General features: G+C 46.6%; 8 protein-coding genes and 2 non-coding genes across 17 annotated transcripts; 6 read left to right on the top strand and 4 right to left on the bottom strand.

Moving 5' to 3' along the window:
- The first annotated feature begins 21,719 nt into the window (after window positions 1-21,719).
- LOC101784197 lies at window positions 21,720-25,145 on the top strand. The gene is made up of 2 exons (XR_002677794.1): window positions 21,720-23,021; window positions 24,066-25,145. It is a non-coding gene; the product is annotated as an uncharacterized LOC101784197 (transcript).
- Window positions 25,146-25,294: 149 nt separating this feature from the next.
- LOC101784866 (putative disease resistance RPP13-like protein 3) lies at window positions 25,295-29,504 on the bottom strand. Of its 7 annotated transcripts, none has more exons than XM_004967988.4 (4): window positions 29,327-29,495; window positions 28,193-29,164; window positions 25,621-27,694; window positions 25,295-25,516 (listed from the first exon to the last, which is right to left on the bottom strand). In XM_004967988.4, the coding sequence occupies exons 2-3, from the start codon at window positions 29,026-29,028 to the stop codon at window positions 25,669-25,671; spliced, it is 2,862 nt and encodes a 953-aa protein (XP_004968045.1). In that variant the 5' UTR covers window positions 29,029-29,164; window positions 29,327-29,495; the 3' UTR covers window positions 25,295-25,516; window positions 25,621-25,668. The 7 variants fall into 7 exon arrangements, with proteins under 7 accessions (XP_004968045.1, XP_004968047.1, XP_004968046.1 ...); XM_004967990.3 differs by having other exon boundaries at window positions 25,295-25,513; XM_004967989.4 differs by having other exon boundaries at window positions 28,193-29,158.
- Window positions 29,505-32,841: 3,337 nt separating this feature from the next.
- LOC101786063 (chloroplastic group IIB intron splicing facilitator CRS2, chloroplastic) lies at window positions 32,842-38,917 on the top strand. Of its 2 annotated transcripts, XR_215165.3 has the most exons (9): window positions 32,842-33,183; window positions 33,310-33,394; window positions 34,519-34,586; window positions 35,373-35,423; window positions 35,525-35,598; window positions 36,117-36,175; window positions 36,260-36,336; window positions 36,852-37,159; window positions 38,655-38,917. XR_215165.3 is itself a non-coding variant. In XM_004967992.2 (8 exons), exons 1-8 carry the CDS (start codon window positions 32,944-32,946, stop codon window positions 36,966-36,968), a joined length of 771 nt encoding a protein of 256 aa, XP_004968049.1. In that variant the 5' UTR covers window positions 32,842-32,943; the 3' UTR covers window positions 36,969-37,493. The 2 variants fall into 2 exon arrangements, 1 of the variants encoding a protein (XP_004968049.1); XM_004967992.2 differs by lacking the exon at window positions 38,655-38,917 and having other exon boundaries at window positions 36,852-37,493.
- Window positions 38,918-51,346: 12,429 nt separating this feature from the next.
- LOC101786604 (zinc finger protein GIS3) lies at window positions 51,347-52,678 on the top strand. The gene has a single exon (XM_004967993.2). It carries the CDS (start codon window positions 51,504-51,506, stop codon window positions 52,317-52,319), a length of 816 nt encoding a protein of 271 aa, XP_004968050.1. The 5' UTR covers window positions 51,347-51,503; the 3' UTR covers window positions 52,320-52,678.
- Window positions 52,679-60,331: 7,653 nt separating this feature from the next.
- On the top strand, window positions 60,332-64,232 carry LOC101786996 (mediator of RNA polymerase II transcription subunit 22a). Its single transcript, XM_004967994.3, has 4 exons — window positions 60,332-60,529; window positions 60,615-60,680; window positions 63,078-63,312; window positions 63,933-64,232. Exons 1-3 carry the CDS (start codon window positions 60,374-60,376, stop codon window positions 63,309-63,311), a joined length of 456 nt encoding a protein of 151 aa, XP_004968051.1. The 5' UTR covers window positions 60,332-60,373; the 3' UTR covers window position 63,312; window positions 63,933-64,232.
- A 5,406-nt stretch (window positions 64,233-69,638) lies between these two features.
- Window positions 69,639-71,296, bottom strand: LOC101773547. Its single transcript, XM_012846176.3, has 2 exons — window positions 70,268-71,296; window positions 69,639-70,168 (listed from the first exon to the last, which is right to left on the bottom strand). The coding sequence occupies exons 1-2, from the start codon at window positions 70,868-70,870 to the stop codon at window positions 70,100-70,102; spliced, it is 672 nt and encodes a 223-aa protein (XP_012701630.1). The 5' UTR covers window positions 70,871-71,296; the 3' UTR covers window positions 69,639-70,099.
- A 4,837-nt stretch (window positions 71,297-76,133) lies between these two features.
- Window positions 76,134-76,207, bottom strand: TRNAT-AGU. The gene has a single exon. It is a non-coding gene; the product is annotated as a tRNA-Thr (tRNA).
- A 671-nt stretch (window positions 76,208-76,878) lies between these two features.
- Window positions 76,879-79,534, bottom strand: LOC101752862 (protein ABCI7, chloroplastic). The gene is made up of 3 exons (XM_004967995.3): window positions 78,623-79,534; window positions 78,009-78,268; window positions 76,879-77,580 (listed from the first exon to the last, which is right to left on the bottom strand). The coding sequence occupies exons 1-3, from the start codon at window positions 79,466-79,468 to the stop codon at window positions 77,244-77,246; spliced, it is 1,443 nt and encodes a 480-aa protein (XP_004968052.1). The 5' UTR covers window positions 79,469-79,534; the 3' UTR covers window positions 76,879-77,243.
- Window positions 79,535-79,766: 232 nt separating this feature from the next.
- LOC101753270 (uncharacterized lipoprotein syc1174_c) lies at window positions 79,767-82,920 on the top strand. The gene is made up of 8 exons (XM_004967996.3): window positions 79,767-80,062; window positions 80,160-80,276; window positions 80,406-80,534; window positions 80,635-80,811; window positions 81,309-81,449; window positions 81,740-81,928; window positions 82,134-82,205; window positions 82,307-82,920. The coding sequence occupies exons 1-8, from the start codon at window positions 79,805-79,807 to the stop codon at window positions 82,511-82,513; spliced, it is 1,290 nt and encodes a 429-aa protein (XP_004968053.1). The 5' UTR covers window positions 79,767-79,804; the 3' UTR covers window positions 82,514-82,920.
- Window positions 82,921-84,916: 1,996 nt separating this feature from the next.
- Window positions 84,917-86,035, top strand: LOC101753684 (translation initiation factor IF-2-like). Its single transcript, XM_004967997.3, has one exon. The coding sequence runs from the start codon at window positions 85,024-85,026 to the stop codon at window positions 85,768-85,770; it is 747 nt and encodes a 248-aa protein (XP_004968054.1). The 5' UTR covers window positions 84,917-85,023; the 3' UTR covers window positions 85,771-86,035.
- Window positions 86,036-106,147: the final 20,112 nt, after the last annotated feature.

The raw sequence follows: 106,147 nt of genomic DNA, 5'->3' as shown, positions 1-106,147 counted from the left end.
GGTAGCTTTCTCCCTACTCATGCCGCTTTGCGAGTTGCGACACGATGCTCCAAGATCCAAGGTCTTGCATGTTTGATGAGAAAAATCTAACGGTACGGACGTAGTATACTAGGTACACAAAGAAAGACGGGAACAAGTACTCTATTAATCTTTAGAGATAAATAAATACAAGTCCCTATACGCTCCATAGCCTGCCGACGGCGATCTTGTCTTGGGCGACGTGATCTTCTTGTTCCTGAGGTCTCGGAAAGCTCCTCATTAATCACCTAGCAAGTCTCACTTGCCGGAGCACCTTCGATTTCGCTGTCGTGATCGTCGACTACGGTCTTTGCTTCACGTTCTCCATGCATGTGTGGTATTGATGTGGGTGTGGCGTCGGCATCATCTATGGGCTCGTCGGTCCATGGGCCAGTGTAGCGTATCTGGGACATCAGCTCTGCTCGCCTGCGTCGTCCGTCCTCATCGACATCGTACAGCGCATTGTAGTCGTAGAAGCGGTGGGGTCGGATATGCACGGTCGTGTCGTTGAAAACGAGCAGATATCACGGTAGGGTTGGTCGTCGAGTTCGCGATGATCTTCGGGTCACGTCCCAGCGGAGCCGCAGGAAACCACAACGATGGTTGGCTTCCTTCCTTGTCTTCTAATTGGTTCTCAGTAGTGCACGCGTGCATGGTCCCAAGAGCCACGTCTTCTTGGTTGCATCTTGAAAAGCTTCGGCTTGTGGCTGTGCATGCAAGCGCCTCCGGCCGTCAGCATAGGGAGGGCGTGCACCGACGCTGCGCCGCCTCGCCTCATCGTCATCCTCGCGGCATCTCCTTCGCTCCCAGCGACTTACGGCAACGCCGTCACCGGCTGTGGGTGTTGTGTCTTCCATCACAGGTACAAGGCTTCATGCTCCCTCTTGACATTCATCCGGCACGGCCGACTACACGGACCTCCATTGCCATCGGCGTCCTTGCGAGCTGCATCGTCTTTGTGGGCTTGCCGTTGTCATCGAGCTCTGGACGGTGTGGCTGTGCAAGGCCACTGTACAAAAATATCTTTAATAGTACGAACACATCGCCTAAACTTTGTACAAAATCTCATAAAAAATTACCCCCAACCAAGTAGAGCTCGAATGCGGAGCAAATTCGAACTCAACTTGGTGCAAAAATGATCTCAACGCTCTCCGGCGCAGTTATAAAGTGTAGTCGGGTGCGACCAAGAGTTCTCGGCCTTCACGGCGCGATGGCCCCGGCCATCCTGTGTATACATATACGACCGCACGGATCAATCCATGTCAATACCCAACACTTTTCATTGTTTAATTTGCTTTCCGCCAAGGTTGTCTTGCCGGTGGTGTCAAAGCCACAGATGACCACGTCTGTAGGCTCCAAGTCATCCACCGTGAAACCCACTCGTGTTAAGCTCTAGACAGGCACGATGTTGTCTTGTTCGTTGAAGGTTATCTCATTCACAAACAAGGGGTTTGTAAAGAGACGGTATTTCACCATAGCCACCTCGTAGCGCTCTAGCTCTAGGAGTGCTTGTACAAGCGCATCCCAAAGCTCGGGCACCAGCATGAGAGCATCATAAATGCTCAACAGTGCGGGGATCCTCTTGAGATGGGCGATGATGTTGTAGTCGACATCTTGGAACTTGTTAGCCTCCTTGTTGGAAGCGTCGGGGGTTGCTTCTTATGGGTTGACTTCCACGGCTTTGTTCGCTCTCGGGGGCTTCGGCTTTGGTAGTTCCGGCAGCACTTTCCCTCCTCGCAGGTTCATATTAACTTCCGCTCTTCGCTCGTCATCGGCGAGGAGCATCTCCTGCTCCTTGGTGGTGAACACCTCTTCAGAGTCCGAACTTGCAGTGTCATTCTCGACAATGACGGCATTACATGTCGCCATATTAGCAGAGGGGGCAGCACCTGCTTCTTCCCGCTCTTCCTCGGCCTTGACCAGTGGTGTTTGCCCCCAGTCCTTAGGCAAGAACTGCTCCAAGGTAGGTAGCACATGGCTCTGATGAGGGAATGGTGCGTCTCCCTCCGACCTGGGGACGAATCGTGGCGATGGGTGCTGTTGACTTGGGTGTGGCCGCCGTCTTGTTAGAGTTGATGATGCAGTCCCCCGGGGACGCCATAGTCAAGGGGTGGTTAGACGTGACCGACGTTGCACCATAGTCCATGCTGTGCCTTGATCAACTCGACGTGCCTCCGCACGGGTCGCGGGTGTCGCTTGGCGCACCATGGCTTCTAGCTTGTGCTCCACCTGGGCGAGTGGCACCCATGTTTCTTCATCTTCGCTTCTTGTTCTTGGCGGAGAGCGTGTCCTCACTGTCACCACATTGACCATGTGGTAGTCGAGGTTGACGGTGTCAACATCCAGGTTGATCCTCTTTTCGTTGATGGCCCATTGGAGCCACTTCTTGAAGGTGATGCAGTCCTCGATGATGTGGCCAATGTACTTGTGGTATGGGCTGTAAAGCAGGTTATCGGTCATGTTTACCTGATTCGGTCTCTGTGGGTCAGGTAGGTTAAGCGCTTTGTGCTCCATAACTGCTCGAACATTCCCTTCACTAGCTCCCGCTTGAAGATGTACTGCTTCTTGAGGAGTTCTTGTATGGACGGGCGTGTCCTGCCTCCTGCTTGCTCACTTCTGGCGCCTAAGATGGGCACCTGACCTTGAGGACAGTTGGAGAAGACTCGTGCGGTGTTCGCCTCCGCTTCCGCCTTTCCCTTGCCCCCGTTGCCGCTTGGCTTCACTGTCGAACTGAAATGCTTGGCTGGTCGATGGCGCTGGAGTTGTTGTAGAGCTCCATGATCTTGGGTGACTTCTCGAACTCGATCTTGGTTGCAGCCACCGCCGAGTTGAGGTCACTAAAAGTCTTTGGCTCTCGCCGAGACACTTCAAGCGTCCAGTGCTACAGCATTCCATTGATGCATATCCCAATTGCATCTTCAACATGCATCTCCCTAGTGAGACGCACGTAGCTGTTGCGGAAACGAATGATGTAGTCATCGATAACTTCATCACATCGTTGCTTCACCTGTGACAGCTCGATGGTGGATAAGTCCTTCTTCATGGCATCAAAGTCCTTCCTGAAGATGTCCTTCATGTCTCCCCAGCTGCTAATCGACTCGACTGGCAAGCGGCTATACCAATGGAAAGCCGCGTCGGTTAGGGATCACGAGAATTGGCGTAATAGTAGCGATGAGCTATTAGCCGTGTTGCCACATGTTGCCTCGAAGTAGGCTAAGTGCTCCCTTGCATCGCCAGTCCGATCAAATTGACGGAACTTAGGCGGATGCCACCCTGAGGGGAAGGGCACGAGGTCGTGCCACACCTCGTACGGCTTCTCAATCTCGGTCTCCGTCGATCGGGGAGCTTGGTCGTTTGTCATCCTTCTCAACTTCCTGTTCACCATGTCTTCAACTAGGTCATGGTAATCTTTCAGCGTCGCTGGTAGCGGTGGTGTGTTGGCCGACTGGGAAGCAAAGTTCGACGGGCAAGGACGAGCGCTTGCCGCACCATCGAAGTCTTCAAATTGCAGGTCGTCAGTAGCTCAGTACGCACCATCTGGCAGTGTAGTCTGGGCTGACACCATGACTATCTCGACCATGCGGTCAAACTTGGAAGATAGCTACTCCATCATCCGCCTTTGCTCTTGTACTTGCTCCTCCAGAGTTGTAGGCTGGGGTCTTCTAGGTGACTCGGCGCCACGTCCGTGGCTAACTTCAGGGTGCCCGTCGATCGTCATGTGTTCTGGTGCAGCGTTGGCAACGTCGAGATGCTCATCTCCATCAGAAGGGATAGATGCGGTGAGCTCGTCGTAGTGTGGTGAGTGGTCATGTATCTCAAATGACGACGAGGAGTTAGAGTCGCTCTCCGTCTCGCCATCCCGCGGGTCTCCAACCTTCTCATCTTCTTCAACTGCTAGCCCTTGCAGCTTCTGGGCAGCGATAGACTTGAACCGTGTGCCAGCTCCTTCGCGATTCGCCATGTGCTGGAGGTCCTAAGAATCTTGGGGAAGTCGGGACGTGATGTCGATGTAGCGCCATGGAGATGTATCCAAAGCCAACGCCTTGTCACCATCCAATAGGGACCCCTTCCCTGCAATGATCGGAAGGCAAGGCGTTGAAGTTCTTGCCTCATCTTGCGTTGGCTATGCCTGAATCTTCTATCTCCTCGACACCTTTGAACCACGAGCACATGTGGCCTAGTCGGGGCAAGAATGCTTTCTTGAAGTTTGCCTTCGGGTTTGGCATGATTTTCTCATCTGAGGGGTGAGTCACCTTAGGAGGGACCCGCTCTGTCTCGGACTCATCCCCTGAGCGTGCTACCAAGTTGGTGCACATGACTACGCTCTTCGAGTCTTCTCCCGACTTCTTCTTCTCCTCATGAAAAGAAGCTCCAACAGTTTGCTCCACTCCAAGGGGCCCAACAACAGCAGGTGCTTGCGGCGGCGCCACATCCTGTACAATGGTGGTGTCGGCTGTTGCTTGGGGAAGCGCTTCTTCTCCTGGAAGGCACGATGACTGCTCGACTCCCTCCATGGGCGTAGGCGAGGGAGACTATTCCCGTGAACTTCCTGAGGAAGTCACGCTTGATGTATCTCATCCTTCTCCTTCTCTACGCTTAAGGATGAACGATGGGCGTTCCTCAAACAGGGTCACCTTCCTTGCCTCGGCATCTCCGATCTTGGTCCGTCGCGGCTTCGGGGTGAGTCAGTTGAGGAGGTAGTTGTACCTCTCATCGGCTTCAAGGTTAGGGGACATACGGAACCGAATGTGGTTGTTCTCTTGGTGGATCTCCCTGTCAGGTTGGATACGGACTTGAGTGTGCCTAAGCACCAAGTCCTTGAGCTCACGGTATAGCGCGTAGTGGTTTCTCCGACACCTCTTGCGCTTGCGCTGGTTCTTAGTGGGCACATACCGAACCGGTGATGAAGCTTGATGTTTTGGCGCAACTTGTTGTGCTGCCAAAGTAGGCACATTATCTTCACGCCGCCTTTGGTCTTGGACTTCACGTCTTGGGGCATACGATGCTTGGGGAGGCCTCCACCCTTGCGAAGAGTTGCGAACTCGCCATTGTTGCGTCGGGCGATTATGCGCGGCGTGATCTTCACGTCTTGACCACTGGTTCCAACGTGAAGGCAAGGTGGTTTGCCTCCTCTGGGCGACATGCATCGGTGGAGATCGACGACATGGTGCCAAGGTCTTGCGCTCGTGTTGAGGATGATGACTTAGGTCGCGGTGCCAAGGTCGTTCCGTGCGACCTCTCGACCGAGCCGTCGAAGATTACGGCATCTCTTGATTCGAAGCCTCCTCTCGAGCTAGGCCACTTGGTATTGGAGTCGACGTAGCTCTTGTCGTACAGATCCATCTTGGGATACGCGCTGTCGGGCATACGCCCCAGGTCCACGAGTAGGCCTTGGACGGCCCATCAAGGGACGTACTCGGATAAGATCAGAACAAGGATGGGCGTATCCTACCCGGACTAGTCAAGTATGTTTATGGAAAACTACTCGGGCCATTATCGAGTAGAACTCTGTAATAGTACCCGACTAGGACTCAGACTTGTAACCCTGCCCTCCCGTGTATATAAGGGCGGGCAGGGACCCCCCTCGAAAGGACAGACCTCAACACACGAGAACAACTCCAGTTCATCAAATACAAACCAACACACAGGACATAGGGTATTACGCGATCTAGCGGCCCGAACCTGTCTAAATCGTGTTCCTTGCGTCACCATTGATTTCTTGATTCTCGATGACCCTTACTGCATAAAAGACCACCTAGGGTACCCCCTAGGCAGGTTGCCGGTCTAAAACACCGATAGCTGGCGCGCCAGGTAGGGGAACTCGTCGAGTTTCTCAGCGCGAACTCAATGGCAAAGGTCATCATCAGGCCCGTCTTCTTCATCGAAGCCGGCGCCACCTTCGTTTTCGGATCCTGGCTTTGCGTCGCCGAAGGCCCGGGATCGTTCCGGTGCCAGATCGTCGACGTTCAGGAAAAAAAACCAGAAAATCTGATCAGAAAAAAACCAAGATTTCAAAGTCGACGAGTTCGAGTTCGACTACGCGTCGGATTCGACTTCGCCTCGGACTACTCCAACCCTCCGCTCAGGGGTCGGGCGCACCCGACCCCAGGACTCAGGGTCGGGCGAGGCGGAGTTTCACCCCCCGAGGTCGGGCGAAGCGGAGCTACTCCCCCAAAGGGTCGGGCTCAGCCAACCCCATGACTCAGGGTCGAACTCGCCTCGGACTAGTCGGTCCCAGCCAGTGTCCAAATCGGCTTCGATTTTAAAGCCGTTCCCGCACGAACTCCGCAATGCAACCAAAATCCACCAAGGTTTTCTTACTCGAACCCGATTCGAACTCGGGCATGACGAAGACGTTGACTCTGACTCGTCCTATTCACCAAAGATACCATTATCTGGTCCAGCCCAAGGATTGGTAATAACTTCAACATCACAAGGCAGATTCGTCCATTGGCCGGGATTGCGACCGCCTCTTCTCGACCGTGACTACGACTCGCGCCTCATCGCCCATATAGACAACCTACCATATCAAGAAGGCGTTCCGCTCACTTCGGTCGCCGGCGACCAGCTGATGTCAAAGAACTCAAAGTCATGGTGCAACAGTGGGCGGATGAAGAAGACAAAGAGCGAGAACGGTTCGGCTCCCACCGTAACTGCGGACGCAACAACAACCCCAACAATGACCCAAATAGAACTCAGCGTAACGATGCTCGAAACATCTATTCGAGTAACCACAATCGCAAAAGGAAGCTCGACAACACTATTGCCGCCATGACCAACTCCGGGAAAAAGGGACACCGCAGAAACGATGAAGGACCAACCTTCACTGAGCTACTCAAAAAGTAGTGCCCATGGCATCCGACTAGCAGGCACTCGGCGATAGACTGCTACAACATGTGCCGAGTCATGCAAGACTTACCCGCACCACCACCCCCTGAAGAGTACACCAAGAATAGAGATAAGGGTAAGAATAAAGCCCACAACGACGAAGATGAAGAAGGCGACTTCCAAACAGCTTCAAAAAATGTCAACGTCATTTTCGGCGGTATCCCAGGCACTGCATCCAAGCGAGCCAACAAACTCGTACTTAGGGAGATCATGGCCATCGAACCAACGGACCCTACACCGTTAAAATGGTCAGAAGTTCCAATTTCTTTCAGCAGAAAAGATCAATGGACAAAATTTTCAGAACCAGGCCGTTTCCCACTAGTCCTGGATCCAGTTGTGGCAGGATCAAAGTTAACCAAAGTACTCATGGACGGCGGAAGCGGCCTCAACGTTATCTTCACCAAGACATTAAGGAAGATGTGCCTCGACGTTACTCAAATGCTTACCTCGACGGATTCACCTTTCTACGGCATCGTGCCTGGAAACGCGGTTATACCACTAGGACAAGTTGTCCTTCCAGTCACCTTCGGCACTAAAGAACATTACCGTACCGAGTACATCAGATTCGAAGTCGCAGACTTCGAGACATCTTACCATGCTATACTCGGACGGCCAGCACTCGCCAAGTTCATGGCCATACCACATTATGTCTACCTGGTACTCAAAATGCCACGCCCCAAGGGGGAGCTAACACTACGAGATCTACAACGATCCTACGAATGTGACACTGAAGCCGTGGAAATTGCTGCGACTACTCAAGCACCCAGTCCTATACAACAAGTCTTCACAGCTTCAAAGAAGCTCAATCCAACTGAACTAAAGATCCCGAAAAACAAGTCGCGGTCCACAAAGGTGAAACCCGCCAGTAAGCCAGACTTCAAATCAGTTGACCTCCAGACAGGTGATCCTTCCAAGACAGCCCTGATCGAAACAGGGCTAGATCCTAAATAGGAATTCGCGCTCGTCAGCTTCCTTCGGGCTAACCATGATATCTTTGCTTGGAAACCGGTTGACATGCCAGGTGTGCCCAAGGAACTGATTGAGCATTCTCTCAATGTCGATCCCAAAGCTACTCCAAAATGGCAACGACTACGCCGGTTCGCTCAGGACAGACGAGAAGCAATCAAAAAAGAGGTAGCCAAGCTACTCGCAGCAGGGTTCATCAAAGAAGTCTTTCATCCTGACTGGCTCGCCAATCCTGTGCTTGTTCGTAAGAAAAATAACGAATGGAGAATGTGTGTCGATTACACCGACCTCAACAAACACTGCCCAAAAGATCCTTTCGGGCTACCCAGGATCGATCAGGTGGTTGACTCCACCGCTGGGTGCACTTTGCTATGCTTTCTCGACTGCTACTCCGACTATCACCAGATAAGCCTCAAAGAAGAAGATAGAGCCAAAACAACGTTCATCACGCCCTTCGGAGCTTTCTGCTACAAAACAATATCCTTCGGACTAAAAAATGCAGGAGCAACTTATCAAAGGGCCATATAGATGTGCTTCAAAAGGCAACTTCACCGCAATGTCGAAGCTTATGTCGACGACGTCATCGTCAAAACAAGAAACCGGGAGGAACTCATTGCTGACTTGGAGGAAACTTTCTCTAGTCTCCGCGCTTTCCGATGGAAACTCAATCCTACTAAGTGCGTCTTTGGAGTACCTTCCGGTAAGCTACTCGGGTTCATCATTAGCCATCGCGGCATTGAGGCCAACCCGAAAAAAATATCTGCCATGACAAACATGCAGACACCAGCCAGCATTAAGGATGTCCAGAAACTCACACGCTGCATGGCCGCCCTCAACCGGTTCATCTCGAGACTTGGAGAACGGGGACTACCCTTCTTCAAGCTTCTCAAACGCCAGGACAAGTTCAAATGGACGGAAGAGGCAGATGAGGCACTAACACAACTCCAAGACTTTTTGTCAAAGCCTCCTGTACTCACCGCTCCTTCTCCGAATGAAGACTTGCTCCTATACATCTCAGCTACTAGTCATGTCGTCAGCACGGCAATAGTAGTCGAACGGTCTGAACCGGGCCACTCTTACAAGGTCCAACGACTTGTTTACTTCGTCAGTGAAGTACTCTCGGACTCCAAAACTCGGTATTCACCGATACAAAAGCTCTTATACGCTATTTTGCTCACCTCCCGGAAGCTGCGCCATTACTTCCAAGAGCATAGCATCACGGTTATCTCCGACTTCCCGCTCGACGAAATTCTCCACACCAGAGATGCCACGGGTAGAATCTCCAAATGGGCAGTTGAACTTGGAGCTCTCACGTTGAACTTCAAGCCAAGAACAGCCATCAAGTCCCAGGCTTTGATCGACTTTATAGTTGAATGGACTGAAAATCAAGTTCCAACACCAGTCGAACGACCAGAACATTGGGTAATGTACTTTGACGGATCCCTCAAACTTGAAGGAGCCGGCGCAGGCGTATTACTCATCTCCCCCAGGGGAGACCAGCTCAAGTACGTGCTGCAAATATTATGGGACGCATCTAATAACGAAGCTGAGTACGAAGCACTGCTACACGGCCTTCGCCTCGCAATCTCCCTCGGCATCAAACGACTACCGGTGTACAGCGACTCTCTAGTCGTTATAAACAGGCTCAATGACGAGTGGGACCGGAACAAGGATACTATGGACGCTTATTGCAAAGAAGTCCACAAACTGGAAACCAAGTTCTCTGGCTTGGAATTTCATCACATCGTCCGCGACAACAACGTTGCCGCCAACGTCTTATCTAAAATGGGCTCCACTCGCGCAGAGGTTCCAGCAGGAATCTTTGTACACGAACTGCGCAAGTCGTCCATATCCGACCAAGTCACACCGCTAGCAATCCCGACTGCTGACATCTCTCGTGAAATCATGATGATAGAAGTCGACTGGAGGACACTCTTCATCGACTACATCAAAGATCACCAGCTACCATCCGACAAAAATAAAGCTGAGCAAACCTCCCGGCGAGTAAAAAATTACGTTCTAGTCGGGGACAAGCTCTACAGGAAAGGCACATCGTCTGGATTACTCATGAAGTGCGTCACCAGACAAGATGGCCAAGAAATCCTAGAAGAGATTCACAGAGGAATCTGTGGCAACCACGCCTCTTCAAGGACACTAGTTGGCAAGACTTTCAAAGCAGGCTTCTACTGGCCAATGGCTCTGGCTGACGCCAAACAACTAGTTCAGAAATGCAAAGGTTGTTAATTCTTCACAAAACAGCAACATGTACCGGCCTACAAGCTAGTCACAATACCTCCAAGATGGCCGTTTGCCTGCTGGGGGCTCGACATGATAGGTCTGTTACCAACTGCGCCAGGAGGATTCAACAGAGTACTCGTGGCAATCGACAAATTCACCAAATGGATCGAGGTCAAACCGGTCACTTGCCCCAAGGCAGACCGGGTCCTCGACTTCTTGGATGAAATCGTACACCGCTACGGTCTTCCCAACAGGATTATCACAGACCTAGGGTCAAACTTCAATAATCACGACTTTTGGGAATATTGCGAGAACAGCGGCATCGACGTCCGCTATGTCTCGATCGCTCACCCGCGAGCCAACGGACAAGTCGAGCGTGCTAATGGCATGATACTCGACGCCCTGAAGAAAAGACTACATGACGTTGGCAACACCAGAGGTGGCAAATGGCTCAAAGAGTTACCAAATGCTTTGTGGGGCCTCCGTACCCAACCGTGCAAGACTACGGGGCCATCACCCTATTTCCTGGTATATGGCTCGGAAGCCATACTACCCACTGACATCATGTGGCAATCACCATCCATCGAACAATACGACGAAGAACTAGCAACAGAAACATGGTGAACAGATATAGACGGTCTAGAAAAAACAAGATGCGCAGCACTAGTGCAATCTGCCAGATACCTTGATGGTTTAAGGCGTTACCACGACCGCAACATCAAGGAAAGATCTTTCAACTCGGGCGATATGGTCCTTAAGCGTATCCAAGACACGTCAGGGTTGCATAAACTCAATTCACCATGGGAAGATCCTTACATCGTATCAAAGGTTACGGGACCTGGATCTTACACACTCCAAGAGCTCTCCGGAGAACAAGTACCAAACTCCTAGAATATAGAACATTTCTGTCGCTATTACCCATAGCAGTATCCGAGTAACTGTTTCAAGGCAATATCTCATGAGGACTACTTGGGCCAACTGCCCGACTACCGACTTCAAGATATCTCAGCTTCGACAAGAGTTTTCAGCTCAACAAGGATCACTGCCCTAATACAAAATCTTCGTATCAATATTTCTTTACTGAAACAAGGATGCATCAGGTTACATACGAGTACAAGTACTCGAAATACACAAAGACTACAAGCAACTGCCTACTGACGGGCTGCATTTAAGCCTCAGGCTTTTACTATATCACAAGGCCACTCAGTTCCGCCGACCACAAGGGGAAGGGCCCACACGCAAGGAAGCTGCGCAAAACGCAGCCATATCCAGGTCCTCTACCCAAGGCAACGCTAGGAACTCTAGCATTGTCACTGCCTTGACAGCGGCAACGATGAATCCGGCATGACGCGCCTAGAGGGAACCAAGGCTGCTCTTTTGCTAGCCTTGCGGAGCAGTTCTACTCTACAGTCGCACCTCCACCTCTCAGAGAGCGGGATAAAGACCACGGCACTCATCACCCATCACTCGCGAGTTCCAGCGCGTACTCCACTGGATCACGAGCTGCAAGATGAGGCGTGCGATGAAGCCTCCTACGAGGATTCTTCTAGCATCGCGACTATCCCTACGAGCGCAGAAGTCTGTGGAGGGAAGGTGGCCTCAATCTACGAGGAATCTTCTAGCACCAGTGCACTTTCTGACGGCTCTCTACACTCAAACAGAAGCAACCGAAGGCAGTCCATCGCTGATCAGGAACTTGAGTTGGTTCGCTCACCAGATGGCTCTATTTATAGTCGAACGCCACAACTACCACCTGCCCAAGAGTTACTATGCACCCGTGATCAATGAGTCTGGCAACTCCTGACTTCGCCCGCGTGATGGTACTTACGCCACAAAGGACAAAAGAGTATAGTACACCCGTGCATCCACAAAGGACAAAGTACAATACACCCGTGTCCCTCGAAAGACGAGTACTCGACAAGCATTAGGACTACTCAACACTCAGGACTACTACAAGCCAGGCGTGGCCTACGCTCACACCATTATCTTGGGGGCTTGGACTACTCCGATCATCTGCTCAAGGGCCAGGCGCACCCGACCCCAGGACTCAAAGTCGGGCGAGGCGGAGTTTCCCCCCTCGGGGTCGGGCGAGGCGGAGCTCCTCCTCCAAAGGGTCAGGCTCACCCGACCCCAGGACTCAGGGTCGGGCGAAGCGGAGTTTCCCCCCTCAAGGGGTCGGGCGAAGCGGAGTTTTCCCCAAAGGGTTGGGCTCAGCCGACCCTGGGACTTTGGGTCAGCCAGCACGGAGTAAAACTACTCTTCGCAAGACAATCACCCCAAGCAATGGGCAAATATTTATTTGTCCAAAAGTATTGTTCAGATTACTCGACATAGATTCAAGAGTACATACAAAACTCAAGGCTCTTCTAAAGAGACAAACTCCAACATCTTCGATGCAATCGGCTCCGCCTCCTCGAGGTACTGTGCATATGCCTCTTCTGTGCAGTTGCGGGCCACGCCATTATCACTGCCACCAAGTCTACCCTCGGGTAGTAGGACTTCACAACTGCAAGGACCTGTTTGCAAATAGTTTTGTAGAGTCCCGCCACTCTACTCGGGGCAGCCTTTAATCGCTCGACTAGTGATTGCAGCCTTGCGCCTTCTTCCACGGGGGCTATGGCGTTCACCAAGTCTTCAGCTGCTACAGTTAGCTCCTGGAGTTCGCCCTGAAGTCTTCCCATGGTCTGGGCATGATCTCTGCATGCCACCATGGCCATGGCAAGCATCACGCCATTTTGCATCTTTCGGTCCCGCTGATGTTCGCAAGCTGCCTGTGCTTCCGTCAGCGTGGCCCAAAGATGTTCGGCTTCATCCGCCACTCGGTCATGAGTGTTTCTCCAGTCGATAACTTGGCTCCGTGCAGTCGCCTCTTGCTTCTTGAGATCTACAAGACAACAAGTTCAATCACAGCCGACTACAGTTGGGCATACTCAGAGTAGGCAAAATACTTACCCTGATACTTCTTGTTCAGCGACTTGTAGCGGCTCTCCAGTTTTTGCTGCAGGACCGCATGATCCGTACGCTCCACAGCAAAAGATGTCGCTCCAACTTCATGAACCCTCAGAGCTTCTGTCAGTCGGGCACATTCCTGCTCCAGTTGATGACTTCATTCCTGAAAAGATCCGAGTATGGAATGGTGAGTTTAAAGCCTCACAACTACTCGGTTCATGCGACAACTCAACAAGGAAATCTACCTGGAAGCCCCGGAAAACATTGATGGCCCTCTGGAACTCCAAGTCAGAGGGCAGGCTAGTCTTTGGGTACTCTCCGCAAGATGACGAACCGTACCCAGAGTGGCACCTACAACATTTATCATGTCAGCTACCTGCTATGACTACAATAAAAAGACTACAGAGACATACCTGGAGCAGTCGCTTGTTTGGCTTTTTCAACACCCACTACGGCCAGCGATCCGCCAGTAGATGTTGATAAGGCAGCACTTCCTGAGCCCGATGCAGCGGCGGGAACCTCCACCGAACGAATGATGTCTTGAAGCATCGACATAGTAGCTCCAAGACGACCGGCGTCAACCTCGGGTATCTCTTCAACGGTTAAGTCCTCCAAAGGAACAGATATTGTAGTCGAGGGATCCGGCCCTACCCCTGTTTCTATAGGGATAGTTTCCTCTGCATCTCTGCACCAAAATGCGTCACTACGTGATTTCAAGCCAACTCAAAGTCATTCAAACAGACAAGAAAGCTCACTGGGTTGAACGTGGCGGCAATCGCACACGTTTCTTCTCGGCGACACGTGGCCGAGTACTGGGCGCCGCGGGAACAGCTACCGGCGCTGTCTTCTCGCCAAGGCCTATAAAGCCGAAGTCAAGACTACAGTACCACTCAAGCAAATACAATCGGAAGGGACAATGCTTACCACTGGCGATCACATTGGACAGCAAAGTACCAGTAGCAAGTACTGGCGACACCTCCTTTGCAACACCCGCTACTCCAGCAGGCAGCCCCAGGACCGCCTGGTCAGCAATGGGCAGCATGGCAGCTGATGGAGTTGGTGCGGATAGCTCAGGGGCTACTCTAGTTTCTGTTGATGGCACCTCCTCCGGCACCATGTCAACAGATACATTACCGACTTCTGGGTCGGTCACGGCCATTTCTTCAGAAACAGCCTCATCATCACCAAGCGTCGTATCTACAACCTTTACGAACAAGACAAAATTCATCGCATCAATAGCAAGTTCAAATTCATCAGCTATAGATACGTTCACGACTACATACCTTGGTAGCCCGAGACTTCTCAGGGGTTGAAGCATACTTAGCCGCAGAAATCTTGCGGACTACTCTGCGTCTCTTGACAGGAGGAGAAGGCTCGTCCTCCGATTCCTCAGCGACAGCTTCTAACTCTTCTTCCGACTGCGCCAAGTAGTCGGCAAGAACTCGAGACTACAAACAACAAGTCGGTAACAACAACAAATATCACATAAGTCAAAAGGGAACAAGTCAAGTGCCAAAGACATACCACGTCTGGCTCATACCAGGCGTCATACTGACGCAGAGCCGCAGGGATTACTGGTACTCCCTGGTAGTTCCTGAAAAACTTGGCCAGCAGCGCCTGTACATCATCATCGGATATATTATCATCGGACATACGCGATGGATCTTTAAAACCTGTGTACTCACTTCCCGAGTGGGCACGTTTTTGAAGCGGCTGAACTCTTCTCTTCAGAAAGTTGGCCTCCACGTTAATCCCAGTTAGCCCGAGTGCCTTCAACTCGGTGATTTGCTGCATCAGGTGATCCAGCTTGGGAGTATCTTCAGGTTCGCTCACCCAGTATTCTGCATGCTTGGGCGCGTGACCAGTCACCACAAGCAAGCGAGGTTCATGGTTCCCGATGTAGAAACACCTTTTTTTCCACTCCCCATGGGAGTCAGTCAGATTATACTCAATATATGCGCCCGAGTTCCTGAGTTGGAACCCGGCGCCTCCAAAGACTTCTGTCCTATGGACACTAGGCTGCGGCTTACAACGGAACAACTTCCTAAACAACTCGAGGCTTGGAGGAACTCCCAAATAAACTTCGCAGAGGTGTACGAAAATGGACATATGCAGTACACCATTGGGGTTCAAATGAACAAGTTGAAGCTTATAGTACTCGAGGATATCTCTGAAGAAGTCGGAGGTGGGCACTGCCAACCCCCTCTCCACAAAGTGTGCGAGCATCACTGTCTCGCCTGGATGTTCTTCAAATTGCCACGCATTTGGAAAAGCTGGGCGCCACTCGAGTATTTTCTTCGGCTGTAGAAGCTTGGCATCGACTAGTGCTTGCACGGCCTCCTCCTTCATCACTGAATGCTGCCACGTTACTCCAGGTGGCGGCGGCGCAGTCTGATTCGTCGGTCCCACCTTCGGCGCCGGCAGCACCAGTTCTTTCCCCTTCTTGGACTTCACCTTGCCCGCCGCCGGAGCCTTGCCCTGGACCTTCTCGGGTTTCTTGCCCATCTTCTTGGTGCGCATCCGCCGATTTCAACCTCAGCAAAAGGCACTTAGTCTCGGATCTCTCTCAAAGGGGAGCAAATGGCGGTGGTGGTACTTGGCAATTGCGACGGCGCAAGCGTGGAGCAGAGGCGCAGGGGAGGAAGAAAAACAGATCTGATTACTGCAGGGGGTAAACCTAACTGAAAGGAGGCCCTCCAGTTTTATCTCAGCCACCTCCGGTTTCCATGCGTCAGTTGCGCAACGGAAAGATTAATTGCAGATTAATCGCCTTTAACACTCAACGGCTACTCTTTTCAATGGACTGCTGACCACTTCAACGACAGAGATCGCCCAAGTGCTCGGGGGCTGCGGGTACCGTACCCGTTGGTCAGTTTTTTCTTTTTTCCCAAGATCTCCAAGGGTAAAATGGACAAAAGCTAGTTTGACCCTAAGCCTGACTCTTCGACTCAACCTAAGGCTCGGGGGCTACTCCATATGGAGTGCGATTGACATCGCACTACCATATAAAATCACTCGGGACGGAAACAACTCAAAGGAGCAAGAAGAGTACCTTCCAGCCATGCGACAGTTCTCGAGCACTTCAGTCTGCAACCTCTACGACTAGCTACTCGGATAGTGCCCGCAGTGCCCAAGACTGTGGCGCACGACTACAAAGTGCTCAGGGGCTTGTCGGGCATACGCCCCAGGTCCACGAGTAGGCCTTGGACGGCCCACCAAGGGACGTACTCGGACAAGATCAGAACAAGGATGGGCGTATCCTACTCGGACTAGTCAAGTATGTTTATGGAAAACTACTCGGGCCATTACCGAGTAGAACTCTGTAATAGTACCCGACTAGGACTCAGACTTGTAACCCTGCCCTCCCGTGTATATAAGGGCGGGCAGGGACCCCCCTCGAAAGGACAGACCTCAACACATGAGAACAACTCCAGTTCATCAAATACAAACCAACACACAGGACGTAGGGTATTACACGATCTAGCGGCCCAAACCTGTTTAAATTGTGTTCCTTGCGTCACCATTGATTCCTTGATTCTCGACGACCCTTACCGCATAAAAGACCACCTAGGGTACCCTCTAGGCGGGTTGCCGGTCTAAAACACCGACACGTGCTCTTCATTAGGTTGCAAAATAGCAAACCTGTTGGTGGTCGTTGTAGAGGGGTCTTCAGTCGCCGTCACGTGGAGGCAGGACACCCATCTGGTTGGGCGAATCAGCACATTGTTGCTGAAGGAGACAGTGGGTCCTAGAAGCCGGGGATGCTTGTTTGAGGGCCTCCTCTTCCAGTACTCGTGCATTATTGCACATCACACCAGGTCCTTGATCTTGCCTGGCTCATGTGCCCACTCGTCAAGGAAGACGTCGTATGGCGCCTCTAGTATGCTGGGGTAAGTGAACACCTTGTCGAGGAGGATGCCGGTGTCGAGTGACTAGTTCTCTTCTGGGACTGTGCTATGGGCCATATGTGAGGCGACTTGTTGGTGAAGTCATTGCACCTTGCGGTACCTCCTCCGGTAGTTGCGAAGAGGGTGAGGACTAGAGGTGTGACGAGCAAAAGACATGTGTCTTCGCAAGTTGCTAGACACGCCTCCAAAGTTTCTAGTAACTCGACCTCCGTGCATCCCACAGTTGGGGCGGCCACTTCTTCAACGTTTGATGTCGTAGGGGCACGGATGATCGCAGCTCCCGTGCGCTTGTTGGTTGCCTTGGCACGCAGTCGTTGGGCGGTCTGGACATCTCCCTTGAGATCGGCCACCACGAACTTCTTCAAGAGAGCCCGCGCTTCAAGCATCAAGCTTTGACGCTCTCGCCTGGCCTTGGCAACAGCTCACTTCTGAGCTTTCTTGGACTACAGCTTCTGGAACTTCATCGGGTCCTGCGTCGAGTGGACGTAGGCCTTGTTGTCATGCTCAAAGATGGCCACCGAGAACTGGACAAAGTTGAGCAGGAGTGGGGCTTGAGTGCTGACGGCGACGGAGGGTCCTCGAGCTTGGTTGGTTGTTGTCGTAGTGGGAAGCTGCCCGAAGTGAATTGCGGGCGGCGCTTGGGTCTTGGTGATGAGTCCTCCAGCTTGCTTGGGGATCAGCACCGGCGCGTTCGTCCTGAACTGGATCATGCACACTGCCTGGGTCTTGACGGCATCAGATGGTCTTCCTATAAGAAGAGGGCCTCTCGTCAGGGCAGCTCCACGTTGAAGAACACCATGCAGCATGTTGTGTTGATTGGAGAATGGCGAAGACGAATCTGATGACCACAGGGCAGCGGAGATGGGAGGAGAACCACGTCCCACTGGGCGTGCCAATTTGTTTGAGGAGAAAAATCACACGAAGATTTTTCTACCCTTTGGAATGGTGTGGGCGTGCCAATGTACTAGGTACATAAAGAAAGACAGGAACAAGTACTTTATTAATCTTTTCAGAAAAATAAATACAAATCCCTATGCGCTCCATAACTTGCTAACGGCGATCTTGTCTCGGGCGACGTGGTCTTCTGGTTCCTAGGGGCTCAGAAAACTCCTAGTTTATGACCTCCGCAAGTCTCGCTTGCTAGAGCACGATCGTGCCGTCGAAGTGGTGGGTCGGATATGTACGGTCGTGTCGTAGAAGCCGAGTAGATATCACGGCAAGGTCGGACATCAAGGTCGTGATGATCTCTGGGTCACGTCGAAGCAGAGCCGCGGGAAACCACAAAGATGGTTGGCTTCCTTCTTGCCTTCTGATTGGCTCTCAGCAGTGCACGTGCACATGAGCCACGTCTTCTTGGTTGCATCTTGAAAAGCCTCGGCTTGTGGCTGTGCATGCAAGCGCCTCCGGCCGTCAGCGTAGGGAGGGCGTGCACCGGCGCTGTGCCGCCTCGCCTCATCGTCATCCTCGCGGCATCACTTTCGCTCCTAGCGACTTGCGGCAGCGCCGTCACCGGCTGTGGGCGCCGTGTCTTCCGTCACAGGTACAAGGCTTCACGCTCCCTCTTGACATTCATCCGCCGCCGCCGACTACACAGACCTCCGTTGCCATCGGCATCCTTGCGAGCTGCATCGTCTTCGTGGGTTTGCCGTTGACAACGAGCTCTGGACGGCGTGGCCGTGCAAGGCCACTGCCATCACATCTTGCATCCGCGAACAGCGCAGCAACATCGTGCCGCTGCCATTGTTCCTTGTCTGGTGCCTCCCGTCTTCCTCATCATCTTTGGTAGCTCGCGGCGTCGCGATCGTCGTGGACGTCGCGCTTCCATTGTGGGTAGGTCTCACGGTCCTTCACCGCCGGCATAGAGACGCGGCCACACGGATGGCCGGCGTACGGCCCGAGCAGACATGGCATGCACATGATCTATGAAGGGTAAGAGAAAGTAGAATATCAACCTGAAGCACCGAAGATGAACAGAGGTGCCATGGCCGCTTCTTGCCGCACTTGCCGGCCTCGACTTGGCTCCGGACAGAGGTGCGGCGATAGATGAAACTTGGTGGACGTGGAAGGCGGCCGATCTGGTGGATGGAAAAGGCTCTCTTCTTTTTGTTACGCGAAGGAGCAGAGGCGGCCTGGTGGATGAAAAAATCTCTTTCGTGAAAGAGCGGGTCTGGTCGATGGATCGGAAGAGAAAGAGACCCCCTGGCGTGAGCGTGGTAGGGGCCTTAGGGCAAGTACATTGCTACACGTCAGCGGTCTCATAGGTCGTCTCATGCAGTGCCACGTAGGATTTTTGATGATGTGGAGGAGAGAGAGCGAGGAGAGAGAAAGAGGTCGTTGCTTCGCGAAACAACCACCTAATGAGCTAAATTGTAGGACTACAAGACAACTTAACAACTATTGTACGAGTTATTGTTGCCATACAACTCATAATATTTTATTTTTCTTATGCACAAATTAAGGAATTATATACCACTATCAGACAACTTATAGGACAACCCATTGTACGAGTTGCCTGTTGAATCGTCTCGAGATTACGTGTCAATGCATGAGACCGCCTATTAGACGACACCAATGTACTTGCCCTTAGGGCAAGTACATTGCTACACGTCAGCGGTCTCATAGGTCGTCTCATGCAGTGCCACGTAGGATTTTTGATGATGTGGAGGAGAGAGAGCGAGGAGAGAGAAAGAGGTTGTTGCTTCGCGAAACAACCACCTCATGAGCTAAATTGTAGGACTACGAGACAACTTAACAACCATTGTACGAGTTATTGTTACCATGCAACTTATAATATTTTATTTTTCTTATGCACAAATTAAGGAATTACATACCACTACCAGACAACTTATAGGACAACCCACTGTACAAGTTGCGTGTTAAATCGTCTCAAGATTACGTGTCAATGCATGAGACCGCCTATTAGACGACACCAATGTACTTGCCCTTATAAAGGCCGGAGTGCTTGGCGTGGGTGCCCAGCACTCCACCAGGGCGCCGCAGGAGTTTGTTTTGATCCGCACAAAATCTGCAAGTCCGTTTCTTTTTTTATCGTACGTTGGCGTGGGTGCCCAGGACTCCACTAGGTGCCGCAGAAGTTTGTTTTGACGCGGCACAAAATCTGCGAGTCCGTTTCTTTGAATGAATTGATACACGACTTAATCATAATAAGATGACGTAATATTTTTGACAGAAAACCTCTCAATTACTAGTAATTGTGGCCATTTCAGAATAGATATGGACTTAAGTCCGGATCCATATAAAAATAGACTTCATAAGAATTCCATGAAAGTAATTGAACACCCTAATTCGAGTTCGTACACGATCGGGGTGACCATCACAAGTTGATGTTGTTCTGCAGTCCAAATTCAGTCTGCGTGAATCCTTTTCCGTTTCGATCTTCTCCCTTGTTCCTAACCAAAACTATTTTGTATCTCTCACATCCGTCGAGACTCTACCAGGGCAGCTGGGAGCTTGTTTGACGCAACACAAAGTCTGCCTGTCAGTTTCGTCTTGATCGTACGTGTATACGTATTTGTATCTCTCCCGGCCGTTCGTGGTACGAACTTTGCGGACTCGCCTAGCTGGGCCGTACCGGTTGTGTCACAGGTCCGACTCGAGTCTTAATTGTGTAAGTAAACGACTAGACTTTGTACAAAAATTTCTTTAATAGTACAAACACATCGCCTAGACTTTGTACAAAATCTCATCAACATTGTCATTTCTCAATGGGAGCTGCATGCAAGATGATGTAGGTGGCGCACGTAGAATTCCCATGGTAAACACCTTGCTCTTGGACAGTGATCGATGGCAGTAGTTGGGGGGTATGAAATCATGAGTAGAAATGAGGGACCAGATCGGCATGTGGTTAAGTAGGTCTCACTGGCCGAGATGTTAATGCTCGTGAAACATGAGTACATCTTCTTGAACCTACAGAGTGATAACTGATAAATTACCTCGCGGACAGTGAACATATCACTGGCCATTTTGTTAAAGTTGTAAAAGGCATCCTATAAGTCACTTGAAATTTGACATTCGCTCCTCCCCTGATCATTTTGTTGCAAAATGACCCCTCTCTTTAATTGTTTTTTCAAAAAACCACCCAAGTATCCACAAGCATAATTGATTCAACATATTTTTTTTCATAAATTTTAATTTTTCATGCGGTCTTTATTAAAATTAGATACTTCTAATAGTATAGTCTTATTTTATTAGATTCAACAAATAGAGTTGATGATAGTAGCTTAGGCATTATTGTGTTAAATTTTGCTATTTGAAAAAAAAGATCATTTCAACACGATGAATAAGTCCAATCCAAGCAATTGGCCAAGATTGACTCCGCTAGCTTGGTTTGTGGTAATTTCTACATTAGTGAAAAAATTATTGATCCAGCTAAGAATGTGTGTGATGGAGTGATTTTCGTAACAGATTTGAGTAGGTGGGTGAATATTTGTGACAAAATGACTTATACTTGAATGTCAAACTTAAGTAACTCATGGAGTTATTTATGTAATTTTACCAGTGCTTTTAGAACCGGCGGAGGCACACGAGCTTCACAAGATTTTGTGCGGACTGCTATTTGGCATTTAGGTGTGTTTGGTAGGGTTTCAGATTCTTATAGGAACATTTCAGTAATGAATCAAAATCACATTGGGAAATTATTTGGATTTTTAAAAGGCAGGTAAAAACATTGTTTTACTAAAAATCATAAAAATAGTTATACTTTATAAAGAAAATATCGAAACGTTTCGTGGGTGAAGAACAGATGAGCTGACCTATGGTGCAGAGTTTAGTAAATGAATCCATGTACCCTAAATTAAGCTGCTCCCTCGTCACAGAGCATCGATCAGCTCCAAGGCTGCCACATCTAGTGTGGAGTAACTGGCGATGGCCTGTCGGAGACCTCCGAGCAACAGCAGCATCATAGTATCAGTGTAGGAAACTCTAAGGCCCCGTTTGGAAGCAACCAGATTTTGAGAATCCAGATTTTAAAGTCCGATCGGCTTCCAATCAGGTCAGATTCTAGTGAAGATTCGGAAGCCAGATTCTCGGATTCTCAAAATTCTGGAATCCGGAGAGGAGTAGCTTCCAGCATGTACTGGTTGGCAAAATTACAATTTTGCCCCACAATTTCTGTAGAACAGAGCCAATCTCCCGTCCTCCTCCCCGTTCCATCTTCCGCCGCCCGCCGCTCCCGTCCCCGCCAAGGCGAGCCGGCGCGTGGCCTCGTGCTCCATCAGCCGCTGCCCCAGCTCCCCCTCCCTCCCTCCCCGCCTTCTCCCGTCCAGCCCGTCGACCCCACCTGCTCCTCGCGCCCGTCCTGCCCGATCTGAGCGAGGTTTGACCACCGACGCCGGTTCCAGGCCGAAGCAGCAAGGGCGGCTGGCGGCCGCAGATGGATTCGAAAGGGGTCCTCGACAACGACGAGTTCTGCTGGGACTCCAACGCCACGGCGACGAATCTGGGGCTCGACTTCTTCAGCCAGCCCCCGAGCTTTCCCTAGTGGCGTCCTCCTCCGGCGGTCGTGGCGGCGGACGTCGTCATGTAGCCGGCGGAGTGGAGGGGCTGAACCTCAATTCGGATGCTGTGGACATCACCGACAACATGTCGTACATGGACCTTCTACGCTCGTCGCCGGCCGGATTGGTTGGGGATGATGACCGCGGCGGCGCTGGGCGTGGCGCTGGTCGTGGCGCAGGCCGTGCTGCTGGCCGCGCTGCTGGGCGCGCTGCTGGGCGTGGCGCCGGCAGTGGACGTGTCGCTGGCCGTGCCGCCGCGGTGCCAATCGGAGAAGCAGCTGACCAGGACGTCGACATCCCTTCTCGGACATCCGGAGGTGCACGAGGACATGCTCGTGCCGCATCGATTCGTCCTCCTGTCACCACTGCGTCGCGCCAATTCCGTCCACCACGTCCAGCTGGAGGACGAAACAATGGCGCAACTCCTAGCGTCCCTGATGCTGCCTTCGATGTTGGCCTCCAGGAGCCTGGCGCATCTACATGGAGCCTGAAACCCTACGATGAAGAGGCCGACGATCTTCAGGAGATCGATGCATCGGTAAGACTATTTGACTGCACGGGATTCTTCACTTTTTGCTCCTGCTCGTTCAATTTAACATGGCTATTATTGTTTAATTTGCGCAAGCTATTGCTAACCAATTGCGTACTGTATGTTTGTGTGTTGTGTGCGTGTGCAGCTACTAACATACATGTCTATGATTGTTTAATTTGAGAAAGCTATGTTAACCAAATGAGTACTCTAATGACAGTAACGATCATGTCCTGTACTTTCTCTGGTTCGAGATAAGTTGATTTCTTTGGCAGTGATAACAATTCATTTAGGCCCTTGTTTACTTCACTCCAAACTCCCGACTTTGATACTATGCAAAAAGAAGATTCCCCATCACATCAAACTTGCGATACATGCATGAGTACGAAATGTAGACGAAATCAAAAACTAATTGCACAGTTTTGTTGTACTTTACGAGACGAATCTTTTGAGCCTAATTAGTCAATATTTGAACAATAATTCACAAATACAAACGAAATGCTACAGTGTCGCATTTATGGCAAAATGCCAATTTTGCAACTCCCAACAACTTGGAAGTAAACAAGGCCTAGGCCATGTTTAGTTACCCCCAACTCCCAACTTTGACACTATGCAAAAAGAAGATTCCCCATCACATCAAACTTGCGGTACATGCATGGAGTACTAAATGTAGACGAAATTAAAAACTAATTGCACAGTTTTGTTGTACTTTGCGAGACGAATCTTTTGAGCCTAATTAGTCAATATTTGGACAATAATTCATAAATACAAACGAAACGCTACAGTGTGCTACAGTGCTAGCACAGTAATTTTGCATCTCCCAAATTGGCCAACTAAACAAGGCCTTAGAACTGCAGAGCAGTGTTTTCAGTAGGTGTCTGGGAATTTTGGGGCCAGTAGAAGTCCATGCCCAGTACAGGTCGTCCTCCCAGTACTTGTTCGTTCAGTTGTTGTTATCTTGCTCTGGTTGTGTATGTATTACTATAGATTTAGACAGCTATTTGCTTGTGTATGTTCACTTGTTCAGACAGCTATTTGCTTGTGTATGTTCAGAGAGCCATGTGCTTGTGTATGTTCAGAAATCAGCGAGAGATATAATGGCATCTCTGAATTGGAGCTGAGAAGGTCATGACCGACAAGGATGAATGGGATACCGGGCCTAGGGCCCAACCCAAAGAAAAAGGAAGAAGCCGAGCAAAGTTTATTTATTGTTAGGCACGAGAATTTTATTTTTTATTTTAGCATTTTACAAAAATATATAGTCGGATGAAAAAATTGCAAAACTAGTCTACCGTGGCCGGCGGTAAGGCGCTCTTAGATCTGAAACTTGTGTCGATTATTTGAGAACCAATATGACATCAAATGAAAAAAAATTTAACTACAAAGTTGTAGAACTCGTCGATATCTACAATTTCATATAAAGTTTATCTCCATCCGAGTTGATATGAATTAGTTATGATTTTTTGAAAGTATAATGCGGAGGGGTGTACCGTTAGCCGGCGGTAAAGGTCTTCCGCCAGCCCAGGCGGCGGTTGGGCCGGCGGAAGCGGCTTACCGCCAGCTGGGCCGGCGACAGTAGACTAGTTTTGCAATTTTTTCATCCGACTATATATTTTTGCAAAATGCTAAAATAAGAAATATAAAAGTAAAAAAAAGTTCTAGGCACGAGGACTCATGTGCATCTTGCATGGGCCGCGGCCCATCTTCTGAATCATCCATGGCCCACTCTTCAGGCCCAAGCAAAGAAAGACCATGCAGCTATGCATCTGAGGATCCTTGGCAGGGCGACGACACTTGCTAGGAAGCATGGAGGAGGAGAAAAAAGGGAGGAGGGGTCAACCGGAAGTACTGAAGATGTCTGCTTTCTTTTGTTTCAGTCGTTGGTTCATGTCTGTCGCGAACAGCAATTACATGGCTACTAGCTGTCCGTTTAAATTTACATGGTGTCCACTTTGTTGAGGTGTAGCCAAAAGCTAGTCTCCTAGCTTGATTCAGGTTAGGTGCATTAGGTAGGCTGTCATCTTTCCTTAGCTGCTTCTATGCTGAACTCTAGAATTTCCGTTGCTTTCAGTAATGGGAATGGGGAACGCCTCGATTCGGGAAAAAAAAAGTTTGATGATTTGGCAGCTAAAACGGGGCGGAAGAAAGCAGAAGTCGATCCTCCTTGATTGGCTGACGAATTCAGTAAGGTGCCCTCGAGCATAACTCGAGCGTCTGAAATTTTCGATACTGATCTATAGGCTGAAGTCGTTAAGAGATTTCTTTAATCCGCGGCAGACAAATGAGCAATATGGATTATTCCTGCATACGCTTACACACCACACATTATCCGATAATATCAATTTCATAATACAGAATCAGATGATGTTTCTTAGGCGAAAGATCATAAGAAATGGCATATAGAAATTAAAGGAGAGAAAAACAACATACTATTCGACAACGATGCTCGTCCTCTTGTCATTGGAATTAATAATGCAACAGCTAGTATATATTACCTGGATCTTCTGAAAAGAAAATCTGAAGTTATATATAGCCGGGTTGACTGGGATTGGTAATTTAGTTAGAACGATATTGTGCAACGATACAAGATTGCATAGCACCTACATACCTCTTGGCCTCGAATGTGTTGTTTGAGCTTCACAAATACTACCTCCATTCAGGGTGGGGCGGTTGGGATGGACAACGGAGGGGAGTACAACACACTGAGGGTGGGGCGGTTGGGATGGACGTCAGCTGCATGCCTCAGCGCAACCTCTGCTTCGATTTCCTTCTCATGCGCAGGCAAATTACTCTCACACCTCAAATGTACTGTGACTTTGTTGAGTGAAGTGAGTTGCTCCAAGCCAAGATTGTCACAGTTACCATTCTCATGCATCAAGGAAAGCAAAGGAACCAGAAATTCAAGCTCTTTGAGATTCGGCATGATAGCCCGTTCTACTCTGAACTCTTCCTTCATTTTAGAATCAAATGTCATGGCATCCACTCCATTCCACATTGTAAATGAAACCCTTGAGTCCTTGATGAGCACAAACTGGACCATTGATTGAACCAACGACAAGGATCTCAACTTTTGGAATAAACCATTGGAAGCAATATCAGTTAATGTTACCGTGGACCATGTTGATAGCTTGAGGTAATACAGCCGAGGCAACCTGCCAAGTGATTCCAGAGCCTGCTCTTCCATAGCCGCCACAAAAAGGTCCAAGTGAGAAAGGTTGGGAAGACGCGAGGGATTAATGCTGGATGGCAGCCATGAGAAGTGGATGTTTTCTAGAATCAAATGTCGTAGATGTCGTGGGAGCACCGCTGCTTCCCATGTTGCATTATTACCTTCATCTCTAGCACGACACCAACCAACCAGTGTTAGACACTGGATCTTGTTGAGATTGCGTAAAGACTGCATCAAATTGTATTGCACTCTTTCACCCATCCTGGAAACCAGCGTCCTGAGCACCCTGAGCTCACCGAGGTAACCAAGATCCTTGACTAACTGTCCCTTGGACTCTTCATCTTCCGCCGGATATATCTGTAGCTCCTCTAGGGACTTCAGCTTCTTGAGTATCCCATTTGGTATCCTTGTTTTCCATGCACGTAGGCAGATCAACTGTGTTAGTAGTCCCACGCTTGAGGGCAATTCGATTATTCCAGTTTCTTCCAAGTCCAGTGTCTCTAGAAACTTCAGAGATCCTATTTCTTTCGGGAGCTCACGAACATATACATGTCTTAGCCCGAGGTACCTCAACTGAACTAAATTTCCAATATGCTGAAGATCTATACGCGTGCCCTCTAAAAATAACACACGTAAGTGTTTAAAGCTTGGAATCGACTCAATCGAGACCCACTCGGATCTATATGTGATAACTGACCTTACTTGTGTCATGTCCATACGATTAATAACCTGATGAGTGTGCTTTGGACCCTGTAATGCTAACCTGCGTACTCTGCTTCCTGATACAATGCCCACATTATTATAAAGTATAGTGACAAAGTTTTCTTCATGTGACAATGAACGTAGGAGATCAAGCACCATATCATGAATACGACAACCATATACAATGCCATCCACTTCTGACTTAACCGCCTGGATCATACTTCGATTTATGAGGTCATTGAAGTATCCCTCCCCAACCTCAAATAATTCAGTCCCTTGTTTCCTATGCACAAAATTTTCAGCTACCCACTTCCATATTAAAGAAACCTTATTAATAACATATTCTTCTGGGAATGCACTTAGGTACAATAAACAAGTCCTTAGATGTGAAGGCATATCATAGTAGCTAAAGGACAATATCCTCATCGTAATCTCTACTTGCCGGTTATGATTTAGGCAAAGACCAATAGAGCTGTTCACCTCAGACCATTCCTCTCTTGGCTTACCCACCAACAAACTTGCCATTGTGATAATAGCTAATGGTACACCATCACATTTCTTTAGAATTTTTTCAGATACCTCATCAGGTTGATTATCAATACATTTATCTTCGCCACCAAATATCCTTGTATAGAATAATTTTTTGGAGTTACCATATGAAAGTGGTGGTAGCTCGTAAACCTCATTAGTGGCAACTTCTAATTTACGAGTAGTGGTTATTATTCTACTTCCATTATTATTCTCAACAAAAGCTAACTTGATTACTTCCCAAGATTGTGTCTCCCATACGTCATCGATAACAACAAAGTACCTACCCACGTGACATTGTAAGAGAAATCATTATTAATAGAATTAATAGCATCTTTAAATCAAAGAAGTATGACAATATAAAGAATAAAAATTAGTTATTATCAAACATTAAAGACACCAACAAAAATTAGCATGTAGTATTTTCTTGACCAACCGTTAATCAACTGACAGTGTCTAATAATATTGATCAATTAAGGGCTCATAATTATTTACTCCAGTGAAAATAAGCAATTACTAATGGAAGTTTACTTCAATTAAAAAGCAAACTACTACAGTAGACTTAAAGAATAGAAACTCATATATGTATGCTCAAATGATATGCATGTCAAATTAATAAGAAGTATTGGTGCTCTTCGGTCAAAAAATAAATATTGTTGGTGCAGGTGGAAAACATTGGTAAATTGCATCACATATTGCAATTCATGCAGTTAGTGTGTAATTACCCTGACTATAAAAATACAATGATTAGCCCAAAACATTAGGAGGATACTCGTCATACCTCTTTGTTCCAAGGTAATGATGGAGTTCGTTTATGAGCTGCCTCTCATCCAGTAATGTAAATTTGGAAGCCATGTACGTTTCCTTGTCAAGATCTATAAGAATGTCCCTAAAGACTTTCTTCAAATCAGGATTCCGGCCAACGGGAACAAAAGCCCAGCAATCAAATTGTGGTTTAAGCTCATCATAAACTGCTTTGGCAAGGGTAGTCTTGCCCAACCCTCCTACTCCCACAACAGAAACGACCTTCATCTTCTTGTTGAACTCGTTGTCGTTCCAAAGGGGTGACAGCATGGATATGAGCTGACCCCTTGACTTGTCGATGCCAATGAGTTTAGTCACTTCACTGTACATAGTTGCAAGGCGAGGATCAATAGTTGACGTCTTTGCCACTGGTTTGGCCATAATCTCATCGACTTTGTACCTAGCACGCCTGTCAGCCACTTCCTGGAGTTGCTTCTTGATATCTTCAATTGCACTTGCGATGTCATGGCGTGCCTTGCCCTTGCTGAACAAGCTGCGCATCTTCTTCATGGCACGTTTGAGCCTGCTAGGATCGGCGGGTGCGTCGCCCTCGACACGCACGTGGAAGGTGTCGAGGACATCCTCCATGTCATAGGATGCCTCCCTGACCTGGCGTGCCCAGACCTTGACCTGCTCATCGAGCTGGTCCCACGGCACTTCCGCTACCTTGCGGAGGGCGGCGTGGATGCTCTCCAGCTCCCGTGAGAGGAACTCCACTTTCTTCCTGACTCCCTTCTGCAGGTTGTATTCATCTTGGAGCAGCTGGAGCAGCTTGGGGGCAAGGCAGCCCATTGCCCCTGTCACCAGATCCATGGTCCCAATGCAAGCTCCCTATCAAGCTGATGTTTGTGATGTAGCTGATGTGTACATTCTATTCTTTCTTGCAGCTTAATTAGATCTCAAGCAAGCTATTAGCGAAGGATGGTCGCGTGGATGGAAGTGCCTGAAACTAAAAACAAAAACTTCAATCCAGATCCAATTCAACTCCTAAATCGAAAAAACAGCTAGCACCTAGGACCAACTAATACAAACCGAAATTCCAGTGACATGTTTTTGTTTCAACATAAAAAATTTACAGTCAGCAATTCGAAATCAAAATGCTTCAACTCACCAAGTTTGAGTGACAACCAGCTCCCTCCCTGGCGTGGGACGACGGCAGCATATCAGAGGGCGCGGAAGGTGCCAGACCCTGCGAGAGAAGGAAGGAGCGCGGAAGTGGCCGCCGAGAACCACTCCTTGACCAATCTTACCCAAACTCCTTGACCCAGAGGCTTGCCGTTTCATACTGGTTGTGGCCTGTGGGCCACACCTCGGGGGGCGGACTACTCATTATTACAGGACAAACAGCAGAAGTAGATGCGCACAGAAGAAAAGACGAGTACGTACATGCATTCTGCTTGGGCCACACCTCCGTGTACACCAGCACAAGGTGGATGCAGGCGTGGCCGTCGACGTTGAAAGGTGGATGCAGGCAGCAGGCGTGGTCTCCGTGCCAGGCAAGGATGGATTCGGATGGAAAAAAATCCGAATTATCCGATATCCGTATTCGTATTTATTTTAATATGGTTGTATCCGTATTCGATTTTTAATATTTTTCTCTATCCGATTTCGGATTCGTATTCGACAAAAATATGAAATATTCGACATTATCTGTATCCGCAAAGGATAAAGTACCTAATGAAGGTATCTAAAACTTATTTATATTACTAAATATTAGCCAAGATCAAACCCCTCCTAAAATTCTAAATCATGGCGCTGCGAGCACTGTGTTTTCCATGCGCGACGAGACCAAGGACGTAATGGCGACGGGATGCATGCGGACACCGGGAGAACAGGCGTCGGGTCGAGACGAGCTCCCTCCTCCGCGTGTGCATGGCCAACGAACCTCTTTCTCTTCTCTTCTCTTCTCTTCTCTTCTCTTCACTCGAGTCTGCGAGATCGACGAGACCGATCAGGTGATCACAGGTTCACAAAGCATAGCATAGGTGATGGGCGATGGTAGGTAGCCAGATGGGAAAAGGAGGAAAGGTGCGAGCAGACAAGTCGGGCAGGTGACAACACACGCTAGCGCGTCCTTTTCCGCGGCCTCTGACACTCGTGTCCGCGCCGCTAGCAGGCAGGGGCACTAGTCCCTGCCGCGTGGATTAGTCAAAGGGAGGGCGCTCATCTGCGGACGCCGGCTGGGACACGGGCCAACTGTGCCGGTGGGCAAGTGCCGGATCCGCACGCCGCACCGCACCGACGCCGTGTCGCCGACACCGGCGGCACTCCCAGCTCTCGCAGGTCGCCGCGATGTGTGTGTTCTTCTGATCTTCTCACAGCAGTCATCAGGCAGTCACCACCCCCAGCCCGGGCCGGCGCTCCCCAGCAAAGCAGCCTGGCATGGGAGCCTTGGCCATTGTTACGGTTTGCTGCTTCGGCAAGCAAATGGTCCATGATGCGCGCGTCATGGTCTGATTACCGGATCATCGGTCTACTCTACCTCAATTCACCATTTCGAACTTTATACAGAAGGTTTTTAGCTCCTTCTACCTATACCGCAGTTGAAGCACCTAAAGGTGAATTTGGTGTCTTTCTTGTCAGTAATGGGAAGAAGGCATGATGCCATTTCTCTTATCGATACAGGCCCCTGCAAACCATTCTTTTCCCGGAACCAAATGGACATGTTTAGTTACCTCCCAACTCCCAACTTTAACACTATGCAAAAAGAAGATTCTCCATCACATCAAACTTGCGGTACATGCATGGAGTACTAAATGTAAACGAAATTAAAAACTAATTGCACAGTTTTGTTGTACTTTGCGAGACGAATCTTTTGAGCCTAATTAGTCAATATTTGGACAATAATTCACAAATACAAACGAAACGCTACAGTGTGCTACAGTGCTAGCACAGTAATTTTGCATCTCCTAATTTGACCAACTAAACAAGACCTGTGGCACCGCCACCCACCAACCAGGAACCAGCAACCACGGCTGCTCCCGCTATCGTGAGACTTCGATGCCATCGCGACCTTTTTGATCTAGTACTATACCGGGGGGCAGTGTTACTGCATCGTTTTGTTTTTCAATGCCATCGTTCATAACGGTAACTTTCTCCTTACTCATGCCGCTTTGCGAGTTGCGACACGATGCTCCAAGATCCAAGGTCTTGCCATTTCTTAATGGGAGCTGCATGCAAGATGTAGCCTGTAGGTGGCGCACGTAGAATTCCCATGGTAAACACCTTGCTGTTGGACAGTGATCGATGGTAGTAGTTGGGGCTATGAAATTATAAGTAGAAATGAGGGACCAGATCGGAGGTCTCACTGACCGAGATGTTAATGCTCGTGAAACATGAGTACATCTTCTTGAACCTACAGAGTGATAACTGATAAATTATCCCGCGGACAGTGAACATATCACTGGCCATTTTGTTAAAGTTGTAAAAAGCATCCTATAAGTCACTTGAATTTGACATTCACTCCTCCCACAAATCATTTTGTTGCAAAATGACCCCTCTCTTTAATCTTTTTTTTTCAAAAACCACCCGAGTATCCACAAGCATAATTGATTCAACATATTTTTTTCATAAATTTTAATTTTTCATGCGGTCTTTATTAAAATTAGATACTTCTAATAGTATAGTCTTATTTTTTTAGATTCAACAAACAGAGTTGATGATAGTAGCTTAGACATTATTGTGTTAAATTTTGCTATTTGAAAAAAAAGGATCATTTCAACACGATGAATAAGTCTAATCCAAGCAATTGGCCAAGATTGACTCCGCTAGCTTGGTCTGTGGTAATCTCTACATTAGTGAAAAAATTATTGATTTAGCTAAGAATGTGTGTGATGGAGTGATTTTCATAACAGATTTGAGTAGGTGGGTGGATATTTGCGACAAAATAACTTATACTCGAATGTCAAACTTAAGTAACTCATAGAGTTATTTATGTAATTTTACCGGTGCTTTTAGAACCGGCGGAAACACACGAGCTTCGCAAGATTTTTTGCGGACTGCTTTTTGGCATTTAGGGTGTGTTTGGTAGGGTTTCAGATTTTTATAGAAATGTTTCAGATGTAGATTTTTTCCAAAAACATTTCTTTAATGAATAAAAATCACTTTGTGAAATTATTAGGATTTTTAAAAGGCAGGCAAAAACATTATTTTACTAAAAATCATAAAAATAGTTATATTTTATAAAGAAAATATCAAAACGTTTCGTGAGTGAAGAACGATGGTAGTGAAACCCATTTTAACTTGTTGCACTTAAAAAAGCATTAAAAAGATACGAGTGCTAGAGTAGAGGGGAGGCAAGAACGAAACCACCCTAGTTCCGTTTCAGGTGCCTAGGCGAAAAAAGAGAATCGATTCAGGTGAAACCTTTCACTCTCTTTTGGCCCACTCCAACTGCAGAGGCTCCTCCCCGTTCTCACCCGCCGCGGGGCTAAGGCAGAAGCGGTTTCAGCCCAAAATTGAAAAGAGAGCAACTCGGGGAACTGATCTCCTTCTGGCCCACCCAACTTGTGCTAGTCCGCCCCACACATACTTCCGGCCCATTCTTAACCCATTACCAGTGTAATCCCTATCGAGATATTTTTCCATTTTCGTCCAAAGTCCAAATTAAGCAAAATCGGAAAAAGAAAGAGAGGCTAAATCAAAAAAATCTCCCGGCCTCTGCGGCGCTCTCTGCCCCTATCGCTTCGGTTCGCCGGCGGCACCGCCTCTTTTGCCCGCTCGCCCGCCATGTCGTTGCTCGCCGCAGCCACTCCCACCACCTCCGCTCACTTCTCCGCACCCCTCCTCCCCTCCTCCCACACGCACCGCCGGGCCGTCGCCGCCCCACTCCGCCGCACCCGCCGTCCTCGCCTGGCCACCGTCGTCGCCTCCGTCCCCGACCCCGCCGCGGGGCCGGTGGAGTACACGCCCTGGCTCATCGCTGGCCTCGGAAACCCAGGCAACAAGTACTACGGCACGCGGCACAATGTTAGCACAGACGCGTTCCATTTGCTCGTTTGTTATTCCCGTTCCCCTCAGCTGTGACCTGTGAGGTGCTGGTTCTCATTTCTCACCCTCCATTCCCTTGTGTGATGGCCCGATTTCGTTGATTAGGTGGGGTTTGAGATGGTGGATCGCATCGCGCGGGAGGAGGGGATCACGATGAACACAATCCAGTCCAAGTCGCTGCTGGGAGTAGGTAAATAGAACACTTACTCCTTCCTCTGTTTGTGCCTGCTTGGGTTCTACGCTCTCCTGTATGTCGTGTTCTACCCTCACTGCATGGCTTGGATTGTAATCATTTTGCTTCTTTGCTGATGTTCATGCTAGTGGCTTAATTGTACATCGATCTAGATGGTACTATTTATGTAGTCTGTCTATCAGTGACTGCAAGTCAATAACTAGACCTAGATTCAAGCTGGAGTATGGTAGTCAAAACATTTGATATGTGGAGATTCCCCCATGTACCTCTATTCAGCTAAAAATTATGTTGAATTCTGTGGAAACTTAATGCTCAATATAAGAAGTTATGGTAGTAAATCTAAAGTTATTTTTTTTTAGATTGTACTCCCTCCGTTCCAAATTATAGGTCGTTTTGGCTTTTCTATTATTATGCATCTAGACATAGGTTATATCTAAGTGCATAACGAAGTCTATGAATCTGATAAAGCCAAAACAACCTATAATTTGGGACGGAGGGAGTATTTAATAATGAACATAATGCTTGGTGAAAAGTGAAAACTGAAAAGCATTTATGTTTTCTTCTTCTTCTCTGTGTCTTATGTGAATATAAGAAATTTTACTTACATTTGTGCCCTTTGGAGGGGAAAGTTTTTTGTAAGTAACCCCATTTTGTTGAGGTACGCACTGTACATTCATGAGGGTTGTTGCGATATCTAACTAAAAGTTTATAGAATAAAATATAGGATATGGTCCAAGAGAAAATGAGATAACATTTTCTCATGTTCATTTGGCATTTGTTTTCTGTTATTGCTCTATTTGATTCAGTGAGAGGTCATGCAGTTCACGTAGTCCTTATTGTACTGCAAAGTGCAAAGGACTGCCATAGACAATGTCCTGATTGAAATTTAAACTTGGGCTGTCGATCACCCTATCAGAAGCCTGGAGATATATGCATAATGACGTAAGTACGATGTATTCAAAATAAAATAAAGCTACCTTGATAGAAGTATGGGCAGCCCACTGACCATTTTCTTTTAGAAATGATAACTATTTTGCAGGATGTTAACAATCACTTTCATAATTGTGTATTCATGTTATTAATTTATTTTAACCCATCTTTTGGGTTGAACGTTAGTGCAGGTTCAATTGGTGAGGTGCCAGTCTTACTGGTAAAACCGCAATCATACATGAACTACAGTGGGGAGGCAGTGAGTACCTAGTCTTTCTAGATGACATTATTAGCTTGTGAAATGTAAGGGGGAAGATATATTTTAGTTACGTAAATAAATATTTCTTTGGGAACTTAATTACTTGAATATGCTTTCTATAAAAGCAGGGAAACCTTTTTTAAAACGAAAAAAAACTTAATTACTTGCGGGAAAATAGTTGCATTATTTATTGCTTGAACTTTGCAATATATTTGCATATGTCTCATATGTCTTTTTTTATTCATAACCTTTGAGAAAGTAGTGGATACAACATAATCGTAATTGTGAACATGTGGTATTTTTTTTCATTTTGGTAAAGGAGTGAACATTTGATGCCTGTTGATACAAAATACCGCCTATTAGCAGTATGCATATAATATGCGCAACAGGCAAATTGGCACTTTGATAAACCTCTGATCAAAGTTGTGTTTTAGCTTATTCCAATGTATAGATATATTCATTAATGAAAAACCATTTGTTACTGCTGATACCTTCAACCTCTTTATCTACTGTTAGAAATTCCTAGCTTTAATAATTCAGTATTCAATAAGTAAAGTTACTTTGGTTGATACATGGTACAGCATAAACATAGCAATTGTGTTGATAATCTTATGATTTCATCCTGACTTGCCTACACATAAAACTTCTTGTTTCTCCTCATTCTTTTTAAAACATTATGCATCATGTCTTATGCAATATGCTACTAAAAAAATGTCAAAGCCAGTTGAGATCTGTTATCATTTATAACTAGTTCACTATCCTAACATGACCTGTTGTCATTTGAAGATTGGACCTCTTGCAGCCTATTATCAAGTACCACTACGACACATCCTCTTGGTACTCCTCCTCATTGTTCTTTTGATGATCTACAGCCCTTAGTCATCATCGTAAACTCAGAAGTTGACTAATGTCTGTGAGTTCCTTTTTCTTCGTTGCAGGTTTATGATGACATGAGTCTGCCCAATGGTGTACTAAGGCTTCAAAGGAAAGGTGGTCATGGTCGCCACAATGGGTAAGCTTCAGATCTCCAAATCATTCGTCCAATTCATATGGGCTACCTCATTAGTCAAAGGAATTGCGCTAATGCCATTCTCATACAGAGCACATAAGACTTGGTCAGCCACTTCATTTAGTGGATTTTCTTGTTCAGTAAGCGAGCAAGAAGAACCCAATTTGCACATAGTTTAATGCAATAATAGTTGGCCTGGTTTATTGCCAAATGTAACACATAGCTTGTCGAGATGTTTGTTTAGACTTTGAAGAACCAATAAATTGAGTTTTTACAAAGTTTAGTGGTTTGAGAAGTTTTATCGTATCAAACCCTAATACTTGAATATGCGGGGTGCATTGCTGGTGTAACAATCTTGGATTCTTGACACAAGATTAATATATCGTGAAACTTCATAATATTGAGAGGGAGGCTGCTATGTTATAATTTAGTTATTGACATTATACCTTTGAGGTAGCTATCTCTATGATTATTTTAGTAAATTTCATTACCGTCACCATAACCATTTTATCTCAAAACAGGTTACAGAATGTGATTGAGCATTTGGATGGCCGCCGGGAGTTTCCTCGTTTATCTATTGGTACACTACTATATTCGTGTCCTTTACTCTTCTATACTTAATGGAAAGTTTTTATGCCATTGTTTTGTTGGCTGTTGGGTATAGGCATTGGTAGCCCACCCGGAAAAATGGACACACGAGCTTTCCTTCTGCAGAAGTTCAGTTCAGAGGAACGAGTGCAGGTATTGCCTTTGCTCCAGTTTAAGCATTCTAAAGAAGATAGGACAAACTTTCCTTTATTTTCACTTAGCTTCACTATTGACCGAGGAAAAAGATAAGACTTTCCACCATCCTGTAGGCTGTACTAATGTTACATGTTGGCAGTAAACTCATCTTGTTTCTATACAAAGAATAAGGACCTGGTTCCATGTTGTATAGACTACATAGTTTGGAATGGTGCTGCAACTATGTTTTACACTAGAGTCATTAGTGCAGAGGGACTGTCCCGATTTATATGTTGTGTCAATAGTATCAACACAAGCTGCCATTAATGGGGAATAGTTATGCAAAGTTGATTCCAGAAAACAACATTAGGTATCTTAATCTTTACCTTATCACCCTAAAGGATAACTGTTGTTATTTAAGCCTTGACTTTTTTGCCCTTAGTTTACACACTCCCACCTTTTTCTGGTAGGAACTTCATGATATAGCTGCTCTTGAACTGTTGATTTAAACCTGTTTTATGAATTTGATGAAGATTGACACTGCTCTGGAGCAAGGGGTGGACGCTGTGAGGACCCTTGTGCTTAAGGGTTTTAGCGGGAGTATTGAAAGATTCAACCTGGTGCAGAAGTATAAGTTCCACAGGGTTTGAATGCTTGAGGATCTGTTAAATGCTTGGGTTAACTTCTGCAAGAAACGAGATACGCTCCAACATCATTGGTAGTGTTGGATGTGGTAATTTGCAGTTTTGAACTACACACATAGGTGTACTGAGTTGCTGCCAGCCTGCCAAAGTGTCCTGCAGTTTTGAGGATATTAAGAACTCATCAGGGTGTACATAAGGTCAGTGGCAGAGCTTGATGACCAACCCAGGGGGGCAAAGCTGTGAAATCCATGCTAGGATTTGAATTTTTCTTAGTATAGAAATGGTGAAATTAGATGGTTCCTAACGAACTTTGCGGAAGGAGGGGCCATGCCACCCCTTTGGCCTTAATGAAACTCTGTTTCTGCATAAGTTAGTATTTTCTCCACATTTTCCTTACGAGAACATATGACTGGCTGAATTTGGAGTATAAAATAGGTTAAATTTGACAAAGGCCTTGTATTTCTTCTGTAAGCTGATGACTAAGACATTTGAATTTGATATAAAGAGAAAATATAGACCATTTTGATCCTCTTTGCTAAGTCTGATTTCGTCCATGCAAATACATAGCAGCTGTCCTTGTAGTTGTGGATAGTTTCCCTGCAAAGCGATCGCGTAGGAATATATTGTTTAATCTATGTCCGTACAACTCGTTTTCATCAACTTGATGTAGTAAAGTTGTTTAGTAGTGTGCCATGTTATGGTTAGAGATGTCTAAGCCTCTACGTTATCTTGTCCTTTAGAAAATTATTATGGGAGATCCCCAGGACTTCTTTGATTAGGACATGAAAGTGAAATGTAGTTATTATTTTCTTATTCTGGTACGCCAGTCTGAACTTGTCTGGCAAAAGATGGAAAACTTGTTTTATGTTACTTATGTAAAAGGTAGTACAACTTCTTGCATCAGTTTACCTGTGCTACCATCTAGAAGAACCTTAGTGAAGTGCTGTGGTGATTAACCTGAATAGGTTTTCTCATGGTTGAACGCCACCTATAACAATCTTGCAACCAATGTATAGATTAACTCCAAAATCAAGTATTGAGTAATCTGTTACATGATAATTTAAGGAGGCAAGGTCTGTTAGACTTTTAGGTGCTGACAGAATTGCTGGACTTCCTAGTTGCTAGAGCACATGGTGGAGATAATAATTGGATCACCTTTTCATTTCTTGCCTGGGTTACCTATACCTAAATTTGTGTATATGGCTATATGCTGATCTTCTGTTAAATGTTCGCAGAATGTACTGGAAATTAGTTGAGTAGCTCTTGACCTGGGACCATATACTTTTACTATCATGAGTCATCAATGGAACATGCTTAGTTGTCAATTAGCACATAATAAGTAGCGTGGAGCATACACAAGACCATGTTCTTTTTTGTAGGGCATCTGTTACTAGGTTTGGTTTGTATGTTAGATTATGGGTCTGATTTTGCCTAGCCATACGTTACCTATTTGAATAGCTACACACGCCTTTTCTGATTGTCACTTTATTTCATTTTATTATTGAAATTATTCTTATTGTCATGTTATATCAATTCATCTTTTCTTGAACCTTACAAATAATGAAATATATTACATGATTTGGCATTTAAGTACGTAGACTTACAAATTCTCTGTCTGTATGGTAATTATTAACTTGATGACAATTGGCAACTCCTCTTATTTGATCCTTTCCTTTTCACATACCACTCTAGGATCTTGTACGGTTGGAGAAATGGCAATCAGGCTGTTCAAATATACGCTTCCCTCTGTCTAAACATAATAAAGCTGGAACAATTATTGGAAAGGGTGTATGCAACTATGCATTTTTTTGTTATGTAACTCTAACATTTATTAGACCATCTTGTTTATTGTGTATGTTTAAGGGGTCTTTCATGTTTTCTCTAAGAGTTAGAAATTCCTTTGTTGACAAATAAAGAGGGTGAGTGCCATCCCATTTTGGTAGGCCTGAACTTCACTGATGTATTGATCATATATATAAGATAGAAATAGATGTTAGAGTTCTGTCACCTACGATACAACTATCCATAGAGAATAGTATCCATATCTAGTATCTACTCCCAAACAATTATCAATTCACTGCTTAGCAAGTCAGTTGAGGTCATACATACCATGCTCAATGTTTGAAGTATGTCAAATAAAAAGAAAAAAAATGAAAGCCCTTCAAAGTAAAGGTTTATGGCTATTAAACTGTGATACTTGATATGGAGATGCAAGATACACTTGAAATTTCTCGCATTTGAATCGCTATTAGAGTGTTCCTCTTGTGTCTCAATCCTTTCATACCAGCACTAGGGACTACTATGTATTCGTGAAAGAGCTGTCCAGAAGATAACATCACGAATAAAATAGAGAAAACTAGTTTGTGTAGGATGATCCACCATGATCTCTACCCACAGAAGAAATAACAAAATGATATGTAAAGTAACTTGCTCCGATGAAAGTAACTTTCTTACTAGAGCATCCAAATACAAATAGGGGAAAACTAGTTTGAGTGCTGCACTGACTATACTCCATAAAAGCCAGAGATAACTTGTGCTGTGGTGTTATGAATAACAATAAGGTGGCTTGTCTAACACATCACACCGGATACGATGTTTGTCAAAGGCTTAGCTTTGACTTTGGTTTCAAGACCTAAAAACATTTGTCTAATAATCTCACTTCCACTACTTTTTGCTACTAAAAAACTGTGCCTGATTCTTTTCAAATAACCATGGATTCTAAAGTTTTGAAGATTACATTTTATAAAGCTCTTCCCTCCACCACCACGTTATCTAAACTCCATGCTAATCCCTTTCTTAAAGGCATAACACAACTAGGGCATGAAGTAATCATACATCTAATCCATGTGCATCCATCTGTTGATCACTAGCTTGCAGAGCTTTATTAGATTTACCAAGTGTCGTAATCGTAGCTGTATTTGCTTATTGCATGTTCTATACTGGATCCTTGTGTTTTAAATTATTCTGTGCTATTGAGCTTTAGACATTCTAGACTATTAGATTGTGGTCTAGGTGTTTCTTTAATCCCTTGTTGCATAGTTAAGTATACTGGGGAATCACTTCACATGACTTTAAGTGAAATCCACCCGATCTCAAGTGCTTATTTTTATGGAGTAGGTAATGTCACTTGGAATAATAAAATATACTTTATAGTCCCTGCCCACATTGCTTGGGTTTGTTAACTACCTTTCAAACTTGTTCTGAAGGAAGACATTAAACTCAATTATTAAGGCAAGCTATTATTTATTCTTCGTGGTGGCCCAAAAAGCACTTAGGGAGAAAATAAAGAGATATGGTTGCTGAGTGTTGTACATATGTTTTTCTTAGGAGTGAAATTGGTGAGGTCACTCTGGGGATTAAACTATGCTCTAAACCTGTCATCATGAGCCAAAAGAAGGATTTTCCTTTCAGAGCACAATTTCCGCGGGCCCCTGCTGGGATTCGTGTGATCTTAAATGTTGCCCACTTTGTGCTTGCAATCAACTAACAAAAATGCTGTGGATGTGACCAGGAGCCTTTGCTGAGGCAACACAAACAACTCAACACAAGCTTGAGACCTAGTGACGTGCCTAGCTTTTAATCAAATTCCAAGTGGCGTACACTTCTACCTTATCGGAACCTCCATCAAGGTTACCTAGTGGTGTTTTTTTTAAATTTTTTTTACCTGTTGTGATTTAATGGCTGCATGTGTTACTGCGTTATGTACTTTACATAATAGGGTGCTGACTAAGCTCTGTTAGAGCCACACTAAACCAGTGGTATGCTATCTATCTCTTTTTTTTTTGTGCCTTGAGACATACCTAAGAGCATTTGTTATAGTAGTTTAGTTTCATTAGCAACGGTTTAGTCTTTTATATGTTTTGATTGATGATCAACATGACACATTTTGTTTTTTGAAGTACAAGATGTTAAACATTGTGTCTAAGAAAAACAAAGTATTTACCAACTTGAAGCTAAAATATCCCCGAGTCCTTCCATGAATAATTATAGCTGTTACAATTTTTCCTTTGAAAATGAGCGCAGATATAATTAAGGGTAGATAAGCTGTGTTCCTTTTGCTTTGAGGGCTAAAGAATGTCTAGATGAGGTACACTGCAGGGCTGCAGCGCAAGGTGGAGACCACTGCGGAAAAAGCTATTGACCTATGCAACACCCAAATGAAGTTGTCCCTTGTAGTATAGACCCTAATGTTTAATCAGAGGAACATTGGGATGATTCACTGACCCTATTGTTGTTTTTGGTCATAGACTAGGAAGTGGCTAGTAGAAAGATACAAAAGGGAAACAGATGCACCTAGCATTTGATTCCTAGATGTTAGATACAATAGAATCATCATCAAGCAACAGGATATTTTTATTGGCATGGGCAGAGAACTACCTAGAGACTCCTATACCGGATGCAACGTATTGGGTCCGGCAGAAGTTGCCAAATCCAAAACTAGAGCTCCATAAAAAATAATGAATAAGTCAGCATATATAACAACTATGAATAATTCTTGTGTTGGTACTGACATATTTGTTTCTGGCACCAAATTTTGATGCAATGATCACTTGCATTATACCATTATAGGATCAAATAATAGTAATTTGTTTAGGTTGAGCTTGATGTATTTTCGAAAAACTCGGTTTTGGATTAGGGTCGTGTGCCTCTACAACCTTTTTTTGAAAAAAGATTCTCTACAGCTTATATTTCCTTGATAATTTAATTGGTATTAGAATAGCCAAAATACATAGAAATAGTTTGAGATGTTACCTTACCAAGTACGTTTACTAGTTTTTGTTGCACCGACCCATTTATGCTATTAGGCTAATATCTTTTGAATTTTTTTTCTAGAATACGCAAGAGAGCTGCATATCATTGCATTAAGAAAGGAGATAAAATGCTCATATAGCCATACAACACCACACACACCAACACTACACACACCTCACATGTTCTAGGTTACATACACGCCCGTTAAAATTTAAAGGTCGACCACCCCTCACTAACGGACGCTGCTAACCCCAGATCGAGCAACAACCAGATCACTAATGCCTTTGGCGTCTGCTAACCTCCAGAGAATAGCTTCTTCCTATGCAAGGAGAAGCACCCACTCCATCCTAGGCGAGGCACCATTAAACACAATATCATTCCTTTCCTTCCATAGAATCCAAGCTCCTAGCATGACCAGTGAATTGAATTCTCTCTTGGTTTCTTTGTCAAGTGTGCTACCATCTTGTTGCCACCAGTCAAAGAACCTAATGGAAGATGGTTGAGGTGCAATATCCGGGAGTCCAAAACTGCGAAGTAGTTGAAGCCAGAATTGCCGAGAGAAGATACAAGAAAAGAGGAGGTGCTGAATGGTTTCATCCTCTAGTCGCAGAAGGGAGGATGAGGGAGACCCCTTCTAGCGAGTCTATTAGCTGTCCAACACCGATTATGTGCCACTAACCAAAGGAAGGATTTGCACTTCCTAGGATCCCAATTCCTCCAAATTAGTGTGCTCAGCTCAAACTGGACTGCTCGAAGGAAAAAAAGCCTCGTATGCTGACTTAGTAGAGAACTGTCCTGAATTCTAAAATTTTCATTTATGAACATCCTCAGCCTCTGGCAGGAGTAATGTTTCCTGAACCATGTCCCAAATATCTAGAAATTCTGACAGGATCACTATCGAGTAGTGCCCCTGGATATCCTGTACCCACTGATTGTCCAGTAATACTTCCTGAACAGTACGCTTCTTAACCCGCCTCTTAGGTACAATTGCAAACAAATTGGGAGCCAATAGTTGAATAGAGGACCCTTGTAATCACCGGTCAGTCCAGAACTTGGTGTTCGTCCATTGCCGACTTCCGTAGTTACAGCAGCAGTAAATAGGGACTATGCATTCCCATAAACTGTGACCGGGAAGGCTATCCATGGCTTATCGGGTTCAATTTTACTCAACCACAACCAACAGACTCTGAGCGCCCAACCAAATCTCTGTAGGTCTAAAATGCCCAAACCACCTAGCTCCTTTGGACTGCTCACCTTAGGCCATGCTATTAAACAACGACCTCCCTTCACCTCCTTCCGGCCTCTCCACAAGAAATTATGACAAATCTTATCCACCACCTTTAGGCACCATGGAGGAAGCTCCAAGGCAGTGGCGAAATAGATCAGAACTGAGGTGAGAACCAATTGCACATATGTAGCACGACCAACTCGATTCATCAACTCAGATTTCCATCCTAGCAAATGATCAGCAACCTTCTCAATCAGAGGTTGTAATTGTGCCTTAACTCAGGGAAAGTGAGTCTGAACCACAGCCAAGTCTTCTTCTGAACATTGAATAGGTGAGACACTGTATTTTTAAATATTTGTTTTGAGCCTGAAGATGCACCAAATAACTGTAATAGTGCTTTCACCATTTGCAGGTCTGTGGCGACTGGGCGAGGGAATAGGACCACATCATCGGCATACAAGGAGACATGATGATGGATACTTCGAGTGGAAATTGGCTGCAGCAGCCCTTCAGTGCTCGCCTTTTCAATCAAGCTATTCAGGATATCCATTACAAGGATAAAAAGCATAGGAGAGAGTGGGTCGCCTTGCCGAAGTTCACGCCTGTGATATAAAACCTCCCCGAGGACCCCATTCAGTAGCACCCTAGTTGATGACGAGCCCAGCAAGCCACTGATCATATCTCGGCACTTGGGCCCAAAGCCCCTTCTCTGAAGAACCTCCAAAAGAAACGACCAAGAAACCGAGTCGGAGGTTTTAGAAATGTCCAGCTTTAATAGAATACGTGGCTGCTTTTATTGATGTAAGAACCTTGTTGTCTACTGGATAAGAATTAAATCGTTATGTATACAACACCGTTTCACAAAAGCACTTTGATCGGCTGACACAAGCTCGCTGAGTTTCCCTGCCAAGTGGTTGGCCAACAGTTCTGTGACCAACTTAGCAAAACTATGAATGAGACTAATTGGTTGAAAATCGGATGCATCATCTTTTTTAGGCAAGAGAGTTAGCTGTGCTGAGTTAAGAAGCTGCATGTTTCTAAAATTCCCACGCTGCACCATCTTGTAGAAACGCCCTGTGTATCCATCCGGACCTAGGGCCTTATTTGGAGCTAACTGCTTGATGGTGTTCCACACCTCATCCTCAGTAAAAGGCAGTTCCAGGTTGGCAAGATCATGTTGTCCTAAATTCAGTTCATTCAGGTTGATGGTCAGATCACGCTGGCCACTTGTGCCCCACAACTGATTGTAGAAATAAAAAATTGTTGCAGCCTTGTCATCATGGCTGGTCAGCACCCGATCTTCTGGTATTGTTTGTGAAATGAAAATTTTCCGCTTCCTATGGCAAGCATAAGCAAGGAACAGTTTGTGTTAGCATCCCCATCCTTCAACCAGCTAATCCTTGATCTGACCCGGGCAATTGTTCTCTGCATAGAACTCAAAACTAGGGAATATTTTTTTTAAAGAGTGCAGCAACTAAAGCTCTCCCTCAGATAGTTGTCGGCTGTCTTGAGCAATTTCAAGTTGATGAATAATTTCTCTAGCAATACCAAGTTGAGAACCAATATTTCCAATGCATTTTTGACTCCAGCTTTGTAAAGCACGGGTGAGCGATTTAAATTTAAGTGACAATGTCTCCGGAGGACAAGGACTTGCTTCTACCGAAACCTAGGCCTGAGCGACCACCTCCTAGAATCCCTCCAGTTTAGGCCAAAATGATGCAAAGTGGAATCTGCCCTTCCCAAGCAGCATGTCATTCAACCCTAGAATGAGAGGGCAATGATCCGAATCTAAAGAGGCTGCACTTTGCAACAAGCAACTTGGAAATAATGGGGTGTTTGGATCTTTAGTCCTGACTAAAATTTATGTCACACTGAATATTCGGAGGCTAATTAGGAGGACTAAATATGAGCTAATTATAAAACTAATTACATAGATGGAGGCTAATTCACGAGACGAATCTATTAATCCTAATTAATCCATCATTAGCACATGTTTACTGTAGCATCATATTGTCAAATCATGAACTAATTAGGCTTAATAGATTCGTCTCGCAAATTAATCTCTATCTGTGCAATTGGTTTTGTAATTAGCCTATGTTTAATACTCCTAATTAGTATCTAAACATTCGATGTGACAGGAATTTTAGGAGGGGCTAAAGAAACAAACACCCCCTAAGTTCTCCCATTCCATGGTAGAGATAACCTGATCCAGCCTACTAAGAGTGGGCGAATTACCACTGCCACTTCATGTGAATTTGCAACCAATAAGGGGAAGTTCCTTGAGAGCCAAATCATCCAGAGCTCGGCGGAAATGACCCATTATAGCACGGTTGAGGTTTGCATTATTCTTATCTTCCTCTCTATAGATGAGATTGAAATCTCCGGCTACCATCCATGGGCTATGGCAGTGAGTGCGGATCAAGTTGAGTTTTTGCAAGAAATTGATTTTCTCCTCGTCCCCTACGGCCCATACACACAAGTGAGCCACCATGGTTCGCTGTCAGCGGGAAGGAATTGGACAGAAGCACAGTGAGCATCTACCCGAAAATTCCCAGGGCCAAGAGCTTGCTTCCATGCGACAAGTATGCTCGTGTATATGCTGGTTGCTGGCTGATTAGAGTGCATGTTAGATTCCTGGTGGGCATAAACTATGATAACAGTCCAGCAGAACTTGTATATATAAAAAGAAAAGACCATGTGCTTTGCTGCAAATTGCAGTCTGTGAGGAAAGCACTTGTGATCCCTTACCCACCAACCGTCCAAGCTTCTTTCATACAATTTCTCTTGGAATAAAAATGTAAAAGATTTTCCAAAAGAAGTTGGTATCTTTATGGGGACCTAGAGTTGCTCATCCTATAAGGAAGCTCAGAATTGGAAGAAAAGGACAAGTAGACGAGGACTTTTGAAGTTACAGAGGACAAAGGTTCTTTATAGAACATAGCAACTTGGCTTCTCTACATGTTTTTGGATTTTGATAGGGTCACCACTAGCATGTGAGATGGGCTGGAACTGGTTCCAACTAACCATTAGCTTCTACCTTTATTTTTACATTTTATAAATGGGAAATTGTTTGGTTAATCACATGGAAAATTGAATGCTATTTCCAAATTAAAGGTCGTGTCAAAGATTTGTAGAACCTTTTTATACAGTTTTAGGAATTGATGAAACATCTCTTTGTAATTCGATCTAAAAATTGATTGACAGTAGATGGTTGGATATGCAATTGGGATAAAATCTTGCCAAAATTCCTTATGAGTCAAGGCGATTGGCATCAATTTCATGTCATCTTGCCTTGTTGCTCTCCCCAGAGTGTGTGTGTGTGGGGGGGTCCTAAAATCACAAGAGGGCTTGAGATGACATATGATTCTATTCATGAAAGGTACACCTCAACCACTTTGTTGATGTTTCCTGATAGGAAATTAAGTGTGGTAGATAAGACGGAAACAAATTTAGTGTTCATAATAGTTCTTTGGCCTAAGAGTGATACTCCCTCTGTCCTAAATTACTATTCGTTTTGGCTTTTCTAGATACATAGCTTTTGCTACGTGTATATATAGACATAATATATATCTAGGTACATAGCAAAACCTACATATCTAGAAAAACCAAAACGAATAGTAATTTGGGACGGAGGGAGTAGTTCTTTGGCCTAAGAGTGGGATCAATCTCAAATATAGCATGCATGGTAGTCATATTTGTATACAACTTTCCTATGTCACATGATTGCTGTTCTGAAATGTGCATCATACTGTGTGATATCTTACTAGTTATTACCCTTTAAGGAGAGGGATCTGTCCTGCATTTGCCATGCACTTACTCGCAGACATGACAAATGTAGCAGCAGTTGGAATCGTCAATTCAGAAACCTTCTCTATTTTTCTGTTGCTCGTAGGGATATAGTATTTCACGTGATTGGTGCCTCAGCTTTGCAAAGTGACTGCATTGACCTTTATACTGTATCAACTAAGAACATTGTCTTGCTTTTGCAGTAACTTGAATCATTGATTCAAATATTATGTTCCCTGATTAAATTACGGGGCTATTATAAATTCTCCAACTTCTTGTCAGAAAAATGCTCCCTCTGTTTGTATAGAAACCCTAACTACACTTCAGACTCATCTCATGGACGCTTTCTTTAGTTCTTTGTTGGCAAAACAGTCTTGCATAAGGTATGCCGATAACTACGCATGATCTTTCAATGTCGGTAATAATTTGCTATAGAGGAATATACTCTTGAATCTAGATATGTAGCACTGTCTACGCGATAGATCAAACAGGGAAGCAAGAGAAGATTCCATGCATGTGAGTTCTTGTCAATGGTCTGCAAGTCTTAACTAGAATATATCTAGGTAGCTGGGTATTCCTGTAATACGGTAACACATAATCTATTCTTTATGTTCTGTATAGAACTTGATTTAGGATTATAGATGTCAAAATCAGATGAAAGGTGGTCTCGCTGCTGTGAAATGGGCAATCTGGTTAACGGATCCAAAGTACCCACGGAAGCCTATTAAATGATTCTTTGACTCTTTGATTTGTTATGGATGTAAGCATGCTTATAGTACAGAATAAAAAGTACATGTGGGTATACTTTATGGTCACCAACGCAATCAAGTATTCGATCAACTTGGCTAACCTGAAACCATTAAATTAGAATAAATGTCCATGATGTAAGCATGGTTAAAAACTACTAGAGTGAAAGAGTTAGATCAGAGTAAAGCCATCATAGATGACAGCTATATAACCACATCTGCTCTAAGTAATAACAAACGATAATATATCACTGAAGATATCCTGTGTTTTTTATAGCCTCAATTGCGACCTCCAAGTCATGTTTTGTTAATTGAAAATGATAGAAAGAGAGGAATAAATGGGAGCCAAGTTTAGGGGACAGGGTGGGCCTTGTTTGGAAGTTGGAGAAAGACTCGAGAAAGAGAGATGAGAAGGGAATTTTGGGTGAAAGGCACACGCAAAGAAGCTTTCGTGGATGGTGGAGACGAGATTGCGTTAGAAAAAGATGCAAATTTCTTGCTTTATCTGGGGTTAGTAGGATTTGGGAAGATTTCTTTCCTAATGGGTTGAAGCAAAAGTCTAACCGAAAAGCTTGCTGATCTGAACTCATATAGATGCTGGAGGCACTGGCTTGATGTGCTGTGCTGTCCCAACTAGTTTAGCCATGTGAAAACACACGGAAGGGAAGAGGATGATCTTTGCGCACTAGTTACAGTTGAGATCTGCAAAGGCCACACACCACTGATCATGCTGGACACGAGAAAAGTTGCACGAACTGAAATACTTGGTAGTTCCATTCTCTTTTAACTTCAAGTCAAACATGATATTCTTCTGAGAAGGTACAATATAATTACTATCAGTGATATGATTCACTGAAAGCAGTGTGATGGCAAGTACAACGACAAGAAAACCGTCACATTACTTAGGTTCTTAAGTACATGTTTTTCTGGGTAGACATGACTGGTCCAAAAGGAGGTAAATTAAAGTGGTAATTGCACAAGAATATCAGGTGGTTCTGTCCTTGCTTATTCTATATATAATGATCTGAGGTGTGCTGCTCGGTGCTCACTAACTAGCACTAGCTTATGTCCTACTCAAGTACAGAAAGAAAGCCACAGAACATGATTGAGAAAATTATCTCGCAAACAGTTTTTTGTTAGTCGGCACAATTTCCGCTCCTTCCGTACTATAGAATGGTTTCTTAGTCTGTGGTTTCTGAACAACTGCTTTCTTTAGATCTTCCATCGATCGCAGCTATCGCTGTTGATTAATTCCCACTTATGGTAGCAGTACAGCAAGTGGAACTCTTTTCACATGAGTAGACTAACAATAATTAAGCAAATCGTGATGTTTCATTTCTCGAATGATGCGAAATGTTGATATATAAAAGGTGGCCGAGATTAGCTAGTTTGGTAAGATATGTTTTTCATTTCTTCATGCTTTGGCCATCTCTTTTTGTGAAGTGTTCCTTTTGCCTTGTGTTCATGTCAAGCCTAAAAATATCAGACCGACGGGAAACATTCATCTTAAATATTGGGAAAGGAATTACATCAATTGTTATTGTTGCTACTTGTGGTTCTCCGACATTATGAAATTGATAGATGATATTTTCCGTGTTTGCTGCAAGAGATTTTAACAATGTGTTATTAGTGTGCATGTCCGCTGGCACAAAATGTGGAAAGAAAGGAAATGAAAGTAAAACTAGTAGAAAGTGATTAAGAGCCTAGGGTAAGTACCTGTGTGGAGTAAGGTTACAATTACAATAAAATAAACTAATATGTGTAAACACAGTTGGATCAACCGTGCTAAATCTTTAGAGTCGTAAACTATGCTGTATTTGGTGAATAGTTGTAGCCTTGTAGGTGCAGCACAACTCTTTCACTAGCCTTGTGACGTAAGGAATAGTTTTACCGTGATCATCATCGTGCTACCCCAGTAAGCACTATACTGCTGTTTGAAAACATTTCTGTTGGACCTTACATCACCGTTCCTCGTCAATGATGACACCAGTTGGTGTTCCATGGTCATGCACTACTAAGCCGGAAATGGTGGTGACCAACTGACCATTAGCATCTGAGCTTCATGTTAATTTACACTAAGTAAAGCTTTTTGTTCTTCTTTAGCAAACCTTTCTGGTGAAATAGTAGTTGTGATCAGTTAGGCGCTCGAGGAATTGCATAACATAGTATTTTGTGTACTGTTTGGATCTGTCATTAGTAATAATAGTAGTACTCCCTCTGTTCCAAATTACAAGACTTTCTTGGAGAGTTAAAGCATCTCAAGTTTGATCAAATTTATACGATAAAGTATTAATATTCATGATACCAAATAAGTATCATTACATATATTTTCATAGTGTATCTATTTGGTGCTATAAATTTTTGTGATCCTCTCTATAATTTTGATCAAAAATAAAATAGTTTGACTCTAAGAAAGTTGGAATGACTTGTACGGAGGGAGTAAAAAAAGAGGAACTGTTACTATTCCTTGTCTTATTGATCTGATGATATCTCGAAAGATATTCTGGCATGATTTGAATCATTAACTGAGCACTAAGCTGCTATTATAGATTGAACATAGAGCTCTTTCCACTGACAGTAGTATGCATATGGATTATTCCTTCAGTCTGGTTCTAGTGTTGTACACTAACTTATGCCGTACGTGGACGCGAATGTTATACATCACACATGAAAATTAGTATAAAATTAGTGCAAGAATACATATACAATAGGAGTGGGCGCGTGCTGGTCCATTCTATTTTGTCTAAAAAACAATGGTCCTGTTCTAGGGTTCTTTCCTTGCGGAAGTATAAAACAATTTCGCAAGAACATAATAATGGCTCCGGTGATGGGACTGCTCCAAAGTGATTCTTTGCCGAGGTCATCTCCATCATCATGACAGGAAAGCCCACACACAAGGGAACAAAAATGAGCGCATGTACGTACATACGTATACATCCCTACGCACACTTTTGGACCAATACACAACAGAACCAAATTTTGTGCAGATTTTTACTAAAGAGAGGATTTTATATACAGTCCCCACATGCACTGCTGCAGCTCCCCACATGAGCTTTGCAACTTTACTCTGTACTAGAAAATAACTAGAATTAGGCTACTCTAATCAAGAACAAGCTAAGTGGGTGGCACTTAGCCCCTGCAGCACATGCCTGCATGTGGTCCCCCCTCGTCTCTTAATTTCTACTACATACTACGTGACATGCCGATCGATCGATCAGGCAATAATACAATACACAGCCACTACATATATAGTTGTATATGTACATCTATGTATGTAACAACAAAGAAGCCCTGCATTATTGTAATGCCTTGCCTCATCTCTACACAACACCTTGGCGCTGTCAGGATAAAACAACTCGCGTTACGTACGAATAAACAAGGCCGTCGGGCATCATATCCTGCGGCAATCAGGCCGAGTAAACAAATCCGCCACCCCTAGTACGTAGTATTAGTTGGCCACTTAGATAATTCAGCTAGCTAGCTGATTAATTAGCTAGGAGTGCTTAGTTTCTTTAATGCAAACCCGGTGATGCGCGTGTCGATCGTCCGAAACCAACGAGGAGGCCTGGTGGTTAGAATACTGTGCAACATGGAGCCGGGACAAGCGCAATCTAGACCTCAACGCTGTCTTTTGTGACCCATGCATGAATTGCTTCTCCTGCTCTCACAGCTACTCCCTCTTTCTCTCTCATCTAGTCATCTTTGCAGTTGCAACGATCGATCGTCCTTCTCTCTCTAAAGTGCAGGGGGGAGAAAATTAAAGAAAGCGAGAGCAAGAAAGCTAGGAAACATAGCCACAACAAGGGATAGAATATTTGGAGCCCCTGTTCATGCATGTATTCAAATGGGGGCTCATTGAACTTGATATATCCACTCGGCTTCTCCGGGCTCCAGGTCTTATATATACTGCCCCTTCTCACCTGACACAGCTCCCTCCAACCCATGCACCTCCAGCTTTGACAGCCACTTCCACTTACCTCCTCTCACCATCTTTCCCTCTCCTGCAGCAGCAGGGAGTAGTAAGCAGTTATGAACATGACTAGCCCCAGGCTAAAGCTCTTCGGCTTCCACGTCTCCGAGGAGGAGCACGAGCTGGGGGCGCCGGAGACGGAGGCCGAGGCCGAGCAGGAGGAGGCGCCGGCGTGCGGCAACGGTGGCGGCGGCGGCGGAGGAGGGTCGGACTCCTCCTCGTCGTCAACCACCACCACGACCACGGCCACGGCGGCCGGCGGCGACGGGCGGAGGTACGAGTGCCAGTACTGCTGCCGCGAGTTCGCCAACTCGCAGGCGCTGGGCGGCCACCAGAACGCGCACAAGAAGGAGCGGCAGCAGCTCAAGCGCGCGCAGCTGCAGGCGGCCGCGGCCGCCGCGGGGCGCGTCGCGGGCGGGGCCGCCGCGCTCTACCCGCGCGCCAACCCGATGGTGTCCGCCTTCGCGCCGCCGCCGCACCTCCTCGGCGGGGGCGGCGGCGACGCGGCGCCCACGAGCTGGGTCTACTTCTCCCCGCGCGCCGCCGCCGTAGCCGGCGGGCCGCAGGGCCAGCAGTTCCACGTCTCCCACGGCTGCGTGTTCCCGTCCCGCGGTGCCCCGGCCGCGGCCGTGACCGCCTCGCCGGCCGTGTTCTCCTACACCCCGGCGCCCTCCGCCGCCGCCGCCGCCTCGGCACCCTACGTGGCCGACGACCACAGCGGGCGGAGGGTCCACCACGCGAGCCCGGTGGCTGCCCTGGCGAGATACCCCGGCATGGCGGGCCCCGGGATGGTGGTGGCGGAGCCCGTCGTCGCCGGGCCGGAGGACGCCCTGGGGCTGGACCTCCAGCTCAGCCTCGCGCCCGCCGGCTTGTGACTTGGCTGCCTCCTCTCGCCTACATCGTCGTCGAGATCACCGCACGCGCGCGAGCTGCCTTGGTAAAAAAGAATTAATCACCTACTAGTACTACTACTACTACTACTAAAATTTGTACTGAGATGATCGTCCCTGGCTAGGTAATTAGCACTAGTAATTATGTTTAGTTGCTGCGATTTGGAGATTGATCGATCGAGCTAGCTGCATGCATGTAAGCCACCTGTAAGGCTCCGGTTCTTGATATGCATGATGATGATCTGATGAACGATGGCCATGCCGGGCAGGCCCCTGTAAATTTTTGGTTGATCCATCAAATCTGATCTGCCATTTCTTCGGCACAAGTGCCACCAATTTTTCCATCGGTTGCGGTATTATTAGTCCAGCTACTAAATTAGTATAATTCAGTGGTAAGAGGCCGTGTTTGATTTGGTTTGCTGATCTGATCCAACAAGATTGTGATGGGAAATGAAAGTTAATTTTCTAGTTGAACATGCATAAAAACCTCTCCATCTGTGTGTGGCCTAGTGCTGCATGAGTCATTTTCCTCTTGCCTTTTTCTCTTGTGATGCCACCGTATATGGACTTTGCCCCCTTTCATCTGCTTCCTGCTTCAACTAGTTAAGTAAAGGGTTAAAAATATTACTAAACCCTCCGAATTTTCAACATGCATCAACGCATGGTGCCGAAAAGGAGATCACGCCCCTCCCAACCATTCCTTCTTTCGCAATTAACTACTGCAAAGCCGCTTTTCCACTGATAGTTACGTTACCCAGCTAGCTAATCCTCGAGTCAGCACGCTGCAGTACGTGCAACACATGCAGAGGTTATTTACTTGTTACCGCGCGGTCACTCTCGTGCGTGCGCCCACGTGATTGGACCCGGCACCAGCCACACCCAGCACGGTAACAACGCGTTGGAATTGGAATGGAACCCCCTCTCGATCGGGACCAGAAAAGCATGAGGGCACTGTGCGCCGTGTACTTGCCTTTGCAGGGATCGAAGTGGCAGGCATGCTCGGCGTGCAGGGTCCCTTGCACTGTTTACACTTACTACGTGTCAGCAAACGCGAGGCACAGGACTCAGGAGCTGCGTCACTGTAGCTGCTAGTACTACTGCTACACTTTTGGAGTCTGGAGAGTAAAAATCTTTCCATGCAGGGCCTGTTTGGCAACCAGCTGTTAAACTTTAACACCCGTCACATCGGATGTTTGGATGCTAATTAGGAGTATTAAATATAGGCTAATTACAAAACTAATTGCACAGATGGAGTATAATTCACGAGACGAATCTATTAAGCCTAATTAGTCCATGATTTTGACAATGTGGTGCTACAGTAACCATTTGCTAATGATGGATTAATTAGGCTTAATAGATTCGTCTCGCGAATTAACACAGGGTTCTGCAATTAGTTTTATAATTAGCTCATGTTTAGTTCTCCTAATTATCATCCGAACATCCGATGTGACACTGTTAAAGTTTAACACCTCGTATCCAAACACCCCCGCAGTCGTGCCAACTTTGAAAACGATGAATTTGTTTAAGCGCGACAGGTCATTACGTGGCTTAATTCCGGTCGACAACCATTGACGGGCGGGATAAGTAAAACCGGTTGCCGTGAACAGCGGTGACAGAATTTTCTTTTTATGGTAATGTCCGGCGAATCCCTGCACCGAGATCCTGGCGGGGCCCGCGGCGCCCCTGGACCGGGTCCAGCCGGGCCACAGGCTCCGCATACGTCCAAGAACCGGCGTCCACGTTTCGCGCCGCGGTTGGACCTTGCCAGCCAACGGCGTCTCAACACGTGGCCTGCACTCCGCGCGCTCCCATGGGCCGCCTCGGCGGTAGCAGCCACGTACGAAAGGCAGGCGTGCATGGCCGCGGCGGCCAATAGGATCCGCCTGCGCTTTACGCTAGGGTTTTGTTTAGTGCTACATGTGACGAGCAGAGGGGGCTCAACAAAATGATATTTTTGTTAATCCGTGGAGTGTACCTAAATTAACAAGGATCAGCTAGTCAACATGTGCACAGTGGTGACCCCCTCAGGAGGTGGATGATGATAGATCATCCTAAGATTCGTATCGCATATATTAAGCGGGGGTTACCTGCTTTAGGTGAATTTTCTATTCACCCACTGGCTGTCATGCGCGGTCTCGTTGGTCCCCGCTTTCCACCCCCGTTCCCCGCCCCTGGAGACCGTATTATAAGACACAACTGTCGGTGGTACATTGTGTTCCACGCATAGATTAATCATCGGTGGTTACGTGCGCACACCATAAGCCGGCTTCACCCCTTATTGAAAATTTTCAAAGCATATATATACATTTATACTTGCCGATCAACGGCAAGTGATTGTTGCGGACCTTACAAAGCAAACCCACAAACTGAGTTAATGTATCTATAGTAGCAACTCATCTCACTAACGACTGATACCAAATTAATATGTCGCGTCGACGAGCTGTAGCTTATCAAACTCGCATCGCATTCAGATCCAAGTGGATTAGGCTAGGTTACCTACGAACAGGGGTTAATCCTATTCAAAGCTAGTATAATAAAATTATATTATGCCCTACATATGTCATTATGGAGTCACCTCACTTGCCAAAGCATCGGGCATAAAATAATCCATGATTGTACGGGGAGGCATGTAGAAAGGCTTTGATAGGATGTCTCCAGACAAGCAACTAGCTAGCTTAGTTTATTGGAACACAAATACTTAACCTAATCGTCAATGTCATGTGGACGCATGAACACCACGCAGCACCAGCTCAGTCGATCTAGTCGACAAGCCTATAGCTGACAAAACTACAGATGCACGTCGTCTGACCTTTCGACCTCCATATCTTTTGGTTAATTCTTCAGTTCATCATTAAGTACTACATATATGATTCAAATCAACCTATATACTATATATCAACAGCTTGTATAATTGGGATTTCATCATCTTTTCTCGAAGATTAGTACTAGTTGGCCTTTGCACATGAGACGATTCTTAAAATCTAGGCTTGCATCATCTTGGGATCGTGTGTTGCTTGTAGGATTAGTTAATTGGTGGCTTAAGTACACGTAGGTATAAGTCTTTTAATAAAAGGACAAGTAGGTGACGCATGGCGAGACCTGTCTAGTGTAGAGTACTGGTCGCATGGGAAGCTTAGACCAAGGAGGTTAACTTGATTAGAGCCGGCCAATTTCAGTTGCCTTTGTTTGGTGACTAGAAATAGAGATAAGGGCTGGAGACTAGAATATAGTTTATTGATTGGCACAAGATTGGGGAGAAATTTCTAGCTAACGGGAAGCAAGAGATAGCTGAAAAGGATGGCCAAACACTTCATTAACCTTTTTATTCTATCAGCAACTAATCACCTTCTAGAATGTGTGGGCCGGGTTGACACACCTTCATATATGGTTTGATTTGCCAAATTCTAGTGCTGATGATGTGATATGAAAGGTGATGAAGCTAGAAATGCTGATAAACAATTTCGTGTCGGTAGGTTTCTCTATGATCGTGGTGTCAACTTGGACTTGTCTGCTAGCTATTAGCTTTCCATGTCTCCATTTTGGTATGCGGGTTGAATGGTGCACCGAATATTTGAGCTTCGGTAATAATTCGCCCACTGTAACTCCTTTAAGAAAGTAGTATAATTAATTCAATACTTATATGTCCATTAATTATGTCAGAATATATATGCACACTCTAATATTCCTTTACTTCAATGTTTAGCACTCTCTCCAGTTGATTGAACTAGTGATGCATGTGATTAAAAGAGGCTCTGCTGTACTTTCTAACATGGACAGATGAACCATATCGTACTGGTCTAACATGGACAGATGAATTGAACCATATTGAATTAGTCACTTGTATCATGCTTTTATCAGCTGTCATATATTAACTCCAATTTGGTACTAAACATTCCTTTGTGAACCAGGACACTCAAAGAGTACGATCCTTTTTGGACTATGCTTTGTTGTCTAGTTTTGTTGGATGGTACGAAAGTTAAGGTATGCAGTGCCTTCTTGTCTATAAGTATCAGTACCACCATTCGAAATATCCAAATATAAGCAATGTAAAGCGTTTCCAATTGCTGATAATTGATCGCTACATATGAAACATATACCAATTTTGAAAAGTGCTCGCTTTTGAAAGAAGGTGACATAACAAACTTAATGACCACCGAACAACATTTGTCCACAAAGGTTTTCTTAGACCACACTTGTTAAGTAGGACACCCAACCACTAGAAGTAATGAACTGATGAACCATCATATTTTCCAACAAATTATAGCTCAGTTGATACCCTTGCCACAAGGCATCTAGAAATTTTTTTCTAGCTTACCCCCTATGAGTAAAGGCTAAAGAACTCATGCTAGCTAAAACCTTTGGCCTGAGGCCCATGTGAGTCACCATCACCAAGATGTCCCAACTACAAACAAGATCTTAAAAGGGGAGATTTGAAAACACTTTTGCTATGATCTCACTTGAGTCCTTGATGTAGTTTTATGTCAAGAAACCTTATCCCAAATGGAACGTGATTAGATTGTGGGCCACAGGCTGCCCCTTTGTTTGTTTGTAAGGTTCCTCAACTTGATTATGCGCCGAAAGAGATGTCAGCTTGTGTGTTTTTGGAGAACTCCAATATACTACTATAAGTATATATCTGTGGTCCTTAAGCATATACCAATTTTGGGCAGGCATGCGAGTTGGCATGCATCCTCTAGTGGAACCAGGACACGATAATACAAATCAAACCAGTGCTTTGGAACATGGATGCCCTGTTTGCATTGATTGTCCACCCAAGAATGTTCAACTTGGAACTCCACTATTAGTTATAACCCTTTTATTTAATAAGCAGTATTATTCTATTATGTTGGCCACAAGAAAAGTAGAATATTCAAGAACTTTTTTCCTTTGAAAATGATATTAATAAAAAAACTGTCGTGGAGAGAGACCGTTTCACCCATGTATACCATATTATTTTACTATCGAAGCAATAGCTTGCTGTAAAATTAGACAAAGTAATAACACCAGAAAATCAACAGATTACTAACCTTGTGGCACTCGAGCGAGTTACCGGCTATTTTGGCAATCATTGAGCAGTTGAGCTAAAACGTTCAAAAGAAAATTCTAAGTTGCATGTAAATCAAACAATATCTATAGTACAATCAAAGCGTTACTATTTTCAGCCCGAAGCAGTTGCAACCAGTACACGATACATGGAAAATCCATTGCTTATGTCTCAAGACCCAAATGAACTTTACGGTCTTTTTCCCCAAAAGAACATTGCTGAATGCACTAGCACAGATTTTGATTAGAGAACCAAACAACTTTGCTTGTTGTTCAGGAGTTCATCTATCCCCTTCTTTTAGGGGGCCCTAGTCTAGAAGTGAAGCAATGGAGTCAATGTCTCCTTTGGAATCATTGACAAGGCTAGGGCATCATGTTGAAGTGCTGCTCCTGAGTTTCCTGGGGTGGGTCTCACCCCTGTGGCACCAACCAACCAGTCACAGATCAACAGGTAGAGCCAAGGTTGTAGTAGCCCTAGGAGTGAGTGCTATGATTACAAGGAAGATGCCATGCTCAAGCTGACACATTGGCATTGGGGTTTGGAGAGAGAGGGGGGATAAAAAGCGCACTCTGGTGGACTGCTGATGATTTGGTCTGATGAAAGCTTGCCCACTTTATTGGTATCTGTACTTTGCCTTTCACTTGGCTAGCCCCAGTTTTCTGGTACTCTTTGCTACAGCCCACGGATGCTGCTGCTGCTCTTCTTTGACACATGGCTTCATCCATCCTTTGATGAGCTCTGATTGGATGGGAGATCAGAGTGAGTGAGCACTTTCTCTTTTTCTGTTCCAGCATATATGCATACTTCACAGTTCACACCTAGGATAATGCTGGCGATGCTGATGCATGTGGAGTGTCAATTCTTTTTTTCTCTCCTTGCATTCGGTTACAGATGCACTTTCACAGTGGCCTCCACCTAATCAGCACATTCAGAATTTTAGAACTGCTGGAGTGCATTCCAGTCTAATCCAAGAGTAGAGCCCAATCCCCAAAGCTTCTAAAAAATTCTAGATACTAAATAGGCGCAGTGTTCTATATCTGATAGAGTCAGGCCAAAATCCTTTCAAGTGTAGCACATGCTAAGTGCTGTAGGTCAGAAGCCTGATTAGAGGGGTCCAAACACTAGCTTAGCTCCTTAAGCATCGTCGGTATCTCATAATTGAGCTAGTAATAGTTTTTACTGTAGTGTGAGCCAGAGCACGACACCATGCATGCGTGCTAGACTGGTAGTACTTGGCTATGCTAAATTGCCATGCTATGCTGCTAATTGAATGAGCACTAGTCGCGTAGGTTTGTTAGTGATGAAATGTAGCTAGAAAGGCAGAGGCATCTAAAGCGATTGTCGGGGCTAGCTGTCCGTTCATGCAGGTTGAGTTACTTGCAAGGGAGAGGAAGAGCGATGACGTGAGAAAGTGGAATCAAACGCTGAGAGAGATTTCCGGCAACAACACGAACAACTAACCACCGCAATGGAAAAGCAAGGATGGGTGGTAAGAAGAAACAGATTGAGCAGAACAGATGAAAACGAGGGGAAAGAGTGATTTTCTTTCCTGCATGTCCTCCTTGTGATTTACTTTTTCTTACAGTTCTAGTAGATCAAAGCAAATCCCTAATGTGGTCTATACAGAAAATGTAAAAGAAAAGGAAAGAAATGTACCACTAGGACTTCCCGTTGTTGCCGTTGGGCCGTGAATAATGATGCACAGAATGGCTTGGGCTTCAAATCCGCGTAGCTGATTGATTTTGTGCCAGGCCCATTGAATATTGCAATCCCAGACAGATCCTTATCCTCATGGCATGACGATGGCAAATTTGGCATTTTGGCAATACCAATGACGACAGGAACAATTAACAGCGGGTGAAATGGAGCGCCCCCCTTCTCCTGTAACGGCAACGAGAATTCTTGAGCGTTTTGTAGGAGCATGTGTTTAAATTTTTCTTGTTCACTGGGAGGTTTGTGGAAGCTGAATGTAGCACGTCCCACATGCGCCTGTTAGAGAATATGTAGCGTCCAAGTGTTTTTGATATCAAATTTCCATGGTTTACACATGCAGCTAGGAATCATAGCACAATTTTACCATTCACAAAAGCTAACTGCACTTTACAATAGGGTTAACGAAAAAACTAACTTTTTTCATTTTAGTCGTACTTCACCGTTCTTTGCATAGAGATAATAATCAATAATTGAACAGGAATGTAGCTTTGTACAATTGTATAAGGCTGCAAACAGAATCATAATGGGAGCTCCATCTAGTGTCACCAGATCACTTTAAAGTCCTCTAATTTGATTAGCTCCCCTTCCAGATTCAAGCTCATTAAGTTCAATCAAAAGTTCTATTTCAGCTACTTTTAAAGTGTCTGTGTTTTCCTTTTCAGTTTTGCCGTGATTTCCTAGAAAGGTCAAGGTCTATAGGTCGATGCATAATTCTTAACTTAGTCACACACGATATACAGTCTACATATCCAATCCTTGCATAAGTCAAGAAAATAGAATAGAAAATGGGCGAAAAAGGCTAGGTTAGGGGCTTAGGGCTTACTTTAGGCATGTAGACTGCCTGCTGATTGCCTTCCGCCTCCACGCATTGCTCTGGGTCCGGCGTCGAGGCTCGCGATTTCACTTGTCGCCGGTGAGGGCGAGCCGATAGCGGTGGCGGCGGCGGCGGCGGCGGCCCTGCCTCCGCACGCTTACAAATCGCCCTCCGGGGCGTGCCTCTTCTGTTTGTTGGGCTATCTCTGGTTGTGGTTGTGGGCTTTGACTTTTTTTTGACTGGGATAGACGGACTGTTGGGCTCGATGCGACGTGACGCTTCGGTGTCTATTTGGAAAGCCCATCCATTTCCTAAGGCCCAGCCACCATTTAGGCCATGTAAACCGCTCAGTCAGCCCTGTATGTTGGGCTTGGGGCCGTCAACCACCACTGGTGGCCCCTTTTATGCAGCAATTCGGCGCTCTCACTTGCAGCCCACAAGCCGAAGCTGCAGCCGGCCACCCGCGCGATGAGCAAAGTAGGCGGCGGCGCCGGTTCGGCCCCCGGCCCGACGGCCGCGGCGGCCGCCGCGGCGGTGCAGAAGCAGAAGTCGCTACTGCAGAAGGCCGATGCCGACGTCTCCAGCCTCGTAGACAACTTCTCCTCCCTCATCAACATCGCCCGCGTACGTCCCCGCGCCCTACTTTCCCCTTTACATCCGGCAGCCCCGATGCACTCTGACTAACCCTAGCTTGTGATGTCATGCTCAGGTCAACGACCCGCCCGTGCGCAACTCGCAGGAGGCCTTCCAGATGGAGATGCGCGCAGCCCGCATGGTATGGACCTGCTCGCTGCCCACCAACTGTTAGTGAATTTGATTCTAAAACTTGTGTTTGAATCAAGCATACCCTAGTTATTTTCTAAATACATGAGCAAAATTTGGAGTGATTATACTGTTGTGTTATGAGTAGATAGAATTATGTACAATGTTTGAAACATATACTGCAAAAATCAAGACATAAGTGTTCTTCCAGGTTGAGTTTTGACATTCTCAACTTGGCTTCCTTTCAATTAGGTTACTAAATAAGGAGTTTGATTTAGCCATTGCTGCAGTAGATATGCCGTAACCACTTTATGGCATATCCAATAACGAAACCATCAAGAGCCATAGTCTTAACCCTTTAACTTGAGATGAAGAGGCTATGGAATCAGCAGGCATATTGTTATGGGTGCGAATCAGGGGCCAGGGATTAGCCAGCCCCTTACATACAAGAGATTGTTAGCTAGATAAGATGAAGGCTTTTAGCTACAGCCTACAGGTTGTTAGCATCTCTTGTTAGGTCAGCCCTAATGCTCTGTATAAGGCACTGCTACCCCCTGTAAGCAGGCAATTAATCAACCAGTTAAGAAAAATTAATAAGTCTTCCCAACAGTCTAGCCCTCCCCTAGTAGCCGACACCACCTGGCTGTCCTCTTGGCTGTCCCGTAATAATCCAAGGATCATAATGTCTGGGATCATATGCCCATAACACATGTACTTAAGCTGCAAGATTAGATATATGTGTAAATTGGATTGGATATTTGGATCCCACATGGTTATACGAAGTGCAAAGATGTGGCCTATTAGGTGCAATGTTTACAAATCACCTAGTCAAGCCTACCAGCCTAGTCGTAAGAGTATGTGATTTGTCATCGATTAGGTTCGATTGTTTGGCTAGTCAGCAATATAGTTGTCCTGCCTGCTCTGGTACCCAATATAGTTGAATGAGGACCAGGAGTGGCTCATCTGATTTAACACGAGCATCAGGGAGAGGAAGCCGATAGTGGCAGCTTGAGGAAGGGATCCGGCGTCGGCAGGGACAGAGCTGGTGGCATGTTGAGAAAGGAAACCAGCGGTGTTGAGTTATCCTGGGCAGCAGCTTCTCCTCCTCGAGCTCCTGCAGGCAGCGGCTGGAGGGTCATGGGCTGAACTCCAGACACAGTGACACACCAACTTATTATATACCTGAAACCTAATGGCCAAAAAACCAAGCATGACTGCCTAGGCCCAAGTCACCTTTTCCTCTTCTTCCAGGCTAGTCGTCCCCAACTTAGTCTGACAAGGTTTCTAATCGAGCTAATCTTCTCGAGTGCCTGATCGAGATCCAGGGACCGATAGTCACAACTATTTGGATGACTTAATAATTTTGATTATGTGAGACCTTCCATGAGAACAAAAAGAGTATCCGATTTGACTAGGATGAGAACATAGAAGTACGATTTATGTTGAACACAAGGTGCCCTGCTTAACAAGAGCCAAGGTGATCATTGTAGCTAGGTGAATAATTTTCCCTTCCATATGTTATAGAGGAATGGTGATGTTCTGCACAATTTCATGTCCAGTGGCAGATCCATGAAAAAAAATTATATGTGGGGCGATTACTAGCGAAAAACTAAACCAAAAGTAAAAAAACGCATGATATGTATGTGCACCAATTCACACCGCATTCACATATTGCACTTGCAAAAACTATAGCAAAAAAGTGGATTAGCAACACAAGTGTAGTTTTACGATGTTACCTCAAATTTGAAGAATAAATTTATAGTTCTCTGGCCATACTTTGCAAAATACAAAAAATAGAAATGGGTGAATCTCTAAATTGTATAAATATCAATTAGCCAGTAATAATAAAGTGATTATATGCCTCGAATATTGGTGAATATTATAAGATATACATATCACTAGCAAACAACTAAAAAATCATACAGTGCTTCAATGTTAAGTTGATCCCCATCCAGAGATGTTTCACCTTTGGGGCTTTCCAACTTTGGACTACTACTGCTGGGCTGGGCACCTGGCCATTCAGGCTCATCTGCACGTCTAGCAGCAGCTCACCTCATCCAGTCATCTTTGTCAGTTCGTCTAGATCTCGGCTCCAACCATGGCGGACACCGGACAGGGCGTTGGGCAGAGGAACAGAGGGGGGCCTTGAGGGGCAGGGGTTGGTCGACGGGGAAGAGGGGGAGGGGGTCTGGGGCAAACATGCCTGTAGCTGGGCAGCCGCCCCACCCTGCCTATAGGATGGCTCCGCCGCTGTTTATGTTGTACATGCAAAGTCGCCTATTTACCTGATGTGTTTTTTTAAAAGAAAGGAATTAATTCTGGATATGATCATATAACGAAATTGGCTATAAGTGCCATGTCTCAGTTCTGAACTTTAAATTTCTGATATTGTCTTATGTCTTCTGTTCAGGTACATTCAGCAGACTCTCTGTTGAAATTGGTGTCAGAACTTAAGAGAACAGCCATCTTTTCAGGGCTTGCTTCGTTGAATGAGAATGTGGATAGGAGGATTGAGGTGCTTGGTCAGCAGGTGGAGGGAACAGAGAGAATGCTGGAGAGAATTGGGCAGGAGGCAGCCACAAGCCTCAAGGAGTTAGAGGCCCACTACTACTCGTCTGTGGTGAGGTCTTCATCCTATGATTGAGGTGAATATTCTCTGCCCAAGATAAATTGTGTCTGCATTTTTGAGCTTCAGAATTGGGAGTATGCACTTTTTGTAGATGGTTTTGACAGGGATTGTTTACCTGTTGTACTAGCCAAGTACCACTAAGTCGTAGCAGGGTCAATGCTTGGTGGAATGGTTTAACTGAGTACTCCTATTTTGCTTTCCAAAGAAAATTTTATATGGATGTTATGAAGAATGGTAAAGCTATATACTGGTTTTATGATTCATTGGTTACAATTTGTGTTCTAACAACATACCTAATAAAAAGAAATGAATGGGTATTTTATCATGGCTTTTACATGGGAAAGCATATATGCTGGAACCTCGGATAATGGGCTTGTTCATCAGTATCATATGACTGTCTTGACTCATGAACTTGACTGATGAATATAAACATTTGTTTTGTTTTCGACTCCATGAACTAGGATAAATACGTTCCCAGAATTCAGAACAAAAACTTAGCTACCAAAACAATTGAAGCTGTACTAATGCAGCGAGCCTTTTTTTTTAATAGTCTGCTTTGATCTTAGATGTAGACATAAATGATCTTGAATACTAACTATGGACATTATAGTTAAATTTTCTTGTTCTTTGTTTCAGGGTTGTCTCAGCTGGTAGGCCTGGATCTGGATTAGCAAAATAATGTGTTTAATATATATTGTGTAGAAATCACTTTGAATTGTTGATTATAGAACAGCTGTAATCATTTTTCAAGACTGTTGTACTACTTGCCTGATGTATGCGTTTTGCTATTCTAACGGTAGAATGTTAGCTCCCATGTACACTAGTTATCGCTGGTCCACCATCTATCTTTACCCTGAGCTGTAAATTGCATGTTGCCTTGAATCTGTTGAATTCCTTGTTATTTCCAAACCGATATGCGTGCTAAATTTTGTTTGAGATCGGGTTGTGAACTGATCTGTCACACAGATGTGCATTCCCCTGCTGAGCTGGGATAGAATTCTCCTACATGACCTATGAAAGAAATCTCATGTTCCTTAGTACTGTTGTGCTACTATTTCTCATCAAATAGCACAAAACTCCTTTTGCTGTTGGATGGTAACCGAAAAGGCTTCCCTGAAAAAGGGACGGCTCTGGTTCTGTGACGCCAATGGAAAGCCTTTCGATGTCGTCCTCGCCTTGTCATTTGTCGACAGGGTCTATCCTATGCACTGTGACTGGGATCCGGGATGAAGTACATGATAACGTGTCGTGTATCCAGACAACCGCCTGGTAGGATTCTTTGTTTTCACACCCCTGTAAGCATTCTTTACGAGCAGACGCTACTTGCTAGGTACGGCACTAGGTACCGACTTTGCCAGTGTATTGTCAGTCTCGGAGAAAAAACACATCTGAAACTTGTCTCCCAAGCCTACAGCTGCTGCATAGCAGCAGAGGCAGAACCAAAGGAAGGATGCAACGTCCCTGTCCATTGCACTGAACAGGTACTCATGAATGGAAAAAAAACGTACGGACGAATAGCAGTGTCAATTGCGATCGTCCAAGCATTTAAATTCGTGGTTAGTTTCTGACTTTAAACACTGATTCGGAACAACGCCTGGCATAAGTGTCAGATAGCAACTACTGGAACTCATGCAACGTCTGGCTGTTCTAAATTTAGAAAAAAAATCAAAACGACATATAATTTAGAATGAGAGCGAGTACTTCTCTTGCAAAGGAAATGGCACAGGGGACCTTGATTTTTCTGCGAGAGTGCATAATAAAGAGGGTTTTTCCACCACACATGGCCGCACATCAACTTGCACTGTTGAAAGGCGTCAAGGCTCCACAAAAAGGGCGCAGCCTTGGGTAGGGCACACAACCCGATATCCGAACCCGCAAAAAACCCGAGCCCGAACCCGTATTACCCGATGCCCGAACTTTTATCTCGGGTTGGACACCAGGAAACCCGAATTAAACTCGGGTAGATCGGGTTCCAGTGCCCGGTACCCGAACAGCCCGTTTACCCGAGCTACCAAAAAAAAAGTTCACCTGCAGTAGCAGCCTAACAAACAATTGCACATTCAGCCCACTGAGCCCAGCCCAACTAAAAACAAATTTAACCCTAGCCTGTCCTCCTCGCACGCAACACATCAGCATGACAGCATCTCCCGTCCTCCACGCGTCGCCGACTCGCCGCCCCCATCCTCCCCTCGGCTCCTCGCGCGGTCGCGCCGCCCCGCCCCCATCCACCATCCTCCTCTTCGGCTCGTCGCCGCCCCTGTGCCGGCGCCACTGAGGCCAAGCTGCTGCCTGCTGCCCCATCTCTCGTCGAGCTCCCGTCGTGTGCCCACACCAGCCCCGGCAGGCCGCGCGCCGAGGCCCCCGGAGCACGGGTGGCGGCGCCGCCGCGCCCCCACGCCGGATCTGGATCCCGCGAGCAGGCGGGGCAGCGGCGGTCGCGGAACAGCGGGCGGGCGGCGAAGGCAGCTGGAGAGGGAGAAGGGGAGGGCAGGCGGTGGCGGAGAGCAGGGGAAAGGCAGAGAGAGCGCGACAGCGGGGAGGAGAGGGGGCGGCGAGGAGGAGACAGGAGAGGGAGAGGGACTGCAGGGTGCGGGCATTAGTCGGGTAGAACGGGTTAACCCGAACCCGAGTTGTCGGGTTTTAAATCTCTGGAGTATATCTCGGGTTCCTTTTTTCAGAACCCGAAATTTAGAAAACCCGACCCGAACTTTTCGGGTTACCCGAACGGCCACCCCCCTTGGGGACGCAACAAGCCTCACTCGCTTGCGCAAGGAAAGCAAAGCTAGGGGAAGGAAACGGAAAAGGGGAAAGCGAGCTCGTCTGCACCAGAAGAAGCATTTCCCTTTGATTCTACACGCCACCGATCCGGTTGAGAATCCGGAGTTGCTAGTAGCGTCATCTTCCAAATTCCAAGCCCCGATTACTTCTTTTTTTTTTTTGTTGGCCCGAATTCCCCGTGGAGTCTGCCTGAAACCTGCACGTCTAACTCGATCAGCTATGCTATGCTATTGCTTGCTCTGTGAATTGTGATCTCGTTGGACACAGGGCCTGGAAAGCCACTCATGCTTACGAGGAATCTTACGTGGCAGACGACATGGTCCGCGCGTGGAGCCCGAGGAGCGGCACGGGCCCTGCCGCTGCCGACAGCTGAACCCTACGCTAGCTATAGAGCGCTCCAGCTCGACCTCACCTGGCGCCTCTATTTTACTAACGTCATGTTTAGTTACCCCAAATTTCCAACTTTGACACTATGCAAAAAGAAGATTCTCAATCACATCAAACTTACGGTACATGCATGGAATACTAAATGTAGACGAAATCAAAAACTAATTGCACAATTTTGTTGTACTTTGCGAGACGAATCTTTTGAGCCTAATTAGTCAATATTTGGACAATAATTCACAAATACAAACGAAATACTACAGTTGCGCATTTATGGTAAAATGCCAATTTTGCCACTCCCAAATTGGGAACCAACAAGGCCTAACCCGCTTGGCTCGAGATCTGCTACGGTCTGTGTGGTCTGTGGATATGCAACGCGCAATCGTTCAAAGTTTTCATTTTTCAGTTGGAAACGCCTAACGTGTCGCCGGGTGACGCTGGTATTTGTCATTTCGAGCAAAGTTCCTTGTCGCCGACGTAATGAAACTACTGATGATAAAGGGGGTTAGGGATGGAAATGACAGCATGATTTGGTGATGGGTGCTACTACATGCATGAACCTTGGGTGCTTGCTCGATTAAAACGTTAGCTTCGGCTAGCTCCTCCCTCGTGCTTTTTCCCACGCCAAAAAAAAAAGAATGGGGAATAAGTTCTCGGGGGAAAAAAAGGTCTACTGTCTGGTTTAACACGGCGAGAATGGGGAATAACCCACTTGAACAATGATTCTTGGCAGATACTAGTATGCTACAACACTGATCCGGGCATTGACAAATGACAACAAAACCAGCTACGAGTTGGGACCATGACACCCGCAAGGTTTGCATACCATATCAGTCGATGCCTACGACAATTCGGGGAAGCAAGCAACAGTCAGTGACCGATAGAATTTGCCAATTTGGTAGCCCATTTTACGAGCTGAGAAATCAATCACTGCAAGTTCGATCACGTACGCTGTTAGAGCACCTCCAATAGACCACCTATTTTTAGTTCTTCATTGACTTTCTATCTAAGTTGTCGAAAAGATTCCTCTCCATATTGAACTGTTTGTTCCAACGGACTATCTATTTTTCACTTTCCAAATCCCAATAGCTAACCTCTCTAAAAATATACATTCTCCATCCACTCCAACAATCTCTCCATTTCGCACTACAATAGCCTCTCCATTTTGCACTCTCCATTCCGATAATTATTGCGCGTGGGATCCACACTTTGGCAACACAAATTAACTTGCTAAGTTTGGTAAGTGTGTGGGGAAATTTAGCAAGTTGGATAAGGATGAAGAGTCAGATATCAACTCTATTGGACCACCATTTTTTTACTAACTTGCCAAATTTTAGTTTGGAGAGTCAGATAAACACCGTTGGAGTTGCTCTTAACTACAAATGTGTTGGTGCATGTGAACGTGACTCGTGGACCCAGCCTACAGGCGTGAACGATACCCCTGCCGCCTGCCGGCCTGGCCGAGCAGGGAAAGTACAGCAACAACTGTTTCCTACTGCTCCCTACAGCCTACACGCACCACGACTGCACGAGAGAGGACGGTAACGGGTAACCCGTAACGGTGCTGGGCCAGGTCCGGTATTCTCTACGCGCGGGCACGCGCCAAGCTGTAGGCCCGTAGCGACCGACCGTGGCTGGCTGCACTGCGACCCGACCTGGACCCGACCCAGCGTGTTGACCGTGCCCACTTCATTACTCTCTCTAATCCCATATTCCCATCAACGTGTAAACTTGTCAGTCCGCCGCCGCCACGCACCGTCGTCGGTGGTACAGCGAAGAACGCAACGGGACGGGACGGCGTTGTCTAATTAGCACGTGCCGTCTTCTCCGAAATCCTAATCAGTAATCACAGTCGTCTCGGTCATAGCCTGAGCCGATCAGGCCAAACAATTCGGGTTAAAAATTCCAACTTTCCCCGTGCACGCTCTAACCTTGACCTTGTCTACAAAAGGGTCGAGACTCGAGAGAACTAAATCCATTATCTGCGCGTGAAGTGACTTTTCTGTGGACGCACAACAACGATAGATACAGTATTTGCGTGTCAAAAAGTCAACCGTGCACTCTGAAAATCGTACGACTACTACTTTGACAGCGAAGACCACGCAGTATTCACCGCAGTAAATTCGCCGTCGCCTTTGCAGCAACCTGACGGGCAGGCTACCCCAGTAGACTCCCGTTCGTACCCTGTTGGGTCTCTGGGCAAGACCGCAAGACCACAAGAGCAGTGTGCCTTGGGAACGAAGAACGCTAGAACAGGACTCACAGATGGAGCAAGGAGTGGGGGGGTGTTGCCTTGCATTGCAGAGTTGCAGTTGCAGGGTAACATGGATCCTCCTCTATATACGCCTAGGCATCAGGCATGGTGTTCCAAAGGGCCAACCACATTTGCGTGCAAGTTGTTCAGAGCGGCTCAGCCGCTCAGGCACAAGCAAGTAGGTGCACCGAACGATCGGAGCCGTGCACGGCCGATCAGACGGCGGCGGAGGATCAAGGCCATTTAAGGCCTGGAAGGGTTTCCACTTCTCACCATCAATAACCAAGATCGCCAACAGTTTTGGTTTCAAACCGTGACAACAACCTACTACTAATAACAACTCGTTTAACACATTACACATAACAGCCAGCCGGCGCGTAACCGCCACCGGCGCATGGGGCGCGCGTGGACCGGACCCATGGACCGGCTACCGCACGGACGGAGCAAGCGTACAAACCTCATCACCAAGCTTGGACGGTCCACGGGCCGGGACCACCCGGGATCGGATATGAGTCAACTAACTCTCTGGCCTCCCTCTGACACGCGGGCCCTCCCCGGCCGCTAGAAACAGGCAACGAAAAGGCCCTGCCCACCGAGCAGCGCCACCAGGCAGGGTTTTCTCCAAACTGTTCGGTTCCGGCGCTGGTCGGGCCCGCGCGTCAGCCGAACAGCCGTGAATTCCTCTTCGTGCTCTCAAAGGGGCCGGGCCTTGACCATGTGGCCCGTGCAGTGAGCCATACCACACCGCCCTAGCCGTTGCCGGAAAAAGCTCACCCGGTATGTGACCAAAGATAAGCCACTCTCGTATTAATCAGTCCTTCCTAGCAAAACCACAACTGTGGAATAACTGTGCTGCGATCTTCACTGCTGTATGCCAAGATCATTTTTTTCAGAACAAAAAAAAAACTACGAGTGAACATATGGAGTTATTGACAATCGACAATGAACATATATGGTAAGCATGAGTCAGTTCTTTTTCCAAATTTGTGCAACGTTGCAACTTCATGGACACGAAACAGCGATGCGAGGAGCAAGACAGCATTAACATTGGAGAAATGTACCATCAAGGTGCCAATACCCAGCACGCACCAGACGACCAAATATCCCTTACGTACTTTTGCTAAAGATAACAACTTGATACGAGTCACTTTGCTGCTTACTGCTACTGCTACTAGCATTCTATTTCGACCAATTAATAATAGTTACCGATAGCTGATTGGATCATCATGGTAACATCACCAGCAGAAGACGGACGACGAAGGCTAAAGAAAGAATTAACAACACCGGGGTTGGGATTGGCGAATTTGCCTTGCGGGTTCCTTGCGTCCTCGTCGACGGCGGCTCGACGGTGCTCGATGGGCCGGCGACGATTTCCGCGGTCCGCCCCTCACCGGTCGTCCGGCACCCGGTAGGTCTCGGCGGTGATCTCCGACAGCCACGAGCCGGGGAATAGCATCTGGGGACGGAAGGTTTTACGAAATTACGAATGGGTCCCTGGGAAGGGGTAAAGGGACGGGCGGAGACGGCGGAGGGAGAGCAGAGCAGAGGGACTCACATCGAGCTGCTTCTGCACGGGGCGGGGCCGCCGCCTAGGGCGGCGGCGCGGGCGGGCGCCGGTGACGGCGTAGATGTCCTCCTCGATCTCCTCGCTCGTCAGCGTCACGGAGAACCGCGCCCGGTCGAGGGCCTCCGCGCGGGCCCGCGACGGCCTCCGCTCGGGCGGCGGCGACGCGCTCGCGGACGCCGACGCCGACGGCTTGGGGCGCCGCCGGGTGCGCAGCTTCCACGGTGGCGAGGCGGCGGCGGCAGGCTCCGGGGCCTCCGCCGCCGCCACGTGGTCCACGTCGGCGGCGTCGCTGCTCCCTGCTTCCGCCTCGTTCGGGTGGCGCGGGGCCTTCTCACAGGCCACGTCGAGCTTCCCCGGGGAGCGCCTCGCGGTAGCGGTGGCCGTGCCGGTGGCGATGGCGTCGCCGCCGCGGTTGACGTGGGCGCAGCGCAGGACGCGGTGGCTGCCCCACGTCTTGAGCGACGGGAACGAGGAGAAGGCGACGGCCTGGCGGGCGTTGGACGTGGCCGCGGCCGCGGCCGCCTCGACCGCCGCGGCGTCGGCGACGGGATCCGGGGGAGGCGGCGGGGGCGGCTCGGCCGAGATCACCATGGCCGTGGGCGACGTGGCTGCGACGCCCCCCGGGGGGGAGGGGGGGCGGGAGAAGCCCTAGGTGGCTGGCTCGGAGGGCGGCGGCGACGACGAGAGGAGCGCGTGGGACGTGGTGAGGAGAAGGGAGAGGCGAGGAGACGAGAAGAGAAGGCCGGTGATGGAAGTGTGGGGGGAAAGGAAAAATAGATGGAATAGTGGGTGTTGGCGATGAATAAATATTGGGGGCGTGTGCGTTGAGGTCTCGACGGGTATTTCAGTGTCTTCATTTTTCTTTTCTTTTTGTTTTTCTCTTGCTTATGTGATTTTAGATGAGACGGTGTGCTCTGTTGGGGACTTGGGGTTGATGTGGATGGGTGGTGAATTGCATTCAGCAACTGCATCTGCACGGACGGAGTGCTGTGTTCTGTTTGCATGCAATACCTTCGTGGTATTGCGTTTCTTTCTAAACAGGTTATACATAGATATTTCTTGAACTCTCTTGATTCATACTATTAGCGACATTTTAAGTTTTAGGGTTCAAGTTTTAGAGTTGCACCTCGAGCTTAATGGATTAACTTAAGAATACTCGTCTCGACGTCAGCGACAAACCATCAATGAAGGTGGGATGGAAGGGGTAGTGGTAACAGAAAAACACCATAAGACAAAGATACGACGTGCGAGATGCACTAAAGATCGTATACGACACGCGAAGCTGTCCTCACGGTGCAATAGTTTGACTTCATTAAATAGAACTTATGTTCTCTTGTACACGCTTAATGTTCTCATTCCCCTTTTCATCTTTTTTTATTGCGTTTCGCTTCAGGTTGTCTTGGTAGAAATTGCAAATGAAAGTTTGATCACAACTCACAGCAAACAAGTGAGTTTTTCTCTCTCTCTTTTTTTGGAGTGGGGGGGGGGCACATGAATTTATTTGATGTACCGTGATGAGCCATAAAGTTTAGTGTGACCTAGCATGACCTCTCATCATATTTTACCGTGCACAAGCCTAGCATATAGCACATCAAAATTGAAAACAATTGAAGGGACTATGTACTAACTAACCACAGTGCATGGGCTAGGACCTACGAACCTGCAAGAGTTTCGAGCGACGGCCGCTTTGTTCTTGTAGCACCACAGCCCTGGACGACGATGCAACAAAAAGAAGAGCGTGCGTGGTATGAATGTATGATCACTCACGGAAAGCGATATGCCCCCGCGGGGGATTCCTTCTTGATGATTTGTTCACAAAGCACCGTGGTCTCGTACGCAAAGAAGCAGGGGAGGGGCAAAGGGGGCAAAAGGGAGGGGGTTAAAATGGTCTCTCTGGCCGGCGCGGCCGCTCTTGCTGAGTTGGCCGCCTGCCACACGCAACACAACGCGAGGAGATCCATCTGCGAGCGCGCGCCCGCCCGGCCCGCACAACCACCTGCACGTTTAATAACGCCGTCGCGTCCGGACGGGACGCCCACCCAACGGGCTGACATGTGGACCAGGGGAGCAACCACGTCGTCTGGACCCACATGTCCGTGTGCTTTCCCTACGCCGTCGTTTCCGTTTCTGTCGCTGTATAGTACTAGTGTGGCGCTCGCCGCTCGCATGATGAGAGAGGCTACGGATTTGGGGCGACGCCGCGACGGGAACGGGAGCGACGCGGCGTGCAGGGGAGGCTAGCTGACGCGTGGGCCCCGTGGAGGTGGGACCCGCACGTCAGCTGGACGTTCTCGGCTCAGAGGTTCGAATGTTCACAGAATCACAGGCGGGTGTTCACGTGACCGCTCGCCGCCGGACGAGTCGTTGTTGCTGCTCCTGCTCGCGACTGGCTGTCAGCCGCGGCTGCCATGTGGGCCTCCCGCCGAGCGTCCCAAGCAGGAGCCGGGGGAGCTTTCGCGATGCGACCGTCGGACTGTTTGATTCTTTCTTCGCGTGCCTGGAGATTCGCCTGCGGTCTGTGTGCATCGACGGGACGTGCTCTCTGTTTTGCAGAATCGCATTCGCATCGCATAGGCAGGAACGAGACTGTTCGACTTGGTATGGTAGCGCGCGTGTTTCAGTGTGTTGATGATGAATCATCAAGCGAGTGACGCAATGAACGCCTCCGAACCTACCTAAGCTTTGCTCCTGCGCTGTAGTCGTAGCTGCCCTGTGCCTTACGCGAAAGGGGTCATCTGTGCATCTCAAAACAATCGAGCGCGGCTCACTTCGTTACTCGTTAGGTTCGCCAACAACGGTCATGATCGATCGTACTGATACAGAGGTTCCTGCCAAGGCCCACAGAACGGTGACTATATGATCCCAAGAAATTGCTCCCTCCGTCCACAAATATAAAGGATTCAAGGACTTTGTATGACAATTTAAGAGAAAATGGAAAAAAGACGCATTTACCAATCATTCAAAGTACAATGCATAGACTTTGATCCCCACAAGTTATGGGATTAAGTGGCGGTTTACTCAGACCATTAGTACTTATTGTTATCGGAAATATCAATTGACCAATCCCAGAATAAAGCGGAGAGAATGAGGTGGGAAAAAAGGACACGTTGATTAATGAAAATAGTCTTCGCTTACTCTTGATCTCTTATATTTGCGGATAAATTTGAGATACCATCATACCTTAGATTTCACTCCCCATCTCAAATTACTAATCGTTTTAGCTTTTCTAGGTCCATAGTTTTTGCTATGCACCTAAATATAGTAATTTGGAACCTATGCACTTATAAAAGTTAAAATGATTAGCAATTTGGAACGGAGGGAATATACGAGAACTTTTACATAATTGAGGCATGATAAAATATTATTTAAAATCAAGGTGTATCGAAACGTAACCAAAATAACTCCACTCGTGTTTACAAAACTTCAACTAGGCTTGTATTGTTGCAGCATATTTAAATTTTTTTCAAGTATATTATTTTACATAGAATCCTGGCTCTACGATTCCCTACCATTCGCCCATTCCATCGTGGTCAAAGAAAAAAAAAACGATCCTGCGCCCCATCCCGATAACCTTGAGCAACCGCCTCCCGAACAGCCCTGCGCTGCAGCTCTGCAGCCCCCGCCGATTCAGAGTTCATAACCGCTCGCGTCGCGCCCTTTCCCTCCACAACCACGGCAATCACTTCCTTTCGCCCGTGGTCTGCTTCGTTCGAACTCCTCTCTTCCCTTCTCACTTCACCCGCTCACAAACCAAGAACGCGATCGTCATGCAGCAAGACGCGCGCGCGGTTGCTGACCACCCTGAGGTCCCGGTGCCGGGCGGGGTGGTCGGTGCCGAGGGCGACCTGGCGCGCGAGGCCGCTTCGTCGGGGGCGGGCAATGCCGGCGGCCATGGCGCGGCGGGATCGGAGAGCGACGAGGAGGAGGACATTGAGGTGATCTTTGGTTGTTCCGGTGACGCGAGCGACGGTTCTGAATTCAGAAATGCCCCGTTCTTGATTTCGTTCTTGGGTTCGTTGGAGCAGGAAGCTCAGACGGAGGAGTCGGAGAGGGTAGTCGCTCCGGTGGGCAATGCCGGTCAGGAGGATGCGCCGGGAAGCGCCCAGAACGAGGACCACGAGGTGCCGGAGAACCCTGCGGCGATTCACTTCGGTACGGTTTCCACTTTCCATCCCAAGCCCGAAGCGCTCCCTTGTTCTTTGTTTGTCTTCTTGATTCTGAGTTTCTAAGTTCTAACCATGGATTTTATCAGAGCTTCGAGGGTTTCGACCTGCGAGGCGCGCGATCGCGCACGCAATGCCGCCGTCGTCCTACCGCCGCCTGCCGCTCCGAGGCAGGAAGCGGCCCAACCCGACTCGCTCGATCGTCGTGGGAGACGCGGCGTCGGGTGTCTCTTTCTCCAATGCTTATGATCCTGGCACGTCAGAAGCAGCAAGCGGCCCGCCGCCCTCTGCCAGTCTCGGCTCACCGTCGGCGACGTCGCGATCCGCCGGTGTCTCTGCAATGGCCAATGCCGGCAATGGCGACAGCAATGAAGCTCTGGGCTCGACGGCGAGACGCTCTGGTAATGTCCTTGACCCTGAATGCCTTCGTTCTTGGATGTCTCTCCCATTCATTTTATCGAACGCGTCCGCCAGAGATGGACGCCGCGGTTGGCAAGTCGAGTCCCGGCGATCGCAAGAGCGGCATCGACGCGAAGGACGTCGCAGCGGCGGAGGCGTCCTCGTCACGCCGTCTACCTTCTCGCGGCAGGAAGCAGCGCCGCCCCGACCAATTCATCTCCGACTCCGAGGAAGCCGCGTCCGCAGACCGCGCCAAGGCTCATCGGAGCAACACTGCTCCGGACAGGTTCCTCACGTCATCGGTCCGCGCCGCGCCGACAGAGCAGAGGCCGGAGTGGGTGAGGAAGAACATCACGGAAGGCAGCGTCCGCGACCAGGGGCAGAGCGGCAACGATGTCCTGAGGACGGCGTCAGGTGGCGTTCCAGAAGAGCCTGACGGGAGCGCAAGGATTCTCGCCGTCGCTGCCATTCTCGGCGCCGCTCTGGCGCTCAGCGTGGTCTCAGGCGTGCTCTTCTACATCGTCGGCCAGCAAACAGCATCTGGCCCGCGCGACTCGCACAAGGAGAAGGTAAGCGTCTCGGTTTGTGATGATCCAGTGCTGGGCTGCTTCCGAATTTCTGGGTTTTGACGTGAATTTCTGTTTTTTCAGTGAGCGATCCGAAGGTTCGACTTCAGAGTTCAGCAAAAGCATATCTTAGTAATGGCTTGCAATTTCGTGCGGAACCATTCCGAAGAACGAACTAGTGAAATGGAGTTCGATGTCTGTAACTGGTATTGATAGTGGTGAACCATTGTAATTGCATGGCTATTGCATACCTGCGATTAAGAATGTAGCAAAATACAAGACATTAGATAAAAAAATCCCATAATTTCTTGTGCAGAAGTTAAGAGTTTCATAATGACTCTGCAGTGCTCATTGCTTGTAGCTTTGAAGTTTCTGAGGTCCAACTGCTGACTGCGATTAAGAACGTAGCAAAATACAAGACATTAGATAAAAAATCCCATACTTTCTTGTTCAGAAGTTCAGATTTTCATAGTGACTTGAAGTGCTCATTGCTTGGAGCTTTGCCTGTTCGCTTCAGATTATAAGCTGTTTGGTGGTGAACAAACCATTGAAGTTTCTGAAGTCCCACTGCTGATTGCTGAGCATGTGCATGTCATGTATTGATACGAGCAAAATTTTGACGTCAGCTATTTGATAGGAAATTAAATTGGGGGAAACGCCGAAACGGTAGGCTGTATTCCGAGTTTAAAATAAAATCTTAAGCAATTGGCTCAAAAAATGTAGGATTGCTTTCGTTGAGAGTCGAACTCAAGACCTCCCGCTTACTAAACGGGTGCTCTAACCAACTGAGCTACGAAAGCACCGATTACGGTTCTTTTAGAAATGTTATATTGCCTATTTGATAAAGAACTACTCCCACTTCCTCTTCACCTAGATACAAAACTAAAGCTAAATGAATAGTAATTTAGGACGGAAGGAGTACAACATAACTTGTTAGGCAGGGTTTTTTTTTTGAGCGACAAATGAGAGCTTTATAATCCCAGATTAAAATCCCTGATCGCTAACTCCCTAAGCCAGTCCGGAGTGTAGCCAGTCCAGGAATGAAACTACGATCTGCTCTCGTCTCTTGACTCTTGAGTTCAGTTGCTTCACCAGAGGTAGATTGTCAATCTCCAGCACCACTCTCCTGTAGCCATATGCCACTGCTACCAGGAGGCAAACCGTTCCTTGCCGCCACCGCCAGCGCTTCCATTGTGAGCACATCAGAGCGTTGTGATGCCATTTCGCCTATGCAGCTTAAACTTCACCACAACTGTCCCTGATCACTCAGCCACTACCCCCGAGAAGGACACCTCAATAAAGGATGCATCTGTATTAACTTGTTTAGGCAGGTTAGCAAGTTAAAATCATCTGTGATCGCTAGAGTAGCTAGCAGCCAGTGCAATCAGAAGTACAAATAAGATAAAAATCGTGTTGAACCGAGCTGGAAATTACAGAAAATTTGTGCGCGGTAACAACTGGAAGCCAATCAGAAATAGAGAACCTTCTGTATGTCCATTAAGTACAAAATTTGGCTAGAGAAATAGGGCTTTATTTGTTCCAGCGAGCTGCTTCGTGGTATTTCTTTACAGAATATTTTTCAAGTAGAGAGTCCGACTCTAGTTATTATTGTAACATGTGCAAAAAAGACTACTTTGAAGCTCGTAGCAGCTTCCTCTTAGTAGAGAAGAGAGGAACACACCATGTGCAAATAAACAGCATTTGCAAGCTAGAGTAGTATTTTTTACATCATATCAAAATGTGGTCATAGCGCCACCTTCACTTTTTGGCTGAAACACTTCCACCACCCCTAATCTTCTCAGCTCACAAAAATGTGTTGAACCATATCAAACGAGATCATGAAAGAAGGGCATCATAAGTTGTTTGTCTGGAGGAAGCAAGCAACTCTTTGAACTGCGCTAATGCATTCTCATTTATAGGTTTAAACGGTATGCGCTTGATCACATGGGCTCCAAAAAAGTAAAGTAGGGCATCCGTTGCAGTTTCCGCGTTGATGCCTCTTGCTTGGAAGTAGAAGAGCTCATTTGGATCAAGCTCACCACTGATGGCAGCACCATGAGTACACTTCACGTCATCTGCGATAATCTGAAGGTTTGGCTTGACATTAACAAGTGCCTTTGGTGATAGGATAAGACACTTGGTTTCTTGCCCAGCATCAGTTTGTTGTGCATACCTGTAAATTAAAAGCATCAAAAGTTTAGGATGGGAATAGAGATCGCAGCTGTAGCCATGTCATGACTCAAATATCGACATGCTGGACATTCTAAGAATCAGACAATTAAAGAACAATGTTACGGTGAAACTAATTGCAAAATGTTTCTGGCTTTGTGCCGAATTGATATTAATCATTTATTTCATGAAGACAGAACTAGTATTTATGCAGCTACTATACCATATCCAGTTAACACAAACCTATCCTAAAATGTGATAATCTTAGGATACCCTAAATTCAGCAACTGGAAACATTGAACAATGAAAAAGTGTATGGCACATGCATGAAACTACGAATCTACAATTCCAGTCATATTAGAAAGATGGCTATAATAGATGAAATTTTCCTGAAGTAACCAAAAATAAATCAAGAGATTAGATGACAAATACCTGTTGACTTTAATATTCCCATCAAATATGCTATTCCCTGTGGCACAAGCAATGCACTTGTGGAGCTGTCGTGAAAAACCTCTGGGGTGATCAAGTATCAGTTTGCTATGCAGATCATGTATCTGTTTATTCTGAGATGTTAAGTGAAGTGTTGACAATTCTGTTTCTGTCTCAGGACCTAATTGCTGGATATGTAGATTGTGCCTGTTCAATTTTGCTCCAGTGCTGACCTCAACAAATTCATATTTACTGGACGTATCCTGCAAAAATGTTGTGTAACAAATAAGACTGATTTCCCCCCTGTTTAGCTAAGCTTCGTTAAACTATCAGAGTCCAACCCACTAGAGCAAACATATCTCCCCTAATACACATAATCACTATATAAAAGCAATATGGAGGCACCTATCAAAGTAATGAGGTAGATCAAACAATGAGACCCTGACCCTGAAATGACCAATGCTCCCAATAGACTAGAGTAATACTACCAATCTCTGTCCCATAATTTAATAAGAATTGGATTCTCTCATCATCACTATTCTATCTCATTTCAAGAGTAGTATATCACATTCATAACTGCAAGTATCTTACAACATTTATCTCAAATGCAGACTCACCTGCTGGACGACAGTCCATTTAGTATGAGCTGCAGCAAAGGATTGCCGCTGCACATATGAATGAACCACCCTTGCGCCAGCGTCGATGATAATCTCTGCTACTGGATTGGCCCAATAGCAACCACCTTCTTCTCCAGCACCAAAGTGCTCCTCCACTATGGCCACCTCTGCTTCCTTCTCGGCCACGACCAGAACCCTCGGATTGGACATCAGCATACTCTCAGCACCGCAATTGGTATAGGTGAACATGATGTGAACAGGGTCGTCGGCCACCTTGACCCCCTCGGGCACGTGCACGACCACGACGTCCCTCGCTCCAACGGCGTTGAAGTCGTAGAAGAGGTCCTTGTGAGCGAATTCAGCGGAGGCAGCGAGGGCCGCGGCGGCGCGGTCTCGCGCGCGGCCGGGGGGAAGATCGGCGAGGGCGCTGACATGAACGCCAGAGGCGGATACAAGGAGCCCGTCGGAGAAGAGAACGTGGGAGGGGAAAGGGGAGGCTGGTGGCGCGAGGTCGGGCGCCTTGGAGGGGAGGGAGATGGGGAAGGAGCGGAGGTATGAGATGTCGGTGAAGCGGAAGGCCTCGTTGGAGCGGCGGGTGGGCCAGGGCGTGGAGAGGAGGGATAGCGCGGAGGCGGAGCGGAGGGGGTCGAGGAGCGGGGATGAGGAGGTCACCGAGTCCTCGAGCTGCTCGGCGATGCGGAGGACGAGGTCGTCGGAGACGGCCGGCGCCGCGCGCGCCAGGGAGGCGGTGACCGGGGAGGCAGAGCGGCGGAAGCGCAGGAGAGGCGGGGGCGCGCGGAGAGCGGTGGAGCAGGAGGCGGCGCACAGCGGCGACGGCGACGGCATGGCGTCCGCGAAGCTTCTCCTCGTCTGCCCAGTGGCTGCGGTGCGGACTGCTGCGGACGGGTAGGAGGGCCCTCGTGCTCGTTTTTTTTTTTATGAGGGGGTGGGCCCTCGTGCTCTTGGCGCGTGGTGGATTGGAAAATCCGAGAGCCTGACAGGTAGAGGTAGGTGGAACCAGACAGGAAAACTGAACGGCCCGGCCCACCTAAGACTGATTACAGGCCCAATTGAGCTGACACATGTGGGCCTAGCCCAGTGCAGCTGCGCGGAGCCTTATCCGATTTCGTTCCCCGCTCTCTCTCTCCCTCTCCCCGCCTTCGTCCCGGCCCCGGCGAAGCAATGGTGCTCCTTTTCTCTCCTCCGTTCCTCGCCGCGCGCTTCACGCCGTCGCAGGCGGCGGCGCCGCGCCGGCGCACCCGGGCCCGCGCCTTCTCCCCTTCCGCTGATGCGCGGGCCCCGTGCTTCAGGAGGCCCTACACGTCCGTCCTGATTGTCCCCACGGGCGTCGGCGCGGCCGTCGGGGGCTTCGCCGGCGACGCCCTCCCGGTGGCTAGAACCCTCGCCGCCGTATCCGACTGCGTCATATCACACCCCAACGTAATTGCAACCGTCCCAAAGCATAAGCTGCTCTACTTCACTTGTTACTTCTCCATTCGAATTTGATTTTCAGAGATTGAGGCTTTTCATACCGCAGGTGCTGAACGCTGCGATGTTGTACTGGCCAATGCCCAATACGCTTTACGTGGAGGGATACGCCCTTGATAGGTTCGCGGAAGGATCTTGGGCTCTCCAACCCGTTCACCAAAACAAGGTAAGCCATCCTTTGGCTGTGGCTGTTGGGATTACTCACCATCCATAAGGACCACAAGGGTGATACAACTCTTACTGAAAGATGTGTTTTTCTTCGTATCAATGACACATTGTAACTGATCCAACCTAGGTAGGCTTGGTGTTGGATTCTGGAATCGAGGAGGACCTCCGGCTTCGCCACTTGCAGGTTGCAGATGCCGCGAGGGCGTCGCTTGGGCTGCCTGTAGTCGAGTACATTGTTACTGATGCTCCTCTGGAGGTGCATATTCAGTTTTGATACTAGGACAGATAGTTGTAAGCATAATTAAGTGCTTGCATAATCTTGGTGTTTGCTTATGGCATGCCCATGTCTGGTGTAGATCAAAACATGGTTTGATCCTAAGTGTGGAAAGTCGACGGGAAGTGTTGGGAACTCTGATTCTCTGCTGAGAGCTGTTGACACATTAGTGAACCATGCAGATGTCAATGCGGTGGCAGTTGTTACACGCTTTCCAGATGATGATCCAGAAGATTCAGATTGCTACCGGGAAGGGAAGGTAACTGACTCTTTGTATGCTTAAGTAGTTCAATTTATTTTATTTGTATGATGTTGGTCCTGTACCATTGACATTTGCATCAAGCATCTTGATAGCAAACCCAATAATCGAGAATGCCTCTTGCAAGTTTCAAGACATTCAGTTTCAGAATTCTGATAACTACATGGATTCTAGTTTAAATGTTACCGAATAGAAATTCACTGAATTATTGCCATCATTCCCCTAAAACATGGTAGCCATTGGCCCTTTATTTCACTGGATGTCTGGATGTGTATATTGCTGGATCTCAGATCTATTATGTTTTTTATGGAACTACAGCAGGCAATTGCCTGCTGCAACTTTGTTGATAAGGCAGATCTGTTATGTTGATGACAATTAATGGAAATCTGCCAAGGTTACCATTTGTTGTCAGTCATCTTTTTTTCTGCATTTCTTAGCAAGTGTAATGTTCTTATGCTCCTCATCCTTTATGTTCTTGACTTGATATATCATTGCAGGGCGTTGATCTGCTGGCAGGAGTTGAAGCAATTATCAGTCACCTAATTGTGAAAGAATTCAAAATCCCTGCTGCCCACGCTCCTGCAGTGTTACCCCCTCCACTCAGCCCATTAGTATGCCCTAGATCTGCTGCTGAAGAGGTATATATGTCCTGTACTCGTGCAGTTACTGTAACTGAGCTAAGTAATTGCCGATTTACCTGTACTATGCTAACAACCATACTACCATGACAAATACATATATCAGACTACTGCCATGGGTTCAATTTCTAGTCACAAGGTTTTCAGCAGCCCTTTTGCTTCTTTGGTTATATATAGATATGCGCTGTCCTATGTCAAACTTAGTAGTTGCTTCTTTTCTTTTTAACCTCTGATTGCTTATTACTTTATACTTTATTTGTTTATTCATACCCAATGTCTTTATCAATCAGATTGGATATACCTTTCTGCCTTGTGTGCTTGCTGGTTTAAGCAATGCTCCACAGTATGTCATGAGGAGGCAAGGAACCTTGGACAGTGGTTGCATGGTGGCTGGTGATGTTGACAGTGTTATTCTTCCAAAAGACTCTTGTGGAGGAGATGGTACTCTTGCTTTTGCTCGAGCTGCAAGAAAGCACAAGGTATAGTGTCCATATTAATTAGTGATTAAAGATGAAGTATGTACCGTACCCAGTTATACTGCATTTCCAGTGTGTTAGATACTTCAAATGTAGGTTAAAGTTAATCAACGTGCTTTATGTTAGCATGATGATTGGAGCTAATCACAAAAAGTGGAAGCCATAATTAACAAGGTCAGCTAATTTGGACACTTCTTTTTTCTTGCAGCCCTTAATCATTACTGTACAGGAAAATGAGACAGTGCTTGATGATACTCCAGACAAATTTAGCATAGAAGCGGTACGCAACATACATCTATAATGATCCTCCAAATTCTGTCTCTTTCTCATAAGCCCATATATCTAAGCATTCATTAGCAACTTTGAATGTTTTCTCCTCAGCTGAATGTCAGGAACTACTGGGAAGCAATTGGAGTCGTCGCTGCTCACAAGGCAGGTGTCAATCCAAATGCCCTTAGAAGACAGGGAATTGATCACCTTAAGAACCCTCGACGATTATACTCTCCCCACTCTTCAGGTCCTAGACCATCTGCCCATCCTCCAGTGCACGAGAAATTGCATATAAAGGAACTAGCTGGACAAATTTAGTGTTAGAAAGGACACTAATAGTAGTAGTAGAAATCATTTTAGACAGGTTGCAATTAGGAGCTTCCAAATTTTGAAGCCACTGGTACATATTCCACAAAGGCCGTGCTGCAGTGGAATCCTATGCATAGCATCTACACCGATTTTTGTTGTCACCCAGTGTAGAGTTAGCTGGTGGCATGCATGAATCTTCCTCCCTGACCTTGCATTGCTCCAACCTCCAATCTCCAGTCAGTTTGTCAATCATTTACATCATTATCTGTTCCAGGAAAACCAAGTGCTTGTAATCAATTTTTTTCCAACATTGTTTGAGTACGTTGGATGGAAGCAGTTGTACTGTTTTCTTTCCGTTCCACTGAACATCAAAGTTTATGCCCAACCGCCAAGCTGTTATGGCCTGGTTTATCACATGAATGGCCTCTGCCATGCTGTTGCCCGACTGACATGCTGATATGCATCTGCTTCAGTACATTTGATCGATCAGAGTTGCGCTGGAGCGGCCTGCTCAAAACATTTCTTTGTCCCAAAACGCTCTATTACTAAACCATTTCTTATGAGATTCGAACCCTACTAATTGCGTCATTTTTTTTTCTGAAACCCTAGTGTCGCTTTACGTTTGTCTGAAGGATATATCAGCAATGCCTGCTACGGCCGGATGATTTGCAAAACTTATCTCTTGAATCATTTGCCATCCAGTCAGTCAATCCCTGGCCCCTACCTTGTTCCTTACTGGAAAGGTCGAACAGTGAGAGATTGTGTACAAGCTACATGGTGCCAAAGGTCACCGGACGGACCCCTTAACTACAGGGCACGCGAGCGCAATCAGAGATACGCCAGCCAAGAAGAACAGTGAAGGGCACTGAGGATGAACAGTCCGGCTACGAGCCTAATTGACTGCACCACACGACCGACCCTTCGCCGATCTCTTCTCATCACGCATGATGCCATGCCACCCTAGTGAGTGACCTGAAATCCAGGGGTGGCGCTGTTCCAGATGCCCCCCTACGCCCTGTCCCTGATCGCTTGGTACCCTAGCCAACCTTGTCTTCATGGGAAATTCAGAATGCTAGCAAAAGCTACCTGATCGATCGATGTGACGATGTAGCGGCCAATCTACCAGACTTGTAAACTCTGACTGATTGGGCGGCAAATCACCTGAATTTACATCAGCCGGTGAGACATTCTTTCCTGGCTAGCTGCGGAAAGTTTCTAGCGACATGAATGCAGAGCAAATCATTCTGAATGCATCGCAGTTGCAGTTGCAGCGCACAATAATTCGCAGTCGGTTCTGGTCCAGCGCTGCAGAAAAAAGCGAAAGGAAGGCACGTACGAATAATTGAGCGCGTGTGTCCACGAGGCAGCAACTATGAGGTGTTGCACATTTGCAGGACACGTCACATTCGGAAAGTCGAAGACGCCCTGTTACTGAAAGTAGCAGCTCCTCCATTGGTTCCGTCAAGATTCAGCTGACAGCTGAGTTTTTCACAGGCAGGGGGAAAAGTGAGAAGGTTTTCGGCGTGCCTTTTCGCCATTTCTAGCTCAATGCTCCACTTGCACTGCAATACTGCATTGCAGGACGACGGCCCTTTATTTTCGCCGATGGAAGAAAGGGAAATAATGGGAGAAGCTTCCTTTCTTGCTGTGTTTGCTGTCTGACGAGTACCATGATTTGGAGGTCTTGATCGGAATGCTCATGATATTGAGGGCGTGAGGCAACATCGGGCTCCCATCCCCCCGTGTTCTCGCTGGTTCCATCCACCCATCGATTGAGACAGTGACCTAAGAGACCCCTCCCATCATATTCTGCTCCCAGCAAGTGTTGAACTCCATTTCCCTGTCGACGTCTCACACTCTCACCATACGGTTTGAACAGTGGTATGCACGCAATGTACAAAATGTAGCATTGCAATCCTCTTTCTTTTTCACCCCCAAAGTAGTCTTGCGTCCAAGCCAGTTGACAGGGAGCTTTGTACGCTGCTGAACCCATCACATCGCCGTTGCGTAAGCAGTTAGATTGGAGAATGCCAAAAGGTTCTCATTCAGTTCAGGCCAGAAAACTTGATCTCAACAGCACTGCTCCTCCTCCCTGATGTTTCTGGCTAGAGGCAGTTACAACTCACTACACGGAAAGCAAGCAGGTCCGATCCTGGTCAAGTCTGTGGATCAAGCAAGGCTGTCGTCTCACCGAAACGTCAAGTTGTCTGCCAAAGTTTCACGTCGAATCGGCGAGAAAACGGCAAGGAACATGCCATATCGCAGCAGGTAGGTGACCGGCCAAGGGACCAGACCAGGCGCGAGTGAGATCGAATCAACCTCGCGAATTCGATCGGGTGCGAATTTTGCACACCACGGGTCCCAACCTGGGACCGGCCGGGCTCTCTCGGCAAGCTCTATTTATCGGCTTCCCTCCCAACTCCTCCACCGGCCGGGCTCTCTCGGCAAGCTCTATTTATCGGCTTCCCTCCCAACTCCTCCACGCTGATCTCTCCCACTGGCAAATCCTGACGTCGCCAATGGAGGAAGCGCCGGAGCTGATCAGCCCGAGGATCTCCTTCTCCCACGACCTTGCCAACTTCGCAGCACCGCCGCGGCGGTCCGACGCGTCTCTGCTCGTGTCGTCGTCGTCGTCGTCGCGCCTCCCCGAGCCGGAGTTCGACTTCGCCAACGCCAATGCGGCCGCCGACGACGTCGCCCCGGCCGACCGCCTCTTCGCCGGCGGCAAGCTGCTGCCAATGCCGCCGTTGCCGCCCGCTCCCAGACCACCCAACCCGTTCAAGCAGGAGCCGAGCGGCGGCGGCGGTGTCAAGGCGGCGCAGGCGTGCCCGCAGAAGCGGCCGGGTTCGTGGGCATCCCCGTTCTCACGCAGCAGCAGCGTGAACTCGGCCACGACGGCGGCGGGAGCGCCGCGGTCGGCGGGGAGGTTCGGCTGCCCGCCGTTCCCGCTGATGCGCAGCTGGTCAGCCTCGGCCGCCGTGGCGCGAGACGGCGGTGGCTTGGGCGGCGCCGAACCGGCGGACGCAGCCGGCCATCGGCCTCGGTACTACAAGAAGTTCGGCGGTACAGTGGCACCGGCTAGTAACGGTGGTGGCGGTGGTCCATCAAGAGCTTACTACTATGGTGGTAGCAGGAAAGGTAGTAGCCATGGCGTTAGGGTTAGCCCGGTGCTCAACGTGCCGTTCATCGGCACGAGTGTGGCCAACGTGCTGAGCTACTTGCTCTGTGACTGTAGCACCAAGACGAAGAAGAGTAGGGAGTTCTAGAGAGTTAACCGGGTAACACCTAGTGATGTACATTTAGGCTTGTATTTGGAACGGGAACATTCTCCGGCCCACCGGAAATCGAACAAGTTCCTACGAAATTCACACAAAGAGCTTGTGAATTTATTCCAAACATGCTTATGCATGCTTGCATATGTGGGAAAGAAAACATGGCTTGCCAATTGCGATCGATTTAGGTTAGGGAGAATGATATGGTTGGACAGGAAAGATAGCAATGATAGAGCTAGCAGTGGTCTTTTTCTTTGAATGAAAGATGGCTTTTGTTTGCTTGGCAATTGGCATGGGTGGCGCTTTTTGGTTGTGTTGTTGTTGATTACCCGTTGCTTGGCGGGGCATCGAGTGCGATGAAAGTTTGCCCATGTGTTTGTGGGGAAGCTTTGTTCGAGGGAACCTCATCAAGGGCGCGTGCATGGGGAGAGTTTGCTGGTTATGGTTGGCCAAGCTTTGGTTCGGAGCATGTATGTGCTGGATAACGAGGCAATTGCTGTATTAATTTCCGAAATAAATAAATTACGGCAAGAGACAATAGTAGCATGCAAAACTCTAACATACGACAACAGGAACATCATAATTATGATCTCAGAAAACATGATTAACAACCAGATCAGATCACGACGCACGTACCGGGAAGCCGTGATGACGAGCGGTGCTGACGGAATGACGACGGTGTTGCGGATGGATCGCAGCAGTCGGCGTTGAAGATGGCGGTACGCCGCGACACGAAGATTGGACGGAGGACGAGCCGTGGCGATGAACTTGAGTAGTCGCGTGGAGTGCTTCCCAAAAATCTTATTTGCCCTCTCCCGATGCAGGATCACAAGGACGACTGGTTCTGCAGACAAGCTCTCCCGTTTGCCAGTGCACGCTGACGCAACGGAATGGAGAAGACTACAGTGACGGCCCAGCAGTGTAGAAGAGGCAAAACCTAACTTGTATAGACCATCTTAGGGATACCCTGGGGGCCTTACCGTAGTCTATGGTGTCTTTTCCATGAGGGGGGGGGGGTCCGTATATATAGGGAGGAAACCTCTAACACCCTCGTCTATTAGCAATACAAGATTAATAGATGGTGTACCCCCTCTTACGCTAACGAGCCTTTGAGATTTATTTAGAATTATTTATATGGGCCAAGCCCATATATCTAACAATCCCCACCGGATCTCAAATACCCATTTAGGTGTTTTGCATATTTCTCACTACTGTTTGATATACCAGTGTTTCAGTAAGGACTGTTAAGTTGAACTCTTGCAAGCTACACTCGTACACAACTTGATAATGGACTACGCCTTGAATTGCTAGTTTTGCATGGACAAGTTTCACTCAAAGTCATAGCCAGTACTTGGCTGCCAGTAGCCTACCCCGCAGGTGGAGCATATACGTCATACTCCCTGGTCTCTTTCATGAGCTTACTAGAGATCACCCAAATCTCATAGATTGCGACGTTTAACTGCCGGACTCATATACGTGTTCTTTCAAGAATGCTCTGTACGACAACATCTTAGCTTATTAAAGCCAACAGAATCACATTAAGGCATATAGCCAATCTGCCTTATAGCACACATGCCTTACAACATTTGAGAGTATTGCATCTTCACTTAGAGAGAGTTGAATAATTACTCTCCTCAGTTAACCAAAAGCTTGTTTTTCCCAGATCCTAATTCATGAGATCTCCGATCATATAGGTTGGGTTACCACTATGGCAACTCAAACAGGTCTCATACCCATCTCCCTCAATGCCCTTTCTATCACATTCCGTGATAGCCCTTTTGTAAAGGGATCTGCCAGATTTTTATCTGTTTGAATATAAGTCACACTTATTACTCCGAAGTTTCTCAATTTCCTGACAGACTCAATCGTCTCTTGACATGTCTTGATGACTTCGCATTATCCTTAGCACCGTTCACTTTGACTATCATAGTTTGATTGTCACAGTTCATAAGGATGTCCGGCACTGGTTTTTCAACCACAGACAAGTCCATCAAGAGCTCACGCAGCCACTCTGCCTCAACAGTGGCTGTATCTAAGCAGTAAGTTCTGCCTCCATGGTTGACCTCATCAAAATGGTCTGTTTGCAAGACCTCCATGATATTGCACCACCTCCAAGGGTAAACATGTACCCACTCGTGGCATAAAGCTCATCAGCATCAGAAATCCAGTTCGAGTCATTGTGTCCCTCAAGTACAGCAGAGTGTCCAAAATAGTGATTCCCATAACTCATAGTACCTACCAAGTAGCGCATAACCCTTTCAAGTACATGCCAATGATCAATACCCGGATTTGACATGAACTTGCTCAATTTGCTCACAGCAAAAGATATGTCGGGTCTCATTGCACTAGCTAAGTATATGAGTGAATCGATAATCTAAGAGTATCTCGGTTGATCTTTCACAATTTTCTTATTCTTTCAAAGTATCACACTAGGGTCATAAGGAGTTGGAGAAGGCTTGCTGTCCATGTAGCTAAAGTGACTCAAGATCTTCTCCATATAATGGGATTGCAAAAGAGTGATCCCATTCTCATCCTTAATTAGCTTAATGTTCAGAATAACATCAGCTTCTTCTAAATCTTTCATATCAAAACTCTTTGATAGAAAACACTTGACCTCATTGATCACATCAATATTGGTGCGAAAGATTAGTATGTCATCCATGTACAAGCATAATATAACTCCTTCACCCCTACCATGGCGATAGTACACACATCTATCAGCCTTATTTATGACAAAGCCCGCAGAAGTTAAAGTTCTGTCAAACTTCTCATGCTATTGCTTAGGTGCCTGTTTCAAACCATACAATGACTTCAATAATTTACACACCTTACTTTCTTGACCCTTTACCACAAATCCATCAGGCTGATCCATATAGATCTCCTCATCCAATTCTCCATTTAGGAAAGTTGTCTTTACGTCCATCTGATGGATAATAAGACCATATGAGGTATCCAAAGAAATTAGTGCTCGAATTATGGTCAATCTAGTGATGGGTGAGTACCATCAGGCCTAAGCTTCTTCTTGAACACCCATTTACAACCCATTGGTTTGCAGCCATAGGGTCGTTCAGTGAGCTCCTAGGTTCCATTAGAAAGAACCGAGTCCATCTCATTACGGACAACTTCTTTCCAATCATCTACATCTGGAGATGCAAATACCTCAGCAATGGATGTGGGTGTATCATCCACAAGGTACACAATGAAATCATCACCAAAGGATTTTGCAATCCTCTGTCTCTTACTCCTTCTTGGAGCTTCACTATCATCCTTCTCAATGACCTCCTCATGCTTATCAGATTGTTCAGAAGACTCAATAGATGCAATTGGTTCATGAATTATCTCAAAGGAAAATATGGAAGTGATATGCATATCTTTCATAGGGAAAATATTCCCAAAAAATGTTGCATCACGAGATTCCATAATAGTATCAACATGCATATCAGGTACCTCTGATTTAACTTCTAAAAATCTATAAGCAATGCTCCTATGAGCATATCCTAGAAAGACACAATCCACTGTCTTAGGTCCCAACTTACGCTTCTTAGAGATTGGTACATTGACTTTCGCCAAGCACCCCCAAGTGCGCAAATAAGAAAGTGATGGTTTTCTCCCAATCTACATCTCGTATGGAGTTTGCTCTTTATTCTTATTTGGAACTCTATTCAGGACATGACATGAAGTCAATAAAGCCTCCCCCCACCATGCCTTAGATAAACTAGCAGTGTCTAACATGGCGTTAACCAGATCAGTTAGCGTGCGGTTTTTTCTCTCAGCATCCCCGTTTGATTCGGGCAAATAGGAGGTGTCCTCTCATGAATAATACCATGTTCCTCACAGAATTTATCAAAGATTTTAGAAAAATATTCACCACCACGATCTGACCTTAGACGCTTGATCTTTCTCTCATGTTGATTCTCAACTTCTGCCTTATAGATTTTGAAGTAGTCTAACGCTTCATCCTTAGTTTGCAACAAATAAACATACCAAAATCTAGTCGCATCATCAATCAATGTCATGAAGTATCTCTTTCCACCTTTTGTCAACACACTATTTATCTCACAGAGATCAGAATTTATGAGTTCTAGAGGTGCCAAGTTTCTCTCCTCAGCCACCTTGTGAGGCTTCTGAGGTTGCTTCGCTTGCACACAGCTATGGCTCTTAGAACCTTTGGCAATGGTGAAGTTCGGAATTAAACACATGCTAGAAAATTGAGACATCAAACTAAAATTAACATGACATAGACGTGAATGCCAAGTACTCGCATCATCACTAACATTACCACAAATATGGTTCACTGACTTATTACAAAAATCTGCAAGGGAAAAGTGGAACAAGCCTCCGCAATCATAGCCTTTACCAACAAATTGTCCATATTTCGATATGACTAATTTATTGGACTGTAACACTACCTTAAACCCTTCCTTGCATAGGATCGAGCTGCTTACAAGATTCTTGTTGATAGTAGGAACATGTTGCACGTTCCTCAGCTGCACGATCTTTCCCGAAGTAAACTTCAGATCTACCGTGCCAACACCATGAACAGAAGCTTGTGACCCATTCCCCATCAGGATGGAGGAATCTTGAGCGACCTGGTAAGAAGATAACATAGATATGTCAACACATACATGAATATTGGCACCCGTCTCAAGCCACCAACTGGTAGATTGATAAACTAAAAGAACAGTAGGTAATAAATTACCATACCCGTCTCCAGTGTTGCCTATGGTCACCGTGTTGACATCCTTGGATCCAGATCCATGATTAGCCCTTTTATCCTTGCGATCTGCACAATCTGGACAATCCTTCAAGAAATGTCCCAACTCACTGTAGGTATAACAAGACAACTTGGCTTTGTTCATCTTCTTCTTCTTGAAGGTAGTAGTCTTAATGACCTTATTTTTCCCTTTATTCTTGTTGCGTGGGAACTTCTACACTATGTTGGCACTAGATTGGCCTTGATCTCCTTTATTAGCAGCATCTTTCTTCCGAGCCTTCTCCTTAACATCAAGAGACGCTATCAGGTTTTCAACTGATATCTCCTGTCTCCTATGTTTTAGAGTTGTGGCGAAATTCCTCCACGTGGAAGGCAATTTTGCAATTATGCATCCAGCCACAAATTTGTCGGGTATCTCACACTTGTGCTGCTCAAGGTCCTTCACAATGCACTGCACCTCATGCGCCTGTTCTACCATAGAACGGTTGTTCACCATCCTGTAGTGATGGAAGCTCTCCATGAGGTACAGCTCACTGCCTACATCTATTGCACCATACTTTGTAACCAAAGTATCCCACAACTCCTTCGCATCTGTCGAGTCCACGTAGACATCGACCACATGGTCAGAGAGCACACTGATGATACTTTCCATGAAAAGATTATTGGCATCCACAAACTTTGGCTGCTGCTCAGCAGTAAGTTCGCCTTCTAGTTTGCCTTTTCTCGTGTCCTAGATGTGCATCACATTAAGCCACAGACGGACCTTTGATTGCCATCTCTTAAAGTTCACACCAGAAAAATTTTCAAGCCTCAATGACTTAGCAAAACTAGCCATTGTAAAATCAGCAGATTGCCTATTATAAGGTTTTTGGATTCTTGGATAATTAGGCAATTGCTGTATTAATTTCCAAAATAAATAAATCATGACAATAGACAATCCTAATATGCAAAACTCTAACATACTATACAACAGGAACAACATAATCATGATATCAGAAAACATGATTAACAACAAGATCAAATCACGGCGCATGTACCGGGAAGCTGTGATGACATGATGCTGACAGAACAACGACGGTGTTGCAGACGGATCGTAGCAGCCGGCGTTGAAGATGGAGGTACGCTGCAACACGAAGATTGGACGGAGGACGAGCTGTGGCGATGAACTTGAGCAATCGCGTGGAGCGCTTCCAAAAACCTTATTTGCCCTCTCCCGGTGCAGGATCACAAGGACGACTGGTTCCGGAGACAAGCTCTCCCATTTGCCGACGCACGTTGACGCAACGGAATGGAGAAGACTATAGTGGCGGCACGGCAGTGTAGAAGAGGCAAAACCTAACTCGTATAGACCACCTTAGGGATACCCTAACGTGGGGACCTTCCCGTATAGTAGTCTATGATGCGTCTTTTCTATGAGGGGGTGGTCCATATTTATAGGGAGGAAAATCCCCAACATCCTCGTCTATTAGCAATACAGGACAATAGATGGTGTACTCCCTCTTACGCTAATGTGCCTTCAAGATTTATTCAGAATTATTTATATGGGCCAAGCCCATATATCTAACAGTATGGGTCTCCCAGTCACTCTGACGGAGCGCAATTTGCTAGTTGCAACGCTAGTAGTAGGGTCATTTTCTTATTAGGTGTACAGAGATCTTGGTGGTCCTCATGCGGTTAGCTGCTGCGCCGCTCCAGCACTGGCGCTTTCTTTCGCCGCCGTAGTGAAAACTAGGCAAGGCAATGTAGAATTAACGAGAATTTTTTTTAAGAACACACAGGAGAGCTGCATATCTTTGTATTAAGAAGAAAAGAGTTGACAAATTACAACATGGGCCTCATGGGTTTTCGCACTCGAACCGTTTTACATTCAATATTGACTATATGGCTAACTAAAACAACCGATTGGGGCGTGCAGATGGAGGCTAGGGAGGATTTTCCCTCACCGCTCCAACTGATGCCACCATGGGCCATCCGATAGCAATCATGAATTTTGCCCCGGCTTGGATCCAGAGCTATCCTTTGCTTAGAATTGCTTCCACCATCTGCCTTTCAGTTCTTCCAGGAGCATTGTCAAAAGTCCGGCTGTTTCTCTCCTTCCATATACTCAAGGTGATCAGCATGAATGTGGAGTTGATGCCTTTTTGCTTGAGGGAGTTGTGGCCATGTCTAAGTTGCAGCCACCATTCCATCATCCCTTCTTCCTCAAGTAGAGCTTGTTATACTGAACCCAACATTATCAAGATCCTGTGCCAAACCTGTTTTGTGTAGCAGCAGGCAACAAAGAGGTGGTCAACCATTTCCAGACTCTAATCATATAACTTGTAGTTAGATGGATCCTGCAGCCCGTGCTGATGGCCCCGATCCGCCATCTAGATCCGGTGGTGCACGGCCAGCAAGGTAAAGAACTTGGCTTTGAGCGGTGCCCATGCCTTCCAAATTGGCCTTGCTCCAGCGAACCTTGTTGATCCCTGGAAAAAAGCTCTATAAGCAGATCTTGCTGAGTAAGTTGCACTAGGGGACCATTTCTAGGCCATCACATCTTCTGTCATCGGCGTTAACTGTGTGTCCTCCATGAGTGGTCAAAGTTGAAGATATTGACCAATTGCCTCGACTATGAGTTGGCCAACAATGTCATTTGTCCACTATTTCTCGTCAAGTGCTTCAGCCACTGTTCTGCTCTTGCGAACTCTTGGCCTGACCAACTTGCAAAGCTCTGGCGCCACCAAGCACGGTGAGTTGTATCCTTGCCATCTGTCTAACCAGAAGAGAGCCAGGCAACCATCCCCTAGGTGAATGTCAATGGAGGCTTTGAACATCTCCTCGACTACCTTGTCCTTCCCAAAATCCAACTCGAGATGTTTCCATGGTCTCTTTTCATCGGTGCATTTGAGCCACATCCATCTTAAATGCAAGGCATAGGCTGCAAGCCAGAGGTCCGATATTCCTAAGCCCCCATACTCTGGCAGTCTGTAGACTGTCGGCCAGGCCATGAGACATTGGCCTCCAAAGGCCCTCTCCTTACCAGACAAAGGAAGCCCCTTCTTCTCTTGTCAATCTCATGGAAGTCATAGTCAGGGATCTTGAGCGAAATTATAGTGTGGATGCACTTGGCCGACATGATAGCTTTCACTGTAGTTAGTCGCCCTGCCTTGTTCATTAATGGTGCCTTCTAGGTTGGCATGCTCACAGTCACCTTGTCAACTAGAGGTTGCAGGTGTGCTTTCTTCAACCTCCCGATTGTAAGAGGTAGCCCTAGATAATGAATTGGAAATCAGACATTTATGCCGGGAATATTTCCTTGACCCTGTTGATGTCTTCCTGGGAGCATGCAATCGGTGTGATGAGACTTTTTTGTAGGTTCATCCACAGCTTGGAGCAGCTGCTGAAGAAGTTCATGATTTCTTTGGTCAAGATCAGGTCCTGGACAGTAGGAGCAACGAATAGGACGATGTCGTCGGCGTATAGGGAACACTGGTGGTGAATCGTTGTGCTTGCCGGTGGGGCAAGGACACCGTTGCGAGCTGCTTGCTGAAACACTCGATGCAGAGCCTCCATGAGTAGGATGAACAACATCGGAGAGAGGGGGTCACCCTGCTACAGACCCCTTGCGTTGTAAATCAACTCCCCAGGTTCGCCATTGAGTAAATTTTTGTTGAAGCTGTCAACACCAGCATTGAAATCCAATCACGCCAGCGAGCGCCAAAACCGAATCCCTCTAGCACTTGCAAGAGGAAAGGCCATTCGACCATGTCAAAAGCACGTCAAATATTTGGGCGAGGGTGGCGCAACCGGCTCGAAAACGAACTCGAGTCCGGTGCGAAGAAGGTGGAAGGTAGGGGATGATGGGTGGGTCCCGACCGTCAGCAACGGAATGGAGGTGAGCACGGGCGTGGTACGCTGGGTCGAGGTGGAGATGTGCCGACACGGGAGTTGGGCCGGTGCAGGAGCGGGGCCGCTGCTGGGTTGGCTGGCGTTGTGCTGCGGTGGGTGGAGGAGGAACAGAGCGATGGGCCGAGCTGGGCCGGAACTTGCGGCGCTACTATTGCGAAGCCGGGCCGAAATAGAGTGCGGGCCAAAAGAGAAGGACAAATGGGAAAGAAAAAGGAAAGGTTTTTCCTATTGTTTTAAAAGGGATTCAAACATGAATTCAAATGCATCTTTGAATTCAACAACCAAATCAATGCACCAGCATGAATGCAGCACAAACAGAGCACTTGTTTAATTAAAAAATAACCCAATTGTTTTCCTATACTAAATTTCCTATCAAGAAAATAAATGTTGGGAAAATTTTAAAATTATGAGAAAATCATTGTTTAATGTTTCTTTTCAACCACATCCTGAAATCCAAAAATTTCAGGGTGTGACAGTCCCATGGGCCGAGGCGATTGCGCACTGGCCTGGCGGCCCACTGGTGAGGCATGGCGTGCGCCGTCTTCGCTGGGTCCGACGAGCTCGGGTTGGAGCATGCCACCATGGGGGATGGGGCCACTACCGAGGTAGCCGCCGGCCTCAGGAGGATGCCGCGGTAGGAGGCGTAGGGGGAGGGGGGAGGAGGAGTGTTCCTCCTCTCCATCGAAGCCAGGGCTGGCATCTTTCCATTAGAGGCGCTTCCCACGACCGCCGGAGGTGATGCTAGGGTAGAAAGGCTCCGCATCCGGGGAGAGGGAGAAGGGGGAGGGAGGTGCGCAGCCGGTGGTGGGGGAGAGGGTGGCACGACCGGAGGTGGTCGTCGGCGCCGGAGTGGCGGACGGCAAGGGTCGGTCGTGGGGACCTGGGGTGGGGAGGGGAGGGAGGGAGGTGGAGAGGCGAGCTATTTCTTCCCCGAATTAACAAGGACGATGCTTTGAAACATTGGCCACACAGGAAGCAGGTGAATGTGTGGGCTGGAGTGGAAGTGTGATCGAGCAAGTTGGCCCCCGTGGGCCGTGGGTCGATACGTGGCCGGATGAGCCTGTTTTGTCAGTTCTTTATAGGAATCCTTCTCACAAATGGTGCACCTTTCTCCATTTAAAATGCAGGTTATCATCATCTTGACGATGCTACTATGCTAGGACGAACACGTTGAGGTTGTGAGCAACTGTGCTCACGTTGAGGTCAAGTTCATCTAATCCTTGCAGTATGGAACCAACTCTTGATCCAACACTGTTGCAAATCCAACCCCAAAGCCCACACCAGCAATGAGAAACAAAACAAAATCCACATCACCAGAGGAGCTTTTCATGTGGGGTTCATTTGGAGTATCCGGAGTGCCACATTGCTTGGACAGAGGTAGTCCGCAGATGCCTGCATTGTCATCGAATGAGCTATTCTAGAACATCCTGAATTGACGTGATTGTGGAATCCTTCCCTCCAACTAGTTGTCACTGAGGTTCAACATGCTAAGGAAGGTGAGATTTGTCAGCTCTTGAGGAATTTCACCTGACAGCATGTTTGAAGAAAGGTCCAGTGACTCCAAAGCAGTCATGCCACCAAGCTAGGGTGGAATTTTCATTGAGTGTAGTATAGCAATCCCCAAACTTATAATAGCAGAACACCTGCTAGCCTGCTGCTAACATGAGCAGGATACGAGAAGAAGCCGTGTACCTGGGGCCATCAGCTCGATCGGGATCGAAGATGGCAGAGCAAGCTGTTGAACTGAAAGAGGCAAGTATCTCAAATGGTCCGCCACACACGACTCAAATAGCAAAGGCACCCTCCGAGTTTCTTCGCCACTGCCGCCTTGCCGCCGGCCATGGTGCCGCATGGCATCTGGCTCCCTGCTCAGATCCTCCTCTGTGTTAGAGATATACTATTTTGTATTTGTTTCTTGTAGACCACGAGATAAGCTTTGGATAGTGTTGTAGTTCATCTAGGAGATAGAGTTTGTTGTACTCTGAATTGAAAAGGTTTTGTATAGTTTTCTTAGAGGCCAAGGCATATCTCTAGGTGTCTATATATTGTAAAACTCCTTGTGTAATTGCACATCTTCAATCAACACGCAACCGTCATACCCGAGGATCAGGGGTGACATTTTCCCATGCTTAGCGCCTCTGAAACTTTACGTGGTAATCAGAGTTTAAGGTTGATTCCATGGCATCTAGTTCAAGTGCTTCCAACCCACTGCTCGGCATCCAGATCACCGAGAAGCTCACCAAGACCAACCATGCGCTTTGGAAGGCATAGGTGCTCACCGCTATACGCGGTGCGCGCATGGAGGGCTATGTCACCGATAAGATCATTGCTTCAGTTGCTGAGATCAACGAGAAGAAGGCCGACGACACTGTCGTTGCTATGCGGAATCTGATGTGTGAGGAGTGGTATGCCTGGGACCAACAGGTCTTAGTGATGATCTTCTCATCAGTGGGGAAGGAAGTCCTCGCCCAGATCACTGCTGCAAAGATGGAAGCTTAGGCATGGGATGAGGTGGTGCACATGTTCTCTGCCTAAACCTGTGCCAGGACAATGAATGTGCAATTTGCACTTACAACTACCAAAAAAGGTAATTTGTCCATTGTTGATTATTTCACCAAGATGAAACGATATGCAGATGAGATGCTTGCTACTGGGAAATCCATGGATGATGAAGAACTCGTCTCCCACATCTGCAACGGCCTCGACTCCGAGTACAACCCGGTGGTGACAGCAGTTGCCGCAAGGGTTGAGAAGATCTCACTCCCTAAGCTCTACTCTCAATTGCTTAGCTTCGAGACTCGTCTTGATCTCCAGGATGGATTTGGTTCCTCTGCTCATGTTGCCAACAGAGGGGGTTGGGGTGCACTCAACAACTACAGCTCTGCTCATGGCCATGCAGTGCGTGGTCGCGGCAACAACAACCAGCAGTGCAATGGAGGTGCCAACCTGCGTGACACAGGGGGTGGTTCAGATGATCGTCCCTTGTGTCAAGTGTGCTTTAAGAAGGGGCATCTTGCTTCCAACTGCTGGCATCACTATGATGAGAAGTACATCCCCAATGAGCGTCTCATTGCTGCTACAATGAACTCCTATAACATTGACACCAATTGGTACACCGACATGGGAGCAACAGATCACATCACGAGAGAGCTAGAGAAGCTCTCCGTACGTGACAAATACAAGGGCAATGACCAAATTCACACTGCTAGCGGTGCAGGTATGGAAATTAAACACATTGGTCATACTGTTGTTCCAACCCCCACTCGCAATCTACATCTTAACAATATCCTTCATGTTCCAAAAGCTGCAAAAAATCTTATTTCTGTTCATCACCTTGCTAAAGATAATTCAACTTTTCTTGAATTTCAGGCCACAAGGAACACGATTCTTAGGAGGAGATGTTACTAGGGCCTCTACCCTCTTCCTTCAGATCATCCAATAAAGTAGGCGTACGGAGTAGTTAAGGCAACCTTCTCTAAGTGGCATAGTCATTTGGGTCATCCTTCCTCCCCTATTGTTACTAAGATTGTTAGTAGCAATAATTTACCTTGTTCTTTCGAATCTAATAAGGAGTCAGTGTGTGATGCTTGTCAAAAGGAAAAGAGTCATCACTTGCCTTATGGTAGATCGTCTAGTACCTCTAGTTTTCCTTTGGAGCTTGTTCATTCGGATGTTTGGGGTCCTACTTTAAACTCTGTTGGAGGAAGAAAATATTATATTAGCTTTATTGATGATTTCAGCAAGTTTACTTGGATCTACTTTCTCAAGTTTAAATCTGAAGTTTTTCAAAATTTTCATAAGTTCCAAAGTATGGTAGAAAGCTCTTTGATCGTAAGATTATTTCTATGCAAACTGACTGGAGGAGGGGATACCAAAGACTTCATACTTTCTTTGATAAAATTGGAATCACTCATCATGTTTCATGCCCTCATGCACATCAGCAAAATAGGGCTATTGAGCGGAAACATCGTCACATTGTTGAAGTTAGTCTATCACTTCTTGCTCATGCATCTATGCCACTCAAATTCTAGGATGAAGCTTTCATGACTGTTGTCTTTCTTATAAACCGTGTGCCTAGTAAGGTTATTCAACATGAAACTCCTCTTGAGCGTTTGTTGAAAAAAAAGGCCTGATTATGCATTCCTGCGCATCTTTGGTTGTGCTTGTTGGCCCAATTTGTGTCCCTATAACAAGCACAAATTAGCGTTCTTCTCCAAACAATGTGTTTTTCTTGTATATAGTAGTCTTCATAAGGGCTTCAAGTGCTTAGATGTTGCATCAGGTCGTGCGTATGTCTCCAGAGATGTCATCTTCGATGAAACAGTGTTTCCTTTTTTTAAACTCCATGAAAATGCAGGTGCTCACCTTCGTTTAGAAATATCCCTCCTTTCACCAGAACTCCTTAATCCTTCTTCCTTTTCATCTGGGGCGGAACCAGCAGATGATCATGTGTTTGATTTACCTAACCCCTCTAATGCATCTGTTGAAATTTCTGGTGAAAAGAGCATCCCTGGAGCATCAAATAACAATCCTGCAGCATTGCACCCTCCTAGCGTGGAACACGAAGATGATCCGGCACTGAATCCAATAGCATTAGCGCTGGGATCGGTGCCTGCTTCGCCTGGCGTCCGGACCAATTCGGTCTCGCCCCGCTCTGATCCCGCCACATCCCTACCTTTCCACTCCAAGCCGGACATGTCGGTGCCCAGGGCAACCACTGTCTCGCCTCCACCTGCGGATGGGCCGTGCCAATCCACCGTCGACACGTGGCCCAATCCTGGTGCAAGCGACGGTGGGCAGCACCAGCATCAACCATTGCCGCCTGCGCTGGCTGTGCTCGGCTAGCTCGCTCCAGCGCCATCGTCGGTATCTTCTACATCAGGAGTTTCTGCACCACCGCGTACTCGCCTATGTGATGGAATTCGAAAACCAAAAATCTACACTGATGAAATAGTGAGGTATGGATGTTTTACAGCTTCTGGTGAACCCCAAAATTTGGATGAAGCAATGAGTACTAAGGAATTGAAGTCAGCTATGGATGCAGAGTATAATGCCTTGATTAAAAATAAAAAATAGCATTTAGTTCCACCGAAAAAGGGTATTAATATTATTGATTGCAAATGGGTGTATAAAGTCAAGCGCAAGTCTGATGGAAGTCTTGATAGATACAAAGTCCGTCTAGTTGCTAAAGGTTTCAAACAACAATATGGTATTGATTATTGAGACACTTTTAGTCCTGTCGTAAAACCTGCCACTATCAAAATTGTTTTATTTATTGTTGTGTCTAGAGGGTGGAGCTTACGTTAGCTAGATGTACATAATGCTTTCCTTCATGGTCTCTTAGAGGAAGAGGTGTACATGAGGCAACCTCCTGGGTATGAAGATCTAGCAACACATGGGTTTATTTGTAAGTTGGACAAAGCTCTCTATGGTCTTAAGCAAGCACCAAGAGCATGGTACTCAAGGTTGAGCAGTAAATTATACGAACTCAGTTTAAAGCATCAAAGGCCGATACATCTATGTTCTTTTATAGTAAAGGGTCAGTCACAATATTCATACTTATCTATGTTGATGACATAATTGTTGCTAGTTCTACCCAGCAGGCTACCACATGTTTGTTATAGGATCTGAACAAGGATTTTCTCTCAAGGATCTTGGAGAATTGCATTACTTCCTTGATATAGATGTAAATAAAGTGAAGAATGGTATTCTATTGACACAAGAAAAATATACCAATGATGTGTTGCAGCATGTAGGCATGATGAACTGTAAACCTGTGAGTTCGCCATCATCTATGCCAAAAAAAATTGTTGGCTCATGAGGGTTCTATACTTGGACTGAAGGATGCTACAAATTATAGGAGTGTTGTAGGGCACCTACAGTACTTGACCTTGACTCGGCCAAACATTTCATATGCAGTAAACAAGGTTTGTCAGTTTTTACATGCATCAATAACTGTTCATTAGTTAGTTGTGAAAAGGATTTTGAGATATCTAAAACATACTGTGAAGATTGGACTTAGAATTTGTAGATCATCCTCTCTTCTTGTGAGTGCATTTTCAGAGGCAAATTGGACAGACTGTCTAGATGATCGATACTCTATTGGAGGTTTTGCTGTGTTCTTGGGGTCCAATCTTATATCTTGGAGTGCAAGAAAACAGGCTATGGTATCAGGATCAAGTACAGAAGCTGAGTACAAGGCTGTTGCCAATGCAACTGCTGAAGTTATATAGATACAAACCTTATTGTATGAATTGGGAATTCAGTGTCTAGAGTTGCTAAATTGTGGTGTGATAATATTGGAGCTAAGTATCTTTTTGGTAATCCGGTGTTTCATGCTCGTACTAAACATATGGAAATTGATCATCATTTTATGCGAGAAAGGGTAGCAAGGAGGTTACTTGACATTGAATATATTTCTACAAAGAATCAAGTTGCTGATGGGTTTATAAAACCGCTTGCGATACGGCAGCTAGAGATGTTCAAGAACAATCTGGGGCGACGTTCTCCCATGCTTAGCACCTCTAGAACTTTACACTCTGCAACTGCAGCATTCCAATATCCTGATCGGAACGTTCTTCTCGTGTGAGCTCGCCGGCGTCGGAGACGAGGCCGACGGCAGGAGGCCGTGGAGACGTGGACGTTGCTACGGGGTAGCCGTGTCGCGGCGGCTTTGCGGGGGCAGTGTGGCAGGTGACGACGTGTCGGTCCACGCAGCGTGCGTAGAACGGCGGCTTGGGCCCAATGGGCAGGCCGAGGCGAATAGTTTCGATTCAATCGGGCCTGCCCGCCTGGACTGTGTATAAATGCAGCAGCGCGCGCGTTCACCGGCCCAGCCACACGCGGCTCACGGCATTCCACCATTTCTCCACCAGTCCACCGAAACGCGCGGCCGCATCGTTTCTGGTTAGTTGAGGCGTTGAGCCGTCGCCATGGCGTGAGCAATCCAAGACATCGCTTTGCAGCCGGCCATCCCCACCCCAGGCTGCTATTGTGTGCGCTGTACCTTGGTTGCTTCGTGTACCTTGCTATAGGAGCCACCGGACCGGTCGCGCGGCGCGTCGTCGTCAGACCGGCGGCCTTGTGTTTTGGGAACTCGACCAAGGGGCAATCGCCGCCGCCTACAGGGCCACAACGCGAAAGGAATGGATGATGCTCTGGCTGATGGTCCACCGCCCGCGAAGGAGAGGAGAGCGACGGCCGGAGCAGCGCGTGTGATATATGCTTATTCCCGTGTTCCTTGCGTGCTGGTCGCCAGAGAGAATGATTATTCCTCATAATGCGAATGTTTATTCCTCTGGTTCCAATTAGCTGTCGTTCACTTTGTCCTAAATTAAACAATCCTACATTTAACAATCAATCCCTAAAAAATGAAAAAAAGATCACCTGCTCTTTATATTTTTGCTAACAAGGGACAAGATCACAAGACATTCTTCACCAAGTGGTTGTTGGTCCAACAAAATAAAATGCGTTGCCTAATTGGGATTATTGGAGAAAATGGCGCGTGGCCCCGATTAGCTCGTAAGATATTTGGTTTGAGAAATCGTCTCATCTAGAATGTAATGGCCTATTATGGGTTCATTCTACGAATTTTGAAGGATTAGATCCATATCTCGTTATCCCACTAACCACGCTCCTGTGAAGGCTAAGATGGTAACGGATCAACTCATTTCATTTCCCAAACCAAGCAAAAACAATATGAAGAGTAAGAGCGTGATAGATCATCCCATTATCAAACTAAATATATTTACTAAAGCTAGGTGATTCTAAAAAGATGCAGAAACATTACGTAGCTGTTAGATTAAATGGGGCCTCGGTGGCTATTAAAAGGACGTTAGAAACAGTACGAAACAGTACGTAGCTTTTAGCACATTCTAAAAGGATGTTAGAAACAGCACGCAGAAACAAAGGATCATGCTCCTATCTTTGCTATCAAATATGCCAAGTTTTATTTAATATTTTGAATTAAAATTAACCGAAAAATGCCTATAATTCCAACTATAAAAAAACTTGATAGGGCTTTTTCGGCAGTTAGCTTTGCTGCACAATTGAAACCGAATGTATTTGATGGAATGAATTACAAGAGATGGTTTGGCAGACTTTAGTTGTGGTTCATAGCTATTAACGTGTGGTTCATTACCAAAGAGCATCCTGTGGAACCCCATACCTCCGCAGAGAATAGTGTGTACATGTTTGCTGACAACTTGTTCAAAGGGGTTGTGATCAGTGTTCTTGCTAAGAACTTGGTCATGCAGCATCCCTCTGGCAAGGCGTTGTGGGATGCAATTGAGGCAAATTTCAGAGTATCCGATGTGGGCAGCGAATTGTACATCATGGAGCAGTTTTATGATTACAAGATGGTCGATGACCGTCCTGTGGTTGAACAAGCTCATGAGTCACATGCGCTTGCCAAGGATCTCGATAACCTCAGGTGCCCGCTGCCGAATAAATTTGTGACCGGTGGCATCATTGCCAAATTGCCTCCTTCGTGGAGAAACTTTGCTACTACTCTGAAACACAAGAGACAGGAGTTTACTATAGTCGGTCTGATCAGCACTCTTGATGTTGAGGAAAAGGTGAGAGAAAAGGATTTACGTGCGCGTGGCAATGAGGGAGGTTCTAGCACCCATGTGGTGCAGAAAAGGAATTTCCAATCCCACAAGAATAAGGGTAAAGCGAAGGTTGAGTTTCAATACAAGACTGCTCAGACTACAAACTTTAAGAAGAAGAAGAACAACAACAAGGGAAAGTGCTTTGTGTGTGGTAGTTCTGACCATTAGGCCAAGGACTGCAAGGACCGCAAGGACAAGCATTAGCACGGGCACAAGAAGTCTGCTAATGTTGTTCTTGGCGATGCTGAGAAAGGAACATTAGGGTATGGTAATCATGCTACTGTTCTTTTAGCTTGTCATTTACCAAATTGGTGGATTGACACCAGAGATGATATATATGTGTGTGCTGATATTTCTTTGTTTTCTTCTTACCAGGTCACAGGGACTAGATCCGTGTTGATGGGGAACGGTTTAGGTGCTGTTGTTCGTGGTGTTGGTACGGTCGATCTGAAGTTTACTTCGGGAAAGACCGTGCGGCTGAAGAACATGCAGGATGTCCCCTCAATAAATAAAAATTTTGTTAGAGGATCCCTTCTGTGTAAGGATGGTTTTAAGTTGGTATTTGAGTCGAAAAAATGTGTTGTGTCTAAGTTTGGTTCCTTTGTTGGTAAAGGATATGACTGTGATGGTTTGTTTTGCTTGTCATTATCGGACTCTTGTAATAAATTTGTGGATCATGTGTGTAATGATGATGAATCAAATATTTGGCATTCATGGCTTTATCATGTTAATTTCGGTTGTATCTTGCGGCTAGCTAATTTGAGTTTAATTCTAAAATTCACTTTGGTCAAAAATTCTAAGTGTCAAGTGTGTGTGCAATCTAAGCAATCTCGCAAGCCTCACAAGACTGTCGAGGCGAGGAACTTGGCACCATTAGAATTAGTTCATTCAGACTTGTGCAAAATGAACGATGTGTTGACTAAAGGTGGAAAGACATACTTCATGACTTTGCTAGATGATTCTACTAGATAATGTTATGCGTACTTGCTTAAAATGAAAGACGAGGCATTTAATTTTTTCAAGATTTAAAAGGCTGAAGTTGAAAATCAACTTGAGAGGAAGATGAAACGTGTTCGATCGGATCAAGGTGGAGAGTATTTCTCTAATGAATTCAATTTGTTTTGTGAGGAATATGGCATCATTCATGAGAAAACACCACCTTATTCCCCTGAGTCAAACGGAGTGGATGAAAGAAAGAACCACACTCTAACTGGTATGGCGGAACCGCCCAAATTAAATTGGCTTAAGTGCACTTAACCATCCTTGAAACAACTAGTCGGGTCAACATGCACTTAAAACGGTGTAATCTAACAGTCCGTCAGGTCAAGCCCGATTCCACCACTGATCCCTTCGATCGAACCCATATGCACAGAGCTCACGCGACGGTGAGAACAGATGATACAACAGAACATTTGATAAGAACATAGAGTACTCATTAACCGAGTGCCAAATAAGTACACACAAGTTTTGGAACAAGTTTAAAGTTCGCAGCGGATTAAAAATCAGAGTTGGAATAAAATAGCTAAAACGGAAGTCTAAGCGATACGATGACAACGGGTACATGGTGACACGGGTAGCCCGCCCGCATGTCGTCCGTCCGAGTACTCCTTCACCCGAGTACTCTTAAGCCGAGTCTGGAGACCACTCGACTGACCACCCCTTGGGTAGAGGACAGCCATCCTAGGGTTGACCAGCAACTAGCTCAAACAAGTCAGCACTAAGCTCTGAAAAACATCAACAAAGCAAGGCTAAGTATACTAATACTCAGCAAGACTTAAACCAACCATGGACTATACTTAGCCGACTTCTAGTACGCAAGGCTTTTGGCTGAAGGCTTGTTTTGCCAACAAAAGCAACTAAGGGTGGATCCTTACTTTCAAGTTTTAACCTCCATTTATAGTTGAACTAGATTACTCTAGGTGAGAGACTTTGCAAAACTTTTTCAAGGTAAGGTAAACAAGTAGCGAGATGACAACTTCACAGAGCATGTTTCCACTTATTACTACGATGTGACGAAGAGATCAAGGTTCTCTTAACCGAGAGCGGCGGCGAATCAATTCGATTTATAACCTTGCAAGGTGGACCTATACACCCAGCATATGACTTGCCCCGTCGAGCAACATATGACAAACGATTCCCATAAAGAAAGAGGGCATTTGAGAACCCATGCGCCCCTCAAGTACTAATCCCCACCGGTACCTCCCAGGGCCTGCCATGGGTTACAGACTAGTACACAAATAGGGATCATGACGAACCCAAACTTCTATCGTGCAATAAGGTACTAGGCTTTACCAATTTCAACTACCTCTTACTTCCGGCAAGTGCATAGTACAGCTTAAACTTGATCAGCACGGCCACAACAAACGGGCCTTAATCGACACGGGCAGAGTGTAACCAACATTTCGGACTTTCTTTTCTTTCTGTCCCCGCTCAGTCTCCAATTCTTTCATATTTCAATTCTAGTTTCGGCAGTTTTTCCCTGAACCGAGAGGTCCTATGTCTCGCGAGTGACAGGAGATCACTCGACTTTTATCGTTCCTGATTAAGCATGGCACTACTCATCCTGCACATACTAGTATTTGAGCCTAGGAATTCTAGGGATCATGCAACTAATGTTTCATTCAACTCCTAGAACTTAATGCGGTAAAAAAATTAGTACTCATAAGACTTGGTAGTTTTGAAATTAAGGGTTATTCTTCGGGGCTTGCCTTCGAAATCAGCCTTGGGATCTTTCGTACTCTGGTGCAGTCCTTGTGGCGCTTCCTCTCAAGAGGCTTCGAGCTGCTTACTCTCGAACACGGCCACCAACTCATAAAGACCGTCCACTAGCGGATTGTCTACACAACAATGCACATGTATGAGTTGAAGGAAACATAAGATACATGCACAGCATGCAATTTGATAAGTGCAACAACCCAAAACACCGGATTAGAAACCACGGAAACACCAAGACTCTGTGCAACTCAACCGACTACTGATTACCCTTGAACAAACGGCAAAAGGATCCTTCGACTACTCGGATGACTACTCTGACTACCTTCTCTGTACTCTAGCACGACCTTAGACTACTCACGGCCCTCAGAAAACAACTCGGTTGGTACCCAACCGACTACAAGCGGCCTTGAAACAACTCAAACACACTCCTCCGACTACT

The sequence above is a fragment of the Setaria italica genome, chromosome V (assembly GCF_000263155.2).
Source record: "Setaria italica strain Yugu1 chromosome V, Setaria_italica_v2.0, whole genome shotgun sequence".
In the NCBI taxonomy this organism is placed as follows: domain Eukaryota; kingdom Viridiplantae; phylum Streptophyta; class Magnoliopsida; order Poales; family Poaceae; genus Setaria; species Setaria italica.
This window is presented reverse-complemented; position numbering and strand designations above follow the sequence as displayed.

Bases quoted from the DNA above. Each gene is read 5' to 3' on its own strand.
- LOC101786996 (XM_004967994.3), top strand. From the start codon at position 60,374: ATGAGCAAAGTAGGCGGCGGCGCCGGTTCGGCCCCCGGCCCGACGGCC. The intron at 60,530-60,614 runs GTACGTCCCCGC...TGTCATGCTCAG, and splicing joins CCCTCATCAACATCGCCCGC to GTCAACGACCCGCCCGTGCG. The intron at 60,681-63,077 runs GTATGGACCTGC...TCTTCTGTTCAG, and splicing joins AGATGCGCGCAGCCCGCATG to GTACATTCAGCAGACTCTCT.
- LOC101773547 (XM_012846176.3), bottom strand. From the start codon at position 70,870: ATGGTGATCTCGGCCGAGCCGCCCCCGCCGCCTCCCCCGGATCCCGTC. The intron at 70,169-70,267 runs GTGAGTCCCTCT...TTCCGTCCCCAG, and splicing joins CCGTGCAGAAGCAGCTCGAT to ATGCTATTCCCCGGCTCGTG.
- LOC101753684 (XM_004967997.3), top strand. From the start codon at position 85,024: ATGGAGGAAGCGCCGGAGCTGATCAGCCCGAGGATCTCCTTCTCCCAC.
- LOC101752862 (XM_004967995.3), bottom strand. From the start codon at position 79,468: ATGCCGTCGCCGTCGCCGCTGTGCGCCGCCTCCTGCTCCACCGCTCTC. The intron at 78,269-78,622 runs GTGAGTCTGCAT...ACATTTTTGCAG, and splicing joins AATGGACTGTCGTCCAGCAG to GATACGTCCAGTAAATATGA. The intron at 77,581-78,008 runs GTATTTGTCATC...TTTAATTTACAG, and splicing joins GGGAATATTAAAGTCAACAG to GTATGCACAACAAACTGATG.
- LOC101753270 (XM_004967996.3), top strand. From the start codon at position 79,805: ATGGTGCTCCTTTTCTCTCCTCCGTTCCTCGCCGCGCGCTTCACGCCG. The intron at 80,535-80,634 runs GTGCATATTCAG...TGTCTGGTGTAG, and splicing joins TTACTGATGCTCCTCTGGAG to ATCAAAACATGGTTTGATCC. The intron at 80,812-81,308 runs GTAACTGACTCT...ATATCATTGCAG, and splicing joins ATTGCTACCGGGAAGGGAAG to GGCGTTGATCTGCTGGCAGG.
- LOC101786063 (XM_004967992.2), top strand. From the start codon at position 32,944: ATGTCGTTGCTCGCCGCAGCCACTCCCACCACCTCCGCTCACTTCTCC. The intron at 34,587-35,372 runs GTGAGTACCTAG...TGTCATTTGAAG, and splicing joins TGAACTACAGTGGGGAGGCA to ATTGGACCTCTTGCAGCCTA. The intron at 35,424-35,524 runs GTACTCCTCCTC...TCTTCGTTGCAG, and splicing joins CACTACGACACATCCTCTTG to GTTTATGATGACATGAGTCT.
- LOC101786604 (XM_004967993.2), top strand. From the start codon at position 51,504: ATGAACATGACTAGCCCCAGGCTAAAGCTCTTCGGCTTCCACGTCTCC.
- LOC101784866 (XM_004967988.4), bottom strand. From the start codon at position 29,028: ATGGATCTGGTGACAGGGGCAATGGGCTGCCTTGCCCCCAAGCTGCTC. The intron at 27,695-28,192 runs GTATGACGAGTA...TCACGTGGGTAG, and splicing joins CATTACCTTGGAACAAAGAG to GTACTTTGTTGTTATCGATG.